This window comes from Odocoileus virginianus, chromosome 27, assembly GCF_023699985.2.
Source record: "Odocoileus virginianus isolate 20LAN1187 ecotype Illinois chromosome 27, Ovbor_1.2, whole genome shotgun sequence".
Taxonomy (NCBI): Eukaryota; Metazoa; Chordata; class Mammalia; order Artiodactyla; family Cervidae; genus Odocoileus; species Odocoileus virginianus.
In genome coordinates this window covers 41,009,253-41,153,431 of record NC_069700.1, presented here as the reverse complement: position 1 = coordinate 41,153,431, position 144,179 = coordinate 41,009,253, and positions in this window count along the sequence as shown.

The following is a 144,179-nucleotide window of genomic DNA, read 5'->3' as shown; positions in this document are numbered from 1 at the left end:
CTAACTAACCATCAGTGTCAAAAAGATTGATTTGGTGTGTTCTTTTTCAAGTTAATTCTAATGTTCTCTAAGCAGCCTTATGCCTTTTAACAGTATGATAGCTCCAAGTAAGACCCACCATAGAACCATAGATTTAAAACTGTGATGGAAGTTAGTGCCTCTTTCATTTTACAGATGACAAAACTGAGAGTCAGTAAACTTAAAGAATATGTCTCAAGTCCTACAAAGGACACATATACACCAGTGACGGGATCAGGCCCAGTCCTGGGGCTGATGCGTCAGCCCCAGTCCGGTGTGTTTTCTGCAATCTTCCGCTGGTCACCCTGCTGCAAGTCGGTGGTCTGTGGTCCTGAGTCTCCACTCTGTCTGTCACTCACTTGTACCAGAGACCCATTCCTACCTCCAGGCACTCCTTCTCCACACACATTTCACACCAGGCCTCATCTTCCCCCGATCTGCTCCTGCCTCTGAGCCTTCAGTCCCCCTCCTGATTCTGAGAGAAGTCTGCAGACACAGTGGGCTGTCCCAGTCCTTCTGAAGGGTGTTCTCCTTGCAGAGAGGGGGAGGAAACAACAGCAGACACCCAGCTACTACCGATGAAAGAAACTCAGGAAGTTCAAGAGCTATGATAACTTTTTTAGACCTTAAGCATCTCAAGAAACAGGTCCTCTCAAACAAAGAAAGGGACTTCCCTGGTGGTCCAGTGGTTAAGAATCCACCTTGCAATACAAGGGACGTGGGTTTGATCTCTGGGTGGAGAGCTAAGATGCTGCATGCCATGGGGCAGCTAAGCCCCAATGCCAACAAATAAGTAAAAACTACTGTTTAAGAAAATAAATGAATAAAAAAGAAAGAAAGAAAGAATGCTGTCTACAATGAGTTTCTCATCCAATGTTGCATCCCATCCTGGGAAAGCTGTACATGAAGAATTTCTCTTCTATTCTGCATCCCTCCCTGAGGATTCCAGTGCAGTCTTTATGCTGAATGCCAGCTGGATTCTTCTCTGTGAAATAGATTGCTATTACCCATGCCCATGCAATGTGCTTGACTAGATGCATGCCTTACTCAAATTACCTGCTCAGGATGGAGCACCTATAGTTTCCATTTCTACAGCCTTGTTAATTGAAAGTTTTGCATTTAATTTGGAAGGTGACTGTTTCATTAGGTAGCTGTTCTCAGGGAACAAGGCAAAAATATTGCTCTGCAGGTTGGGTGTCACTGAAGGAAATCAGTCCAAGTCCATCAAACTATGGCCCAGCCCCACAAACAGGGGACATGCTCACTCACAAATTTATCCTATCATGTAAAGAACAGACTTTTGGACTCTGGAAGAAAGTGAGGGTGGGATGATTTGAGAGAATAGCATTGAAATATATATATTACCATATGTGAAATAGATCACCAGTCCAGGTTTGATGCCTGAGACAGGGCACTCAGGGCTGGTGCACTGGGATGGCCCTCGGAGATGGGATGGGGAGGGAGGTGGGAGGGGGGTTCAGGATGGGGAACACGTGTACTCTCACAGCTGATTAATGTGAGTGTATGACAAAAACCACTACAATATTGTAGAGTAATTAGCCTCCAATTAAAATAAATAAATTTTAAAAATTTTAAAAAAAAAGAATCTTCAGAGTAATGGCATTCACACCGTTCAACTCCCTCAGCTATGAAGTGTAAGGTAAGGACTGCATTTCTGAGCAAGAAAGGATTGATATTTCTTGAGATGATTATGAACAGAGTAGTTAATAACTACTGATGAAGAAGAATACTGATGAAAATAACAAAGGAATATCTTTGTTAATGGAGAAAATATTTGTCTCTGTTTAAGAATGAAAAAGAGGACAAATAATGATATTAGTCATAATTCTCAAAAAAAGTGCCCATTTATTTCTATGCCTATTCCCCCTGCTGTGTATTATACATAATAAGTACATTAAGGAAATAAGAAGGAAAATAATGCATTGAAATAAGTAAGATTATGTTAATGGGGAAAAATAGTCAGCACATATTAAGATTCATTCACATGGCATTGGACAAAGGTTAATCAAAGTTTGCATCACCCTTGCTTACAGTTTATGATCTAAAGTAACAGTGCCAAAGGCATATAGTTTAAAAGGCCAGTCTGATTTATGCAAGAGAGACTTTTTTTAATAATTGTTTTGTTTATTTTACTATTGGGGAATATTTTTAAGTCACACTACACTGCTGTTGAATTCCCTCAGGGAAAGAGTGTATGAAGGAAAACAGACAGTTGAGAGTTATGTGCAGGTAAGATTGCAAAAGAGAAAAGAACAGAGTGTCAATGCATGGTGATGTGCCCTTTTTAGACTTAAGGCCTAGCAAAAAAAAAAAAGCCAGTACATTCAACTGGCAAGGGTCCTGAGTCCAGTTCAAACCTCCCTCTTTCCTGAATGTGCATCACTACCCAAGAATTGGAGCTAAATTATTTTTCTGGAGTTGAGCTGGAGGAGTTGCTTGTATATTTTTGAGATTAATCCTTTGTCTGTTGCTTCGTTTGCTATTATTTTCTCCCAATCTGAGGGCTGTCTTTTCACCTTGCTTATAGTTTCCTTTGTTGTGCAAAAGCTTTTAAGTTTCATTAGGTCCCATCTGTTTATTTTTGCTTTTATTTCTAAAATTCTGGGGTGTGGGTCATAGAGGATCCTGCTGTGATTTATGTCAGAGAGTGTTTTGCATATGTTCTCTTCTAGGAGTTTGATAGTTTCTGGTCTTACATTTAGATCTTTAATCCATTTTGAGTTTATTTTTGTGTATAGTGTTAGAAAGTGTTCTAGTTTCATTCTTTTACAGGTGGTTGACCAGTTTTCCCAGCACCACTTGTTAAAGAGGTTGTCTTTTTTCCATTGTATATTCTTGCCTCCTTTGTCGAAGACAAGGTGACCATAGGTTCGTGGGTTTATCTCTGGGCTTTCTATTCTGTTCCATTGATCTATATTTCTGTCTTTGTGCCAGTACCATACTGTCTTGATGACTGTGGCTTTGTAGTAGAGTCTGAAGTCAGGCAGATTGATTCCTAAATTAAAGTCAGTACAGTGGGGAGTCATGAAATTAAAAGACACTTACTCCTTGAAAAGAAAAGTTATGACCAACCTAGACAGCATATTAAAAAGCAGAAACATTACTTTGCCAACAAAGGTCTGTCTAGTCAAAGCTACTGTTTTTCCAGTGGTCATGTATGGATATGAGAGTTGGACCATAAAGAAAGCTGAGAACCAAAGAATTGATGCTTTGAACTATGGTGTTGGAGAAGACTCTTGAGAGTCCCTTGGACTGCAAGGAGATCCAACCAGTCCATCCTAAAGAAATTAGTCCTGAATATTCATTGGAAGGACTGATGTTGAAGCTGAAACTCCAATACTTTGGCCACCTGATGCAAAGAATTGACTCATTGGAAAAGACCTTGATGCTGGGAAAGATTGAAGGCAGGAAGAGAAGGGGACGACGGAGGATGAGGTGGTTGGATGGCATCACTGACTCAATGGACATGAGCTTGAGTAAATTTCGGGAGTTGGTGATGGACAGGGAGGCCTGGCGTGCTGCAGTCCATGGGGTCATAAAGAGTCGGACACGACTGAGCAACTGAACTGAACTGAACTGACAGTGGGGTGCCTGTGTGCCCAGAAGAGGCCTGGAAGCCCAGGCTGGTCCACAGACTCTCAGGTCAACAACTCTTTTCCAAACATGGACTCTGGGCTAGATCTGTACTCTGTAATTGAAACCAGAATCAGTCTAATTTTCTGGAGTCTGAGGATAGAGGGACTTTTACCTTACAAAAATTTCTCTATAGAGTAAGTTCTACAAACAGACCTGTTTCATCCATTTTTAGAGTTAAGCAAGAGTAAGTGATGGGGTTTCCCTAGTACTTCAAACAGTTAAGAGTCCACCTGCAATGCAGGAGACCGGGTTCAATCCCTGGATCAGGAAGGTTCACTGGAGAAGGAAATGACTACCCACTCCAGTATTCTTACCTGGACAATTCCATGGAGAGAGGAGCAAATGAACATGGAATTCTGTAGCCTAAATATAAATAAACATATAGGTCAACTGTCTATTATTGAATCAAATTTTACTAGGGGTTTGAAAATTGTGGTGAATCTCTCATTCCAGTCAATATGTTTGGGCAGAACTGAAGTGTGATGATCAGACAGCTGGGTCCTCACCTGCCAGCAGGAAGATTCATTGTGTGAAAGTTTACTTTTATATGAAAATAAATGAGAAAATGATGTAGGGAAAGCTGATCTCAAAATGTTAAATAAATGCAAGAAACTTAAAATTTAAGTGAAAGTGGGGGAAAAAAAATGGGAACTCATCCATCTCAAAGGACAGAATCAAACCAGAATAAATCACTGTCATGATTTTTCCTCCTACGTAAAAAGTAAGCGCTAAATAAAATGTTGCTTTCTTGCTGTGGTTGTTACTTGCTGCTTGCTATTGCAGACTTGCCCTTTTTTAAAAAATGTACAAGTCACCCTTCGGGATTTTTCTGTCTAAAAAATACAGACTTTCTTTATGAATTAAGTTGCAAAGTATTTGAAGTGTAAAGTATGATGATCTGATACACATATGGTTTATGAAACAATCCCCACATCTAGTAAGTTACCATATCCATTACCTCACATAGTTCTCTCTTTCTTTTTTTTGATGAAAATTTTTAAGTGTTCTAGCAAATTTCAATTAAACAATACAGTGTTATCAACTACAGTCACCATGCTTTACATTAAATCCTCAGAGCTTATTCATCTTATAAGCTGAAAATTTATATTCTTTTACAAACCTTTCTGTATTTCTCCTATACCCAGCCCCTGGAAACTACTTTTCTAACTTGTTTCTACAAGCTTGATTTTTTTCTTTTAAATGTCCACATATAAGTAGGCGTTAGTGGTAAAGAACCCATCTACCAATACAGAAAACATAAGAGACAACAGTTTGATCCGTGGGTCAGAAAGATCCCCTGGAGGAAGACATGCCAACCCACTCCAGTATTCTTGCCTGGAGAATCCCACAGACAAAGAAGCCTTGCAGGCTACAGTCTATAGGGTTGCAAAGAGTCAGACATGCCTGAAGTGAGTAAGCACGCATAAGTAATACCATGAAGCATTTGTCTTTCCCTTTCTGACTTATTTCATTTAACATAATTCCCTCAAAGTCCACCTACTTGTCACAAATGGCAAAAATTCCTCATTTCTCATGAATTAGTAATATTCCATTGTATATGTATATCACATCCATTTTTTTAATCCATCCATTAAAAGACAAGTTATCCCCACATTTAGCTATGATGAATAATACTGCAGTGACCAAGTGCAGAATTTCTCTGACATCCCGTTTCCATTTCCTTTAGACATATACCCGGAAGTAGGACTGCTGAGTCCTACTTAGTTCACCACCAAGGCTGACGCCAAGGAGCTTACCAATTAGGTTTTCTTCTGGAAATCTTATGGTTTCAAATTTATATTCAAGTCTTTAACCCATTTGGAACTGAATTTTATGTGATGCAAGATAGGGGTCCAGTTGCATTCTGTTGCATATTATTACCCAGTTTTCCTGGGAGATGAAAAGAATACACAGAAGACCTGTACAAAAAAAAAAAAGATCTTAGTGAACCAGATAACTACAATGGTGTGGTCTGTCACCCAGAGGCAGGCATTCTGGAGAGTGAAGTTAAGTGGGCCTTAGGAAACACTGCTGTCATTAAAGCTAGTGGATAGGATGACATTTCAGTAGAGCTATTCAAAATCCTGAAGGATGATGCTGTTAAAGTATTGCACTCAATATGTCAGCAAATGTGGAAGACCCAGCAGTGGTCACAGTACTGGAAAAGGTAAATCCTCATATTAATTCCCAAGAAGGATAGTACTAAAGAATGTTCAAACCACCAGACAGTTGCATTCATCTCCTTTGCTAGTAAGGTCATGCTTAAAATCTGGCGTGCTAGGCTTCAGCATTATGTGAACCAAGAACTTCCAGATTTCCAAGCTGGGTTTAGAAAGGGTAGAGGAACCAGAGATCAAATTGCCAATATCCACTGGGTCATAGAGAAAGTAAGACAATACCAGGAAAACATCTTCCTCTGTTACAGTGACTATGCTAAATCTTTTGACTGTGTGGATCATACAAACTGTGGAAAACACTCAGAGATGGGAATACCAGACCATCTTACCTGTTGCCTGAGAAAACTGTATATGGGTCAAGAAGCAACAGTTAAAACCCTGTATTGAACAACTGATTGGTTCAAGATTGAGAAAGGAGTAAAACAGGGCTATCTGCAGTCACCCTGTTTATTTAACCTATATGCTGAGTATATTATGAGAAATGCAAGGCTGGATGAGTTACAAGCTGGAATCAAGATAGGCAGGAGAAACATCAACAACTTCAGTTATGTGGATGACACCATTCTAACGGCAGAAAGTGAAGAAGAACTAAAAAGCCTCTTGATGAGGGTGAAGGAGAGTGAAAGAGAGAGCTTAAAATATTTAAAAAACCAAGATCATGGCAACCAGCCACATTCAGTTTAGTTCAGTCATTCAGTCATGTCCAACTCTTTGCAGCCCCATGGACTGCAGCACTCTAGGTGTCCCTGTCCATCACCAACTCCCAGAACTTACTCAAACTCATGTCAATCGAGACCGTGATGCCACCCAACCATCTCATCCTCTGTTGTCCCCTTTTCCTCCCGTCTTCAGTCTTTCCCAGCATCAGAGTTTTTTCCAATGAGTCAGTTCTTCGCATCAGGTGGGAAAGTATTGGAGTTTCAGCTTCAGCATCAGTCCTTCCAGTGAATATTCAGGACTGATTTCCTTTAGGATGGACTGGATGGATCTCCTTGCAGTCCAAGGAACTCTCAAGAGTCTTCTCCAACACCACAGTTCAAAAGCATCAATTCTTTGGTGCTTGGCTTTCTTTATAGTCCAACTCTCACATCCGCACATGATTACTGGAAAAAACATAGCTCTGACTAGATGGACCTTTGTTGGCAAAGTAACATCTCTGCTTTTCAGTATGCTGTCTAGGTTGGTCATAGCTTTTCTTCCAAGGAACAAGCGTCTTTTAATTTCATGGCTGCTTTCACCATCTGCAGTGATTTTGGAGCCAAAAAAATAAAGTCTCTCACTGTTTCCAATGTTTCTCCATCTATTTGCCATGAAGTGATAGGACCAGATGCCATGATCTTAAGTTTTCTGAGTGTTGAGTTTTAAGCCAGCTTTTTCATTCTCTTCTTTCATTTTCATCAGGAGGCTCTTTAGTTCTTCTTCACTTTCTGCCGTAAGTATGGTGTCATCTGCATATCTGAGGTTATTGATAATTCTCCCAGCAATCTTTATTTTAGCTTATGCTTCATCCAGCCCAGTATTTTACATGATGTACTCCGTGTATAAGTTAAATAAGCAGAGTGACAATATACAGCCTTGACATGCTCCTTTCTCTATCTGGAACCAGTCTGTTGTTCCATGTCCAGTTCTAACTGTTGCTTCTAACTATTGCTTCCAGCCCCATTTCATCACAGAAAATAGAGGAGGAAACGTGGAAGTAGTGACAGATTTCCTCTTCTTGGGCTCTAAAATCACTGCGGATGGTGACTGTAGCCATGAAATCAGAAGACAATTGCTTCTTGGCAGGAAAGCTATGACAAACCTAGACAGTGTATTGAAAAGCAGAGACATTATTCTGCCAACAAAGGTCCATATAGTCAAGGCTATGGTCTTTCTAGTGGTCACATATGGTTGTGAGAGCTGTACCTTAAAGTAGACAGAGCACCAGGGAATTGATGCCTTCAGACTGTGGTGCTGAAGAAGACTCCTGAGAGTTCCTTGGACAGCACAGAGATCAAACTAGTCAATCTTAAGGGAAGTCAACCTTGAATACTGGTTTGAAGGACTGATGCTGAAGCTGAAGCTCCAGTATTTTGATCACCTGATGTGAACAGCCAACTCACTGAAAATGTCCCTGATGCTGGGGAAGACTGAGGGCAGAAGGAGAAAAGGGTATCAAAGGATGAGATGGTTGAATGGCATCACTGATGCAATGGACATGAACTTGGGCAAACTTGGGGAGATGGTGAGGGACAGGGAGGCCTGGTGTGCTGCAGTCCATGGGGTCACAAAGAGTCAGACATGCCTGGGTGACTGAACAACAGCAACCCAGTTTTCCTAACACCCTTTATTGAAGACACTATCTTTTGCCCATTGAATATTCATGCCTAATTTGCCATGAATTAATAGACTGTGTATGCTTAGGTTTGTCTCCAGCCACTTTATTCTGTTCCCTTGATCTATGTGTCCATTTCTGTGCCAGTACCACAGTTTTTAATATTAGCACTAAAGTTTTATAGTATAATTTAAAATGAGGAAGCATAATCTTTCTAGCTTTATTGTTCTTTCTCAAGATTTATTTGTCTACTCAGGGTCTTTTTTGGTTTCATACAAATTTTAGGATTATTTGTTCTAGTTCTATGAAAAATGCTATTGGGATTTTGAAAATGATTACATTGAATCTGTAGATTGTATTGGGTAGTATGGACTTTTTAACAATATTCACTTTTCCAATACATGAGCACAAATATCCTTTCATTGATTTTTGTCTTCTCAGTTTCTTTTGTCTATATCTTATAGTTTTCAGTGTATAGATCTTTCATCTCCTTAGTTTTTTGTTCCTGGATATTCTTTCTGATGCAAATATAAGTGGGATTGGTTTCTTTACTTCTCTTTCCGATAGTCTGGTACTAGTGTATAGAAACACCACTGATTTGGGTACGTTGATTTTGTATCCTTCAGCTTTACTGAATTCATTTACTAGTCCTAAAAATTTTTGTAGAGTCTAGGGTTTTCTATAGTGCCATTTGGGAATAGACAGTTTTACTCCTTCCTTTACAATCTGGATGTCTTTTATTCATTTTTCTTTCCTAATTTCTCTGGCTAGGATTTCCAGTTACTATGATGAAAAAAAGTGGTGAGGATGGTCAACCTAACCTTATAAACCCAATCCTTCTTAAACTGAAGTTCTGTCCCACTTTATTTCACCTAATAGTCAGGCTTACTCTCTGAATAAGAAACACTCTAGAATATGAGATAAATAAGATCTGCATAATGGATACACTAAACAACAATAATAGATCCTCTGAGCAATACAGTGCCTACCAAGCCAAAACAGAAATACAACATGACTTGTAGTAAGTCCTGTGGAGTTATGTAACATTCTCTAGATAGTGTTTTTTGTGAGTCACAAGACTACAAAAATACTTTCTTGCAAATATGAACTATATAATGAATTTTTTGGTCTGGGAGTCAAAAATATTTGCTTAGGTTAAGCAAAAGTATTTTATGAGCCAAGGCTACAGTTCGCTCAAGAATTTTCAGAAGCACATTTAAATTCTCTAATGTCTCTATGGATTTTTTCCCTCCAGTGAATTAGATCTAAGTTAATGGGAACCATTAAATCCGCTTTCACCAAATCTCTTAACTGCATTTCTCCAAGTTATTTCTTTTTCAGATGCCTTTTGAGATTTCTTATTTGATTTCCATCAGAGTCTTCATCAGAGATTTCCATCAGAGTCTCTTGGAATTAAAACCTTTACTGACCTGTGAAATGCATGATAAAACAAAAACACCTAACAATATTTAGAGGCTCAGTGGATGTGATTTGTGGGATGACCATGTATGGTATTATATGAAAACATAGTTTGATGCAATGTCTAATCTGCTGTGACATTCACGTTTCAAGTGACGCTCAGGAGATGGAAGGTTGGCTGCTCATATATCCCAACCTACACTGGTCTTGTGTCTGTTAACTCGTTAATGAACCATGATTGAGTAAAGTAATGAAGAGTTTACAGAAAGCCCCAGGAAACCAATTTCCAATTTTGCAACCAGCAGGCTCTAACTTCACAGAAGCCTTAGCTAATTTTGTCTGGAAGCAGACTTGGATACTAAATGCCATCCTTGCTTTGTGATTCAGACAGACTTCTCTAATTCCTGTATACTTGCTTATTAATGGATGTTTCTTCACAAGATCCATTCTGTTTCTCTCCTTGGTTGTTATAAATAGGCTGAGTAGCTAAAAATTGTTACAATGAAACATGAAATTTTTACCACTTTGGAAATTAGAAATATTGAAAGGCATTGTTCTTATGTCTAATCTACATAAGATAAGAAACTAAATGTAAGAGAATTGTCTAAAATTGACTTATGTTAAAATTAATCAAAAAAATTTTTTAATTATGTAATGTTTATATCTAGGGTTTAAAAGAGTTTTTTAATGTCTTTCAGAGTGTATCCAATCATTCATTATATTTTTGAATATAAGAAAAGATGTAAGTCAGGCTTTATTAATAATCACCAGCCAGATGAATGAGGAAGATTTCCTTCAGATAAGACAGAAAACCTTTTAACTGGAAGGCACAATAAAGACTAAGAATACTTTCTCCTTATATTAACTCCTGCATTTAAAACTGTCTGTAAATGAACACTCATCATCAAGAGTCCCTTTTGGTTTAAAAGATCAAATAAATGGGAGTCAACTACAATCTGTATGACATTCTTAAAAGTAACCTTTATATGCTCAACAAAACTTCTGAAAACTAAGCATTAAAATGTGTATAAACCGGAGCTGCTGGCAGCAAGCCTGTGTGACTGATGGTAGTGCCTGAACATGCGGAAAGCAGAGAAGTCCCGCCATAACTCTGGATACACTGGGCTAGGCTGCTGTGTCCCTAGCTGGTGTTAATCTGTCTAAGGAACATTTGGTTCCATATAAATATTTGGTAAATGTGAGCATGTCCATCGTTAATTCCAAGGAAATTGCCCACTTTTTCCTCTGGTTATTAGAGAGGCACTAAAGTACAATTTATTTCTACATACATTACTTTGAATTGACTGTGCTCACATTTGAAGTCAAGTGGGAGAAACCCTTTTAGAGTTGGCTGTAATGACTCAAGGGAGGAAGTATTCTCAAAGATAAAGAAAAACCCGCTCCCTTTAATGTTGGTATGTAAAGATGTAAGTCAAGTTTAATTGATAATCACTGGGCCAGTGAATGATTCAGGTTTCCTTCAGTTCAGTTTAGTTCAGTTCATTTCAATCCCTCAGTCATGTGCAACTCTTTGGGACCCCATGAACCACAGCACGCCAGGCCTTCCTGTTCATCACCAACTCCTGGAGTTTACTCAAACTCATGTCCACCAAGTCACCGATGCCATCCAGCTATCTCATCCTCTGTTGTCCCCTTCTCCTCCTGCCCCCAATCCCTCCCAGCATCAGGGTCTTTTCCAATGAGTCAGTTGTTTGCATCAGATGACCAAAGTATTGGAGTTTCAGCTTCAATATCAGTCCTTCCAATGAACACCCAGGATTGATCTCCTTTAGGATGGACTGGTTGGATCTCCTTGCAGTCCAAGGGACTCTCAAGAGTCTTCTCCATCACCATAGTTCAAAAGCATCAATTCTTCAGTGCTCAGCTGAAGAACTCTCACATCCATACATGACCACTGGAAAAACCATAGCCTTTACTAGATGGACCTTTGTCAGCAAAGTAATGTCTCTGTCTATGCTATCTAGGTTGGTCATAACTTTCCTTCCAAGGAGTAAGCGTCTTTTAATTTCATGGCTGCAATCACCATCTGCAGTGATTTTGGAGCCCAGAAAAATTAAGTCAGCCACTGTTTCCACTGTTTCCCCATCTATTTGCCATGAAGTGATGGGACCAGATGCCATGATCTTAGTTTTATAAATGTTGAGCTTTAAGCCAACTTTTTCACTCTTCTCTTCACTTTCATCAAGAGGCTTTTCAGTTCCTCTTCACTTTCTGCCATAAGGGTGTGTCATCTGCATATCTGAGGTTACTGATATTTCTCCTGACAATCCTGATTCCAGCTTGTGCTTCTTCCAGACCAGCGTTTCTCATAATGTACTCTGCATATAAGTTAAATAAGCAGGGTGACAATATGCAGCCTTAATGTACTCCTTTTCCTATTTGGAACCAATCTGTTATTCCATGTCCAGTTCTAACTGTTGCTTCCTGACCTGGATATAGATTTCTCAAGACACAGGTCAGGTGGTCTGGTATTCCCATCTCTTTCAGAATTTTCCACAGTTTATTGTGATCCACACAGTCAAAGGCTTTGGCATAGTCAATAAAGCAGAAATAGATGTTTTTCTGGAACTCTCTTGCTCTTTCAATGATCCAGCAGATGTTGGCAATTTGGTCTCTGGTTCCTCTGCCTTTTCTAAAACCAGCTTGAACATCTGGAAGTTCACGGTTCACGTATTGCTGAAGCCTGTGGCTTGGAGAACTTTGAGCATTACCTTACTAGCATGTGAGATGAGTGCACTTGTGCAGTAGTTTGAGCATTCTTTAGCATTGCCTTTCTTTGGGATTGGAATGAAAACTGACCTTTTCCTCCAGACAAGGCCAAAAGTCTTCTAACAGGGAGGCACAGTACAGAGTAAGAATAATTTCTCCTTTAATTCTCACTTCCATTAACTCCCACATTTAAAAATGTCTGTAAATGACCATTCATCATTGAGAGCCCCTTCTGACTATATATATCAAAGAAATGGGAGTCAATAGCCCTTCTAGATGTGAGCTATGCTACTCAATTGTTTAAAATGCTTACTGAAACAAGGATATTTTTTTCCTTTCCACTTTAAAGATGTAGAAAGTAAAACACACCATCCAGATGAAAATAAGTCTAGACATTCAGGCTATAACATTGTTATCTCTGAGACTCTTTTTCGCTGGTTCCAGCTGAGTGCAGATTGCAGACATCTTGGAGATAAAAATCTAAACGCTCCAGTGGCACTGAAAAACCCATATGCCAGTCGGCATTAGCAAAGCTGGACATTTCTTTTGCATACTCCTCATTTGAACCCATGGACTGCAGCATGCCAGGCTTCCCTGTCCTTCAATATCTCCCAGAGTTAGATGCCTATTTTAAACTACAATGTATAAGAAGGCAACTTATGCAAACTTCAAAGCCTATGTATTTTCAGTAACCTTGCACAAATGTGAGATTCTTTTTTGCTTTCACAGTTTCATGATTGTCCCAGAGTCCAGCCTAATGAATGCTGACACTCTTGGCTCAGGTTAATTAGCAAAAAGCAAGCTGTGTGGAACAGTGGGGCACTGAAGCAGGGCCATAGAAGGTGTCAAGCATGCTCCTGCCAATCATGGATGCAAGTCCACTTTCAAAGCAGCCCTGAGTGAGACATTCTGGCAAAGTCTCTGCTGGCAGTACATTCTCTTGGAAAGTGCTTTCCATTTGTTCCTTAATAATAACTGCCTGCACATCTTATAATAATTCCAATATTTTAAATTTGGGAACCTCTCTAGAGTTTACAGATGCTTTTTGTGTATCTCATCCAACCCTAGGACAAGCATGTTTATTTTTGACACAAGAGGAAATGGAGTCTCAAGAAAAAAAAAAAATCTAATCAAAACCCTCATGCTGCCAAGAGTCAGAGCCTGGACTTGAACCCAGGTGATCCATCACTAAGCTATCTCTTTCCCCTTTGCAAGAGCTGTCTAAAAAGTCCAAATACAGGTACACACAACTGTGCCCATTATACATGCAGGTGATAGCCACAGGCTCACTGAAAGCTTAGCAGCTCTAGCCCCGCTTTATCATCTAGCACAGAAATTAAGTGCCACAAAGAAATGTTATAATAAATGTTTACTGAATGAGCAACAGGAGATGAATACAGCAAACTGTCTTGATGTTACATAATACTCTTTGTCACATCATGTATTGTGAAACTCCAAATAGAAAGCAACGAAAGCATTCCTAGATTAGTTGTTCTTTGATTTGTTCACCTATAATCATAAAAGCAGCATGTACAACTTAGTTTTTTAAGGAGAGGCAGATTGGGAGCTAAAAATTAACATCATTTATTATTAAAACATTGCTTCAGTCAAAAACAGAATGAGAGAACGAGATCTCTATGAAAAACTACACAAGCAAAACAGAAAAAGAGACTCAGATGTATAGAACAGACTTGTGGACTCTGGGAGAAGGCGAGGGTGGGATGTTTCAAGAGAACAGCATCGAAACATGTATATTATCTAGGGTGAAACAGATCACTAGCCCAGGTTGGGTACATGAGACAAGTGCTCGGGCCTGGTGCACTGGGAAGACCCAGAGGGATCGGGTGGAGAGGGAGGTGGGAGGGGGGACTGGGATGGGGAATACATGTAAATCCATGGCTAATTCATTTCAATGTATAACAAAAACTACTGTAATGATGTAAAGTAATTAGCCTCCAACTAATAAAAATAAATGAAAAAAAAATAATAAAAATAAAACTACACGTATATTTTCCCAGGACAAATAATTTGCTAAAATAAAATTTGCTAAAAACAAAAACAAAAAAAAAAAAGAAAAATTACACAAAAGAGTGCAATATACTAAACAGAAACAACGTTAATTCAACAATATTTTGTGAGGAGGACAAGTTCGATTCTCAACTGGAATACCATGATTTCTTCCAGTATTTGGCTCCATGAGACTGAATGTCCATCTCTCACTGCAGAACACATGGACAAGTAAGGAAGACATGTGGATGAAGTTCACTAACACAATGATTGAGATAGGGTAATATAATTAAATAGTTTAGAAATCCCACCAGGGGATTAAAGACAAGAGAGGGAATTTAAGGAAGTTTGGGAGACTGTGGAAAGTGAGTGCATGTGTGCATGCTAAGTCACTTCAGTCATGTCCGACTCTTTAAGCCGCTATAAACTGTGTAGCCTAACAGGCTCCTCAGTCCATGGGATTCTCCAGGCAAGAACAGTGGAGTGGATTGCCATGCCTTCCTCCAGGAGATGTTCTCAACCCAGGGATTGAACCCACATCTCTTACGTCTACTGCACTGGCAGACAGGTTTTTTACCACTAGCACCATCTGGGAAACCTGAATCCAGTGATCACTAATAAAAGAACCCAGTAACCCAGCAACAAAATACTCTGCCTTGAAAAAAGGCCAGATGCATCCAAGTACCGGGCACTCTCAAGCCACAAGACCTGAGAGTCAGAGCAGAGATGATTGACATGGGTCTGAATCTTGTTATATGAAGTCGGGGAGTTCACTGACCCTGATGAGCAGCATTTCTGCCTGTAGCCTAGACAAGAAAATAGGTAAAAAGGAAAGAAACTGGGGAAAAGATACATTATACTGAAACCTGAGATGAATTACCATATTTTAGGATATGTCACTATCCTTCTGCTAATATACATATGATTTAAATAGCACCGTGGAAGTCCCTGTTAGGCCATAGAGCACCAGAGAGGGAACTAACAATGTAAGCCTGATGTCTACCCCAGAATAAGGAAGAAGATGGTCTTCTCCTCTCTCCCCTTTTTCTTTGATTATAGAAATGCAACCCTCTTTGTTCTAAGCCTGCACTCCCTTGCCTGCCTGCTTGTACCTTTCACAAGCATCCTGTGCTAATAACTCATCATCACTTGTGGCGTTGTCTCATACTGAATCCTTTCAGTGCTGAGACAAAAGAACTTGAGTTTCATTGAGTCCTGACACGTGGGGAGCAGTTTCAGTTAAAAGACAGTTTGACTCAGGGAACTCAGATCAGGGCTTTGTGACAGCCTAGAGGGGTTGGGATGGAGTGGGAGATGGGAGAGATGTTCAAGAGGGAGGAGACACAGACCTATGACTGGTTCATGCTGCTGCATGGCAGAAACTAACACAATATGATAAAGCAAACATCCCTCAATTAAAAATAAATTTACATATATATGTTGTGGAGATGATGGAATTCCTATTCCATCACCTATTTGAAATAGCTGAGCTATTTCGTTATGCCAGGAAATTAGGAAAACTCACTGGTGGACACAGGACCAAAAAAGGTCAATTTTCATTCCAATCCCAAAGAAAGGTAATGACAATGAATGTTCAAATTACCATACAATTACACCCATTTCACATGTTAGCAAGATTATGCTTAAAATCCTTCAAACTAGGCTTCAGCAATACATGAACCAAGAACTTCCAGATATACAAGCTGAATTTAGAAAATGAAGAGGAACTAGAGATCAAATTGCCAACATACACTGGATCATAGAAAAACCAAAGGAATTAAAAAAAAAAAAACTCTGTTTCATTGACTATGCTAAAACCTTTGACTGTGTGAATCACAATAAACTGTGAAATTTTCTTAATGAGATGTGAATACCAGGCCACAAAACATGCCTCCTAAGAAACCTGTATGCAGGTCAAGAAGCCATAGAACTGCATAGAACAACAGATTGCCTCAAAATCGGGGAAGGAGTACATCAAGGCTGTATACGGTCACCCTGCTCATTTAACTTCTATGCAGAGTACATCATGTGAAATGCCAAGCTGGATGAATCACAAGCTGGAATCAAGATTGCCAGGAGAAATATCAACAACCTCAGGTATGCAGATGATACCACTTTTTTTGTAATTCTTATTTTTGTTTTTAAATTATGAAAGTATGAGAACACATTTACAGGAAACTTGGAAAATACAGAACAAAGTTACTTATAGTTCAACTATCTATTAAACTATTTTGTAAGCAGCTAAATTCAGATTTTTAGTTGGAATTTCAGTATCAAACTCTCAAAAATTATTAGAATCAATATACAGAAAAGTAGAAGGATACAGTAGACCTGAAAAGCACTATGAACCAATTCAACATAAATAAGATTTTTACAATTTTCACACAACACTATACAAATTCTATTCAAATTCCTATTCAATTCTATTCAAGTCCTCGTGATTTGGAATTCTGAGTGTGGGGCGGTGTGGCAATACAGAGAGGGAGAGAATTATATGGCAAATGAAGAAGTGAATTTCTAACCTCTTGGGGTCCATCTGCAGCATTGACCCAGCAGTTCAGTTTTGATTGAAGAATTTGCATCTTGAAATCCAACCCACTTCCACATCTTGGAATGCACAGGCTTAGGTCAAGCTATTGAAATATTTTCTCTTCCATGCCAGTCAACTAAAGTACCAAAAGTACAAGTTCTTACAAGAGGCTGCATGATGATTTAATCATCGATACAAAATAGAATCATGGTTTCTTTACTTTGAATGAAAAATTACTCCAAAATAGTAATTATGCTAATACAGGATTGCAAAAATAAGTTTAATTAATGGATACAGATATTCACACATAAAATACTTTTATCTTATAAATTAACAGTAATTATTATGAAAATGTAGCTTGTGGCAACTGAAAGTTCAAGGAGCTGAGGGGTGGAGTGCATTTCTAGATAAACACTAAATATTATAAGTGAAGAAAATTCATAAAAACAGATTGACACAACCATTTGTCCCACTGAAGCTGAAAAAAGATGCAAATATTCATGATTCTAGGTTTCTAGTTTTTCATAGCATGATCAATCTTTTCTGTAATTTTTTAAAGAGCATGTTTTGTATACAATCCTCTATTGCTAATTGAAAATGCATTTTGAGGAGAATGCATCAGTGCAACAATTTATTCATTTCCAGTAACAGATTCAATGACATTTGCAGAAATAGCTCTCCATTATCTCCATTGTATTACTTGGTAAATTTAGCAGAAAGAAGGGGATGGAAAAATATGAAAACATGAAATGTGAAAATAATGAAATTTTAATGTAGCACAAAAACTGTGACAGATGTAAAGCTACAAAGAGTCATTAAATTTTTCCCAGTCCATCTCGTTTTATCTCCCTCATCCCTTCACTATCAATTACTCCTAATGTTCCTTTTTCCCGCTGGACTCAGGGAAGCAATTTGCTTGTTATATATCTTCCTCTAAACCAATCTCCAGCACCACAAGTATGACCCACAAATCACGTGGCTTGGAATTTCTCTAAGTGAAGAAATTTGTGGTAATTCTATTAGAGATGTTTTTAGTCATTACAGTAGCTATAGTGTCTATTTTTAGATTCATCCTCAAAAGGGCTAATGCTGTACTTTGCAGGAGCCAGGTAACTGACTCATCATAAATTTGTCCATTGTTTCCCAGACTCACAATACATTGCAATAAGAACTACACTGGCCTTTTTTTAGTGCGGATCAATGCCTGTGAAAAGAGACTTAAGCTGTGATCATTTGTCATTGTCAACTATAGATAGCCACCTAAATACATTTAAAATAAAATTATACTAGAATAGTCTGATATTATCAGTTCTATTCAAAGTAATAAGAACTACTGGCTCTGTGGGGTCTAATTTTAAATTTTGGGAGCTGACAAAGGTGGTCATTCACCCGCAGGGGCATTTAAAGTCATTAGCTTGCACAATATATTAAAGGAGGAAATACCTGACAGTAGAAGCTTCTTTTTTTATGGAAGATTTTTAGCACCACTATCCTGCTTTTTGATATCTCAGATGTAACTCCTAATCCTATAGAATCACAGGAAAAATCTAGCAGGTGCAGTAAAGGTGTGTGGCTGGCAGTTACATGCTACAAAATGAAGGTAACATCTAAGTAATTTATGGTCGAGCAGGACTGGGACTAGGAAGGGGTGGAGTGGGTGGAGGATGGACATCTGAGAGGAGCACGGGACGTAGATAAGGAACATGAGAAGCTTCTTTTATTCATACCCTTCCTTTGTACACATCCCTCATTGAAAAATGTACTTCCAGGAATTAACCTGCGTGGCAATCTCCAAATCTTAAGATACCCTTTAGAGGCAGAATAGCAAAGTAGCTGAGGAGATGTGTCTTGAAATTGATCTCAATTCTGACACACAGCTACTGTGACCTTAAAAAAATGACTTAAAATTTCTTTGATATGTACCGTGCAGTCACATCTTACATGAAGAAATAAGATTATAAACTCAGAAGCAAAAATTATTCTCAGAAATACCTGTGTAGTTTTCTCTTCTGTGCTTTATAAGTTTTTTCCATAAATTTTCACAAGGAAGTTGACAAAACTTTCCTGGTCTATGAAATATCATGCTTCACTTTTTGTCAATATTCAGGAATTCCTAAAATTACACACACATTTACATTCCCACCAACAGTGTAGGAGGGTCCCTTTTTCTCCACAGCCCCTCCAGCATTTACTATTTTTAGACTTTTTGATGATGTCTATTCTGACTGATGTGAGGTAATACTTTATTGCAGTTTTGATTTGCATTTTTCTAATAATTAATGATATTGAACATCTTTTCCTGTGCCTATTGGCCATATGTATGTCTTCTTTGCAGAAATGTCTATTTGGGTCCTCTTATCTTTTGATTGGGCTATTTTCTAGTATCTTTTAAGCTGTATAAATTGTTTATATATTTTGAAAATTGACCCCTTGTTGGTGTCATCATTTGCAAATATTTTATCCTAGTCCATAAGTTACATTTTCATTTGGTTTATGGTTTCCTTGCTATGCAAAAGCTCTTAAGTTCAATTAGGTCCCATTTGTTTACTTTGCTTTTATTTCCATTATGGTAGAAGACAGACCCAAAAGAATGTTGCTGCCATTTCTTTCAGAGTGTTCTGCCTGTTTCCCTTTAGGAGTTTTATAGTGTCTGGTCTTACATTCATCAGTCTTTAATCCATTTTGAGTTTATTTTATAAATAATGTAAACTGGTACAGCCACTATGGAGAACAGTATGAAGGTTCCTTAAAAAATGTAAAACAGTTACCTCAAGATTCTGCAGTCTCACTTCTGAGCATATATTTGGACAAAACTCTAATTCAAAAAGCCATGCTCCCTTAAGTTCACAGCAGCACTACTGACAACAGCCAAGACATGGAAATAACCTAAATGCCCGTTGAGAGATGAATGGATAAAGAGGACGCTCTGTATATACATGCTGGAATATTACTCAGCCCTAAAAAGGACGAAAGAATGCCATTTGCAGCAACATGGATGGGCCTAGCGATGAGCCAAACAGAGAAAGACAAATATGCACCATCACCTATATGTAATCCTAAAGATCATGCAAATGAACTTATTTACAAAGCAGAAATAGACTCACATACATAGAAAACAAGCATGCTTACCAAAGGAGAAAGTAGAGTCAGGGGGAAGGTGGAGAAAGATAAATTAGGAGTTTGCATATACACACCAGTACATTTAAAATAGATAAATGACACAATCCTACTGTATATTGTGATAACCTGTAATGAAAAAGAAGATAGATATGTAGAAGTGAATCACTTTACTGGACACTTGAAACTAACATAACACCATAAATTAAGTATACTTCAATTTTTAAAAATGGCTTAAAATTGATCACACATGATTTTCATAGCTCTTGCCCCTGACTTTTTCAGATGCTTTTAAGGGGCGTAGGAATTCAGACTTGTACAATATCATAGGGAAAATTCTTCTCCAACAACCATAATTTTTTTTTCCTACACAGAGACTTAAATTTTCTCCTTATTAGAAGCTACTCAGTTACAAATAGCAGAAACTCACAAAAGCTACTTAAACAAAAGAAAATGTGTAATAAGAACACAGGATAGCTTATGGAATTCATAAACTGCTGGGTATCTTAAGGGTTTGGCATCAGCAACAGGAAAGTGTCAGGAGACAAAATTGCTCTGAGTTCTGGGGACATCATGGACTTGAGTTTGCCTCTTTCTGCATAATCTGTCTATTCTCTTTCTCTCCCTGAAAACTAGATTTCCCTCTGTCTGAGATGATTATGGGTCAGTATCTCCCCCACATGAGAGACTCAGTTGATGAAGACAGAGCTGACATGGGCTCAGAAACTCCTTCAACAGGAAAGAGGGTCTTGTATACTGCGGCTGAGGTTAGAGGGTGGGGGTCAGCGATGTAAAAATACATGCTGGTGTTCATACATATCCACAAAGATTTCTCAAGGAAAAGGGTTCTGGGTGACACACACGGCTCTTCCGAAATACTTGCATATGGAGGAGGGATAGATTCTTGTAACGTCTCTAGGATTCGTTAACAAAAAAGAGATAAACCAGATAACACAAGGGGAATATTGTGAGGTCCTAAGACATTAAGAGATTAAGATTCAGTTGTGTGATTCCCTTAAAATGATCACCCAAGGGCATTTAAACTCATATGTATATGTAGCATATTAGAACATCAGAGAAAAAATACATTTCAAATTACCTCAATGATTTCTTGAGACACTTCCTCTGAGGAGCTGTTTAAGTATAGCTTGATTTTGTTTATGCTTATATAGCTCACTATACTTCCTGTCTAATGACAATATTGGTTTGAAAATCCAAAACAGTCAATCAGAAATAACAACCTGTTTCTGAAACAAAACATGAATTTTAAAAAACCCCAAGCGTATAATAATAAGTTCTCTATCGTGCCTGCAGAAAAATATTGATAAATATTTTGATAGTCACAAAAATATAAGATTGCATTTTTTTGAATTTATGACAACAGTTTTTTATCCTATGAATGGGCTGGTGAATATCTAGAAATTACATTTTCATAAAAATTGCATTTATCAAAAAAAATCACATAATTTATCCCATTTAAACAAATCAAGAAAACACTACCATATTCTATTAAATGTATGCATTAGTTTTATTTCTTTTGGCCACTAACTTTTGCAGAGTTTACTTAAACACTTAATATTTGCCAATAACAAATTATATGTGAATATAAGAAAAATTCACATGATATGCCATTAACACTTCTCCTTTCATGGCTCTGAGGAAAACACAGTAAATGTTTTAATCAGTTCAATTCAGTCTCTCATTCGTGTCCAACTCTTTGCACCCCATGGACAGCGGCACACCAGGCTTCCCTGTTCATCACCAACTCCTGGAACTTACTCAGACTCATGTCCTTTGAGTCAGTGATGCCATCCAACCATCTCATCCTCTGTCATCCCCTTCTCCTCCCCCTTCAATCTTTCCCAGCATTAGGGTCTTTTCAAATGAGTCAGCTTTTTGCATCAGGTGGCCAAAGTACTGAAGGTTCAGTTTCAGCATCGGTCTTTCCAGTGAATATTCAGGACTGATTTTCTGTAGGATGGACTGGTTGGATCTCCTTGCAGACCAAGGGACATTTAGGAGTCCTTTGAACCACAGTTCAAAGCCATCAGTCCTTTGGTGCTCAGCTTTCTTTATAGTCCAACTTTCACATCCATGCAAGACTACTGGAAAAACCATGGCTTTGACTACATGTACCTTTGTTGGCAAATTAATGTCTCTACTTTGCAATATGCTGTCTAGGTTGGTCATAACTTTTTTCCAAGGAGCAAGTGTCTTTTAATTTCATGGCTGCAGTCACCATCTGCAGTGATTTTGGAACCCCCCAAAAATAGTGTCTCACTGTTTCCATTGTTTCCCCATCTATTTGCCATGAAGTGATGGGACCAGATGCCATGATCTTAGTTTCTTGAATGTTGAGTTTTAAGTCAACTTTTTCACTCTCCTCTTTCACTTTCATCAAGAGGCTCTTTAGTTCTTCTTCACTTTCTGCCATAAGGGTAGTGACCTTTGCATATCTGAGGTTATTGATATTTCTCCCAGAAATCTTGATTTCAGCTTGTGCTTCATCCAGCCTAGCATTTCTCATGATGTACTCTGCATATAAGTTAAATAAGCAGGGTGATAATGTACAGACTTGACATACTGCTTTTCCTATTTGGAACCAGTCTGTTGTTCCATGTCCAGTTCCCACTGTTCCTTCTTGACATAGACAGATTTCTCAGGAGGCAGGTAAGGTGGTCTGGACACAACTGAGCGATTAACACTTATTTACTTACTTACTTAGTAACAGTAGAAAGTAAACAGCACCATTATCCCCATTCTAGAAATGAGAAATGAGGCTTAGAGAGGTTCTGCAACATGACAAAGGTCTCAAGGCTAATGTTTGATAAAGCTAGTTCCTGACCTGCATGCAGAACTCAAAAGGCTGCATGTTGATCTGCGCCTTGCTTGGTCATTCAGTCATGTCCAACTCTTTACAACCCCATGGACTGCAGCTTGCCAGGCTCCTCTGTCCATGGGGATTATTCAGGCAAGAATACTGGAGTGAGTTGCCATACCCTCCTCCAGGGGAACTTCCCAACCGAGGGATTGAACACAGGTCTCCTGCATTGCAGGCAGATTCACCATCTGAGCCAACAGGGAAGTATTGATCTACTACAGTACAATGTTGTGACAACAGAAGGGTTTTAGTAAAATTAATAATTACCCTCTGGTTGACTGGACCCCAGAAATAATATCCTGGGTGTATAGCCAGGTTGTATCCTTTCTCAATAAGATTAGAAGAATTTGCTGTGATTACAGAATCTGCAATGAGTCTGAAGCAAAGTGGTTCTCTGAATCATGAGAATCTGTGTCGTGTGTCATCAGATTAACCCTTCCCCTAAAGATTTTCCCTTGGTTCATTTTCTTTAGAACCTAGAATTCCCTTCTCCCGGTAAATAAAATCCTCAGTCTCTGGATTTGATCTCTGAAAATGAAACCAAGGGGTGAAGACTCTAGTTCTCTATGGAGAAGCCAGTCAAGGCAGGTCCTCACAAGCATAACTGAGAACACACCACCAGGACCTTTTTCTCAGGAACCAGCCCTCACCAGCTCCACTCACAAAGCCAACTGAGCACATTTTCAAAGCTTCAGAACCTATACTTTATTTTAATTTTGAATATTTTAGGATAAACATGGGAAATTTTTCAGCAGAAATATTTAGTTCATATTTTTGTGGTTATTAATTCAATCCCTGGATGGATATCAAGCAATTGCAATTCAGAATTGTAATTCCTGGATCTCTTTTTCTAAAGCCTAACATATTTAGAATATCTTCATTTTAATAAAATACTTAAGTCTTTTTTTTTTAATACTTAAGTCTTAATGAAGCTGATAGAATGAGTTTTTCTTTAGCTGAGACAAATATTCACATCATATTGTCAACTAACTTAGTTATTATCATCTTTTTAGTCTTCAAAGACTAATTTACTGCTGATTTGGATTAAATTTCTGTTGCATAATTACCAAGAACCTAGGGATCTCTATACCCTCTGCAGTCTTAAAAAGACCTTTAATTTTGCTTAATCACTGTCTTGTCCACAGTGATCACAATATGGGATGTCTGCCCCTTATCCCTAGAGCTTCTGCAGGTTCTTCCCCTAATGCACCAGTGATTTCTTATATTTAGAACATGTTTGCTCTCTGTGTTTTCATGATGCAAAAAACCTTTGAGGTTTTCAGATGAAGCCTGGGCTTCTGTGACAAACAGTTGAGGCACTAAATGCACAGCCTGGCAAATTGGAGTTTCCTCCTTTGCCAAGCAGAACGGGACTTATTCATTCATAAATCTTTTCCTTTTCCTTAAACAAATGTATATTGATCCAAGGACAAAGCTGAAAGCCAAAAAAAATGGATAAAATCAAAGAATATGAAAAAAACAGAAGGAGCCCTTATGCATCTTTTTTAGTCTCCTGACTGGGCTCCCCACACTCATTCTTGACTTCCAACAAATTCCTCTCTACCGAGCATAGTCTCCTTAAAACAAAGCCGATCACATCAGGTTTCTGCTTAATGTAGTCAATAATTTCCCTATGGTTTTCTGGCAAGATAAAATCTTTCAGTTCAGTTCAGTCGCTCAGCCATTCTGACTCTTTGTGACCCCATGAATCGCAGCACGCCAGGCCTCCCTGTCCATCACCAATTTCCAGAGTTTACTCAAACTCATGTCCTTCAAGTCGGTGATGCCATCCAGCCATCTCATCCTCTGTCATCCCCTTCTCCTCCTGCCCCCAATCCCTCCCAGCATAAAGTCTTTAAAGGCCTGAAAACAGAAAACTTGAGCCTTGCCTACCTCACCAACATTATTGCACCAAGACAGCTTTTTGATTCAGCCTCACTGATCTGATTTCAGGCCCTTTGACATCCCTCGCTCTCTCTCACCAAGACATGTGCACACGTGCCCTCTGCCTGGAAGGTCCGCTCCTCATCCCCACCATCCCATCCTGACAATTTCCCACTCATTTCTTAAATTCCTGTAAAGATACTGCTTCTTTGGGGAAACTTTATCTGAATGTCTCCCCTCAACTAGGTTGGATAACAAATTTCATACTCTGACTTTTCCTAGAAGAGGTCTTTTATCACTTGTAATTTTAGCTTGCCATTTTTATGACTATTTGAATTAATAGATGACTTTACCTCTAGCATGTAAGCCCCAAGGGGATGCGAAGCAAGTCTGTTTTTGTTTATCATTTTGTTCCTATCACCTAGCAAAATCCTGGAAAATAGAAATATTCTTGTTGGTTAAATGAATCATTTGGTGTTTCTGGAGCAGTCTCTTCTAGCACAGAGATCTATAAAATCATCATGTTTCTTGTATTCTACATTTAGTGTACCAGTAATTAGGACCACTACAGCCTGAATAATTCATTCTCACAATTCAGTGAAGGGAAAAGAGGACTCTTCAAGCTGTTGACCATAGCATTTGGATTTCTTCATACTATTACTTTTTACTCTGCCATAATTGTGGTTCAAGTCAAGAGGAAGTATAATCGTATCTCAAGACCCCTTTGTGTGGACAGGGTGGTTAGAGGGTGGGAGGCAGTCACCAGCCAGGAACATCTACAGACAGACAGGAAGAAGTCAGCCACTAGGCAGTGCTCAGTGTTGAAGCAACAGTGAGACTAAGTCAGGACTATAAGAATGCTAAGCCTCAGAACTGGGGAATCTGCAATGGAGAAGAAATGCAATCAAGAGCAACTGGGGCTGGGAGGAGTTTTGATTTTACATGAAGATGCAGCAATTAACACTGTGTATCAGATCCTGGGTAAGGCCACCTGAAAAGGGGGGCTGGGGCTCGATATAAGAGCTAAGGGGTCAGTTCCGTGTTATCTAAGATGATGAAAAGTAAACCCTCTGACATGCAGGGATAAAAATGGTGCGCCACATCTTTCATGGCTTCCAGAAGATGCAAATATGTATCAATTCTGTGAGTTGATAAGAAAGTCCATTTTAAGTTTTTCATGTCTATATCTGTAGGCCAGAAAATGCTGATGTTGCAGACAATCTCTAGATTTTGACAAGCATCCAAAGGTATGGACAAGCATTGGTAACAGATGTTCAATGTAAAACATACACAAATTCTAATGAAAAATTCCATGCAACTCTGGATCTACACAAAGTCTACAAGCTTCATCTTTGTGTTTTGTAACATTCTGGTTCATAAGCCAAAATGCCCCACATTTGCTAATTAAGATGCTCTATATTCTTAGTGGAGGATGTTTCAGATTCCTGAGAGAATTGTTGTTAGCAATTTAGGTCATGCTATTTATGAAGCTGCTGGTAACATGTGTGTGGAAGACTAAAGAGCGGGTTGCTGGAAGAACCTGCAAATGTTATGCAATAAGAAAAGGGATTTCAGATGTAAGCAAATTAAAGATCCTGAGATGGGGAAATTGTCCTGAACTATCAGGGTGGGTCATAAATGCAGTCACATGTATCCTTGTATGAGGGAGGCAGAGGGAGACTTTACCACAGACAGGAGAGAAGGCAGGGTAACCATAGAGACAGAGATAGGGAATGATGCAGCCTCAAACTCTGGAATACCAGTGGCCACCAGGGCAGAAAATAGTGAGACAGACCCTCCTCAGAACCCCATGAGGTGGAGCACCCTTGATTTGACTCCTGAAATTGATTTCCAACTTCTGGCCTCCAGAATTATTAGGGATACATTTTCATTATTTTGAGCCACAAGTGACTGGTGATTTGTTACAGCAGCTACAAGAAGCTGATACAACTTGTAAAAGCTGTGTTTGAATTTCCTGTAAGGGAATAAGCCAGTTGCATTGAGGATCCCATGCTGTCAATGGGAAAGAAGAATGTCCACCCTTCCAGCCAGTGAGCCAGCTTCCTCACAAATCTGTGTCAGGACACCCAAGATATCTTTGTACATTTGTTCATACTTTTGTGCTGTGTTTTATTAGATAAAAGTCACACTATTTGAGAGCTCAATCTGTAGGAGTATCACTTCAGGGAAGTATTTGTACACTATAATTTAAAGCAAAAAATCTCTATTAGGCAAAATGTCTAATAGTTCACTATAGCACACTCATCAGAACTCCTGAGAAACACCATGGCAGACACCATAAAATGATTATAAGTCTGTACACAAGCATTTCAGGAAGAAACATTATGAGAAATAAGCCATTAGAGACAAGTCCCCATGCTCAGTTTAGTGTAAAGGCGCTGAGGGCCATGGGCTTGTGAGATACTCACCCCACTGCGGGGACGCCAGGGACACATTGGTGCTGCACTGTCCGCGCCTCGTGCTGATGACAATTACGGTCAGCCCCATCCTTGTCCTCAGGATGCAAGAGACGACAGAGAGGTATTGACCAGCACTGGAAGCCAGATCCATCAGGGGAAATCAAACTATGGTGAAGGCACCTCCCTTCAACCTGGAGTTGGAGGAACGGGGACCAGCAAGTGGGCATCACTTCCTTTACTGATTTTTACAAGACAAATAGGATTAATCCTCTTGGAAGTGCCTGAGACAAAACCTTCTCAATTGTGTGAAAACAAATGGTGTGATGAAAGAGCCTGTGCTGAGTGCACAGAAAGCTCACTCTGCAGGCATCTAGGTTGTCTCCAGGACTGGCTCCACCATCACCCGATGTTGTTTAAAGTGATGCTTTCCATGAAGTGCTTTCTCTAAATTCACAGCACAACTGGAAAACTCCTCCACTCAGAGGAGGCAATGACTGCAAGGATGATTCACTCACATGGTACCTGCTCCTCCCCATTGGGGACAGGTTGAAATAAACACTTGGAAAGGCAAGGGTTGTGAATCTGGAAGAGCAGAGACTCTTAACACCTAATACAATTCTCCCTCAGACTGATCACTTCAGATAAAACAGCACAGTTAAAAGTAAAACCACTGCTTCTTTGTCTCTTTGCTTTCCCTTGGACAATTAGATCTAGGTATTCTGATATTGATAAGATATTGATAAGATGACCTTATATTAATTAGATGACTTATCAATACTTACTTGTTTTCTCCTTCGTGCAGAAGTGATAGCTTGGCTGTAGCCCTGGTGGAAATGAAAGTGAAAGTCACTCACTCATGCCTGACTCTGTAACCCCATGACTCTAGCTTGCCAGGCTCCTTTGTCCATGGAATTCTCCAGGCAAGAATATTGGAGTGGGTAGCTATTCCCCTCTCCAGGGGATCTTCCTGACCCAGGGATCAAACCCAGGTCTTCTGCATTGCAGGCAGGTTCTTTACTATCTGAGCCACCAGGGAATCTCCTGATATGAGTTATATACACACTATTTACAGGAAAAAATATTCTCCAAAGCCACCGAAAACCCTTCTTCAAGGTTTATTAGCTGTAGTGGGATATGAAGACAGCTTTGGTGTCTATTAATGTAGAAATCTCAGAACATCATTTATGCTCTTTACTTTTTGAAAATGTTGATAATTGCTACACTGGCTGTTCAGTCTTGTTATGAAATATATTTAAAAGGAAAAAATAGTATATTACCACTAGAGCAAGGGCATTGTACCTATTGCCTGCTCATCAAATAGTTCATCAAATGAACTATTTAGTTCATTTGTTTCCAGAGACAATAATATCCTTGAACATGATAACTGTTTCCTAGCAGAAACATCACAACTCACTATTCACCATTCTTATCAAGAACATAAAGCACATGAGAATTTATGATGGGCTTATTGCTAGCATCTATGTACTATAGGATATATTTCATTTAGCAGCCTAAAAAGGAAACTGTTCTAAGTTTAATTATTATAGATTTAACAGCTGTGGAAGTACAAGGCCCTATTTGTATGTTTCAGAAGAAGGAAGCCTTCAGTCAGGTGCGTTAACTCAAAGAAGATCCTCTTCTATGAAGAAAAGTAATCTTTCTTAGTTGAGTGAACAGTTTCAAATAAGACACACAGCCTAGGGAGAGGGAGGAAAAACACCCACCCAATATTCAGGTTAGAAGAAAGAAAGAAAACTCATACCCAACAAGGTGACAGATGTCAGCTCACCCAGTATCTTAGCATGTGGCAAACATCACAGTGGTGGTGGTGGTCACTATGGTTACCACTCATCCAGCATATAAAATGGTCCAGGCCTAGTAAACCTAAAGCATCAAAGAGAGGCTTGCCCTTGATGATCACCTGCTAGCAGAGGAAGCTGGGATGGATGGTGTCCAGAGAACAGGGCAGGTGGATCTTCCTGTGGCTGGGGAGCTGTAGTGGGGAAGAGGCAAGGGAAATGGATAGTCCTTGATGAGAGCTGATGTGAGAGACAAATAAGAAAAGACAACAAAGAAATGAGCTATAGTAACTGCTAGGAATTAAACTTCCCAACAGGAGGTTCAGCCAAGGGAAAATCTATCCTCAGCTGTTCTGACTCAGTGTCTGAGAGGAGTCACCTTGTGCTGCTGGGAGCAGGGCTGGAAACAGACGAGAACAGAGCAGTCAGGGTGTTTTCTGGCTCAGATAACAGTGATGAGATTCCCATAAACTAAAAGGCCAGGGGTACAAATGGCCTTCTGGTCCACCAACAAGACCAGTTTTATCCCAACCTAGGCCCTCAGAGAACAAAATCCCTATAAACAGAGGTTCAAATGCCAACAAAAGTGAGGAAAGATATAAGATATGTTTGTACCGAAAACAGAATATATGCTTACACGTGTCAAGGAGAAAAAGACCTGTTAAGCTTTGCTTTATTCTTAATCTTGTACTTCTCATTGACCACATTATGGGATCATCACCATCCTCATTATATGAAGGAAGATTGTAAATGATGGGCTCAGGATTGCTCAGATGTGAATCTAATGCAGGACTTGAACATGGTCTGAGCTACTGTATCTCAGCCAGGACATGCATGCATTTCAGCTGCACATCTTGAGGTTACACTGCACATTTAGTCTACAGCTCATGGTAAAAGCATTTCACAAAATGCGTACATTCTCTCTGTTCTAGACTAGTTGATCTGGCATTGGACTGCTCAGTCTTAAATTGCTAAAAGAATTTATATTTAAAATCAAGACCCTTTTGTCAACTTTGAGATGAAAGGTTAAAGGCATTGAATTAGTGAGAATTTTTTTTTGCTTTCAAGTGAAAAACATCTCAATCAAGTTTAAGCCTAAACAAAACATCTGTTGAGTGAGAAGACCAGTAGAGCTGGTTGCACATAATGGATCCAAGGACCCCACCAGTCCAATGCCCTCTCCTTCTCCATGGATTTCATCTCTCCCCTTCCCAGTCCAGGGGGCTGAGATTATGACTGGCTGCACTCCAGGCAAACAGCTTACTGCCAGTGACAAGAGAGTTTAAATATAGAAATGAGTTCCTTTTCATGGTTGCACAATTATGAGATCAGACCTGATTACCACCTTCTGGATAGTCTTTTATCACTTGAGGACCTGGAGATGCCCTGGAGCAGAAAGCCAGGAGTGGAGTTGATCATACTTACCTAGTTAAGTAGTCTGACTCACTGCACTTAGTATGGGCATCTCTAGATCAGCATCCCCGCTACCACCTGGGGAGCTACCACAAGCAAGGCAACCACAAGTTGGGTCTACAAGTAATAACAGCTTTACTTGGAAAGGAAAATACGTGCCAGACTTGTTAATCAGAGTTTAGAGGCCAGGGCAAGGTCAATAAATTTGGATGTTTGGGGAGGAAAAGCAAGTGTCGATTGACACTAACAAAAGTGGAAACTCAAAGTAGTCCAAGAAAGAGTAATTTGGAAGATGGCTTTTGTAAAGCTAATTTTGTGAAAATAAAAGCTGATGAGGGCCTTTGTAAAAGTATTTAGGACACTTTTGTATGTGAAAATGGAAAGAAAAAATTTGCTGGACAATTATAAACTTAGTCTATGCTTTTGTCACCTTCTTCATCCCTTTCAAAGTAAACAGCAGAGCATTAACAGCTGATCAAACAAAATAGGTGAAACACAAAATATTAAGTCTGTACAATGTGGTCAAATTAACATGCCACTGGTAGTACATACTTTGAAAGGGCAAGTAATTCACCGAAACCAATAAATTCAGGCAACAGCTATCATACATTGAAAGGATAAAGAAATTACTGTAGTAAACAGCCACTGAAAATGTTTGGAATAATACCTAAGGGGATATTGAAAAACTGTATTTTGAAGTTAGGTGAAATCATAAAGGAGTTGGTTAAGTTAAACTTGAGTATAATTCATAATTATCACTATTCTAAGACTATTCTAATGTCCACGTATTTTCTTTTTTTATTGAAGTATAGTTGATTTACAATGTTGTGTTAATATCTGCTGTACACCAAAATGATTCAGTTATACATGTGTGTGTGTGTGTGTGTGTATGTGTATGTATGTGTATATATATATATATATATATATCTTTTTCATGTTCTTTTACATTACAGTTTATTGTAGGATATTGAATACAGTTCTCTATGCTATACAATAGGACCTGGTGTTTATCCATCCTATATGTAATAGTTTGCATTGGCTAACCCCAGCCTTCCAGTCCAACTCTCCCCAACCCCCACCCCCTTAGCAACCACAAGTCTATTCTCTATGTCCTTGAGTCTATTTCTGATTTGTAGATGAGTTCATTTATGTCGTATTTTAGACTCTGCATACAAACAATGTCATATGATATTTGCCTGACTTACTGCACTTAGTATGATCACCTCTAGGTCAAGCATGTTCCTGAGCATCCATTATTTCATTCTTTCTAATGGCTGAGTAGTATTCTATTTTGTATATATATCATATCTTCACTCATCTATCATTAATGTCCATGTACTTTCTGATTTAATTCTCCTAATCCCTGTTGAGATCCATCCTGTTGTTAGTGCCCATCTTAAAGGAAACTTAAGTACTGTGTGCACCTCTCACCCTGGATTGTGAAGAGAATAAAACCTTGCTGAGTCTGGTATGCTAGGGGGGTTCCTGCACCCCATACGAGCACACACTGAGAGCATGAGCAGACAACCCAATAGGAAGTCAGACTACATACTTCCCTCCCCACTTTGCTAACTCCCAACACAAGGTGAGAACCAAGTCTGGCACCAGCTCTCCAGACTGATGGCTAGCAAGGCTGAGACCACATGACCTGCTCCATGGGCTCGGGGAACCCCCAAAGCAGTGCTGCCTTCTCCACCCAAGAGGTCTTCTTCTTGGTCTATTCTTGGTCCCTCGTATTCCAAGGGACCAGATTCTTCAGGCTTCCTTCACTTTCTCATCATTAAAATTGCTCTCCTAAAAGCATACATCAATTCATACTAACATACAGTCAGATAATAGGCTTAAATTTTGATTAAAAAATACATAATGCCAAAGTAGCAGAATAATTTCAGTCATGAACTGGTGGCAAAAGTGTGTGGAGGGTGATAAGGAAGAGAGAGAGGAGGGTGGGGAAAGAAGGGAGTCAGACATCTCACGATGCTCCAACCCATCGTTACACTGCAGTGAGCTGTGTGTGGTTTGCTCCAGTGGTGCCAGCTACATAAAAAGACTCAGACAAAGTGTTAGGACTGAAGTGACACTTGCACAGACTTCCAAAAAGCATATAAACTGCCATGGACTGAAATACTCAAATGCAAACCTAAATGTCATATGTTTTCCAATAGAAAAGTCTTGCACTTAGACAAGCATTCAAGCATATTTGTTGAGCAGAGGGATGAGAACAAATTAGATCCTAGAGAGATAATCCTGCTGAGGGCACTGCTCACCGGCAGGGACTCAGGAGTAGTCACGGGTGTTCCCAGTTCCCAAACCTTGCTGGCATACCTGAAGTTGCAGCAAGTAAAATTTAGAAAGATGGTAACGATAACCCTATATGCAAAACAAAAAAAGAGAGTCAGACGTATAGAACAGACTTGTGGACTCTGGGAGAAGGCGAGGGTGGGATGTTTCAAGAGAACAGCATCGAAACATGTATATTATCTAGGGTGAAACAGATCACTAGCCCAGGTTGGGTGCATGAGACAAGTGCTCGGGCCTGGTGCACTGGGAAGACCCAGAGGGATCGGGTGGAGAGGGAGGTGGGAGGGGGGACCGGGATGGGGAACACATGTAAATCCATGGCTGATTCATGTCAATGTATGACAAAAACCAGTGCAATGATGTAAAGTAATTAGCCTCCAACTAATAAAAATAAATGGAAAAAATAAAAAAATTAAAATTAAAAATAAAAAAAAAAAAAAAACTGACCGCTGGCAAGAGCTCACTGAGGCTCTGATAAAAGTAGAACTGTCCGGATTTGTATGCATTTATCAGCAGAATTTCTGCTCTGTAATTGCTTTCTGAGGTACAAGTGCTCATTACTGGGCTTTGGTTCTAGTGAGATAGATGCACTCGTGTATATCCATCTATCTCACTAGTAGATACCAGGACTCTGCTGAGCCAGGGAAAAAAGCATAGGAAATAGAACGGAGCTTGCGCGTGCACACACACACACAGAGAACACTAAATAACAATGCACTAGTTTTGAGAATGACCAACAAGGGGCCATTAAAACTCAACAGCTGCACCACTGTGTTTTGAGAGGTGTGATAAAAATGCAAGTCTGAAACTGCCTATAAGATAGACATGGAGAAAAATCAAAAATTTTTAGAAGAGCTCTGTTATCCACATATGAGAGACAAGAGGGCAGGTAGACAGGGAGCAGAGAGCAGGACCATGGAAGCTGGCGGGGGCTAGGATCTCAGGCAGGGCCAAGGAGCTGTGGAGTTGTAAGAGAATTCATAAAAATGCTAATACAACTGAATTTAGAATCCTATGTGCATTTCAGAGGAAAAATATATTTGGATACTAACTTTCCACACAAATCCCTCATGATTCACCTATGATTGCTTTGAACTCTTCTACAAGGAGGGCTTTCTGATGTTTTTCAAACTTGAGATCTTTGAAAGATGCTTTGATTCTCCTAAGCTGAAGCAGGGTGTGGTATTTTGAGACCTTTAAACTCTCAGCAAAACATCCGAACCCACTTCAAAATTTTGGAGAATAAGTACTATAATAAAGGGAGTTTTAAAAACAGCTAATGTTTTCATGGTTTTAGGTATCCTGTATCATTCGTCTGGGTATATACATATATTTTAGAAAGTCTCAAATTGCTGATTGACTGAGGAATCCAAGCCAGTTCTCCCAAAAGCTTAAAGTGTAATCCAGGATTTGAGGAAGAGCATCGTATTAGAAGTTAGGAGGTCATGGTGCAAGCCTCACTAAGTGACCAGCTGGATGATCTGTACAAATCTGTGCCACTATCACAGTTGTCAAGGATGCACCCTCCCCATGGAAAGGCGAGCAGAAGAGCCAGTTTTCTGCAGGATCAATTCCTTCCCCAAAGGGTATCTGGGAAAATTGGGGGTGGTTCAGTTGACATGATAATTGTAAGATGCTGTTGAAATGCTAGAGGCTTGCAATTTTCAGGATAGTTCTACACCGGGAACATCCTGAAAGATTTTCAAACGCCCCACCAGACATTCTCATAGGTGTAAACCTCTTTGTTTGTGTTTGTCTGATCCTAGAACCTAGTTCTGTTTTGTATGATATTAATAATACATATGTTGGGTCATTTTCAGAGACATGATTGGACCTAGAGAGTGTTCATAAGTAAGTAAGCAAGAGAAAAACAAATATCATATATTGATGCATAAGTGTGGAATCTAGAAATATGGTATAGATGGTCTTGTTTGCAAAGCAAAAATAATGACAATATGTAGTGGACAAGTATATGGATGCCAAGGGGGGAATGGGGTGGGGGTGTGAGGAATTGGGGGACTTGGGTTGGCACATATACATTATTGACACCATGTATGAAATAGGTGGTTAATAAGAACATAATGCATAGCACAGGGGGACTCCACTTGCACTGTGGAGACCAGAATGGGGATGAGGTTCAAAAGGAAAGGGATATATGTATACTTATGAAGTTCCCAGGTGACGCTAGCGGTAAAGACCACCTGTCAATGCAGGAGACCTAAGAGACTCAGGATCAATCCCTGGGTCAGGAAGATCCCCTGGAGGAAGGCATGGCAACTCACTCCAGTGTTCTTGCCTTGAGAATCCTTCGACAGAGGAATCTGGAGGGCTAGAGTCCATAGGGTCACAACTGAAGTGGTTTAGCACATACATATATCTACACCTGTTTCACTTTGCTTTACAGCAGAAACTAACACAACACTGTAAAGAAACTATAATCCAATAAAAATTAATTTTAAACACCCTTATAAGCATTAATGATTCTCAGGTTAACAAGGAAATCAAAAGAAGAACTCTAAGCTGTGTATGCCTAAATGACAAATTAAATATACAGACCTGAAAATTATATCCAAATTTATAGCATAGTTGTTAAGAAAATAGTAAGAATAAAAATAAATCTGAATGTAAAAAAATAAAAACAATACATGTATGTGTGTCTGTGTGTGTTGAGCATAGTTCTCTGAAAAACTTCTTAATCACATTTTTTGTTTTAAATTATTTTAATTGTAGGATAAGTACTTTACAATATTGTGATGGTTTTCACCATGCATTGACATGAATCAGCCACAGGTGCACATATGTCCCCCATCCTGAAACCCTCCCACCCCTCTCCCCTCCCCAGCCCTCTGGGTTGTTCCAGAGCAGCGGCTTTGAGTGCCCTGCTTCATGCATCGAACTTGCACTGGTCATCTGTTTTACATATGGTAATATACATGTTTCAAGGCTATTTTCTCAAATCATCCCACCCTCACCTTCTGTGTCTAAAACTGTATTATGAGTTTGCTTTCATTGTCTATTTTCTCTTTTGATCCCATTAGTCAATATGCCTGACTAATGGGATAAGTATACTTTTTTCTTGAATGTTGTGCATTAGGTTGAAAGTTTGTAGAGATGCTTATGATTGTTATTTTTCTCCAGAGAGGATTTATTTTAGCATTTGACCATGTGTCCAAGGATAGGGTACAGGAGGAAAGCAGCTGTTTCCTCTGAGGCTGGCAGGTGGTTGGGGGGGAGGCATTAGGACAGCATTCAGTTTAGGAAGAGTACCTACCAAGGCAACAATGTATGGAGCATGTTCAGAGGAGCCAGAACCAAGGGGATGGATGCTCACACAGGCCCCCAGAAAGCATGTGGTCCATGTCAGAGAGATATATGAGGCTGGAGGTCCCCGGGTGGGTGGGAGACTTCTGTTACACCTGCTAAGGCAGCCTGGGAAAGAACAACACATGAACAGTGATGATATTATATTCTGACAAACAACTAGGTTAAGACCCGACCTGACCTTCTAGTGTCTCCATCCTGATGATTTAAGGAGCCAGAAGCAACAGCTAACATATCTGTGGCACAGAGACACAGAATCTGTGATGCAAAAGGTGGTGTCTCCCCCAGCACCCAGGCTGCAGTTTGTGGAACCTGGTCACCCCTGTGCTGGAGTTGGGGGGGTATGAGGTATAATCAGGGAAAAGCTCCAGGTGGGGCCAGGGGTAAAGAACCTGCCTGCCAATGCAGGAGACATGGGAGACTCGGGTTCAATCCATGGGTTGGGAAGACCTCTGGAGAAGGACACGCCAACCCACTCCAGTATTCTTGCCTGGAAAATCCCATGGACAGAGGATCCTGGCAAGCTACAGTCCATAGGGTCACACAGTCAGACATGACTGACTTGACTTAGCATGCATGTGGGATGAAAGTTTTTATTTGGATTAGACAGGACTACTTAATACCTGTAAAATAGACCATCCCATATTCCAAACTAGGTAAAAAGCAGAGATATTTGCCAGGGGTCTCATTTAGAGACTTTAACTGAGCACAAGCTATGTGGATCTGAAGACAAAAATGGGGAAGGTAAAGGTGTTTCCCCACCAGCTAGAACATCAGTATTTTGAAATGATAGCCAAGTCAAAGTTGCCTGTGTTGCTCAATATATGAGATGACTCAGTAAGCTTGGGAGTTGAAATGATATTGACTACATAAATAAGTTTTAAAAATAATTGATAAAGGATAAAAAACCATCTCATAGCTAAAGGTTAAGTAGTTGATTAAATATTTATTATCTCTCCTATATATTAAAAAATACACAACACTTTTCAGTTCAGTTCAGTTCTGTCACACAGACATGTCCAGCTGTTTGTGACCCCATGTACTACAGCACACCAGACCTCCCTGTCCATCACCACCTCCCGGAGTTTACCCAAACTCATGGTCATTTAGTCGGTGATGCCATCTAACCATCTCATCCTCTGTTCTCCCCTTCTCCTCCTTCCTTCAATCTTTCCCAGCATCAGGGTCTTTTAAAATGAGTCAGCTCTTCACATCAGTTGGCCAAAGGATTGGAGTTTCAGCTTCAACATCAGTCCTTCCAATGAACATTCAGAACTGATTTCCTTTAGTATGGACTGGTTGGATCTCCTTGCAGTCCAAGAGACTCTCAAGAGTCTTCTCCAACATCACAGTTCAAAAGCATCAATACTTCAGTGCTCAACTTTCTTTATAGTTCAACTCTCACATCCATACTTGACTACTGGAAAAACCATAGCCTTAACTAGATGTACCTTTGTTGACAAAGTAATGTCTCCATTTTTTACTATGCTGTCTAGGTTGGTCATAACTTTTCTTCCAAGGAGTAAGTGTCTTTTAATTTCATGGCTGCAATCACCATCTGCAGTGATTTTGGAGCCCCCCAAAATAAAGTCTGACACTGTTTCCACTGTTTCTCCATCTATTTGCCAAGAAAAAATGGGACAGGATGCCATGATCTTAGTTTTCTGAATGCTGAGCTTTAAGCCAACTTTTTCACTCTCCTCTTTCACTTTCATCAAGAGGCTCTTCAGTTCCTCCTTGCTTTCTGCCATAAGGGTGGTGTCATGTGTATATCTGAGGTTATTGATATTTCTCCTGGAAATCTTGATTCCAGCTTGTGTTTCATCCAGCCCTGTGTTTCTCATGATGTACTCTATATATAAGTTAAATAAGTAGGGTGACAATATACAGCCTTAATGTACTCCTTTTCCTATTTGGAACCAGTCTGTTGTTCCATGTCCAGTTCTAACTGTTGCTTCCTGACCTGCATACAGGTTTCTCAAGAAGCAGGTCAGGTGGTCAGGTATTATCATCTCTTTCAGAAGATTTTACAGTTTGTTGTGATCCACACAGTTGAAGGCTTTGGCATAGTCAGTAAAGCAGAAATAGATGTTTTTCTGGAACTCTTTTGCTTTTTCAGTGATCCAGCAGATGTTAGCAATTTGGTCTCTGGTTCCTCTGCCTTTTCCAAAACCAGCTTGAACATCTGGAAGTTCACAGTTCACATATTGCTGAAGCCTGGCTTGGAGAATTTTGAGCATTACTTTACTAGCATGTGAGATGAGTGCAATTGTGCAGTAGTTTGAGCATTCTTTGGCATTGCCTTTGTTTGGGATTCTAATGAAAACTGACCTTTTCTGATCCTGTGGCCACTGCTGAGTTTTCCAAATTTGCTGGCATATTGAGTGCAACACTTTCACAGCATCATCTTTCAGGATTTGTAATAGCTCAATTGGAATTCCATCACTTCCACTAGCTTTGTTTTTATTTTTTTTTACAATGAAAATTGTATGTCTTTATTATATAATCAGTTTTTATAAATCAAATAGGCAAACAATTATCAAATAAAAAAACAGAAAATTCAAAAACTAGAAGTACAGGTGTCTAATAAACAGTTTTTAATAGTCAATCTCAGAAATCCAGAAAAGTTAGTTTAATTATATAGTAGACATGTCCAACAATAAAGGAATTTCCATGTAATAGGCAGCTATCAATCATTTAAAATAGCAGTTTAAATAATATTTTGATATAAAACCATAGTCACGACATAGTGAGTGAACAATATAAATAATATAAAGCTATTTGAATATTGGGAGGTAAAGCCCTTTCTATATTAAATGAAAAGTCCATGTTATAAAACTGAATATAAGTCATGATCCATTTTATTTATTTGTTTATTTTTTCCATTTATTTTTATTTGTTGGAGGCTAATTACTTTACAACATTGCAGTGGTTTTTGTCATACATTGAAATGAATCAGCCATGGATTTACATGTATTCCCCATCCCAGTCCCCCCTCCCACCTCCCTCTCCACCCGATCCCTCTGGGTCTTCCCAGTGCACCAGGCCCGAGCACTTGTCTCATGTACCCAACCTGAGCTGGTTATCCGTTTCACCCTAGATAATATACATGTTTCAATGCTGTTCTCCTGAAACATCCCACCCTCGTCTTCTCCCAGAGTCCACAAGTCTGTTCCATACATCTGAGTCTCTTTTTCTGTTTTGCATATAGGGTTATCGTTACCATCTTTCTAAAGTCCATATATATGTGTTAGTATACTGTAATGGTCTTTATCTTTCTGGCTTACTTCGCTCTGTATAATGGGCTCCAGTTTCATCCATCTCATTAGAACTGATTCAAATGAATTCTTTTTAATGGCTGAGTAATATTCCATGGTGTATATGTACCACAGCTTCCTCATCCATTCATCTGCTGATGGGCATCTGGGTTGCTTCCATGTCCTGGCTATTATAAACAGTGCTGCGATGAACATTGGGGTGCACATGTCTCTTTCAGATCTGTTTCCTTGGTGTATATGCCCAGAAGTGGTATTGCTGGTTCATATGGCAGTTCTATTTCCAGCTTTTTAAGGAATCTCCACACTGTTTTCCATAGTGGCTGTACTAATTTGCATTCCCATCAACAGTGTAAGAGGGTTCCCTTTTCTCCACACCCTCTCCAGCATTTATTGCTTGTAGACGTTTGAATAGCAGCCATCCTGACTGGCGTATAATGGTACATCATTCTGGTTTTGATTTGCATTTCTCTGATAATGAGTGATGTTGAGCATCTTTTCATGTGTTTTTTTGCCATCTGTATGTCTTCCTTGGAGAACTGAACCTACACTGACCGCAACAACTCCAGAGAAATTCCTAGATATATATGTTTTTTTTTTTAATTAAAAAAAAATTTTTTTTCTTTCCTTTTTTTTTATTTTTTATTTTTTCTCTTTTATTTTCTTTTAAAATTCCCTATTACTCCCCCATTACTCCTCAACATTCATTTTCATATATTTTTACGATTTTTTTAATTAGGGGGAAAAAATTTTTTTTCTTTTTTTTTCTTTTTCTTGTTTTTCTCTTCTATTTCCTTTTAAAGTCCTCTAATACTCCTCTATTATTCCTTAATTTTCATTTTCATTTCACTATAACCTTGCCAAAAAAAAAGAGAGAGAGAGAGAGAAACCCTATTTTTAAACCAAACTTCATATACATTTCTAAATGTTTTGTGTGTTTTTGTTTTTGTTTTTAAATATTGTATTTCAAAGAATCTAACCTCTACACTAGATTTTTAATCTTAGTTTTTCAGTATATGATATAGATTTTGGACATTTAAGAATCCAATATTCAGTTCCCATTTCTATTCAGGAGTGTGGTGATTACTCTCCCACTTTTGACTCTCTGTTTTCTACCTCAGAACACCTCTATTTCCTCCTTTCCCCTTCTCTTCCCAATCCAACTCTGTGAATCTTTGTGGGTGTCTGGGCTACAGAGAACACTTTGGGAACAGATAAGTGCGTAGATCTGTCTCTCTCCTCTTGAGTCCCCCTTTTTCTCCTCCTGCTCACCTCTATCTCCTTCCTCCCTCTCCTATTCTTCATGTAACTCTGTGAACCTCTCTGGTTGTCTCTCACAGTGGAGAATCTTTTCACCATTAACCTAGAAGTTTTATTATCAGTGCTGTATAGTTGGAGAAGTCTTGAGACTATTGGAAGAATAAAACTGAAATCCAGAGGCAGGAGACTTAAGCCCAAATCCTGAGAAAACCAGAAAACTCCTGACTACATGGAACATTAAGGAATAAGAGACCATCCAAAAGCCTCCATACCTACACTAAAACCAACCACCGCCCAAGAGCCAATAAGCTCTAGTACAAGACATACCACACAAATTCTTTAGCAACACAGGAACATAGACCTGACTGTCAACATACAGGCTGTCCAAAGTCACACCTAACACAAAGACCCATCGCAAAACTCATTATTGGACACTCCATTACACTCCAGAGAGAAGAAATCCAATTCCACACACCAGAACGCTGACACAAGCTTCCCTAACCAGGAAACCTTGACAAACCAATCGTCCAACCCCACCCACTGGGTGAAACCTCCACAATAAAAAGGAACCACAGACCACAAGAATACAGAAAGCCCACTCCAGACACAGCAATCTAAACAAGATGAAAAGGCAGAGAAATACCCAACAGGTAAAGGAACATGAAAAAAGCGCACCAAGTCAAACAAAAGAGGAGGAAATAGGGAATCTACCTGAAAAAGAATTTAGAATAATGATAATAAAAATGGTCCACTAGCTTTGTTTATAGTGATGCTTCCTAAGGCCCACTTGGCATCACATTCCAGGATGTCTGGCTCTAGGTGAGTGATCACACCATGTTGGTTGTCTGGGTCATGAAGATCGTTTTTGTACAGTTCTTCTCTATATTCTTGCTACCTCTTGTTAATATCTTCTGCTGCTGTTAGCTCCATAGCATCTCTGTCCTTTATTGAGCCCATCTTTGCATGTTCCCTTGGTATCTCAAATTTTCTTGAAGAGATCTCTAGTCTTTCCCATCCTATTGTTTCCTCTATTTCTTTGCCCTGATCACTGAGGAAGGCTTTCTTATCTCTCCTGGCTGTTCTTTGGAACTCTGCATTCAAATGGGTATATCTTTCCTTTTCTCCTTTGCTTTTGTCTTCTCTTCTTTTCACAGCTATTTGAAAGGCCTCCTCAGACAAACATTTTGCTTTTTTGCATTTCTTTTTCGGGGGATTGTCTTGATCCCTGTCTCCTGTACAACATCATGAACCTCCATCCATAGTTCATCAGGCACTCTGTCTATCAGATCTAGTCCCTTAAATCTATTTCTGATTTCCACTGTATAATCAGTAGGGATTTGATTTAGGTCATACCTGAATGGCCTGGTGGTTTTCCCTACTTTCTTCAATTTAAGTCTGAATTTGACAATGAGGAGTTCATGATCTGAGCCATAGACACCTCCTAGTCTTGTTTTTGCTGACTGTATAGAGCTTCTCCATCTTTGGCTGCAAAGAATATAATCAATCTCATGTCTGTATTGACCATCTGGTGATGTCCATGTATAGAGTCTTCTCTTGTGTTGTTGGAAGAGGGTGTTTGCTATGACCAGTGCGTTCTCTTGGCAAAAGTCTGTTAGCCTTTGCCCTGCTTCATTCTGTACTCCAAGGCCAAATTTGCCTGTTACTCTAAGGTGTTTCTTGACTTCCTACTTTTGCGTCCCAGTCCCCTATAATGAAAAGGACATCTTTTTGGAGTGTTAATTCTAGAAGGTCTTGTAGGTCTTCGTAGATCTGTTCAACTTCAGCTTCTTCAGCATTACCGGTCAGGGCATAGACCTGGATTACCCAATTCTTTCAACATTGCTCAAAAATTATAAGAATAGCAAAATAGCATTAAAATTATAATTACAATTAAAATTATAATTCCAAGAGAATCATTCTTGTAATGCAAGGCAAAGCAAGGAAGCAATTATACATTGAATGCTGAATTCTTCCAACCTTCAGAGGAATTGGAACTGTCAATGGCAACACTTTTGTAATAAAGTCATAAATATCTCCTTTACATGGAGGGTCACAGAGTCAGAAACAACAAATCATGTGATAATATGACCCTAAAACACCAGTCTTGCTGCACATACAAGGCAGAAATTCTTATTGTCTCTGTCAAATAGGAAGCACTGGAATTATTTTGCTTCTATATTAGGTAATAAAACTTTTAAAGTTCAAATATTCAGTGAAACACCAAGTGATATAGAACTTTCATATTAAGTCAAGAATTCTAAATCATGCATCCATCTGTTTAACTGAATAATGATTCAAAGTGCCATCACTGTCATAACATTTTTTAATTTAATTTTTACATTTTGTATTGTGGTATAGAGTTGGGAGGGCTTCCCCAGTGGCTCAGTGGTAAAGAATCCACCTACAATGCAGGAATCACAGATACCAGTTTGATCCCTGGGTCAGGAAGATCCTCTGGAGGAGGGCACAACAACCCACTCCAGTATTCTAGCCTGGAGAATCCCATGGACAGAAGAGCCTGGCAGGCTATATAGTCCATAAGGTTACAAAGAGTTGGACACAACTGAAGCAACTTAGCACAGCACTGGCATAGAGATAGAAATAGCAGACCACTTTACCTGTCTCCAGAGAAACCTGTATGCAGCTTAAGAAGCAACACTTAAAATGAGACATGGAGCAAAAGATTGGTTCAAAATCGGGAAAGGAGTACATCAAAGCTATATATTGTCACCCTTCTTATTTAACTTATATGCATAGTACATCATGCAAAATGCCAGGCTGGATGAAGCACAAGCTGGAATCAAGATTGCTGGGAAAAATATCAATAACCTCAGATATGCAGATGAAACCACCCTTTGGCAGAAAGAGAAGAGGAACTAAAGAGTCTCTTGATGAAGGTAAAAGAGGAAAGTGAAAAAGCTGGGTTAAAACTCACAACATTTAAAAAACTAAGATCATGGCACCCAGTCCTATCACTTCATGGCAAATAAATGGGCAAACAACGGAAACAGGGACAGATTTTACTTTCTTGGGCTCCAAAATCACTGGAGATGGTGACTGCAACCATGAAATTAAAGGATGTCTACTCCTTGGAAGAAAAGTTATGACAAACCTAGACAGCATATTAAAAAGTGAAGACATCACTTTGCTGAAAAATGTCTGTCTAGTCAAAGCTATGAAACCTATGGTTTTTCTAGTAGTATGTATGGATATGAGAGTTGGTCCATAAAGAAGACTAAACGATGAAGAATTGATGCTTGATGCCTTCAAACTGCGGTGATGGAGAAGACTCTTGAGAGTCCATTGGACAGCAAGGAGATCAAACCAACCAATTCTAAAAGAAACCAACCCTCAATATTCACTGGAAAGACTGATGCTGAAGCTGAAGCTCCAATATTTTGGCCACCTAATGTGAAGAGCCAACTTATTGGAAAATACTCTGATGCTGGGAAAGATGGAGAGAGGAGGAGAAAGAGGTGACAGAGGATGAGATGGTTGGATGGCATCGTTGACTCAATGGACATGAATTTGATCCAACTCAGGGAGATAGCAAAGGACAGGGAAGCCTGGCATGCTGCAGCTCATGGCTTCACAAAGAGTCAGACATGACTGACAGTCTGAACAACAACAACAAATAGTTGATCACAATGTTGTATTAATTTCAGACATGCAGCAAAGTGATTCAATTATACATATACATATATCTATTCTTTTTCAGATTCTTTTCCCATATAGGTTTTTACATAATATTGATGAGTTCCCTGTGCTATACAGTAGATCCTTGCAGCACTATTGAGAACAGCTAAGACATGGAAACAGCCTAAATGTCCATTGACTGATGAATAGATAAAGGAGATGTGGTGTATATATACATTCTCACACATATATACATATACCACACACACATGTTGTATATATATACACACATACTCACACATATATACATATACACATACACATAGTGTGTGTGTGTATATATATATATATATATATATATATATATATATACATACTCACACATATATACACACACGGTATATATATTTATATATATACATACTCACACATATATACATATACACACACAGTATATATATATACATATACATATATATACACACACACACATACTCACAGATTTATACATACACACACACATTATATATATACATATATATACATACTCACACATATATACACACACAAATGTTTTATATATATATACACATACTCACACATATATACATATACACACACAAATGTTTTATATATATATATATATATACACATACTCACACATATATACATATACACACACAAATGTTTTTTATATATATATATATATACATACTCACACATATATACATATACACACACAAATGTTTTATATATATATGTATATATATATACACATACTCACACATATATACATATACACACATGCTATATATATACATACTCACACATATATACATATACACACATGTTATATATACATACTAACACATATACATACACACATGTTATATATATAAATATACATATATACATATACACACACAAATGTTATACACACATACACACTCACACATGCACACACACACACTTATGGGGCTTCCCTCATAGCATAGTTGGTAAAGAAACTATCTGCAATGCAGGAGAACCCAGTTCGAATTCTGGGTCGGAAAGATCCCCTGGAGAAGGGATAAGCTACCCACTCCAGTATGCTTGGGCTCCCCTTGTGGCTCAGCTGGTGACGAATCCACCTGCAATTACCTGGGTTCGATCACTGGGTTGGGAAGATCCCCTGGAGAAGGGAAGGGCCTGCGCGTAGTTTCACTTTCTCAGCTCTTGCCCACCAGTCCTCCGCGATCACGGTCAGGTTACTGCCTGAGATGCGTTTTGAATGTGCAGTCTAAGGATGGCAGTGAACATTGAGAAGCTGGAAAAGTACCACCGAGACACTGGAAACCAATGAGATGGCTGCCAGCACCTTAAGAATGAAAAACTCAGGCTCCATCCCCATCAAGTAGTTGACTAAGAGGTCCAAGGCCATGGTTCAGAGTGAAGCTCTCAAGATGGGGGAGTAGAAGGATGCAGTGTGCTCATCTTCTCCTGTGAGAACTCCAAAATTAAAACCCATTGCTGAACAAGCATCAACAGAAGAATGTTGGATCCCACCAAAATAAGATACCCCACATCAAAGGGCAAAGGGAAGCCCCAGCAAGATGGTAGGAGGGGCAGAAAATAGCATTTAGAATCAAACCCCATACCCGCCAGAGATGCTCAGAAGGCTCAAATAAAACCTTTTGTGCCTCAGGACACAGAGATCCTACAGAGACTGAGCCAGACCTGTGTTTGAGTCTCCTGCAGAGGCATGTGGGGAAGGAAATGGCAACCCACTCCAGTATTCTTGCCTGGAGAATCCCAGGGACAGAGGGCCCTGGTAGGCTGCCGTCTATGGGGTCACACATAGTTGCACACAACTGAAGTGACTTAGCAGCAGCAGCAGCAGAGGCATGGGTCGGCAGTGGCTTGCTGCAGGGACAAGGGCTCTGGGTGCAGCAGACTTGGGTCACACGCATAAGCCCTCTTGGAGGAGGTCACCATTAACCCCACCATAGAGCTGCCAAACAGACAACCCACAAACTGAACAACTATACCAAAGAAATTATCACACTGTTAAGAGAGTTCTAGGACCCACAACAGATTTCCCAACCTGGAGATCTGCCAAAAGGACTGAGAATCCCCAGAGAATCTTATTTTGGAGGCCATTGGGATTTGATTACAGAACTTCCACAGAGCTGGGGAAACAGACTTCTTGAGGCCACAAATAAAAGCTTGTGTGCACAAGAAGCTAGGAGAAAGGAGCTGTGACCCCACAAGAGACTGACCCAGACTTGCTGTGAATGTCCAGGAGTCTCCAGTGGAGACTGGAGTCAGCGGTGGCCTGCTGCAGGGTCTGGGGCACTGAGTGTGGAAGTGCATGAATGGGACCATTTGAAGGAGGTCACCATCATCTTCATTACCTCCACCATAGTTTGGTCTCAGGTCAAACAACAGGGAGGGAACATAGCCCCATCCATCAACAGAAAATTTGATTAAAGATTTACTGATCATGGCCCAGTCCATCAGAACAAGACCCAGGTTCCCCAGTCAGTCTCTCCCATCAAGAAGCTTCCATAAGCCTCTTATCCTTCTCCATTAGAGGGCAGGGAGAATGAAAACCACAGTCACATAAAAATAATCAAACTGATCACAAAGGCCACAGCCTTGTCTAACTCAATGAAACTATGAGCCATGCCATGTAGGGCCACTCAAGATGATCGGCTCACAGTGGAGAGTTCTAACAAAATGTGGTCCACTGGAGACAGGAATGGCAAACCACTTCAGTCTTCTTGCCTTGAGAACCCCATGAATATCCCCCCCAAAAAAGAGGCTCAACAAGAACCCCATGAATAGTATGAAAAGGTAAAAAGTTATGACACTGAAAGATAAGCTCCCCAGGTTGATAGGTGCCCATTTGCTACTGGAGATCAGTGGAGAAATAACACCAGAAAGAATGAAGAGATGGAACCAAAGCAAAAACAGTGCGTAATTGTGGATGTGACTGGTGAACTGATGATAGAAGTAAAGTCTGATGGTGTAAAGCACAATATTGCATAGGAACTGGAATGTTAGGCCCATGAATTAGAAGTGTTCAAACAGGAGATGAGAAGAGTGAACGTTAATATTTTTGCAACCAGTGAATGAAAATGGACTGCTATGGGAGAATTTAATTCAGATGACCATTAAATCTATTAGTGTGGGCAAGAATCCGTTAGAGGAAATGGAGTTTCCCTCATAGTGAACAAAAGAGTCTGAAATGCAGTACTTGGGTGCGACCTCAAAAATGACAGGATGGTCTCTGTTTTCAACACAAAGCATCAATATCACATTAATCCAAGTCTACACCGCAACCAGTAATGCTGAAGAAGCTGAAGTTAACTGGTTCTATGAAGACCTACAAGACCTTCTAGAACTAACACCCCAAAAAGATGTCCTTTTCATCATATGGGACTGAATGAAAAAGTAGGAAGTCAAGAGATACCTGGAGTAACAAGCAAATTTGGCCCTGGAGTATAGAATGAAGCAGGGCAAAGGCTAACAGACTTTTGCCAAGAAAACAAACTGGTCATAGCAAACACCCTCTTCCAACAACACAAGAGAAGACTCTACACATGGACATCACCAGATGGTCAATACGGACATGAGATTGATTATATTCTTTGCAGCCAAAGATGGAGAAGCTCTATACAGTCAGCAAAAACAAGACCAGGAGCTGACTGTGGCTCAGATCATGAACTCCTTATTGCCAAATTCAGACTTAAATCGAAGAAAGTAGGGAAAACCACTAGGCCATTCAGGTATGATGTAAATCAAATCCCTACTGATTATTCAGTGGAAGTGACAAATAGATTATGGGGATTATATCTGATAGACAGAGTACCTGAAGAACTATGGATGGAGGTTTGTGACACTGTTCAGGAGGCAGTGATCAAGACCATCTCCAAGAAAAAGAAATGAAAAAAGGCAAAATGGTTGTCTGAGGAGGCCTTACAAATAGCTGAGGAAAGAAAAGAAGCCAAAGGCAAAGGAGAAAAGGAAAGATATACCCATTTCAATGCAGAGTTCCAAAGAATAGCAAGGAGAGATAAGAAAGCTTTCCTCAGTGATCAGGGCAAAGAAATAGAGGAAAACAACAGAATGAGAAAGACTAGAGATCTCTTCAAGAAAATTAGAGATACCAAGGGAACATTTCATGCAAAGATGGGCTCACTAAAGGACAGAAATGTTGTGGACCTAACAGAAGCAGAAGATGTTAAGAAGAGGTGGCAAGAATACACAGAAAAAGTATACAAAAAAGATCTTCATGAACCAGATAACCAACATGGTGTGATCACTCACCTAGAGCCAGACATCCTGGAATGTGAAGTTAAGTGATGTTCGGGAAGCATCACTACAAACAAAGCTAGTGGAGGTGATGGAATTCCAGTTGAGCTATTTCAAATCCCATGAGATGATACTTAAAGTGCTGCACTCAATATGCCAGCAAATTTGGAAAATTCAGCAGTGGCCACAGTACTACAAAGGTCAGTTTTCATTCCAGTCCCAAAGAAGGGCAATGCCAAAGACTGTTCAAACTACCACACAATTGCACTCATCTCACACGCTAGCAAAGTAATGATCAAAATTCTCCAAGCCAGGCTTCAACAGTACATGAACCATGAACTTCCAGATGTTCAAGTTGGATTTAGGAAAGGCAGAGGAGCAGAGATCAAACTGTCAACATCCACTGAATGTTGAAAAACCAAGAGAATTCCAGAATAACATTTACTTCTGCTTTGTTGATTATGCCAAAGACTTTGATTGTGTAAATCACAACAAACTGTTCAAAATGCTTAAAGAGATGGGAGTACCAGACCACCTTACCTGCCCCCTGAGAAATCTGTATGCCGGTCAAGAAATCTGTATTCAAGTCCAGTTAGAACTGGACATAGAACAATAGATTGGTTCCCAATTGGGAAATGAGTACATCAAGGCTGTATATTGTCATCCTGCTTATTTAACTTCTATGGAAAGTATATCTTGGGAAATGCTAGGCTGGATGAAGCAAAAGCTGGAATCAAAGTTGCTGGGAGAAATGTCAATAACCTCGAATATACAAATGACACCACCCTTATGGCAGAAAGTGAAGAGGAACAAAAGAGCTTCTTGATGAACGTGAAAGAGGGGAGTGAAAAAGTTGGCTTAAAACTCAACATTCAAACAACTAAGATCATGGCATCCAGTCCCATTACTTTATGGCAAATAGAGGGGGAAAGTATGGAAACAGGGGCAGACTTTATTTTCTTGGGCTCCAAAATCACTGCAGATGGTGACTGCAGCCATGAAATTAAAAGACACTTGCTCCTCGGAAGAAAAGCTATGACCAACCTAGACAGCATACTAAAAAGCAGAGACATTACTTTGCCTACAAAGGTCTGTCTAGTCAAAACTATGGTTTTTCTAGTAGTCACATATATATGTGAGAGTTGTACTATAAAGAAAGCTGAGCAATGAAGAACTGATGCTTTTGAGCTGTGGTGTTGGAAAAGACTCTTGAAAGTCCCTTGAACTGCAACAGGATCAAACCAGTCCATTCCTAAGGGAAATCAGTCCTGAATATCATTGGAAGAACTGATGCTGAAGCTGAAGCTATAATGCTTTGGCCACCTAATGCAAAGTACTGACTCATTGGAAAATACCCTGATGCTTGGAAAGATTGAAGGGAGTGGGAGAAGCGGATGACAGAGGAAGAGATGGTTGGATGGCATCACCGACCCAATGGACATGAGTTTGAGCAAGCTATGGGAGCTGGTGATGGACAGGGAGGCTGTGGAGTTGTGAAGTGTCAGATATGACTGAGACTGAACTGATCCTCTATATTACATATATATATACCTATATATATACATTTATACACACATATATATATACATATATACGTATGTGTGCCTGAGTGCTAAGTTGCTTCAGTAGCGTCCCACTCTGAAACCACATGGACTGTAGCCCATGAGGCTCCTGTACAGAAGAAATTAACACAATATTGGAAATTATATGCGCCAGTAAAAATTTATTTTAAAATTCCATATTTTCCTTGTTTTATTATTGACTCCATCTAGCTCTTACAAACACATACTAGTTCACCATAGGTGCTGTAGTCCAGGACTAATGACCATAAAGTCAGAGATTTCCAGTGTCTGATGAGGTCAATGCACTCTGTACCCTTGAGTACACAGGGGTGTGATGAAACATGGAGAAGGAGTCTGTGGAAAAGCAAGACACTTCCTAATGGCATTTTATTGTATTTTAAAAGAATATAACTTAGTATATGATCATCTCTAAGTCCATCCATGTTGCTGCAAAAGGCATTACTTCATTCTTTTTTATGAAGTAGTATTCCACTTAACATAATGAACATAAGTTCATTTTCTACATCTGTAACTCTACCTCAAAAGTCAAGATATTAAAAAGGAGGGAAATGACTAACAATAATCAACATACCTAAAATTAAAATAAAAACAAATATATAAGTTCCTTGCTTCTACACCTGCAACTCTGTTTTAAAAGTCAAGATATTTAAAAGGAGGGAAATTACTAACAATAAGCAATGTACCTAAAATTAAAATAAAAACAAATATATAAGTTCCTTGCTTCTTAACCACAGTACAAAACTTTGGAAAAATCTACTAGAACATGAAAACCTTGATATAAACAGATTCTCTGAGCAACTTAAAACCCCGTGATTCATTCCCCTATTTGAAAAAAATGTTTTTTATTATTAATTACTTTTTAAACAATAATGGGATTTGTGTTTAATATGCTAACATTAGCAGGAAATTACAAATAATTAAAGCTGAGGAAACCAAAAGGGTGATTGTATTCAAAGAGGTTTTGTATTCATTGCAAATACACTGCATGTTCTTTTTAAATGATGACATGGAATGTTTAGAATCATCAACTTTATAAGCTGGAAGGAAACGTGAAAATAAGCTGGAGAGTCTCCTTCAATCTTATTATTTGATAAATAGTAAAATTCAAGCCAAAGTTAAGATTTACTGGATCACACAGTTAACGGCACTTATTCATTCATTTAATTGACTTATTCATCATATATTTGAGTGCCTACTCAAGAAGATCAAGGAGCAGCCAAGCCTTATGGGACACAGGTACCTGGAGCCCAAATAACCATAATAACAACTGCTATAATATAAGGTCAACTAGGATGTATACAACATTTTGAGTAGATCATAAAGCAAAGATGGGGCAAAAATTTCAGGAAAGACATTTGTAATGAATGGTGCAGGTTGAGAAGACTGGGAGGGAAGAGAGAAGCCTGAGCAGCGGGTGGAGCAGGAGATTAATTTGGCTCAGTTGGGTTGCATCACAAAGCTCCAACATGAAGCCAGTGAGCTAACTCTCCCTTCATGTTGGAGCTTTTTGATGTCTAGAGCACTGGACAATAAAACATTGACTTGACTTTGTTAAAAAAAAAAAAAAAAGAAAGAAAGGAAACCAGTGGAAGTTTGCAAAGCAGGAGAGAAACAGAAACACAAGGAATGATGCTTTACAAAAATTGGTCCAGCAGCAGAATAAGGGATAGTTTGGAGAGTCAAGTGGAATAATAGTGCAAGATAGGGTCCTTGGTTGTCACCCTAGCACCCCTGGCAAGTATTGTTCTCAGTGGCAAAGGGGAAGCCAGGGTTGATGCTCTAACTGAAGGAGAGTCAGAGGAGAAAGAGGGTCTGTGGGAGCAGAGGACTCTGGCCCTGAAGGCACAGATGGCTGAGCCCCTACATGAGCTCAGGTGTTCAGTCTCCAAAGCCCAGTTCCCTTTCCCCTAAATGACACTGCCTTTTCTGAGGTTAATTAAGAAATAATTGTCTAATAGTAATCACAATTAATTTGTTCTTAGCTACACATTAGAAACTAGATCTTATATATATTTAAAAGGTATTTAATACTGTTGTATTTTTTCTTGCATTTTTATTTAACAGTGATTTCATTTTATTAACAATAGTAATTTTAATATCATTTTCTATAAGAACAAACATTTATATAGTGCTGGTAATGTCCTGGGAACTTTAATTATTCTAGGTACTTTAATGTTCATAGCAATCTAATATTATCCCCATTTTACAGACTAATAAACTGAGGCCCAGGGAGATTAAGCAACCTTCCTAATGACACACAGCCCATACCTGGGAGAGTTGGGCTCACGGATTGAAGAGGTCTGGATTTAGACTCTGTGCTGCCAACATTGTAAACACAGCTTCCCAACTCCAATCCCGCCCTTCCACTGGCTTTAAGGCCTCAAGAAGTTGTAACGTTGCTCCCTTTTCTCTAGCTAAGATGCAGAAAGTTCACTGGGCTTTATTCCCTGTTCTCTTTCTCTACAGGAAGCCTCCAGAGAGGCCCTCTCTTCAGATGCTGCACACAGAACCAGGGGTCTCCTCAGACTTGGGCCAGCACAGACGGACCAAGTCATTTCCCACTGGCTGACCCATCACTGGTTTATCCATCTGTTTTTTTTTCTCCCTTCCGAGTCAGACATGGCAAAGTAGTAGAGCAGTGATGGGCTAAGGGATTACAAGTGATAGTTGTTTCCAGAAATCCTCTTCCCGTCATGTGATTAGTTATGCACCTTAAACAAATATTTTGAAATACTTCATTCTCCTTTATCTCAACACAGTTGACTTCTAACGATTCACTCTGTTCCACTCTCGTACGTGCTCTACATCACAGTCGTTTTTAATTTTATTCTCCTCTCTCCTACCAACATTCAAAGATCTTACTTAAAAGCAATAGTGTCAAATGCATTAATTTCCTACCAATTTTGGAGTGAGTGCTACATGATTAAAGTTTATTATATCCCCTTGTGGTTTGCATAGGAGAGGTGGGGTTACCAAGCTTAGAAAGCTCATTAACAAAGATGTATTATCTAAAATCTACTGAAAACCACACTGACATGATTGACTATGGGTTATTCAATTTTACATATGGTATTTGTCAGGCAGCTTCTTAAATCATCTTGAGAGCTGGCCATAATTCCTTAACGGGGAAACACCTGGCCTTCCAGGGATAGGAGTAATTGCTTCTCTATCTTTCAAACCTCTGCACTACAACAGATTAAATTGAACTTTCAGAACAAGTTGCTCACAAGAGACTTATCCATAGTTGAGCCCTATTTCTATTTTTTTCCTACAGTGCACAAGCTCAGAGTACTCACATTGGTGTGGTGATCCATGATTAATAGTGTGAGCAGTTTGCTAATCTCCTGTCCTTAATCTTCCTTTTCTTCAGAAAAGGTTTCCTTTTAGCTATCTCACCCTGTTATCCTATATACCAAAGTTTGAGGAGTCATGATGGTAGATTACATTTGTAAATGCTGTAAATACCAAAATCCATCCACGATACAACTGTCAGCACTCATGGGGAGTGGAGATAAGTGACTAAAGCACCATCCCAGGTTCCATGCCTCCTGATAAATCCCCTGACTGCTGGTCAGCTGCAAAATAGACCCACAAAGCATAATGATGAGCAGTTTACAGAACTTTACCATCAACAATTATTTAATCCAGTCACCTCCCTATGGAGAATATTTAATCACACTTGCTAACCTCCACATAAGAAGGCTGTCCTGCAGCCCTGCCCACCTCTCCCAATGCAGATGCTTGCCACCTTGTTTAGCTGGCAGCAGCAGGGAAGCTGGTTCTCTGTTTCTCACTCCAGTCCCCTGAGACCAGCAGTAGCATCAGTGTTGGCTGGTGAGAAGAAGGACCGCGGATGCAGGCCTGGCTCTGGATAAGGCCATGGGAGTGGGCAGTTTGGGAAGAGATGCAATGCTGTCAGCTTTGCTCCTTGGACTAATCAGCTTGGCTCTCATCTCAGGAGACAATTGTAGATGTGTAAAATTAGCATCATGCATTTTAAATTCTGGTTAAGCATCTTGTGCCTGTTAATGTTACCTCCTCAAAGTTTTCTAGCATTGACTGAGTATGGAAAATTGTAAATGTCATTAACAGACATGGGGAGAACTAATCTTTTGGCAGATGTTGTTTCATGACATCAGGAGTTTTCAGACTGACATTAGAAACTAATCCCTGTATGCAGAGGGCCAAGTACCTACACTAGACTGGTAGGTAACAAGCTTAATAAGCAGGTAACACACATACCAGGCTTGTCTTGGGTGGTGGCAAGGTGAGGTCTCAGCACACACCCTCCAGAATCATAAGAGTGTATACAGAGGCTTTGACTGCGTTCAGTCGCATACACGGCCCAGATGCTGTCAGCAACACAGAGCTCTCAAAGGTTGCGTTACTGGGCATCTTCTTGTGTGAGGACAGTGAACAGAGCCTACGTTGTAAGGACAGGGGTGGGGTCATGACTCAATTGCCTGGGTTCAGCCCAAGGGTCCACCTGCAGGCATATGCTCTCAATGATAAATGTCAGTTAAACAGATACCTGCAGAATGAGAAAAGAAAAGGAAAGAAAGTCCATGATCACAGAGACTGGGGCAATAAACTTGAAGAGCAGGGAAGAGAAAACTGGAAGTGTGACAAGAGCTGTATTGTAGATTCACTGAGAGAAGAAAGTGAAAAAACTATTTTAAGCTGTGTATCTGTAAAACGTTTAAACCTGGGAAACTCCTGTATAGGTAGGTATCATTGGCTTTGAAAGAAAAAGGAGACACTATTAATAATTAGAAAACAAGCATTACTGGGTCTATGACCCTGGACCACTAAGATGAGTGCTTATCTGACATGTAGCCACAGGGAATAGCTGAGCACAGAAGTGAAGAAATATCACTCATACTTAGAAACACAACTTGTGTTGGGGTTGATTTGATCATTATACCCACACACACACATATATAGGCTTTCAGGTGGCAAGGACATGACAACCACTCCAGTATTCTTACCTAGAGAAGCCCTTGAACAGAAGAGTCAGGCAGGCTACAGTCCATGGGGTTGCAAAGAACTGGACATGACATCCTATTGCTTCTGTTTCTCTGGAGAACCTGACTGACACATGACTTGGTTGTTGTTCAGTCGCTAAGCTGCGTCTGACTCTTTGCGACCCCACAGACTCCAGCATCCCCGGCTCCTCTGCCCGTCTCGTGTCTCACAGTTTGCTCAAATTCACGTCCACTGAGAAGGGAATGGCTACCCACCCCAGTATTCTCACCTGGAGAATTCCGTGGACAAGAGGAGCCCGGTGGGCTGCAGTCCACAAGGCTGCAAAGGACTAGATATGCTTGAGCAGCTAAGCACATACACACCCACTCACTGTCTTTAAGCCAGCGGTGCTATCCAACCTCGTCGCCCTCTGGGGCCATCTTCTCCTTTTGCCTTCACTCTTTCCCAATGAGTCAGCTCTTATAACTACTCCTAAAGGAATAAACATAAGCGAAGCAAATAATATCTTGTCATTTCTGTAGTCTGTTCCTTTTCTAAAGGACTTCCTCTTTCCTTCTGAAGTGGAAGAAACCTTCACTAAAGGTTAGCGTGACTTATCCAGATAACTAAAGCCTTGGACTTAGTGGAACATGGAAATGAGAAAAACAGATCAAGACAAATTCCCAAGTAATTAAGTTCTTATGTACCATACTTTCTAGACATTGGAGCATATGATTTCATACTTTCATAGACATTGGAGCGTATGATTTCATACTTTCATAGACATTGGAGCATATGATTTCATACTTTCTAGACATTGGAGCATATGATTTCATACTTTCATAGACATTGGAGCATATGATTTGATCACTAAGTATGAGCCACTTCAAAGCACCTCCCAGGCCCTTGGTTTCTGCCCCTGCTGCCCTGTCAGAACCTACACATCTCATGAGGCCAGGAGCAAGACCTGAACCACTGGGGCACGTTGGAGGCCTGGTCACCTCAGGAGAGTGGAAACCTGAAGAAATGAGAAGAAATGCAGGATGTACAGACATCAAAATCATAGCAGCCAAATCTTGCTGTGAATTAAAGGAAGGCCCAGGTGGCTCAGAGGGTAAAACATCTGCCTGCATTGCAGGAGACCCGGGTTCGATCCCTGGGTTGGGAAGATCCCCTGGAGAAGGAAATGGCAACCCACTCCAGTACTCTTGCCTGGAAAATCCCATGGATGGAGGAACCTGGTAGGCTACAGTCCATGGGGTCGCAAAGAGTTGGAGACGTCACTTTCACTTTTAGGCTGAGGTAAAAACAGCATAAATAGCCTGAGTCAGCACCAAGGGCAGCTTCTTCAGGAGGCCTGGCCAAATGAATAGAGGAGTGCAGAGCATGGCCTTGTGGGACACTGGGAGCCCCACCTCTTCTTCACACACAAGGGAATCCTTGCAATCGTCTGGCAGGGATGAGGAAGCTGAGGAGCACAAGGGCCTGGAATCAGCCTCAATTCCTTAAAATAGAAAGTGTGTGTGAGACTATAGTTATTTGTTTGCTCTTTTATCAAAGGCCATGGGTGAGCAGACATGGATGCTACTGAATCCCTAACTCGTTAGCTTTGCTTTGGTCTCTACCTGCCCCATTACAGGAGAGAATGAGAGAACGAGGGACATGAGAGCACTGTGGTGTGGGTAAGTGGGGAGAAGGTGCATTAAAGGGAAAGACGTGCAGAAAGCTAGCAAGAGAGGAAGATTAATTTCATCTATTAAGAGCTGAAGCTATTTTCCTTGAGTCCAGTCCTATTTGCCAGAACACCCCATGGGCAACAAACTTGACTGACTGACCTGGGTACAAACTTTTCATGAACAAGGAGCTCTTGATGGGGTTGAGTTAAGGCAGTGTTTCTGGTTTAGGAACAAATACAGCTGATGGTGAACTGCTGACCCTTGACCTTCATGCCTGGGTCTCTCTCATAAAGTCCTAAAATAGAGATTTGTGTATCAGGCCATCCTCATGAGAGGCTGGATCCTGCTTCTTTCCCTGCAGGATAAATACTCTGTCTGGCTTCAGGACATCCTCCTTCCCAGGGTTCATTTTAACATTGATTATCATTATTGTATTTTATCATGTGCCAGCAAGGATGACAACTTTTAAAATTAATTTTTCCTCTTTAACTCAATAAAGATTTTTATTTACAGTAATACCTTCTGATTTTGGGCACACTCACTACTTTAAATTGAAAGGTCAATCTGAATCCATCACTTTATGACCATAAGTGGTTTAATTTCCCTGAAGTGGAACACCACTTGCCTTAAATGTAGGGTTGAACATGCAAAGAGCTTAGAAAATTTAATTTAAAAGCCTTAGGTAACTGGTCTCTTCAATGAGCTATTTGTATCCTGAACTGTCACTAAAGACAATCTGTCATAAATTCACCCAGTGTTTCATTTTATATCATGTTACATCAAATTTTCTTATGAAACTGATAAGCACTGCTAATGTCACTTCCCTTTCAAAAGTGTACCTAAGCCAAAAGCAAAGTTTTCTTCTTGAGAAGTCCTACTCAAAAGTAGACTTCCTGTCAATATGCCTTGTGGAAGCCAGGCCTGTTGATGAACCTAAGTGCACATCTATCAGAATTATTCTGTCAGGTAAAGACCTCGGTCCACCTTATTTAATATTTAGTCACTGATAATGGCGCCACATGGTGTGTTATTCAGGAAGTCATGGACTAGCTGCCCTAAAAATGCTCACCAGAGGAATAAGGTTAATAAATTACTCACTGGGTTAACTTTTTCCTTTTATTGGTCCCATACTCTCCTTACCAGAGTTTCAAAAATTGCCTGTAGCACTAACAAGTAATTTGATAAGTGAGTCTACATTCACCCATCCAATTCTTTAATCATACCCTTTCTTTCATGATTACATTTAAAAGTGAAATTATTAAAAATAAACTATGAATTAAAATCAACTATTGCTTCCACAGACTTCCCCAGTGGCTCAGTGGTAGAGAATCAGACTGCAATGCAGGAACCACAGGATATGTGGGTTTAATCCCTTGATGGGGAAGATCCCCTGGAGGAGGGCATGGCAACCCATTCCAGTATTCTTGTTTGGAGAAATCCATGAACAGAAGATCTTGGCAGGTTGCAGTTCATGGGGTCGCAAAGAGTCAGACATGACTGAAGTGACTTAGCACACACATTGCTTCTATAATAAGCCACGATGCCAATTATTTTTTCCAAGATGTAAGAGAAATAATCCAAAAAATGTGTAGGCTCTGTCCTCATATAACTGCTACACAAACTTCCTCTAAAATTTAAGAAAAATATATAGTATGTTTATTATATCTATGAGTGATCTAGATGTTAGAGCATATCAAATCTGCTCACTCAAGTGGTTTCAAAGAAAGTGAGAGTGATGTGGGTTCAACAGAGCAGGAAGATATTGGCCATGGTTGGGTGTGGGGAGCTCAAAGGGGCTCAAGGTTTGTCATAGGCAAAGCAGATGGGCTTTGTGAGGACCATGGCTCCATGGAAAATCCATGTCCATGAGAAGCTCATCTCTCTGGGAGCTGGGGTGTGAAGTCCACATGCTGCGTAAACTTTTTAATAAGATCTGCACTCATGTGCACTCAGGCAGGAAAGCATTGCATGGCCCAGGATTACACTTAATCTGAGCTCCTCATAGGTGCTACATATTTAAGTGAATACAGCAAAATTTAAAGTATCTTTTTGCTCAAAATATAAATGGGATGGGAATTATTTCATTTTATTTGACCAGTTTTGGTTTATAATTTAAAAATTTCTGACCTGAAAGTGATGAGAATAAGGCAGAGTGGAAATTTGAAAATGAAAAAAAAAAAAAAAGAAGGAATGACTTAAATGGGAAGATATGAAAAGCAGAGATAAGATCAAATAAGGAAAATTGGTGTGTAGGAACACCTATCTCAGGAGATTTGGTTCTGCTCCTAACTTGGGAATAATGGTTAAAAGACATAAGAGTTGAATAATTGTCAGTCACTAACATGGGGCTTGAATGAAATCAGCTTCCAAAAATCTTCCAATTCTAATAATCATATGACTCTAAAGGTGAAAAATATATCTATGAGTGTGTGTGTACATGTAATATAATGCACATTATATATATTATGTGAAATATCTTAAAATATTATTATGGTTATCTTTCTCTTTAGAAGCCTCAGAAAATTTAATAGAAAATCATAAAGGAAGGAAACATCAAGGACATATTATAAAGCTTCCCATTCGAAAGAACTGTTATGACTTCAATAACCACCAAATTTTCCAACATGAACACCCACTGAACACAAGAGTCACCTTTAAAATCACCTGTATATGACATATTACTCAATATTTCAGAGTTCTATTTATAGTAATGCCACAAGTTGAATTTATAGTGTGACTTTTCAAAGTACTTTCATTTATTTTCTCATTTTCTTTCCCATGATAATTTGAGCTGGGAGTTGACTCATGGCTTCCATGATAATTCCTATGATAATTTCAGAGGATAAGATTAATTATTGTTCTTATTTTATAAATGGGAAGATAATACAGAATTTTAAGTGGTTTATCCATTCTAACCTTTACGGCAGAAAGCAAAGAGGAACTAAAGAACCTATTGATAAAGGTGAAAGAGGAGAGTGAAAAAGCTTCTTTAAAATTAAACATTCAAAAAACAAAGATCATGTTATTCTGTCCCATCACTTCATAGCAAATAGATGGTAGGCAATGGAAACAGTGACAGAACTTATTTTCTTGGGCTCCAAAATCACTGCAGATGGTGACTGCAGTCATGAAATTAAACGACACTTGCTCCTTGGAAGTGAAGCTATGACAAACCTAGACAGCATATTAAAAAGCAGAGACATCATTTTGCTGACAAAGGTCTATATAGTCAAATCTATGGTTTTTCCAGTAGTCACATACAGATGTGAGAGCTGGACCATAAAGAAGGTTGAGCACTGAAGAAATGATGCTTTTGAAAGGTGTGGTGTTGGAGAAGACTTTTGAGAGTCACTTGGACTACAAGGAGCTCAAATCTGTCAATGCTACAGGAAATCAACCCTGAACTTTCATTGGAAAGGCTAAAGCTGAAGCTGAAACTCCAATATTTTGGCCATCTGATATTGAGAGGGTAACAGGCAGGAAGGCCAGGGGTCTCCAAACAGAGGAAATAGGCTGCAAGTGTCAGACATTTTTTCTCTCTCTTAAGCGACAGGAGGAAACAAACTGGTGATAGTTATTTTCTTCTCTATACAAATTTAAAAGGAGATTTCTCTTAAAACGCTGTGTTGCCATGACACCTGATTTCACCTGAAGCTAACTCTTCTCAAACCTTGAGTTAACCAATACATTTTTCTTATGGAAATGTTTGTCTTAAAGCTATGTTAATGTGCTATGCATTTACCCCAGGCTCTAAGTTCCGCCAAATGGCTCAAACTACTTGACAAACAAGTATGTTATACTCAGGTATTGTTCCCCTAATCTATGTAAATGAAACTATTTGTGTGGTAATCTGCCCTTCTACAAGATTCAAGTCAATCATTTTATGAATTATAAATTTTATAATTATAAATTATGAATTATAAATTTTATAGATTATCTGGTGCCATTCTGAATTTTAAGACATTCCTTTCTTTTCATTAACAGACTGCGAGTGACTATATAACATACAGCGGAAGACTAGCAGGGGGACACTCTTTCTGCCCCCTTCTGATGCCTATGTCAGAATCTTTCTCTATCTCCTTTATACTTTAATAAAACTTTTTTACACAAAAGCTCTGAGCGATCCAGCCTCGTCTCTGGCCCCGGATTGAATCCGTCTCCTCCGGAGGCCAAGAATCCCAGCGTCTTATTGTTCAGCAACAACCTTTCAATATAAAGAGCCAACTCATTAGAAAAGACTCTGATGCTGGGAAAGTTTGAAAGTGGAGGAGAAAGAGATGACAGAGGACAAGATGGATGGATGGCATCACTGATTCAATGGGCATGAGTTTGAGCAATCACGGGGAGACTGTGAAGGACAGGGAACCCTGTGTGCTGCAGTCTATGAGGTTGCAGAGTTGGACACAACTGAGAGACTGAAGAACAACAACCAACTAGTGCAAGATAAGAGTTAAACTTGGCTTCCAATTTATGGTGCGGTGCTCTGTTTTACGAATGGTAGTAGTCTTAATATTTCTCTGTGGATTGTCGCGCAATTAACTATATACGATTCTCACAGCATTAGTTGAAATGTTTATTTGATGTGTCTTAAGTTCACACAACAATTAGGCATGAGATAAGATCTAAGCTTAATTATCTTATCATTTTAAAAATAATGTTCAATTATTCCAGGAAGTATTTTATTTCCATGGTTGAATTAGGTTCAATCTATTAATGTTTCTGTTTTGTGTTTACTAAAACTTTCTCTCCCAAATGAGCCAAACTGCTTTGCATGTAGATATGGAATATGCTATAGTAATGAAGATGTGAACTCTGGAATCAGATGGCATCATTTGCTAGTCAAGCGTCCCTGATTTATGATTGAAGTTTTCTCATTTATTTGTGGGGATGATTTTAGTACCTACCTCATAATGTTGCTCATACAAATAAATTGCTTAGAACAGTGTGTGGTTAATATCAAGTTCTTGGTGAATTAGTCACGTCATGCTGGTTATCTACAGATGAACACTAGAAGGTAATATTTATGCATGTCATAAGGAACCATAGTTGTTACCTGCCCAGGACCAGTCCTGTGATAAATGGGATGTAGCTATGGATTGCCCTCAAGAAGTAGCTCATATCTTCTTGCTATTTAATGAAATCATGAACAGCTCAGCTTTGACAAAATAGTCTCAAACTCTCTGAAGATAAATTGAATCCATGGTAACTAGCAGGGTGCAGACAATTTTGAAGCATTCCACACCCACATTTCTCCTGAGTCAGGAGTATGAACAGCTCACTGTAGAGATGTTGGTGAACCACTATTAAGGGGAAATAACCTGTATTCTGTGAGGTGTTATAGATAAGCAAGATTCAGAACCGGCATCAAACATTTAAAGCCTAAACCTTCTGTTTGTGTGGTTTGGTGTTTTGTTTCTCTTAAACATAGGGGATAAGGAGATAAGAACAATTCTGTTGTTGTTCAGTCGCTAAGTCATGTCCAGTTCTTTGCAACCCCAGAGACTGTGGCACACCATGCTTCCCTGTCCTTCACCAGCTCCTGGAGTATTCTCAAACTCTTACCCCTTGAGTCGGTGATACCATCCAACCAGCTCATCCTCTGTCACCCTCTTCTCCTGCCTTCAATCTTTCCCAGCATCAGGGTCTTTTCCAATGAGTCAGCTCTTTGCACCAGGTGGCCGAAGTGTTGGAGCTTTAGCTTCAGCATTAGTCCTTCCAATGAATATTCAGTGTTCATTTTCTTTAGGATTGACTGGTTTGATTGAACTACTTTCTGTCCAAAGCATTCTAAAGAGTCTTCTACAGCGCCATGATTCAAACGCATCAGTTCTTTGGTGCTCAGCCTTCTTTTTGGTCCAACACTCACATCCATTCATGACTATTGAAAAAAACCACAGCTTTGACTATATGGAACTTTGTTGGTAAAGTAACATCTCTGCTTTTTAATACACTATCTAGGTTTGTCAGCTTTTCTTCCAAGAAGCAAATCTTTTAATTTCATGCCTGCAGTCACCATTCACAGTGATTCTGAAGCCCAAGAAAATAAAGTCTTTCACTATTTTCATTTTCCCCCATTTATTTACCAAGAATGATTAACAAGTGCTCTATTTATGATAACAAGAAGTGGATGGAATGAAATACTGGTTTGATCTAGAGTTGTTTAGGTTGTATATGGGCACAGTTTTAGACATACCTTTGTTGTTAGACTAGATTGCTGGAAATCTGAAACTATAGTCCATAACTTTCCTAAACATGCAATTATCATGTTGTAACGAACAGGTTATACAGGATTAAACTGCAAAAGAGGAGATAAATACTTAGAAGGCATTAAAAAAAGATGGGCAAATAGTAAAATGACCAGAGTATCCCTATTGGGACTGAATTTGTTGTTGTAGAAGAAAGAGAGAGAGAGAGAGAGAGGACAGAAAGATGGAAGCAGCCAGCAAAGGAGGGAGGGAGGAAGAAAAAAATATCAGATCCCCCAATTTATTGTCTAATACTGATATATTTAATATCTAGCTATTGTTTATATATCCATTTGAAATATAGACAATAGAACAGTGATTTAAATAAATTATAGTAAATCCATGGGAAGGAATATTAGACACAATTAATATAATTAATGTATTAATTAATTATAATAAATATAATGGTTTTGGAATTGGAGTATACTTAGTGTATATCTAAAATACATCTCATGTTATAGAAAACTGCTTATGATGACTAAGTTCAAAAGCAGAATATATAAATCTATTTATATGGAGAGTATGCTGTATATAGTATACAATTAATTATATTTAAATATCATACACACACATAGGAAAGGTAAGAAGGATATATGTCAAAAAATGCACTGTATTTCCTTGGCAATGATGATATCATGTTTATTTGCTACTTCTGATTTTCCATATTAATCTGTCTTACTTTGATTATCAGAAAGCTTTAAATTGTTAATGTTTTTAATGCATGGAAGAGAAACAACATAAATGGCAAAAACATTTTCTTGCATAGATAAAATAAAAAATTGCTTTTAAATTCTACTTTTCTCAGAAAGGGATGAGGTTCTTGAATAACTAGTAACTAACCTTTCACATAATTTGTTCTTATTAACTATTGATTACTCATACAATAAGCTCTGTTGCCTTCAATCATCCATAAACTTATCTTGTTTGCTTGTTAAGTGAGCAAAACCTAAGCAAATATGACATTTAAACTGTTGCCATACCATTTGTGACAGTTTCCAAAGTTCCCTAAGACTTGATCAAATAGCTTTTCTTTTATTTCTCTGAGTTCACAATTGTCAGCCCTTAATAGCACTTACAAGTCTGTTCTGAATGTTTGTGTGTATTGGGGGCTTCAGTGGTAAAGACTTTGCGTGCAGTGCTGGAGAGGCAAGTTTGATCTCTGCATCGAGAAGATGCCCTGGATAAAGCCTGGCAGCCCACCCCAGTATTCTTTCCTGGAGAATCCCATGGACAGAGGAGCATGATGAGCTGTAGTCCACAGGGTCATAGAGTCAGACATGACTCAAGTGACTTAGCACACATGTGCTTGAATTATGTATACTAATGATATCTTTTAAAATTTATTATTTTTAATTGAAGGATATTTGGTTCGTAGTATTGCATTGGTTTCTATAAAACATCAACATAAATCAGCCGTAGGTTTACCCAAGTCCCCTCTCACTTGAACATCCCTCCAAATCCCACCGATCTAGGTTGTTATCAAGCCGCAGTTTGAGTTCCCTGAGTCATTCAGAAAATTCCCTTTGACTGTCTCTTTTACATATGGTAATGTAAGTTTCCACGTTACTCTCTCCATACCTCCCACCCTCTCCATCTTGCCTCATACCCAGCTATGACCATAAGTCTGTTCTCAATGTCTGTGTCTCCATTAGTGTTAGTGTTAGTCACTCAGTCATGTCTGACTCTGCGACCCCATGGACTGTAGCCCACCAGGCTCCTCTGTCCATGGAATTCTCCAGGCAAGAATACTGGGGTGGGTTACCATTTCCTTCTCCAGTGGATCTTCCCAAACCAGAGATCAAACATGGTTCTCCCGCAATACAGGCAGACTTTACCCACTGAGCCACCAGGGAACTGCTCTACAAATAGGTTCATCAGTACCATCTTTCTAGATTTCATATATATGCATTAATATACAACAACTGTTTTCTTTTTGGCTTACTTCACTCTGTATAATAGGCTCTAGGTTCATCTATCTCATTAGGACTGACTTAAACACGTTCTTTTTTATGGCTGAGTAATATTCCATTGTTTATATGTACCACAGCTTCTTTATCCATTCATCTGTTGATGGACATCTAGGTTGCTTTCTTGTCCAAGCAGTTGTAAATAGAGCTGCCAGTGAACGTTGGGTTCCATGTGTCTTTTTCAGTTTTGGTTTCCTCTGGTTATATGCCTAGTAGTGGGATTGCTGGGTCATATGGTGGTTTTATTCCTAGTTTTTTTATTCCATACTGCTCTCCATAGTGGCTGTATCAATTTGCACTCTCACCAACAGTGCAAGAGGGTTCCCTCTTCTCCACAGCCTCTCTAGCATTTATTGTTTGTAGATTTTTTTATAATGTCTATTCTTACTGGAAATCCTAAAGGATATCAGTCCTGAATATTCATTGAAAGGACTGATGCCAAAGCTGAAGCTCCAATACTTTGGCCACCTGATGCAAAGAGATTAATCACTGGAAAAAAACCATGATGCCAGGAAAGATTGAAGGCAGGAGGAGAGGGGGATGACAGAGGATGAGATAGTTGGATGGTATCACTGACTCAATGGACAAGGGTTTGAGCAGGCTCTGGGAGTTGGTGATGGACAGCATTCTGGAGTGCTGCAGTCCATGGGGTCGCAAAGAGTCAGACATGATTGAGTGACTGAACTGATTCTTACTGATGTGAAGTGATGTCTCATTGTAGTTTTGATTTGCATTTCTCTAATAATAAGTGATGTTGAGCATCTTTGCATGTGTTTATTAGCCATATGTATGTCTTCTTTGGAGAAATCTCTGTTTAGGTCTCCTGCCCACTTTTTGATTGGGTTGTTTGTTTTTCTGGTATTGATTTGTAAAAGCTGCTTGTATATTTTTGAAATCAATCTTTTGTCAGTTTCACTTCCTATTATTTTTTCCCATTCTTAGAGTTTCCTATTAATCCTGTTTATAGTTTCCTTTGCTGTGCAAAAGCTTTTACGTTTAATCAGGTCCCATAGGTTTACTTTAGTTTCTATTTCCATTACTCTAGGAGGTGGGTCATACAGGAGCTTGCTCTGGTTTACGTCAAAGAGTGTTCTGCTTATGTTTTCCTCTACAAGTTTTATAGTTTCTGGTCTTAAATTTAGGTCTTTAATTCATTTTGAGTTTATCTTTGTGTACGGTGTTAGGAAGTGTTCTAATTTCATTCTTTTACATGCAGCTGTCCAGTTTTCCCAGCAGCACTTATTGAAGAGACTATCTTTGCCCCATTGTATATTCTTGCCTCCATTGTCAAAAATAGGGTATCCATAGGTGCGTGGGTTTTTTCTCTGGGCTTTCTGTTTTGTTCCTTTGGTCTAGATTTCAATTTTTGTGCCAATACCATACTTTCTTGATGACTAGAGCTTTGTAGTATAGTCTCAAGTCAGGAAGATTCCTCTGACTCCATTCTTTCTCAAGATTGCTTTGACTATTTGGGGTCTTTTGTGTTTCTATATGAATTGTGAGATTTTTTTCCTAGTTCTATGAAAAATGCCATTGGTGATTTGATAGGGATTGCATTGAATCTGTAGACTACATTTGGTTGTATAGGCCATTTTCACAGTATTGATTATTCCAAGCCAGAAACATGGAATATCTCTCAATCTCTTTATGTTGTATTTGATTTCTTTTATCATTGTCTTATAGTTTTTGTATACAGCTCTTGTCTCCTTAGGTAGGTTTATTTCTAGATATTTTATTCTTTTTGTTACAATGGTAAGTATGATTTTATTCCTTAATTTCTATTTTTCATATTTCATTGTTAGTATATAAGAATGCAAGTGATTTCTGTGTATTGATTTTGTATCCTGTGACTTTGCTAAATTCACTGATGAGCTCTAGTAATTTTCTGATGGTATCTATAGGGTTTTATACAAACAGTGAGAGTTTTGCTTCTTATTTTCCAATCTGGATTCCTTTTATTTCTTTTTCTTCTGAATGCAATAGCTAACACTTCCAAAACTATGCTGAATAATAGAGGTGAGTGTGGGCACACTTGTCACCTTGTTCCTATCTTAGAGGGAATGCTTTCAGTTTTTGACCGTTGAAATAATGTTTGCTGTGGGTTTATCATATATGACCTTTATTATGTGGGGGTATTTTCTTTCTATGCCCATTTTTTGAATAGTTTTTATCATAAATGTGTGCTGAGTTTTGTTGAAGGATTTTTCTGCACCTATTGAGATTATCATATGGTTTTATATTTATTTGTTAATATGGTGTATCACATTGACTGATTTGCATATACTGAAGAATCCTTGCATCCCTGGATTAAAACTGACTTGATAATGGTGTATGATCTTTTTAATGTGTTGTTGAATCCTGTTTGCTAGAATTTTGATGAGGACTTTTGAATCTATGTTCATCAGTGGAAATGGCCTGCAATTTTCTTTTTTGTGTTGTCTTTGTCTGGTTTTGGTAGCAGGGTGATGGCAGCCTCATAGAATGAGTTTGGAAGTGTTCTTTCCTGTGCAATTTTTTGGAAGAGTTTTAGAAGGATAGGGATTAGCTTTAAATGTTTCATGGAATTCACCTGTGAAGATCTGGCCCTGGGCTTTTGTTTTTGGTAGTTTTTTAATCACAGTTTCAATTTCAGTGCTTCTAATTGGCTTATTCATAATTTCTATTTCTTCCTGGTTCAGTCTTGGAAAATTGAACTTTCTAAGAATCTGTCCTGGAGAAGGAAATGGCAGCCCACTCCAGTGTTCTTGCCTGGAGAATCCCAGGGATGGCGGAGACTGGTGGGCTGCCGTCTATGGGGTCGCAGAGAGTCGAACATGACTGAAGCGACCTAGCAGCAACAGCAGCACCAAGAATCTGTCTATTTATTTCAGGTTGTCCATTATATTGGCATATAGTTGCTTGTAATAGTCTACTGTGATCCTATGTATTTCTCTGTTCTCTGTTGTAACCTCTCCCTTTTTATTTTTAATTTTGTTGATTTCATTCTTCTCCTTTTGTTTCTTAATGAGTCGGGCTAATGGTTCGTCAATTTTCCTTAACTTCTGAGTGAACCAAATTTAGTTTTATTGATCTTTACTACTGTTTCCCTTATTTCCTTTTCAATTATTTCTCTTCTGATCTTTGATTCCTTTTCTCCTACTAACTTTGGGGATAATTTTGCTCCTTTCCCAGTTGTTTTTGGTGTAAAGTTAGGTTATCCCTTTAATGTTTATCCTGCTTCTTGAGGTAGAATTGTACTGCTAATAACTTCATTCTTCAAACTGCTTTTTCTGCATCCCATAGGCTTTGAGTTGTCATGTTTTCATTGTCATATCTTTCTAGGAATGTTTTGATTGCCCTTTTTATTTCTTTAGTAACCTGTTCATTATATAGAAGCATACTGTTTAATCTCCATGTGTTTGTGTTTTTTACAGTTGTTGTTTGTTGTTGTTGTTTTTTTTTTTTCCTGTAATTGATATCTAGTCTCACAGCATTGTGGTCAGAAAAGATGCCTGATACAATTTCAATTTTTTTAATTTACTGAAATTTGACTTGTGATCCTAGATGTGGGCTCTTCTGGAGAATGTTCCACGTGCACTTGAAAAGAAAGTGTATTCTTTTGCATTTGGGTGGAAAGTTCTGAAGATATCAATTAAGACCATTTAGTCTAATGTTTCATTTAAGGCTTGTGTTTCCTTATTAATTTTCTGTTTTGATATCTGTCCATTGGTATAAGTGGGGTGTTAAAGTCCCTTACTATTTTTGTGTTATTTTCAATTTCCCCTCTTATGTCTGTTAGCTTTTGCCTTTTGCATAAATATTTACAATTGTTAAGTCTTCCTCTTGGATTGATCCCTTGATCATTATGTAGTGTCCTTCTTTTTCTCTTGTAATATTCATTTTAAAGTCTATTTTGTCTGAAATAAGAATTGCCACTCCAGCTTCTTTTGATTTCCAATTAAATGACATATCTTTTTCCATCCTTTTACTTTCAGTCTGTGTGTGTCTCTAGGTCTGAAGTGGGTCTCTTGTAGACAGCATATGTATTGATCTTGTTTTTAAATGCATGCAGCCAGTCTGTGTCTTTTGGCTGAAGAATTTAATCCTTCTACATTTAAAGTAATTATTTATATATATATTCCTATTGGTATTTTCTTAATTGTTTTGGGTTTGTTTTTGTAGCTCTTTCCTTGCTCTGTGCTTATTGACATATAAGTTTCTTTAGTATTTGTTGTAAAGTTTGTCTGGCAGTGCTAAATTCTCTTAATTTTGCTTGTCTATAAAACTTTTGATTTCTTCAATTTTGAATGAGATCCTAGCCAGGTAGAGTAATCTTGATTGTAATTTTTTTTTTCTTTCAGTACTTTGAATATATCCTGCCATTCCCTTCTGGCCTGCAGAGTTTCTGCTGAAAGATCAGCTATTAACTATACGGGTTTTCCCTTGTATGTTATTTCTTGCTTTTCCCTTGCTACTTTTTATATTCTTTCTTTGTGTTTAACCTCTGTTAGCTTGATTAGTATGTGTTTTGACAGGTTTTTGCTTGGGTTTATCCTGGATAGGACTCACTGTACTCCTTGGAGTTGATTATTTCCTTTCCCACCTGGGGTAGTTTTCAACTATAATCTCCTCAACAACTTTCTCAGTGCCTTTCTTTTTCTCTTCTTCCTCTAGGAGGCCTATAACACAAAATGTTGGTGTGTTTAATATTGTCCCAGGAGTCTCTGAGGCTATCCTCAATTCTTTTCATTCTTTTCCCTTTATTCTGTCCTACAGTCATTATTTCCACCATTCTATCTTCCAGCTCACTTATCCATTCTTCTGATTTTTTTTAAGCTACTATTGGTTTCCTCTAGAGTATTTTTAATTTCAGTAATTGTGTTATTCATCTGTTTGTTCATTCTTTATTTCTTCTATATCCTTGGTAATTGTGTTGAGTTGGTTACTTCTTGCATTTTCTCCATTTTGAGGATTTGGAACATCTTTACTAACATTCTGAATTCTTTTTCGGATAGTTTGCCTCTTTCCTCTTTGTTTAGTTGGTCTTATGTGTTTCTAGGTTTTTCATTCATTTGCACGATACTTCTCTGCCTTTTCATTTCTTTTATTTATTGTGTTTGAGATCTCCTTTTCTCAGGCTTTGAGGTCGAATTTCTTCTTCCTTTTGGTTTTGGCCTTTGTTGAGTAGGGTTTTTTCAGTGGTTTGTGCAGGCTTCTGTTGGGTGTGACTTGGGTGGTAGGAGGTAAGTTTTCTTCACACCCTCTGATGGGAAGGGCTGTGTGAGATGGTAATCCCTTTTGCTGATGACTAGATTTACGTTTTTGTTTTGCCTGTTGTTTGGGTGTCCTGCTGGTAGCTGGGTGATGCTGGGTCTTGTATACAGGTGGAGACCTTTGTGGGAGGTCTCACTAGTTAAAACTCCCTGGGGTTAGGATTTTTCTGACAGTGTAGAGACTTGTGTCAGTGCGCTCACTCTAAAGGCTCAGGGCCCAATCTCTGGCCAGGGAGCTGAGATCCCACTGAGGTTCTGGGTGGTTTGTTACAGCTCTAAAGGAAATAAAAACTAAAACAAGAAACATAATGCAAATCCTAGACAAATGCAAATACAAAATCAGGCAAATACTTTTAAAAATGGAATATATATGTGTGTGTATATAAACACAAAACCAAAACAGTCCAAAAAAAAAAAGCATGGAGATTGACCTGGTGAGCAAAAAGGAAACAAAATGATATCCACCAGGTAAAAACAAAACTAATTAAAGCATAAGCTGGAAAACAAAGCCAAAGCAATATGCCAACTGGGGAATAAAGCAATGAAAGCAAAACAGACTGATAAACATGGTGAGAAAAGACAGAAAATGAAGAAAATAAAGAAAGAATAGAAAAGTAAAGTAAAATAGAGGTAGATAAAGGAGATTTATATATGTTAAAGAATAACTTCAACAGGAAAAGTATAAGAGAAGCAAACAAAAGAATACATGTAGAAAATAATAATAATTTTTTTAATTAAGAAAGAACAAAAAGGAAAAGAAAACAAAACTACAAAAGACCAATGTAGAGGCAGATGTATTTAAAGGAAATAAAAAGTGTGATAAAAGAAATTTCAAAAGTGTAAATAGATGTAATAGTATTAATGAAATCAACAACTACAGCAACAGAGCAAAAAAAAGGAAAAAAGAAAAAATCCAGAAGCAAGTACAGAGCAAGTAAAAATATAAGAATAATAAATGTTTTTCTTTGATCTCAGTTGTCAATGTCTTTTCCCTCGCTGTGAGTCACAGTCCACCTCGCCTCCCTAGGATGCCCTCCAATACCGAGCTGGTCTCTGGACCTGTTGTGGGGGCAGATAGACTGTAATCTGGTCCTACTTCTGTGTGTTCTTGCTTCTAATGTCCACATCTGCCAGTGTGAGTGCATTTTCTTTTTCAGGATCTCTCATTGTCCTTTTATGCATTCCATAGACACAAAGTCTGCCTAGTTGGTCTTGTAGATTTAAGAAGCAGCTTGTACTACTGGTGGGAAAATTTTGTGTTCTCTTCCTTTGTCACACTGACCTTGGGTTTCAACTGTGGTTTTATCTCCACCTTTGTGTGTGAGTCATCCACAGGGGTTTGCTCCTGAGGTTGCCCTGAAGGACTTGTGTCTGCCCCCAGGGAGGACCAGATGTGGAGGTGGTGCAAGGGATCACAGGGGCCCTGGCAGTACCAGGTACTCGGGGGAGCCAGAGGCTTGGACAGTAGGGAATACAGTTCTCTTAGGGTTTTTTCTAGCCTCTGTCTGTTCCGTCCCAGTGGGGATCATGTGGGTGGTGGGGGCTGTGGGCACAGGAAGAAACTTGGATCATGGAGTTCCTGGCAATGCCAGATATGGTACCGGCAGCAATTGTCACAGGACGTTTGGCACTATTAGAGTTTTTTCTAGCTTCCGGCAGCTCTGCCCCAGTGAGAATTGAGCATGGAGGTGGCACAGTTGCTTGGATTGTGGAAACCCCGGCAGCACAAGTGCAGGTACACCAGCTGTCTCAGCCTCAAGAGCTATGGTCTTATGAGAGCCTTTTTCTAGCCTCTGGCAGCTGGCAATCAGAGGGCCTCTTTGGCTGATCCTTCTCTGTTGCTTGGCCCATCAGGCACTACACTTTCCCCAGGTTGGGCTCCTCTGTTTCTCCACATGTCGGGCACTTACAAGACCCTGGTTGGCGTCCTTTTCTGTTTTTCAGTACATCAGGCACTTAAAGGGCCATCCTGATGGAAGTCCTTCTCTGGTGCTTAAAGGGCCACCCTCTCTGAGGTCTTTCAGCTGTCCAGTGCTGACGTGTGGGGGGAGAGAGAGGCTACAGGGATGGCTCCATCCCTATGTGTGACTCAGAAGTGTCGCCCTGTCTCCATGCTTGCCTGCTTTCCTACACAAGCATTTCCCACTGCAATCTCCTCCCCAGGTCCCCCCAGGCCACCTCCCCACAGTCAATAGCAGACCTTGGCCTGGGACTGCTCTCCAATCTCTTTGCTCCAGCGCCTTGCCCTATGCTTTCTAGGGGACTTGCATCCCTGTCCAGGGTACATACAGCTGCAGCGAGGATTGGCTGTGTGATTCTCATTCCATTCAGACTGTCACAGACCATCTGCTTCACTCAGATGGTATTCTGCAGGATCTTCTGTGTCTGGAGGTATATTCCTGATGTATCCATGGACAGAGATACACACCACACCCACACAGCCCTCTGTCATCTTGTATCTCCTAATGACATCTTTTTTAAAGATTAAAATTAATTTCAAAATAGTGCATGTCTATGTACATTCTTAATAAAATTACTTTTAATTTTAAAATAATATTTTAATTTTAAATAATTAAATTTAAATTAAAATAATTAAATTTAAAATAATATTTTAATTTTAAAATGTCATTTATTATCCATTAAATATTATCATTAATTCAACTTAATTATTAAATATTATTGATTTCATTAGTTAATTTAATTAATTTATATTAATTTTAAAATTTAATTAATTAATATTGTTTATTAAAATTAATGTAATTTTTATTAATTATTAATTAAAATTAAAATAATTTTAATAATTGACATTAAATTAAAATACTTAAATTTAAAATAACATTTTAATTTTAAAATAATATTTCCAAAATGTATGTGTGTGTATAAAATATATGTTTTCATCATAGAGTTAAAATATTTAATTAGAATTTGCTGTAACAGTGTATCATACAGCAGGTGTTACGACAAACTCTAATTCAATATTTTAACTCTATGATTAAAATTTTTTTATTTGACATCTTAGGGAACTGAAGAATTAATAACTGTACAACAGACATCAGCAGTGTTATCATCCTAAAAATTAAAAGTAAAATCTATCTTTAATAGGCTTAATTTAAGGCATTCTGTAAGTATTCTTACATAAATGAACAGCATTTGTTAGCCACAAAGCAGGATTAAGACAGATTTCACTGGACTTGTAAGTCTAAAATATAATCTTTACTTTTTGGAGTTGAAAATGTTATCTACTGATCTTGTTACATTTTACAAATACATTCTTTAATATGAAGCATTCATCTAAATAACTGTATATTCCTTGTATACAGATGGGTAATAATACTTGTGAAGAGTAGATAGATACAGAGTGACAGTGTTAGTCACTCAGTCATGTCCAGCTTTTTGCAACCCCATGGTATGTCCATGGGATTCTCCAGGCAAGAATACTTGTGTGGGTGGCCATTCCCTTCTCCAGGGGATCATTTTGACTTGCAAAATCAAACTCAGATCTCTTGCATTACAAGCAGATTCTTTATCATCTAAACTAACAGTGAAGCCATATATATGTACATATATATATATACACACACACACATATAGATACATACGCATCAGTTCAGTTCAGTCACTCAGTCGTGTCCAACTCTTTGCGACCCCTTGAATCACAGCACGCCAGACCTCCCTGTCCATCATCAACTCCTGGAATTTACTCAAAACCATGTCCATCGAGTCGATGATGCCATCCAACCATCTCATCCTCTGTCATCCCCTTCTCCTGCCCCCAATCCCTCCCAGCATCAGGGTCTTTTCCAATGAGTCAACTCTTTGCATGAATGAGGTGGCCAAAGTACTGGCATTTCACCTTCAGCATCAGTCCTTCCAATGAACACCCAGGACTGATCTCCTTTAGGATGGACTGGTTGGATCTCCTTGAAGTCCAAGGGACTCTCAAGAGTCTTTTCCAACACCACAGTTCAAAAGCATCAATTTTTCAGCACTCAGCTTTCCTCAGAGTCCAACTCTCACATCCATACATGACCACTGGAAAAACCATAGCCTTGACCAGATGGACCTTTGTTGGCAAAATAATGTCTCTGCTTTTTAATATGCTATCTAGGTTAGTCATAACTTTCCCTCCAAGGAGTAAGCATGTTTTAATTTCATGGCTGTATCATCATCTGCAGTGATTTTGGAGCCCAAAAAAATAAAGTCTGTCAGTGTTTCCACTGTCTACCCATCTATATTCCATGAAGTGATGGGACCAGATTCTATGATCTTAGTTTTCTGAATGTTAAGCTTTAAGCCAACTTTTTCACTCTCCTATTTCACTTTCATCAAGAGGCTTTTTAGTTCCTCTTCACTTTCTGCCATAAGGGTGGTGTCATCTGCATATCTGAGGTTATTGATATTTCTCCCAGAAATCTTGATTCCAGCTTGTGTTTCTTCCAGCCCAGAGTTTCTCATGATGTACTCTACATAGAAGTTAAATAAGCAGGGTGACAATATACAGACTTGACATACTCCTTTTCCTATTTGGAACCAGTCTGTTTTTCCATGTCCAGTTCTAACTGTGGCTTCCTGAACTGCATACAGATTTCCCAGGAGGCAGGTCAGGTGGTCTGTTATTCCCATCTCTTTCAGAATTTTCCACAGTTTATTGTGATCCACACAATCAAAGGCTTTGGCGTAGTTGATAAAGCAGAAATGGATGTTTTTCTGGAACCCTCTTGCTTTTTTGATGATCCAGTGGATGTTGGCAATTTGATCCCTGATCCCTCTGCCTTTTCTAAATCCAGCTTGAAATCCAGTTCACGGTTCACATACTGCTGAAACCTGGCTTGGAGAATTTTGAGCATTATTTTACTAGCGTATGAGATGAGTGCAGTTGTGTGGTAGTTTGAGCATTCTTTGGGATTGCCTTTTTTAGGGATTGGAATGAAAACAGACATTTTCTGGTCCTGTGGCCACTGCTGAATTTTCCAAATTTGCTGGCATATTGAGTGCAGCACTTCCACAGCATCATCTTTCAGGATTTGAAATAGCTCAACTGGAATTCCATTCCCTTCACTAGCTTTGTTCATAGTGATGCTTTCCAAGGCCCACTTGACTTCACATTCCAGGATGTCTGGCTCTAAGTGAGTGATCACACCATTGTGATTATCTGGATCATGAAGATCCTTTTTTGTACAGTTCTTCTGTGTATTCTTGCCACCTCTTCTAAATATCTTCTGCTTATGTTAGGTCCATACAAATTCTGTCCTTTATCGAACCCATCTTTGCGTGAAATGTTCCCTTGGTATCTCTAATTTTCTTGAAGAGATCTCTAGTCTTTCCCATTCTGTTGTTTTCCTCTGTTTCTTTGCAGTGACCTCTGAGGAAGGCTTTCTTATCTCTCCTGGCTATTCTTCGGAACTCTGCATTCAAATGGGAACAGCTTTCCTTTTCTTCTTTGCTTTTCATATTTTTGCTTCTCTTCTTTTCACAGCTATTTGTAAGGCCTCCTCAGACAACCATTTTGCCTTTTTGCATTTCTTTTCCATGGGAATGGTCTTGATCCCTGTCTCCTGTACAATGTCACAAACCTCCATCCATAATTCATCAGGCTCTCTATCAGATCTAGTCCCTTAAATCTATTTCTCACTTCCACTGTATAGTCATAAGGGATTTGATTTAGGTCATACCTTAATGGTCTAGTGGTTTTCCCTACTTTCTTCAGTTTAAGTCTGAATTTGGCAATAAGGAGTTCAGAGCCACAGTCATCTCCTGGTCTTGTTTTTGCTGACTGTATAGAGTTTCTCCATCTTTGGCTGCAAAGAATATAATCAATCTGATTTCGGTGTTGACCATCTGGTGATGTCCATGTATAGAGTCTTCTCTTGTGTTGTTGGAAGAGGGTGTTTGCTATGACCAATGCGTCCTCTTGGCAAAACTCTATTAGCCTTTGCCCTGCTTCATTCCATACTCCAAGGCCAAATTTGCCCCTCATCCAAGGTAAGGAGCAGTGGCTGCACTTTGCTGGAGCAGTCGTGAAGAGCCCCACATCATAGGTAAGAGAAACCCAAGTGGGACGGTAGGTGTTGCAAGAGGGCAGACACACTAAAACCATAATCACAGAAAACTAACCAATCTGATCACATGGACCACAGTCTTGTCTAACTCAATGAAAGTAAGCCATGCTGTGTGGGGCCACCCAAGATTGACCCATCATGGTGGAGAGGTCTGACAGAATGTGGTCCACTGGAGAAAGGAATGGCAAGCCACTTTAGTATTCTTGCCTTGAGAACCCCATGAACAGTATGAAAAGGCAAAATGATCGGATACTGAAAGAGGAAATACCAGGTCAGTAGGTACCCAATATGCTACTGGAGATCAGTGGGGAAATAACTCCAGAAAGAATGAAGGGATGGAGCAAAAGCAAAAACAATACCCAGTTGTGGATGTGACTGGTGATAGAAGCAAGGCCCAATGCTGTAAAAAGCAATCTTGCATAGGAACCTGGAATGTTAGGTCCATGAATCAAGGCAAATTGGAAGCGGTCAAACAAGAGATGGCAAGAGTGAATGTGGACATTCTAGGAATCAGCGAACTAAAATGGACTGGAATGGGTGAATTTAACTCAGATGACCATTATATCTACTACTGTGGGCAGGAATCCCTTAGAAGAAATGGAGTAGCCATCGTGGTCAACGAAAGAGTCCGAAATGCAGTACTTGGATGCAATCTCAAAAATGACAGAATGATCTCTGTTCATTTCCAAGGCAAACCATTCAATATCATGGTAATCCAAGCCTATGCCCCAACCAGTAATGCTGAAGAAGCTGAAGCTGAATGGTTCTATGAAGACATACAAGACCTTTTAGAACTAATGCCAAAAAAGATATCCTTTTCATTATAGGGGGCTGGAATATATATACATACACACACACACACACACACACACACACACACACACACACAGACATATACACACACATATATATACATAGTAATACTGTTGTATATACATTCAAATATATGTGGGTTTAATGAAGGAAAGATGCATAAAAAGAATCCAGTTAAAAATCAACTACACTTAAGTGGTGATGCCAAGAAGCAACAAAAGAAAGGCACTATACCACACTGCATTTAAATGCCAACACCTGAGAAATGTAAATACATTTGAACATGAACATGTTTACCCTGTATTGACTCTGTGGGGCTAAAGCTAACTATCATGTCTATGAATTCTTTGGTGGGCAGGGGGGATTAAAAAAAAAAAAAGAGGAGGGAATTTCAGGGACTCTAGTATCATAGGAAAGTAAGTAAAGGCTAGTAATTCCAGAGAATGCCTTTGGGAACTCCTTTGGCCTTGCATGTTATTCTTAATGTGAGCAGCTCCATTTTTCTCCCCATGAGAGTTTAATTTTTCAGTTTGTGGTTTGGTATAAAACATGCCTCATTAGCTTATGGGAGGTAGCTAGTCTTCATTAATTCAGTTCTCACATCATTTGCTTTTCACACACTCATAATTAGCTTCCAAATAACTTAGGTAACTTCAGTAGATTTATGACTACAATTTTATTCTATGTTTGCTTTTTTTAACTCATTTTTGTCCTTTTTTGCTCTTTGATAGAAGTTAAAATTTAAAAGAATACAGCTACTTTGGTGAGTGACTTGATGTTAAAATTTTTGGCATCCAGTTGTCTTATAAGATTAATGCACAGTGATTTTTTTGGTGTTTTAGTGATTTTCTTACATTGGAAACTGATTTTAAAAAGCAAACAATTGATTTCTTAAAAACACCTGTTGAAAAACAATTTAAATTATAAATTCAAACCAAGAAATATCCAAGCCTCACACCATTTCAGAATCCTATATTTATTACCTCAATCTATATAGGATAGGTTAATGATATACTCTAGAAATACTGTTTTCTTACAGCACTTACACTACATTCAAAAAATCAAGTGCATAAATTGATACTAATGCTGTGGCAGATTTAAAACAAACAAAAAATAATCACAGTGATTTGAAACTTCTTCCATATAGAGACAGAATCTATTTCTCTTGCTTCTGAATCTGGGTTTAGTCTTGTGCCTTCTTTGGCCAAAAATCTTTAGTGAACATTGGACAAGCAAAACCATGAAGAAAACCTGCATATAGGAGGAGTGTGCCCTTTCGTGCTGCTTTTAGAACTCTGTGAAGAGTCTAGGCTGGCCAACAAGAGCATAAAAGTCTGTGACTCAGTCACTTTGGCCACCCAGCCAACTGCCACCTTTGTGAGGAACACCATCTGGAACCAACCAGACCCCAGCTGACCTTCCAGTTGACCAGAGCCATAGGAGTAAACTCAGACCAGACCATCCAAAGAACTACGCAGTTAACCTACAGAATTATGAACGGTTGAGCTAGTGATTTTTTTAAATCAACTTTTGGAATTTTTTGTAACACAGCAAAACCTATTAATATAGTTGAATTTTTTTAAGCATCAAAATAAATTTGTCTCACCTTGTTAATGACTATAATTTGAGAATGAGTTAATCCATGAAAAAATTGATTAAAATAACCATGAAAACTGTCCTATGATACAACTTGAATGAACCCACCACAAAACAACTAAAATATATTCATTAGACAGCTCAAGTAAGTACATAAGTATACTAATAAGTAGAGGGTCAGTAAACAATCAGATATGGCTGCTACACTTGAGCTGTTTATGCTGTAAAACCTTGCTTCTACAGAAAAAGACCACCAAGAAATCTTACTGAGTTACATCAGTAAGCAAGAACAGGGAGCAATACATTTGCCACTAGAAACTCCATTCAGTGAAGTTTCTTCTCTTCACCCACAGGTGAGTTTCTCAGGTCTTCACCAGAGCTTATGCACTACACTAAATACTGGATTTTCTGGTTTCCCTATAAAGATCTGATTAAGACACCACGTTGGAAAGAAAAATTCTTGTAGACAAACATGCTAACACCAAAAGGAAACACTGGTATACACAATCAGACTGAAGCAAAAATGTATAAATAACATAACCAATAATCAAACCGTATGAGGCCACCAGAAAGCCCCATGCTCCTCAGCAGTTCCCAGTGCACTCACACTGTGTATTGGGTCATGCTTCCTTTGATGACTTCAGTCTTCAAAATCTTTTTTGAGTATCTGCTGTTTAAAAGATCCACCCCAACAGCAATTACAAAATCCAATTCAAAAACATGCAATAGACTTGAATAGACATTTCTCCAAAAATGATATAAAAATGCTCAATAAGCATTATAAAAGATACTCACTGTCATGATCATTAGAGAAACGCAAATCAAAACCATAATGTGGTACCACTTCATACCCATCAAGAGGGCTATTTCCCCAAAATCAGAGAACAAGTGTTTGCAAGGACATGAAGAGTCTGGAACTCATGTGTATTGCTGGTGGGGATATAAAGCAGGGTAGCCACAGTGAAAGATAGAATGACAAGCCCTCAACAGATTAGTCATAGAATGATCCACAATTCCACTTCTGGGGAGACACACAAAAGAACTGAAAGCAGAGACTTGAAAAATTACTTGAAGACAAATGTTTATAGCTGTAATGTTCACAATAACCAAAATGTATAAACAAACCAAAAGTCCTTCAACAGATGAATGGATAAATGAGTTGTGGTCTATGCCAAAATGGAATATTATGCAGCCTTAAAAAGAAATTAAATTCTGATACATTCTGCAACATGGATGAGCCTCCAGGACATGATGCTAAAAGAAAGAAAACCAGTCACAAAAGTATAATTATTGCATGATTCCACTTATATGAGTTATCTAACATAGCCAAATTCACAGAGATAGAAAGTAGAATGGTCACCAGGGGCTGAAGGAAGAAAGAATAGGGTACAGAGTTTCAGCTGGGGATGATGAAAATTTTCTGGAGATGAATGGTGTTGATAGTTTCCTAACAATATGAATGTGCTTAAGGTCACAGAATTGTACACTCAAAATGGTAAATGGTAAATTTTTTATGTATGTTTTACCATAATATAAAAAGTCGACATCAATTAGTTTGTTGTATGTTTAAAAATAATAGATAAAGGAGTACTAGAGACATAATATTGTGGCATTTTCATATAACTTGGATTGGAAGTTCCAAAGGCAAAGAAATTCTTGACAGGTCCCTGAAGTCTAGGTCGAGAAGAAGCATCCCTGATAAGGGAAACAGTGAATCCAAAGGCAGAGATGCCAGAGCAAGAACAGCAACAGAAATCCTCCTTCCTGGAATGACAAGAGTATACACAGGAGGGCCATGAGGATGGGAAAACTGCTCTTATTATAAAAGACATAAAAGGTTGGAAGGAAATTAGGACATGATATAATTTAAATGGGCTTCTCTGGTGGTTCAGTGGTAAAGCATCCACCTGCCAATGCAGGAGACGCAGGTTTGATTCCTGGGTTGGGAAGATCCTCTGGAGAAGTAATGGCAACCTACTCCAGTAGTCTCGCCTGGGAAGTCCCACGGACAGAGCAGCCTGGTGGCTTCAGTCCATGGGATCACAAAAGAGTAACACAGCTTAGAGACTAAAGAGCAACATAATTTATGTTGTTGAAATCTTCTTTTGTTGATAAGGGTAATGATGTAATTTTTAAGAAAATAATCCTAAATGAAAAGACAGCACACAGATTAGGAGGAAATATTTGCAAATTATGTGACCAACAAGGGATTAATCTTCAAAATATTCAAACAATTCATGCAGCTCAATAACAACAACAAATAACCCAATCAAAAACTGAGCCGAAGACCTGAATAAACATTTCTCCAAAGAAGACATACAGATGACCAAAAAGTGTATAAAAAGATGCTCAACATCGCTATTAGAGAAATGCAAATTAAAACTCCAATGAGCTTCACCTCACACCATTTAGAATGGCCACCATTAAAAGTCCATAAATAATAAATGCTGGAGAGGAGAGAAGGGAAACCACCTACACTGTTAGTGGGAATGTAAATTGGTGAAGCCATTATTCAAAACAGTATGGAGGTTCCTCAAAAAATGAAAAATAAAATTACCCAACGATGCAGAAATCCAGCATATACAGACAAAACTCTAATTCAAAAAGATGCATGCATTCTTATATTCATAACAGCACTATTTACAGCAGCCAAACCATGGAAACTATCCAAATGTCCATCACCTGATGAATGAATAAGGAAGATGTGGTACATATATACAAGGGAATATTCTTGTTTTTGTTCAGTCTGACTCTTTGTAACCCCACGGACTGCAGCACACCAGGCTTTCCTGTCTTTCACTCTCTCCTCAGAGTTACTATTCAGCCATAAAAACGAAACAACGAAATTTGCAGCAACATGGATGAATCTAAAGATTATCATACTAAGTGAAGTATGTCATAAAATGAACAATATATGATATCATTAATATGTGGACTCTAAAATGTGACACCAATGAATGTATCTATGAAATAGAAACAGATCCACAGAGAACAGACTTGTGGTTGCCGCAGAGGAGGTGGTGGAGGAGGGGTGGACTGGGAGTTTGGGATTAGCAGATGCAAACCATTATACACAGGAAGGATAAACAAGCTTCTACTGTATAGCACGGGGAACCATATTCAGTATCTTTTGATAAGCCATAATGGAAGAGAACATAAAAAAGAAGTATATACATATGTGTGTGTGTGTGTGTAGCTGAATCAGTTTTCTGCATAGCAGAAATGAACACAACATTGTAAATCACCTATATATCAATAAAATAATTTTTTTTAAAGAATTAAGATATGAAGACAATGTAATTATAAGCCTGAACACTGGGTAGAAAAGAGACTGTAGGTCAGAATTTGAAGCCAAGACTTTGCTGTTCATAAGAATTGTGTCACAAGAAGGAAGGAAAATGCCCAGGAGCAGAGGCTGGGGGCCACCACCTGGGTCTTAATAACCAACCTGAGGGCTTTCATCTAGACTTTACAGACGACAAGCCTGAGGCTAAAGAAAATAAATGGCTTGTTCGTTAGCTTTCAGTCACTAAGTGGAAAATATGCTGCTGCTTTAGTAATGAAAAGATGCAAATGAAATCAATAGCTCTTCAAAATACATTTTTGAACAAGAATGAAAATTCTTCACAGCTATAAAACCTCAAGTTACTACAAAATAGGACAAAAGAATGACCTCTAGTTTAAGTATATTAGCATTGAATCATGACGCATCATAGACCATTCATAGTGTTTCCCAGTCTGAGATTTTTTGAAATTCTAAAGTAAAATAATATAGCACAGGACATGCTGAAACCCAGCCATCATTCAGCTAACCCATCTCCAACCCTCAGCATCATGCACCAAAGTAAAACATGCTTCAGTTCAACACTGAGTAAATAAAAATGGAATGGTAATCCTAATTTTATTATTAAAATAAGTTATCTGATAATTTGATATGTGATCTTAAATTCTGAATCTGAAAATGCAATCTTTCTCAATAAATATAGAAACAAAGACAAAATTTCAATTTCTCTCAATAAATGTAAAAACAGATTGTGTTTTAATCATGTTGACTAATTGCTTCCAAACTGCACATTCTCCCTCATTCCTCATCTAATTATGAAACTCATTAATATGAACAAAGACAATTCAGAAGTTTTATAATGAACCCAGACTGCACAAACAAAATTGTGTTTGTGGATTTCAGTTGGGTATTTTTTTAAATGTGTTTGTTTATAGCTAGATATGCCTTTCTTTTAAAGAAGGTAATTATGGTGATTTTGAAACCCCATGGATAAAGATGATGTGGATGACCCCAGATCTCACCAGCCTGTGAAGAAAGAAATTGCATGAGCAGTAGACATGGGAAACTTACTAGGTCACTGTCTATACTGGCTCATGGAGAAAGGATCCCAGTCTCCAGGAGGGTCCCCTGATCTTCTGGGAACCCCTGAAAAGAAAAGCTTAACTCTGCTGTGTTGTCTGCTCTGGACCATTCTTTCTAGGGCTTTCCTTTCTTCATGGAAACCTCCAGTCTTTGTTTCATGTGCCCTGGGAAATGACTGTGCTCAGGTCAAAGTGCCAACTCCCTGTGTCCCCAAAGTAGCCAGTCTCCCAGGAGGCAGAGCCACACTGATGGCTGCCTGAGGCTGAAAGAAGCCCTGGCTGACCCTCAGAGTATCCTAGCTCCCTTTATACTTCTCCAGAAAGCAGCTCCATCAGCTCTATTAGGTTCAGAAGTCCAAAAACACTATATCCCTCCTGTTCCCAGTGTTGGTCCTATTTCCCCACCCATCCCCAGGTGCTCCTGCAGTTTTAAATGTTCTTTCTGTTTTAGCATAAAACAAAATCTCTTAAGCATATTAATGCATGCTAATACATGTTCTTATGGGTCACAGCACACACGCTCAGCAAACAATAATATGCTTATGTCCAACTGGAGCTCAACTATATCCACTTTAAATAGTCATGGACTGAAATTATGTTCATAATTCAAATGTAACAAAACAAATACTCAAACCATAAGCAGAAGAGCAGAAGCATAGTTATATAATATGCTGGTGCATGCCAGCATCAAGGGTTTAAATGTTAACCCAAAATACCTCTGTCTGTATGTATCCAATCCTATTAGCTTAAAGAAAATGAACCACTATCTGAAGTAGCTGCAGGAGGACCACTGGCTATTTCAAAAGCGTGGTCTGCAAATGATGAACTGACATATTTTAATAACCATTTTTTATAATTCCCTGAATTTGGAACTCACCCTCTGCTTGCTTAGTTGGTCTCATATAAATCCTCTTTTCTTTGGATCTGCTTTCTGAGTAAATGCTTGCTCCTTTGTGTGTGAATCCTAAAGCTTTTAGATGTGATTTCAAACAGTCATTATTTCCCTTGCATGCTTTTTTAAAAGACCAAGATAATTTATTTAAAATAAAAAGAGGTATTTTACTATGAGACACATTACAAAATTACTGAAGTGAGTTGCTATGTAAGTATACATATATGCATGTATAGAAATAACAAAATAAAAGCCTAAAATATAAACTCAAAAAATTTGGACATATACACATGTGCATATGTATTTATATTAGCACAAGTTCATGTACCTGAGGCACAGTGAGTCCAAACTCAAATGAGTTTGGAGGAAAGAAAGATTTATTGTAAGGTCCTGCAAGGAGATGGGTGGCTCATGTCCTAAAAAACTGAACTCCTTGAAGAGTTATGGCAAAGCACGTTTAAAAGTCAGGTTCTGCAGAGGGTGGTTTGCAGGTCAGCTTGTACAGAATTCTCTGATTGGCTGATGATGAGGGAACAGAGTGTTGTCACAGGGGTTAACTTTATCAGTCCTTAGGCTCCAGGAGGCTTGGGGTTATATGCTCAAAATCATCAAGTAGTTAACATCTTCCATGTGGTGGGGGTTTTCACATCTGCAAAACAACTCAGGAAATGTGCATCAAATACTATTATCTGGGTACTTCAGAGAGGAGCTAAAGCAGATGATATGGGGGAAGACTTGAACCCAGGAAGGCTCCATGAAGTCCTGCTTGGTTACATTTATATATTCAAATTTACCAGGGGTAAGGGAAGTTTTTCTTGACTGTGTGTTCTTCAACAGTAGAATTTACATGCAATTCTAAAATTAGTCATTTTTTTCTCATTTGGATTAAAGGACTCAACTTCAATAAATTCAAATATGCAGCAGCATTATTCACTAATTGGGTTCATTCAAGTATCTATGTGTGTGTGTGTATATATATATATATATATTTGCTACAAAAATTTAATAATTATCCTCCAAATGTAAACTGTTCATAAAGAAAGCATTTATAATGAAATAGTCTTCTAGGGAAAAAAAAAATGTTATTTTTAAAGAAATATTAATGACTACTAATGATAATAAGATAAATATTATCATTTAATAAAAGCAGACTCTGTGCCCATTTCATTTGAGATGAGTTTCAAGGAACCAGAAAAAAAAAATTATAGGACTTCTCAAGTGCAGACTTCTAGAATCAAATGGAAATGGAGCTTATAGTCATGCTCTCTTCAGAACTGACTAAAGTGCTGATTCTAAAAGAAAAAAAGAACTTAAAGGACAGTTTATTAGGGAGTTTTTATCAGAGGTAGAGGTCGATACACTGCCTAAGGCACTGGACTAGACATCAGATAAGACAATGAAGTTTGTGGTTAAGAAAAAAATTAAAAATTAAAGAAATTTTAAACATGCTTTAAAAAATGTCCAGATCCTCCTGGTAATCCTGAGCCAAGAGAAAATATTTGAGGGAAATGACAGAAATGGCCCTCATGTACCATCCCAGGAAAGAGAGAGGACACTTTCTGGGGTTGCCCTGGGGCACAGTGGTAAGTAGACAAAACCTCTTTAATTGTTGCCTTGAGTTAAGAAAAAGTGTTTCTTTTTCTTCTTGCCTTCTCTACTTTAACCATTCCTGATCTGCAGTCTGCATTGATAACTTTCTTCTTTTCAGAAGACTAACCTGTTTTGTAAATGACGTCCTGCACCTATTGCCCTCTAACTCTGCAGGTCACACTCTGCATCTATTATTTTTTAATTTTATGCTAGTCACATCCTGATGCTTAACTTTATGGTGTTTTCTATGCAAACCACCCCTTACAGTTTGTCTTCCCTCTTTTTGTATTACAGAAAGAAAGTCACAGTGCAATCCACAAAAGACAATGGACTCAACTACCAGGCCAGACCCAAATTAACAGGCTACCTGACATCAGCCAATTGACTGTTTCTGAACAATGCAAGAAGAATACGGGATCCCTACACCTTTGTTCTTTATCTCCAAGTCCTGACTGCAAGCCCCAACTATATGAGCCCCTTGATTCCCTTTGGAAGGGAGACATGGTTCTTGAGGCACGGGCTTACTGTCCTCTCTTCTCTGCCAACTTGAGGACTAAAGCTATATTTCTATTTCCTCCAAACTGTCTCTGTATTTGCTTATTCAGCTCTGGATGGGCAGAGAAAGACAAGATTTTGGTGGCAACACTATCACCAACAACGTCTACAACAGGACACAAATATTTATTCTCATTTCACAAGCAAAAGTCAGTTAAGGTATTGTAACTGGGAAGAATTAATTTTGAGTTTGTACTGGATCTGTTTCTGTGACTTTCTTATTTTGCCACTTTTGTTATTATAGGCATACATAATGGCCTGCCTCAGGGAGCCTTGACCAGCCACCTCTGTCTGACCCTTGGGCTAGGCTACCTTTGTTTGGCTCAGAGAGAGAATAGTCTGACCCTGCTCACCTGTGAAAGTCTATAAGGAAGTTAAACTAACACATCCCACTGCCTGATGCGTGCCAGTCTCAGAAACATTTGCAAGAATTAAATGGTCTCTTTGTTTCCTCACCTCCCTCCATCTCTGATCCATAAAAGAACCTAGCATCCATGCCCCAGGAAGATGGTTATTTTGAGGCACTAGCCTGCCATCTTCTCAGTCAGCGTGCATTCCAAATAAAGTCATCTTCCTTGCCTCAGCATTTTGTCTCAGATTTATTATGTGGCAAGCAGGCCGAGCTTGGACTCGGTAATAGGATGAGTGACAAACAGAAGTTAATTCAAAGTGTAGCAGTGTCGTGTCAGTCTCCTGAAAAGAAGGCCAGAGGCTGACTTACTTTCCTAATGGACATCCAGTCATCTTCAAAACTCACCCCATCACTGGCCCCATCCCTGCTCTTCCAGTGGACAGCACTTGTTTCCTAAAGTCATCTTGTTCCTTCTCTGAGCTTCTGATACTGAGCAGGATCCTGTGGGGCTCCTGGGAACAGAAGCCTTTCTGTGTCCACCATTTCCTTATGACAGGAAGTAGGCTTCATTTATCCTCCATGAGCATCCCTGAGTTCCAAGGAGCAGGTCCAAGCAGTTACTAATTAGGGAAGGTATGAAATGCAAGACAAGGTAGCAGCAGTCAAGAGAAACAATAGATCAGCCTTGGGGCAGGGTCCGGGTTCTCCCTCAAAGGATATACACAACAGTATCTTTGAACTCTTTTGCAGATGCTGAAACCCCCACCAGGGGCAGGGATGCTGCCCACAAGCATGTAGACCCCAAACTGATCAGAACCAATCTGGGGTGGCCATCAGCCTGCAGCGGCTTGGAGCAGACCTTGGGTTCCCAGCCAGATATTGGGCTGGGTCACTGCAGTGAAAGCACTAGATTCTAGCCACTAGACTAGTGGTCAGTGACAAGGGCCCTGGCCCTTCATCTTTGCAGAAAAGAGTTTCCACAAAGACTGAAGGTAGTGCAGCAAGTGAGTGTTGTAAATAAGTGTTTATTAACAGGAAAAGAGTATGTATGGATAGACACATGGGCAGGCTCAGAGAGATAGTCCCTGAGTTGTGCTCTCATAGCAGTTTGAAGCACTTTTATGGGGTATTTTGTTGGGGCCTGGGTGAGGAAAGCAGGAGAGACTCCATCTTGAAGCCTGTCATTCGTCTTAAAGACAAGGGTGTAAACTGGGCCTGAACCCTGCTCAAGAGTGAGGAAACCGTTGCTAATGAAAACCTGGTTTCCTGGAGACTTCCCTCCCTACAGATGGCAAATGGAGAGTGTAGTTGAGGTCAGGCTGCCCCTGTTAAATTAACCATGGAGACATCCCCCCTTGATGTATAATCATTGTCCTCCCCCCCGCCTTTAACTTTAATTGTTTGTTCTCCTAGCACCTCCTTGCAGTAAAACAGTCATATACAACAAAGAGGTTGCTAACATGTAACCAGTCATGCAGTGGAGGATGTAATACTGGGCCTCTCAGAAACATCAGGGTCCTTGCTGGGAACTGACTCCCCTCTGGCCCCCTGGCGTAATCAACTGCTTGCCACTGTCTCGAGTGTCCTCCAAACTGTGTTTTGTGACTCCAGATTCCACAACGATTTCTTCTGGTTTTCCTTTGGCCAATCATCTTGATTTGCCTGGTTCAGAGTTCCTATTTGATATATCTCAGGATCCTCCCATGTGCCGACCCACATCCCTTAGCCAATATGGATTTTACTGTGTAGAGCATCCCTTGACATTGCTTCCCTTTGGCCTCCAAGAAGTCTATCTACACATGTGTGGTCAGGGGAGTCTCTTGACTTTGAGAATAAGAAATACGTGGTCTGGGCAGGGCCCAGCCTCCTCGCTTTAATGTCCTGCTGTTCTTGTCTTGGAGTTTCAGTCCACAGCAATGAATCTCCAATGCTTTTTCCTGGGGGTACCACCCTGCCTCAGAACCAGATTAATGATGCTGATTCCCACTTACCTCACCACCAACTAATCAGAAGAATATCCAGAAGCTGATCACGCCCTCTTTGAACAATTACTATAAAACTCTTCCAGGTTGGGACACACAGTTTTGAGGCTATTAGACTGCTGTGCCCACATTTACCTGACAAAGCAATAAAGCTATTCTTTCATACTTCATCCAAAACTCTGTCTCTGAGATTTAATTCAATATCAGGATACAGAGGCCAGATTCAGCTTCATGTCTGAACCTCCACATCCCTAAAGCTTTCCAAAAGGTTCTCTCACCACCTCAACTCCCTCTACTGAATGCCCTCCATCCTTACATCCTGCCAGCCCATCTCATTCCCGGACCCAACCCCAGGGAATTCCCTTGGAACCCACTGGCCCAAAACCACCAGAAAAAGCTGGACATCTTCCCCCCTTGATGCCCTCAAAAAGAAGCGCAGAGAAGCCAGGAGATAGACTTGCCCTCTTCGAGTGACTGGCTACCTTGTGAGAAGGCATCATGAAAAATTTGTGCAGATCGAATTTTTCATCTCAGAATCAGACTTCTGTACTGAATTGTAAAAGAAGAAACCATCAACATTTGGTTGCAGGGAACCCTTCTCTCTTTCATCTCCAGATATGCTTGATGACGTCTGAAATCAGGGTGTGGTGAGGTCTTTGTTTCTTTCTTCGTTGGCTGTGCTGGGTCTTCACTGCTGCCTGCAGGCTTTCTCCAGCTGCGGCGAGTGGGGGCTTCTCTCTACTTGTGGTGTGCAGGCTTCTCATTGTGTTGACTTCTCTTGTTGTAGACCTTGGGCTCCAGATGTGTAGGCTTCAGTAGTTGGGGCACAGGGGCTTAGTTGCCCTGTGGCATGTGAAATCTTCCCAGCCCAAGGATTGAACCCATGTCCCCTGCATTGGCAGGCAAACTCCCAACCACTAGAGGAAGAGGGAAGTCTAAGGTCTTTCTTTTGATAATCAAATGAATATACATGTGCTTGGTTTACTGAAATTGACTCAAAGTCTGGCAGAAAACTATTAGCATCTAAGACAGGTATGATCATCTTTCCTACTGTATAGAATGGGATATAGGAGAAAGTATGCCACAAGAAAGCCTAATGTGTCACACACTTAAAATGAAGAAAAATCTCTATTAAAGTAGAAAGGAATTAAGAAAATGGGTTATTGGAATGTAGGAAATAGTCTCCACAGGATTCATAACCCTGACTAAAAAAAATTGTGTTACCTGTAATCTCTCTAGAGAAAAAGAGGCTCTGTCAAAATGCCTGTTATATTCACCTGAAGATGTATGTTTGTTGTTCACTCACTCCATCATGTGCGACTCTTTGCAACCCCATGGACTGCAGCATGCCAGCTTCCCTGTCCTTCATCATCTCCCGGAGCCTGCTCAAACTCATGTCCATTGATTCAGTGATGCCATCCACAATCTCATCCTCTGTCGTCCCCTTCTCCTCCTGCCTTCAGGCTTTCCCAGCATCAGCGTCTTTTCCGGTGAGTCAGCACTTCGCATCAGGTGGCCAGATTATTGAAGCTTCAGCCTCATTACCAGTCCCTCCAAAGAATATTCAGAATTGATTTCCTTTAGGATTGACTGGTTTGATCTCTTTGCATTCCAAAGGACTCCCAAGAGTCTTTTCCAACACCACAGTTTAAAAATGTCAAATCTTTGGCGCTCAGCCTTCTTTACGGTCCAACACTCACATCCATACATGACTACTGAAAAAACCATAGCATTGACTATATGGATCTTTGTCTGTAAAGTAATGTCTCTGCTTTTTTAATATGCTGTCTATGTTACTTTTCTTCTAAGGAGCAAGTGTCTTTTCATTCCATTGCTGCAGTTACCATCTGCAGTGATTTATATGTCTATTTAAATGATTTATGAAGATCTGCTGTTGCTATTTTTAAAAATAAACTTTGCTATAAAAAAACTTTGCTTTTAAAAGAATTTGTTAATACAAATATTTAAACACACACACACACACACACACACACACATACACACACACTTACACATTGCTTTTAATCAAGTATGGGTTTCCCCGGTGGCTCAGACATTAAAGAATCTGCCTGCAATGTAAGAGACAGGTTTAATCCCTGGGTCAGGAAGATCCCCTGGAAAATGGAATGGCTACTCACTCCAGTATTCTTGCCTGGAGAATTCCATGGATAGAAGAGCTTAGAGGGCTACAGTCCGTGGGGTTACAAAGAGTTGGATATGACTGAGCAACTAACAGTTTCATGCTTTTTAAAAATTAATTAATTTATATTAATTGGAGTCTGATTGCTTTACAATATTGCAGTGGGTTTTGCCATACATCGACATTAATCAGGCATGGGTGCACATGTGTCCCCCCATCCTGAACTGCCTTCCCCACTCCCTCCCCGCCCCATCTCTCTAAGTTGTTCCAGAGCACCAGCTTTGAGTGCCTTGCTTCATGCATCAAACTTGTACTGGTCCTTTATTTTACATATGGTAATAAACATGTCTCAATGCTATTCACTCAAATCATCCCACCCTTGCTTTCTCAGAGTCCAGAAGTCTGTTCTTTACATCTGTGTCTCCTTCGCTGCCTTGGATATAGGATTGTTGTTATTGTCTTCCTAAATTCCATATATGCATGTTCATATATGGTATTTGTGTTTCTCTTTCTGACTTACTTCATACTGTATAATAGGCTCCAGTTTCATCCACCTCATTAGAACTGACTCAAACGCATTCCTTTTAATAGCTGATTAATATCCCTTTGTGTATACATACCACAGCTTCCTTATCCATTCATCTGCCAATGGACAACCAGGTTGCTTCCGTGTACCTTGGTTTCCTTGGTGTGTATGCCCAACAGTAGGATTGCTGGCTCATATCGAAGTTTGGTCTGATCAGTTTTTAATAGTTGCTCGTAGTAGTCTCTTGGATCTTTTGTATTTCTGTGGTGTTTGTTGTGATTTTTCCAATTTCATTTCTAAGTTTATTGATTTGATTCTTCTCCCTCTTTTCTTGATGAGTCTGGCTAGAAGTTTGTCTATTTTGTTTATCTTTGCTGTAGACTCCTTTGTTTCTTCTTCATTTATTTCTTCTCTGATTTTTGTAATTTCTTTTCTTCTACTAACTTTGGTGCTTTTTGTTCTTTTTCTAGTTGCTTTAGGTGTAAAGTTAGGTTGTTTATTTGACATTTTTATTGTTTTTTGAGGTATACTTATATTGCTATTAACCTTCCTCTTATCACTGCTTTTATTGAATCCCATAGATTTTGGGTTGTTGTGTTTTCATTGTTTTTTTCTATGCATATTTTGATATCATTTTTTATTTCTCTGTTGGTTATTCAGAAACATGTTGTTTAGCCCCCATATGTTTGTGTTTTTTTATAGTTTTTTTTTCTGTAGTTGATATGTAATATTATAGCATTGTTATCAGAAAAGATGCTTGAAATGATTTCAATTTTTAAAAAATGTATCAAGGTTAGATTTGTGGTCCAGGATGTGGTCTATCCTGGAGAATGTTCTGTGTGCACTTGAGAAAAAAGTGAACCCCATTGTTTTGGGGTGAAATGCCCTGTAGATATCAATTAGGTCTAACTGGTCCATTGCATCATTTAAAGCTTGTGTTTCCCTGTTCATTTTCTGTTTGGTTGATCTATCCATAGGTGTAAGTGGGCTATTAAAGTCCCCCACAATTATTGTGTTACTGTTAATTTCCCCTTTCATACTTGTTAGCATTTGCATTATATATTGAGGTGCTCCTATGTTGGGTGCATATATATTTATAACTGTTGTATCTTCTTCTTGGATTGATCCCTTGATCATTGTGTAGTGTCCTTCTTTGTCTCTTATCATGGTCTTTATTTCAAAGTCTATTCTATCTGATATAAGTATTGCTACTCATGCTTTCTTTTGGTCTCTATTTGCATGAAATATCTTTTCACAGCTCCTCACTTTCAGTCTGTGTGTGTCTCTATGTTTGAGGTTCATCTCATGTAGACAGTCTATACAGGGGTTTTTTTCTTGTAACCATTCAGATAGTCTTCATCCTTTGGTTGGAACATTTAGCCCATTTATGCTTAAGGTAATTATTGTTAAGTATTATCCTATTATTATTTACTTTGTTGTTTTGGATTCATTTTTATAAACCTTTTCTGTTTCCTGTCTAGAGAAGATCCTTTAGCATTTGTTGAAGAACTGATTTGGTGATGCTGAATTCTCTCAGCTTTTGCTTGTCTGTGAAAATTTTGATTTCTCCTTTATATCTCAATGAGATCTTTGCTGGATAGAGTAATTGTGGTTGTAGGTTTTTCTATTTCTTCACTTTAAATATGTCCTGCCATTCTCTTCTGGCCTGAAGGGTTTCTATTGAAAGATCAACTGTCATCCTATGGGCCTCCCCTTGTGTGTTATTTGTTGCTTTTAATATTTTCTCTTTGTGTTTAATTTTTGTAAGTTTGATTAATATGTGTTTCACCTTGGGTTTATCCTGTTTGGGACTCCCTGGGTTTCATGGATGTGCATGGCTATTTCCTTCCCCATTATAGGGAAGTTTTTTACTATTATCTCCTCAAATATTTTCTCATGCCCTTTCTTTTGTCTTCTTCTTCTGGGACACTTATGATTTGAATGTTGGGACATTTAACATTGTCCCAAGTTCTCTGAGGTTGTCATTTTTTATTTTTTCCTCTTTTTCTCTGCTCTGCTTCATTTATTTCCACCATTCTACCTTCCACCTCGCTTATCCTTTCTTCTGCCTCAGTTATCCTACTGTTGGTTCTCTCCAGAGTGTTTTTAACCTCATTTATTGCATTGTTCATTATTGATTGACTCTCCTTTCCTTGTTAAACATTTCTTGCATCTTCTCAGTCTGTGTCTATTTATCTGTAACTCCATTCTGTTTTCAAGATTTTGGATCATCTGCTAAAGAGTCTGCCTGCAGTGTGGGAGACCAGGGTTTGATCCCTGTGTTGGGAAGATCCCCTGGAGAAGGAAATGGCAAACCACTCCAGTAGTCTTGCCTGGAGAATCCCATGGACTGAGGAGCCTAGCAGGCCACAGTCCATGGGGTCGCAAAGAGTCAGAAACAACTGAGAAACTTCACTTCACTTACTATCATTATTCTGAATTATTTTTCAAGTAGACTCCCTGTCTCCTCTTCTTTTGTTTGGTTTGGTGGGTTTTCATCATGTTCATTCACCTGCTGGATATTTCACTGCCTTTTCACTTTGTTTAGATTGCTGTGTTTGGGGTGCCCTTTCTGCAGGCTGGGAGGCCATGGTTCCCCTTAATTGTAGAGTCTGCTCCTTGTGGGTGGGGTTGGACCAGTGGCTTGTCAGGGTTTCCTGATTGGGGGAACTTGTGCCGGTGTTCTGCTGGGTGAGCTGGAGCTCTTCTCTCTGGAGTGCAATGAAATGTCCAGTAGTGAGTTTGGGGGTGTCTATGGGTTTGGTATGGGTTTGGGCAGACTGTCTTAATGTTCAGGGTTGCATTCCTGTTTTGCTGAAGAATTAGTGTAGTGTGTCTTGCACTAGAAACTGCTGGCTCTTGCATGGAGTTTGGTTTCAGTGTAGGCATGGAGACTTTGGGGTGAGCTCTTGTCTTTTAATGTTCCCTGGGGTCAGGAGCTCTCTGACGTTCTAAAGTTCTGGAGATGAGTCTCCTGCCCTGGGTTTTGGTCGTCCTCTTATAGTAGCCTCAATACTTCTCTATCTACACAGCACAGAAGATAAAACACCCAGGTTCGTGGTGAAATGACTCTCCACAGCCAGGAACAGCCAGAGAGACAGAGTTATACAGAGACAAGAAGAGGGAGAAGAGGGGTAGAGGTGACTAGGGAGAGTCAAAAGGGAGAGCACTCACACCAGTAATCAAATCCCTAGGTGAAAATGGATACTGACTGGATTCTTAAAGGCACAAAACTGATCTTAAAAATATCAAAAATCAAAGGTGAAAAACCTAGAATAGAGGTTAGACTCTCAAAATTACAATATAAAAAATACAAAACAAAATCACAAAAATTAAAAATACATATATATGGAATTTGTTTTTTAAAAAATAGGATTTTCTTAAGAAAGGTAATAGTAGGCTATAAAAATGAAAAGTTAAAGGAGCAATAAAGAACTAAAGAAAAGTAAAAAGTGATAATAGTAAAAATATATCTAGGAATTTCTCTGGATCTGTTTTGAGCAGTGTGGGGTCAGTTCAGTGTCAGATAGTCCCTTTTTCTGGCTTGTAGTTATTCTCAAAATCTATAGTTCCCCCTCAAATGCACAGTCTCAGCATTAACTGCAGGATCTTAATCTATTGCACTTGTCACTTCTGGGGCAGTTCCCCTTCTTTGTTTATTTGGCTTCCTCTTTTTGCAAGTCTCTTCAGTGTCTAATTTCCACCCTGAGACGGGGAGGCAAAGGTGGCCACGTAATCAGGCTCACTTTTTCAGTTGTGCTGTGGAGGAGGAGGGACGCTGCAGACAAAGGCCACTGGCACGGGTGGGCAGTGCTCACACTGAGCGGGACACGCTGGGCGTGCCACAGCCCGAGCTGGTGTGTGCTTCCCAGGTCCACACTGCTCAGCCTCCAGGGTTCTCTTGAGCACACCGTCCCAAGTGGGGCCTGCGTCTTGTCCTTTCCGAGATCCAAGCCACTCGGGTGACTGGGTGCTTGGTGAGTGCACTGTGCGTCTTATGCACCTCTCCAGTCCTGGCCACTCAGTTTCCCAGGGGTGCCATATGTCTCCGCTGGGGAGCTGATTTCAGGCTGTTACAGACCTGGCTGATGTGAACCAACAGGATCCCAGGAAGACACGGTTAGCAACTGGCAGCCTGCTCACAGTCTGGCTGAAGCTGTGGTCTCTGGGGCCAAAACTGCATCAGCCCCTTGCCTTCTGCCTATGGCTGTCTCACACCTGTCTTTCTGCTTCCTGGGAGAGAGAGCCCTAAATGACAGCCAGCTTGCTCTCCTTTGGTATTTGCTAGGGCTCAATCCTTTGTTCTGTGAGTGCTCCAGAGGTCACCATGCGTCATTAGAGCCTTCTTGTGGGAAACGTCCTTTTTCCTTTGGTCTCTCTGGCCACCCCATGGTTTGGGTTGTTATGTCACATTAGTCCCCTACAACTGCCCTCAGGGCATCCAAGCCCAGTCCTTACCCGAAGGACCAGCGATGCAGCCCGCATCTCCCTGCCCAGCCCCCACTCGCTACTGGCAGACAGGAGCCTCTGAGCCATTTCCCCACTGGTAACCGCAGTTAGGCGTGTTCTGTCTGGGGTTTGTTTGTTTGTTCCAGTTATGTTTCTTGGAAACAGGGTGGAAGGTGATATATGAACTGAGATAAAGGTAAAATGATAAATTTGGGTTGAGAGACAAATTATTGTTGCATAATCTGTTTATAAATTTCCTGGTGACTAGGTAAACACATATGTACCCTTTTGAATTGTTTATGAGCAAAGGGTACTCTTTAAAATTATCAATACACTTTCTTTTTTTTTTCTTGTGTGAAAAGCTCAACTATTTGCTACTCATGCAAAAAGTATAGCCCTGAACATATAGAATATTCTTAATAAGACCTAAGACTTCCCTGGCAGCTCAGTAGTAAAGAATCTCCCTGCCAAAGCAGCAGATGTGGGTTTGATCCCCCGGTCAGAATGACCCCTTGGAGAAGGAAATGACAACCCACTCCAGTATTCTTGCCTGGGAAATCCCATGGACAAAGGAGCCTGGTGGGCTATAGTCCATGGGGGTTGCAGAGTTGGACACAACTTAGCAACTGAACGATAACAATAAGAACTAGGATTTCAGCTCTGTGAGGCTCATCAAAATATTTCGTCTAGCACAATGGTTGTCCATATGGGGTGATTCTGCCTCAGCAGGGGGCATTTTTTTCCTCAAATCTGAAGAATCCTCATGTGATTGGGTAAATGCTAGGAATGCTGTGCATTCACATGACAGCTCTCACAAGAATTATCCACCCAAAATGTCAGTATGGATTTTGAGAAATCCTCCTCTAGCACAATGAGGGTCGAATAACTTGTGAATCTTCTTTCCCTTTTCTCTCCCCATGTTCCCATCTTACTCCAAATCTACCCAATAGTCTTCATTTAGAATGTTATAGTACAGAATCTAACACAGTTGCTTTGTACTAACTCAGTTAACCCGATCACTGTTAGGGGCCCCACACTACCATACCAAGGGACAGTGCTGGTTTGCAAACTTCAAGCCACCTGCAGCAGACCAGGTGGATCTGTGCAAGGAACATCAGCAGAAAGCAGAGCTGCCAAGAGGCCAGACATAACTTGCCAAAAGCTCATACTCTAGAACAATGAAGCTCTTTGAAAATAAAGTTAAACAAAAGTAAAAGTCTTGATTAAGATTTGTTCTTTTTAATAGACTGATTTTTATAGCAAATTTAAGTTCACAACAAAGTTGAGAGGAAGGTACAGAAATTTCCCATATACTCCTGTCCCCACAAGTGAATACTACCTCCCTTTGCAGCATCACCCAAAGATGGTACATTTGTTACAACTGATGAACCTACATTGATGCTTCATCATCACCCAGAACCCATAGTTTATGCTAGGGTTCACTGTTGGTATTGTACATTCTATGGGTTTAAACAAAATTTAATGACATTTCTACACCATTATAGTATCATACAGAATATTTTCACTGGCCTAAAAATCTTCAGAGCTCCACAAGTTTCATCCCTTGCCATCCAATTCCTAGAAACCATGAATCTTTTTACTGTCTCCATAGTTCTGCTTTTTCCACAATGTCATAGAGTCATAATTCTATAATGTGTAGTCTTTCCAGATTGGCTTCTTCTACTCGGTAATATACACTTGAGTTTCCTCCTTGTCTTCCCATGACTTGGTAATTTATTTCTTTTAATCACTGAATACCATTCCATTTTGGGAATATACCACATTTTATATACCCATTCACATGCTGAAGGACATCACAACTAGATTGCTTCCAATTTGACAATTATGAATATTAATATTTGTGTTTTAAAAGCAAAATATTAATATGAAATCTCTGAAAAATAAGTCATTGTAAGTGGCATAGAAAGATATATTGGCTCTTATCTTATCAAAGTATTTATCAAATACAATTGCATTTACTTGTTTTCTTATGTCTCCCCGTTCAAACGACTAAGCATAGGGACCTCATATTGTTTGCTTTTGTATCCCAGTACCTAGCATGATACATGGCACACAGCAGGCTCTAAATAGCAGTTTGATGAGCCTCTAAGTTAGGACTGAAGGACCAGGAGGCAGGCTATGTTTCCTAACCTTAGCACCACTTGGCTAAATGACCTGGGGCAGTTGAAGTATTCTGAGTTTGTTTCATTGACTGGAAATAATTAAACTTGATGAATGCTATTTTTAGATGCACTAAGTCATTTCAAATTGTCAATTCTTTCACTAGAAAAAAAAAAGACAAAGTCACTAACCCTTTCCCATTTTAATTTGGAATTCTCTCTTTTCCCCATCAGTAAATCAAATCTGCATAAAAATTTAACATGTGAAATTAAATTAATTTTATATCTTGCCAGGCATAAAAGAAGAATTGGTTAGGGAGTACACTGAGAAGGTGGGAAAAACCCTGTAAAAGGCTAGAAAAATAAAAGAATATTGTATTTATTTCCAGGCTGAGGAAAAAAGAAAAATGAGCAGGATGTTATCTCCTTGCTGAGCCATCCACACAGGCAAACCATGAGACCACCCAAGAATGAAAAGAGCAGGTCTGGCTCTGTGAAGGAGAGGACTGGAGGAAGCAGGACCACTGCCCGGCTTTAACACTCTCCACACTCTCCTCTCGCCCACCGCAATTCTGCCTCACTAGAGTGATTGCCACACTCGGCCACTCCCTGAGGGACACAGGCCACAATCCTGAGGAACCAGGTCAGGCAGCTCAAAGGCTGAGAATTGTTACTAGATCGAGCTGGAGTAAAGAACAAAGTCAGCAATGACCAATGTGGGTTTGTTTTGTTTTGTTGGGTTTTTTGTTTGTTTGTTTTCATTTAAAAAGATCTTCCCTGGTGATCCAGTAGTTAAGAATCCATGCTTCTACTACAGGGTCACGGGTTCAATCCCTGGTCAAGGAACTAAGATGGTTCCCCATGCCTCAGAGCATGGCCAAAAAACCAAATGAATAAAAATAAACTGAAAAATAAGTAAATAACATGATGTCATTAGAGGAAGGGAATGATATTTCTCAGAACACTACATATTGTACTTTAAATAGATTTCAAGATTTATGGCTGTGGTGGGAGGATTTTAAAACACTAAGATGAGCTGGTGGAAAAGCTTTGCAGGATGTGAAGGAGGCAATTGATCAGTGAGGCTGGAGCACCTGTGTGTGTGAATTGCCTGCTACTGAAGGTGGATGCCCTCCCCTCACAGAGACGGGCAGGGAGGGGCACAAGCTCCTTCAGCTGAGAAGACTTGATGGTTATGACACTGGCAAGAGGATGAGAGAAGTCTTACATCTCAAAGGAGTAGAGAAAAAAATTACAACTACAAGTTTTCAAACATAAATTCTCTAAGAAGAGGAGGATCTGAGACTTATAGACACAACGAAGCCTGTCTGAAGTGTAGTTAGGCTGAAGGGAAATGTAAAGGTTATCTTGATCACACCTCAGTGAGTTTTATTAGTTGTCCAGATAAGAATCGAATAGATACTCAGGTTAGGTTTGAAATACTTAGAAAAACTCTCAAAACTTCCCCAAATTAAATTCAATGGAAAGGTTACAAAACTGGATGTCTGGACCTATGCTGGGTTCCTAGCCCAGGCTGAGACCCTTTGTCTCAGCCAAGGAAACTTTTCTGCTCATGTTCATGCAGCCAGTAAGGAAACCCATGCTGAGACCGAAACAGCTCAAGCTTCATTCAGTGGCCAAAGAATGGGGAAGTGGGAACCTAGTTCACAAATCAACTAGATTCAGGTAAGACACCCCACATGTAGGAGAGTCAGAGTAAAAGGGAGGGGTTTAGAAAGGTTGGGAGGGATTTTCATGACTTATGCAAGAACAGGGTTGTGGTTTGGACCCAGACCTGATGCAGCTCTCCTTTTCAGTCCTTGTCTGGTTTTTTCCAGTCAATTTTATGGCAACTGTCAAATGTCTGGTTCTAGTAGGTATGTCATCTAACTATCACATTACAATGAGCATGTAATGAGGCCCAAGGCCTATTGGAAGATAACTCTTCTACCTTCTTGGGCCTCTTTGATTCTAACTACTTCTTGCTTTGCTCTTTGCAGCTTCCTCTTGAAATGTAGATAAGAGTTAAAGATTTTCATTTGAGGGAGGGGCAGGGGTGTGATTCTGGGGTGGGAACAGCCTGGGTAACAGAAAGTTTGCAAAATAACATAATGATATCAGTTTGACTTTCATTTGTGCAATGTTCATGAATTTTCTCCTTATTATGATAGGAGATAAATGTAACTTTTATGTGAGATTTTGAAAAAAAGAGAATCTAAATGTAGGATTTCCAGATAAAATACAAAGCACACAGCACATACTTGGGTTCTGAAATTCACATTTAACTGAACATCATGTATTTCTAGCCACTCATCCTGGCCACCATGTTATGGAGATGGTAGAGTACTCCCCAACAGCCCACAGAAAGCTCCTAATTAAATATCTTAAAGATATTGCCTCAGTAATCTCATGGAGGAGGATTTTTAAATGAGTCAGGCACAGAGGAGTCCTTAGTCTGTAAGCATAGCAACCTACCCAAATATCATTCATCATCATTCAACCACCATAACAATGAAGCCAGTGCTGCACCTGTGGCCCAGGTCTTTCAGCCACTGTTTGCCAGGTACCCTCTGCTGCCCAGGTGCCCTGATTTGTGGAAGTCACTTATTCTCTTTTAAATGTGAGGAGTTCAGCAAGTCATAATATAAACATTTCTTTTCAACCAGGTTCAAAGAACACAAGCAATCTACAAAGGACAGAATCAAATGCTGCCAAATTGCAAAGCCCTAGATTCCAGACCTCACCAGATTTCAGTTTTGTGGATATTTAATCAATCATCTGAACAATAGGGACCAGCTGACCTGCTTGGCTTAGTTATCAAAGGGATCCGTTGTTATTCTGTAATGACAGTAGTGGGTCTGCATGACAATTTAACTGCAAAAGCTATTGCTTTCAATTTTACCCTTCAAAAAACTGCCAGGTAATTAACTTCACAGCAGTTTGTGGGCAAAGTAATACTACAGATAAATAAAACATTTGTTAATAATTGACTGTGAAAGCTGGTTAAATACTGTTGAGCTGATATAACCACTAACAGAAGAAGATAGAGCTGAATGACTGGAGACTCTGGGAAGTAGAAGTAATTACAGGAGTGTTCGATCTGAAGGGCTAAAATAGAAAAGCAAGTAGGAGATCAAAAAAAATAAAAGGAAAAGGTATTATTACAATACCTGTATTTTCATTAATTATGAGTTAAACAATTGTTTATGATGTTCAAGTTCCAACACAAATTCTCCTTTATAAGACACTTATTCATTTACTCAGAAGTCTTTTGTTTCTGTGAAGACTCAAATAAGAGAACACACAGATGTGATAACAAACCAAAGGCTCATCACCACACATACTGAAATACCCAAGTATGCCAGTGATAGCTGTTCATTGAAAGCAAGCACATTGTTTTTACTTTAAAGTTTATGTCTTCTCCCTCTTACTGTCCTCTAAGTGCTAACGGGCAGTGATACTTTCCATTTACAGTGCGACTATCTCCTTTCCCTCATACACAACACTCTAAACAACTCTGGCCAAAAAACAGTATGAGCTCAGAGGAATCTTGGATGACAAAAACCTTTCATTAACAAAGTATCTGCAGTTTCTTTTATGCAGAACACAAAACAAAAGGCAGAATTAAGTTCCCCTTCCTTCCATGGATGCATCTCTGCATCACATTACCCATGAATCCTGAGCAAAGTCAGAAAAGATTTCAAAGACTCACCTCACACTAAAGGTAATTTCTTAACATTGACACTCACATGTTAAAACAATGGATGTTCACATTGCTTTGATCTGAAGATCGCTAGGTACATCAGATCTTCCCTACTGATAATTAAGTACCTCTGAGAATAAATAGTGATTAAATGTCTATTTTTTTCTAATATGGAGACCCAGATACAGAAATTGCTACTAAATTGCTATGGGTAAAACTCAGATAGAAAATAAAATTTTTCCTATCTGTCAACCTATTCTAAGTAGCAGATCATATTATATCCTTGGGAATTATTTTTAATAAGTTCTTAAAAAGGAAAAGGTAATGATATTGCAGGAGGGGAGGTTGGGGAAGGATATAGTCAGAAACAAAAATTTCCTTTACAAAGGACTTCTGCTGCATCTACAGTGACATTAGAACATCAACAATCTGTTTTAAACTGGTCCATAATTTCTGGTGCATTTCTGAAATAATGGCTAATGTGCTTTTTAACTTGCAATTTTCAGAGCCATAAATCTTAAAATTTACTCCAAAAATATTGGAACTCTGTATTATAAAACTTGAGAAAAGAAAGGCCTTTTCTTTTCTTTTCTACATGTTCTTGTTCAAAGACAAGCATTTCTATGGGTCTAAGAGGAAGGCATGATTTGGTCCATTAACAAAGAACCAAGGAAGGAGGAAAAAAAGAAGAAAGAAAAAAAAAAAAGGCAAAGAGATGAGTACTTGGCTTCCATTCACCAAATTAACAGGTAAAACACTATGGTTTTCTGATTCAAATATTTTAACCACTCTGGATTCCTAAGTAATAAGAACAACATATAGTTGGTTTAAGTCAAATATAACCTAGTTATTTGGCATGCCCTGGTTGCTCAGATGGTAAAAAATCTGCCTGCAATGCAGGAGACTGGCATTCAATCCCTGGATCAGGAAGATCCCTTAGAGGAGGAAATGGCAACCCACTCCAGTATTCTTGCCTGGAGAATCACCTGGACAGAGGCACTTGGCAGGCTATGGTCCATAGAGTCGCAAAGAGTCAGACACGACTGAAGCAACTTAGCACAGTGCACAAGGTGAGATAAATCATCTCATTCTTTAAGCCAAAACACAATTCAGGAAGGAAGATTTCAGATGAACAGCTTAAGGCCCAAATTCTAGAAAATATTTTATTATGGATAGTTTCAGAGGTTTCTCTTAAAGAACTCTAACAATATATTAATATATTATCACATATTCTTTAACTATTTAACTAGATTGAAATTCTTTTCACAAATCTGAAGCAATTTCCTGTGATTATGCCATTATATATACAAGCTTGGAAAAATCATACTGATTAAATTTCAGATAAATTTCTAAGATAAATGCTAAAAGTAAAATGTTTTGCAAATGACCAACTCTCCATTTCCAGTCCAATCATTTGTCTTTAATTCAAATGGACTGATCTAAGCAGGCTGTGATGTTTTGGGCCCTGACCACAAGCAGCCTCTGGGCTGACCGCTGCCTGAGAGCCCTGGGCATGACCTGCCACCTCTGACCCATGAGCCACAGTCACACCCCAGACACGCCACGACGGGGGCCTCATGTTGATGCGGTCACCACTCTCAACCTGAGACAGCCTCCTACACACACTGACACACACATACACACACACACACACACAGACACACACAGAGGTTCATGCAGTTCTATCCCTATAAAAGGCTCAAGTACATTTCCTGCCTATCCAGCAGTGAGCTTTTCTCTCAAAATGGAGAAATCAGGTTTTATGATTGGATATGGTAGTTAGATATAAGCCCCCACGAGGCCAGGGTCTCCCCAGGGTCCCAACTCTGCTGCGTGTCAGCACAGAAGTCCTCAGAATCAGCCTGACACATGTGTCTCTAACCAAATGCTCACACATAGTCAGGCCCTGGGACATGCCATTCTCTTGCGTAAGGGCTTCAGCTCTTGTTGTCACTTTGCCAATATAAAAATCTTCGAAAATATTTGTTGTTGTTGCTGTTTAGTTGCGGAGTGATATCTGACTCTTTTGCAACCCCATGGACTGTATAGCTTCTCTGTCCATTGGATTTTCCATGCAGCAATAACTGGAGGGAGTTGCCTTTCCCTTCAGGGGTCTTCCTGACCCAAGGATCAAGCCCATGTCTCCTGCATTGGCAGGCAAATTCTTTACCACTGAGCCACCAGGGAAGCTGTTCAAAAATATTTGCCTTCACTTATAAATGATTTCCCTGAAAAATATTTTACCTCCAAATATGGTTATACTTTGAACCAAGGTTGAATAATGTCACTTTCAACAAAAATTACTCAAATTATTGTTTCTAAAATTGCTTAATAAACTCCTTCAGTTACAAGTTATTTCAGATTACAGGTGAACCCTTCAAATCAGTTTATATCTCGAAAAATCTATCATACATGTTAGTGATTCCAAAGCTTAGCTTTTCCTACAAACATACGAACATATATGCTAAACTCAAATACCATCCCTTTGCATTTTTTTAGATACAATTGGATTACAGTTTATGCACTGATTTCTACAAAACATGTTACATTTCTAGAAAGTTTTCATGTGATTAAAATAATTCATAAAAAGATTTTCCATTCCATTGCATTGTTTTGAGATATATTTCATGCCAAATAATTGAAATAAATTTTGAGCTCTTACTGGGTTCAATAGACCAAGATCTTAATTATATTTCTTTCTCACCATAATATGCCTTCCATTAGACTACAATTTTTATAAGTCACATATAATTTTATGTAACAAAGCTGATGACTATTTTTATGGCTTAGAATAGTTTTTAACTTGCCCAGGAAATAAACAGCTGATTTTTGTGTCTCAGTTCAGTCGCTCAGTAGTGTCCAACTCTTTGCAACCCCATGGGCTGCAGCATGCCAGGCTTCCCTGTCCATCACCAACTCCTGAAGCTTACTCAAATTCATGTCCATTGAGTCAGTGATGCCATCCAACTACCTCATCCTCTGTTGTCCCCTTCTCCTCCTGCCTTCCATCTTTCCCAGCACCAGGGTCTTTTCCAATGAGTCAGTTCTTTGCATCAGATGGCCAAAGTATTGGAGCTTCAGCTTCAGCATCAGTCCTTCCAATGAATATTCAGGACTGATTTCCTTTAGGATGGACTGGTTGGATCTCCTTGCAGTCCAAAGGACTCGGAAGAGTCTGGAAGTTCAAAACCATCAATTCTTCAGCACTCAGCTTTCTTTATGGTCCAACTCTCACATCCATACATGATTACTGGAAAAACCATAGCTTTGACTAGATGTACCTTTGTTGGCAAAGTAATGTCTCTGCTTTTTAATATGCTGTCTAGGTTGGTCATAACTTTTCTTCTAAGGATCAAGAGTCTTTTAATTTCATGGCTGCAATCACCATCTGCAGTGATTTTGGAGCCCCCAAAAATAAAGTCTGACACTGTTTACCCATCTATTTGCCATGAAGTGATCGGACCAGATGCCGTGGTCTTAGTTTTCTGAATGTTGAGCTTTAAGCCAACCTTTTCACTCTCCTCTTTCACTTTCATCATGAGGCTCTTTTGTTCTTCATTTTCTATGATAAGGGTGGTGTCTTCTGCATATCTGAGGTTACTGATATTTCTCCCAGCAATCTTGATTCCAGCTTGTGCTTCATCCATCCCAGCATTTCTCATGATGTACTCTGCATACAAGTTAAATTAGCAGGGTGACAATATACAGCCTTGACGTACTCCTTTCCCTATTTGGAACCTGTTGTTCCATGTCCAGTTCTAACTGTTGCTTCCTGACCTGCATACAGATTTCTCAAGAGGCAGGTCAGGTAGTCTAGTATTCCCATCTCTTTAAGAATTTTCCAAATTTTTTTGTGGCTGGGTTGGGATTAAAGGATTAAAAATAAAAGAAATAATTCTCATTTCCTCACTTGTCCAGAGTTCTCTATAATATACCTATAGGATGGCCCAATTGTCAAACCATGCTACCTCTCTGAAAAATTAATTAAAGTTAGAGTTTTATTTAGCTTTTAAAAAAATACTGTGGTATGAGGAACATACTAAATATTTTAATATTACAGGAATTGCATGTTGTACATTTACAAATTATATGTGTACCCAGGGACCATGCTATATTTATTTCTGTACCCTAACACCTACACTGTTAATTTGCTCTGTATCAGGGTGCACAGTGAATACACACTGAATCGACATCAAACACATATCAGGAAGCAGCAGGAAAGGAAGGAGGAGAAGAGAAAAAGGACCTGTATTGCAAGATTATCTGTAATTGTGCACCAAGTAGTCAAAATGCTCACATAGACATATACTTTTATGTACAAGAAGTGAAACATGGTCCTAAAGTTTCTGAAATGGTTCCAAAATATACTTTATCAAACATTCCCATGAAAGGCCTGTTTTGAGGAAAAAATACAGCTTCCTCACACCCAGGAAGAAAGATGTGATAAGAAGTGGACAGAGCCCAAGGTGCTGAGTTACTGCTTTCTCAGGAGTCTTTCCCAGCTGATTTATGGAGATACTATAGAAATGCCTGTGGAAGCATTTTTTTCAGAGAATAGTTACTGCTCTGACACTCACCCATGGGACAGAGAGAACAAAATAAAATGTAAAACAGTGAAAAGTAATTTTTAAGTAAAGTAAGGAATTTTATTCATGCCCTATTAGTTTTTTATAAATTATTAATATTTTAACAACAGCCAGTTATTTGGAATTACACTATAAACCTTCATAGCAAACCTGTCAGAGTTTATAATGTTATTAGATTCAAACATTACTCCAAATAAATTTTGGGTGACAAAACCCTGCAAAATAGCTCTAGTGAAGAGAAAAAAAATGTCAAGGGGTTAAACTGACCTACTTTGTGGTTGTTGTTTTGAAAATAATATAGACTTTTCTGATTAAGAAGTTGTCCATGATTCCTAGCATAAAATCTAACACTTATGTTACCAGTTATGGAAGAGATGCCCAGTGCTAGGCCTATGTGAAATTCTCAGAAGGTGGGAGTCCCTGCATCCCTCCCCTCTGAGGCCAATGCTGGTTGCACCCCCAGTAAACCAGCTCCGCCTTCTTCTCCCCATCCCACCCACTACCAGCAGCCAGAGAGACCAAACAGAACCTTGTCAAACAGAACCCCAAAGGAAGAGACACTATCAAACCAGAAACAATAAGCAGATCTAGAAGATTAAAATTCAATGTGACAACAATAAACAACATGATTTTCAAACTAAAACTCAGGAAATGATCTTAAGAAAAGGTTTATTTTAATCTCTTAGGCCCCTAATTCAGGTCCCAAAGGGATAAATGTCTAAATATCTTCAGGGAAAAGATAAGGGACTTCAGGTGCAGATCCTAAAAAATAAGTGGTTCAGAGGGGGAACATGAAATATGATAATGACACAGATAATAGGCAAAACTTCTATGAGCTGAAGACAAACTTGAATCCCCTAATTTAAAAGGCTCCAGATATATGCTTAAGAACATCCTGATAAAATTACTGATTTTCAAGAATAAAGGAAAAAAATCTTACAATCTCCTAGGTAAAGAGTACATGATACCTTATAATACAAAGTAAACTAAACACAAATCAGAACAGTTCTTCAAGACAGAAAGAAGAGGAGCAGCAGAAACAATAGAAAGGAGGAAATATGAAAATATGTAGTATACTATAACAATAAGATATTATATAATGATTTATTATATAGCAATATAATACAACAATAATATAACAAAAATACAGTTTACATAAAATATTATATGTTATACAATACCAATATATAACAACATAAAAAGTACATTGAAAGACAACAGTAAGTCACTGAAAGTGTTAAGTAATCTTGTTAAAACTTAGCAGTTAGGTCTCAGATCTACAAATACAGTTGACCTTTGAACAATATGGGCATTAAGGCCACTAATCCCCTGCCACACACACACACACACACAGCCTCCAAAATCCAAGTATGACTTTACAATTGGCCCACTATAACCATAAGTGTGCATCCTAGATCTGTAGTATCATGGTATGTATCTATTGAAAACATCCACATATGAGTGAACCCACCCAGTTCAAATTCATGTTGTTCACAGGTGAATTGTATATCCCTTTCTAAAACATGTGGCATGATGGTGTTGCATTTATACCAGATTCATGTATTTATGACAATACAGATATAATCTAATCAATCCATCATGCAGCCTTGGGGTTGTACACTCTGAACCATTGGCCTCTGAAGACCCTGAGGGTATTGATTTCATTCCAGAATATGTGAAGATGAATGGTCAATGAAAGAGACATGCCTCAGCTTCTCCGTGATCTCTGAGACATATATCAATCTGATGCTATCTTCCATGGCTTGAACTTGGAGCTCTCTCTGGTATACACGCTGGATTATTACTGACCATTTGGAGTATATGTTGACCCTAGATATATTGCTCCTTCTTAAAGGCAAGGAAAAAGTAGGGGCAAATAAAAATATTTGGGAACAAAATAAAAAGGTAATCTTGTCACCAGAAACAGAGGTGTATGTAGTCTTTATGTCCTCATTTTTTTTAAATGTAAATGACTGCAAAAAGAGAGGAGACCAAAGCTAAACTGGTAAGAAAATAGTCTAAACTGTTATCTTATTGAAAGATAAAGGAGCTGGATGAGATAAAGATTTTAAAGACAAAACCATAGTCATTGAATTTAAATTGAAGGTCTTAGAAGTACTGAAGATCAGAATCAACAGAGCAGAAAATCTAATTGGAAAAAAGCTTTAGAATTTTACCTACAATGCAGAAAGAATAATTAAGAGATAAAATCATAAGAGAAGATATTAGATATGTAGGAAATTGATTTGCCATTACATATGATTGGAGCTACTAAAAAGGGGAGAAGAACAAACAGAGCCAAAATAGTACAGAAAGTTATGATACAAGAAAACTTCCCTGAACCTGGAAAATATATATGAACCTATACATTAAAAAAGAACTTATCATAACTAAAGCAAAAATAATGAAAACAGGCTACCATCTGGACATATCTTGGTAAAACTTTCAATTTAAAAGATAAATAATGATTCATAGATACTCAATGAGGAGAAAGAATAAATCTGTTGTAAAAAAAAGGGGGGGGAATAAAGATATCTTCATTAAAGAGTAAGATATAATGGAGCAATATATACAAAATGATGAATTTTTGTGAGTGAAAAAAATTGATCCCAGGCAGTCTGTACTTAGTCCTGCTGACATTCACATATGAAATAACAGAAATGTATCTTTTGGTCATACTGTGAACTCAGAAAATATTCTACTATGCATTAAATATGAAAAAATAATCAACTCTGCTTTTAAGTAAAAAATGTAAATTAAGACTAATGAAAATGTTTTTTATTGACAATATTTACTAAAATACTGGAAAATAGATACTTTCATAGATTATTTCATGCAATTTAACTTGCAACAACTTTCCTGTAAAGCTTTTTGACAACACATACTATTACTTTTAAAATATGTATACACTTTAAAGTAGTGATTCCAATTTCAGAAAATCACCCAGCATTGTTCATGGTGACCCAAAGTTTGATCACTGTAGAAAACCAACAGCACCTGACGGTTAGAACAAATCATCATGCCTCTGAAAAGTGGTGTACCATGCTGCTGCTAAAAATGTAGCAGAATATTTAAACCCATGAATATTTTCAATAAATATTTAGTAAATTAATGAAAAAATGATAAGTTGATTCAATGAAAAAAAAATACATCATGTTACTAATTTCATTTAAATTACCAATGTATGTGGAGAATAGACATGAAAAAATTACTTGAAAGATATATGCCAAAACTTTTATCTTGACTCTCTTTGAGTGATGGAGTTATTGATTTTGTGCTCTTCATTATACTTTCATTAAGTATCCAGAATTATCATCAAAAATAATCATTAACTGATGTAGTAGTAAAAATAAGAGCAAAGATGTTATGTAAAGTACTGGGCACATAATAACAAATCAATATTTCTTTGCTATTTTAAACAATAATGTAATATTAAAATGGGATAATCATTTCTCTCTTTAATGAAAACCAGCTTATCTTATCAAAAGACAAAGATAGCTAATGTTACAATTAATATTTATAGAAGACTTCTTTTTTGTAGTAGACCTTACATTATTTGAGCATCATTTCCCCTTGTAAATTATTACATTATATATGAAAAATATTGGTATGCAATATTTGAAACCACCAGATTCTCTCAAGTGCTTAGATATCAGTGTATTTACTAGAATACCTCCAAGGGCATAGATATTACCTGGGCTCATAAGACATAGGGGTGATCAATACATGTTATTTTAACAGAACTGATCTGTTGAACTAAATTATCCCAGTCATATGATGGCATAGGAATTGATTTTTGTATAAATTATCATCATAAAACAAAGAGATGAAGTTTTAAAACTTTCTTGAAGCAATCAACCAAAGATTAAAGCGAACAGAGTGAGGAGGTCTTCCTTGCTTTCCGTGAACACTCAACACCCTTAAGACACGTTTTCTATGCACTGTGAACATTTCTTCCCTATATTGAAACTATTTACTAAGGGTAATCCTGCAGTTCTATTATTATTGTGTGTTCTGTGGGCTGTAATTCAACTTCCTAGACAGAACTGGTATGAAGATAATTAGTTTTACAGAGCAAGGAAGATCTAGTATTAAAATAATATGATGGCAATAATAGTAATCAGAGTGATCACAAGAGCAAACATATATCAGACACAGTGTACAACATAAAATCAGCCTGTATCTTGACAGATTTATCTAAACTTCTCAGACAAGACTAATGAAAAGGAAGAGTCAGAATAAATTATTAAGGGAAACAGAATATCCATCAAGGAAGATTATCTGGAAATAGGTACATGTGGTTAAAATAAGTAGATAATCATCTTTCAGTACCACAAAAAGATCCCTTATCTTCCTTATATGGGAGCTCATACCATTACATCAAAACTGATAGTTACATCTATCACATTCTGTAACTGATAGTTACATTCTGCCACATTTTTATATGGGAGCTCATAACATTACATCAAAACAAAAGTGAAGATTTGTTCAGCCATCCAAGGTTGAATTCTGTGCATCCTGCACTGTTGGCCTGGAGATGCTGCAGGAACCGGGAATTGCCAGATAGGATAAATGTATCTGTCAAGGAAGAAAGGAAAAAAATCCCAGTCTCTCCACATTTCTTGAACTTTAAAGTGAGTGGATTTCTTCATTCATATGTTCTTGAAACATCATTATTGTATGTATGGCATTATCCTATAACATGTATGTTTATAGATAAAAGAAAGAAGTATGACAGGGCTGTCTGCTGTCACTCTGTTTGTTTAACCTATACGCTGGGAGAGAAATGCTGGGCTGAATGAGTTACAAGATGGAATCAAGATAGGAGGGAGAAACATCTACAGCCTCAGATATGTGGATGATACCACTCTAATGGCAGAAAGTGAAGAGGAACTAAAGAGTCTCTTGATGAGAATGAAAGAAGATAGTAAAAGAGTCAGCTTAAAACTAAATATTAAAAAAAAAAAACCAAGATCATGGCATCTGACCCCATTACTTCATGGCAAATAGAAGGGGAAAATGTGGGGGTAGGGACAGATTTCCTCCTCTTGGGCTCTAAAATCACTGCGGATGGTGACTGAAGCTATGAAATCAGAAAATATTTGCTTCTTGATAGGAAAGATATGACAAACCTATAGCATGTGTTGAAAAGCAGAGACATCACACTGCCAACAAAAGTCCACATAGTCAAGGCTATGGTTTTCCCAGTGGTCATGTACAGTTGTGAGACCTGTACTGTAAAGAAGGCAGAATGCCAAAGAACTGATGCCTTCAAACTGTGGTGCTAGAGAAGACTCTTGAAAGTCTCTTGGACAGCAAGGTGATCAAACCAGTCAATCTTAAGGGAAAACAACCCTGAACACTGGTTGAAAAGACTGTTGCTGAAGCTGAAGCTCCAGTATTTTGGTCATCTGATGAGAATAGCTGACTCACTGGAAAAGCCCCTGATGCTGGAAAAGATTCAGGGCAGAAGGAGGAGAAGGTGTCAGAGGATGAAATGGCTGGATGCCATCACCAATGCAATGGACATGAACCTTGGGCAAACTTGGGGAGATGGTGAGGGACAGGGAGCCCTGGCATGCTGCAGTCCATGGGGTCACAAAGAGTCAAACTGGGCAACTGAACAACAGTAGATAAAAACTTAGACCAGCATTCAACCTCTAACCTGAACCATTGACATACAAACACAAAATTTCTAAAGTAACAATCAAAATGTCAGTCTGTCTGGGCATATATAAAAATCAAGAACACTCACGTTCAGTTCTCTACTGTAATTTGTGAATTGTGATTCTCTCTTAGAAGTATAATCTTTAGTAACAGCATATTTTAAAATAAACCAAGATACTTTAAAGTATTTTTATTTACCCTAAGAAATGTGATTTTATTAAGTACAACATAGGTGTTACTATCATAATTACATATCACTTAATTTTAGAGAAAAATTTAATATCACTGTAATAAATTATCCCTTTTTTGTGTGTACCTTAAATAATGCTTCCCAGGGGGCATAGTGGTAAAGAATCCGCCTGCCAAACCAGGAGATGCAAGAGTTGTACTTTCAATTCCAGGGTCAGGAAGATCCTCCAGAGTAGAAAATGGCAACCAACTCCAGTATTCTTGCATGGAAAATCCCATGGACAGAGGAGCCTGGCAGGCTATAGTCCTTGGGATTGCAAAGAGTCAGACAAGACTAAGCATGCACGCACAAATGAAGAAAGTTTTCCCAGTTAGACACCCTTGTTAAACACAAGAAGTTTGGTATTTGTAAGACATTTTTTTGTTATTATAAAAATTAAGTAAATAACCAATGTTAAGAAAATTTGAATTTCAACAGTGATATAGATAAAAATAAGTATGCCAATTCAACCCCTGGGTAGGGAAGGTCCCCTAGAGGAGAGAATGGAAACCCACTCCAGTATTCTTCCCTGGAGAATTCCATGGACAGAGGAGGCTGGCAGGCTACAGTCCATGAGAGTCAGTCATGACTAAGGGACTAACACTTTCACTTTTCAATTAAAAATAGAAAAAGTATCCCTCCAATTCTAATTGTTAATAATAAGAGTAATGGAATTATAGTTCTCTTTTTGCAAATATAGCTTGCTGGCATCTTGCTGTTTTGTGAGTAATAATATCAATGGTAGTAAGAAAGATTTGAGTGATTTTGAACAAACTAAAAGGATATAAACAGATAGAGACCCCACTAGCACGGGAGAAAACTGTCCCCAAATACATCTACTTCAGAAAAAGAAAGATAAATGTTGATTCAGTGCAGTCTGAGATTATTTTCACCAGTACACAATGTAGGAAATAGAAATGAGTGGTATAATTATTGGAAACATTTTTTTTAATTTCAGAAATTCCAGTCAATGCAATATAGCAGGAAATTCTTTACTTTTAAAAAAGACTAGATCATCATTATTTTTAACATTTTTAACAGAAAAAATAAATGTGAAGAGGTGTACTACATGTAAAAGATCTAACATACATGTAGTTAGATTCTGAGAAATAAAGATAAGAACACCAAGACAAAAGCATATTTGCAAATTTAATAAAATGAGGAGTATTTTTTTAATATTTTGGTGTCCTACCTAGAAAATTCATATGAATTAACTGGCAGATTAACTCATAAAGTAAATTATTTTATACAAATACACAAAATTCAATAGCATTCACATATTCTTGCCATAACTAATTAGAAAAGAAGACAGAAATACTTTCTACTCACAGGATGAAATACAAAACCAACAGGAAATCTCTAGGACCTATATAAAGAAATTATAAAACTTTGTTGGACTTGGACAAATAGACACATATAATCAGGTTTTTAATGAAAAAGTGAACATTACAAAGATTTTGAATCTCTCTAAATTAACATATTAACCGAAAACTTAACAAAATGATTTTAAAGCTTAGCTGAAAGACTAAAAGAAGCAGAGAAAACAGTGATCACTCCAGTTACTGTGTGGAAGATGGATGGAGGTCCTCAAGGCAGGAAATGAGACGAATGTTCCAAGCAAGAGATGTTGGCATTTTTATAAGCTTTAGGAGGGTGGAGGGCTTCCCTGGTTGCTCAGATGATAAAGAATCTGCCTGCAATGCAGGAGACACAAAAGACTCGGGTTTGATCCCTGAGTGGGGAAGATTCCATCCAGGAAGAAGAGAATGGCTGCCCACTCCAGTTTTCTTAGGTGGGATTATCAATACAATGGACATGAATTTGAGCAAACTATGGGAGATAGTGAAGGACAGGGAAGCCTGGCATGCTGCAGTCCATGGGGTCACAAGGAATTGGCACAACTAAGCGACTGAACAACATCAGAAACAGCAACAACCAGTATTCTTGCCTGGAGAATTCCCTGGACAGAGGAGCGTGGTGGACTACAGTCCAGGGGGTTACAAATAGTCAGACATGACTGAAAGACTGACACTTTCACTTTCAGGAGGGTATAACTGTGGATAGGAATTTGAGTTGTCTTCCTAACAGTGATCCTGAATGGGAATGCTTGAGAGGATTACAAAGGAGAGGATTACCAAGAAAACAAGAAGGCTGAGATGGAGAACCTGTGACCTCAACACTAAAAGTATGTGGACAAACAACCAGCTATACCTAACTAGTCCCAAAGAACTTCCAACTGGGGTATCCAACTCCAAATCTTCAGCTTACAAAAGACTGACTCCCCCATCTCCTACCCTGAGCCAAGCAGATTCCAGAGTTTTTGGCAGTTCTATGGTGGGGAAACCTCAAGTAGAAGATGCTAGGTTTTAGTTAACCAAAGAAAATGGTATCCAAATGAGATATTATCATAAAGGTACCCAGAGCTGATACAGGGAGTCATGTGGGTTCAGTTCAGTTCAGTTCAATCGCTCAGTCATGCGCAACTCTTTGCAACCCCATGAACAGCAGCACACCAGGCCTCCCTGTCCATCACCAACTCCCAGAGTCCACCCAAACCCATGTCCATCAAGTTGATGATGCCATCCAAACACCTCATCCTCCGTCATCCCCTTCTCCTCCTGCCCCCGATCCCTCCCAGCATCAGGGTCTTTTCCAATGACTCAGCTCTTTGTATCAGGTGGCCAAAATATTGGAGTTTCAGCTTCAACATCAGTCCTTCCAATGAACACCCAGGACTGATCTCCTTTAGGATGGACTGGTTGGATCTCCTTGCAGTCCAAGGGACTCTCAAGAGTCTTTTCCAACACCACAGTTCAAAAGCATCAATTCTTCAGTGCTCAGCTTTCTTTATAGTCCAACTCTCACATCCATACATGACCACTGGAAAAATCATAGCCTTGACTACAGACCTTTGTTGGCAAAGTAATATCTCTGCTTTTTAATATGCTATCTAGGTTGGTCATAACTTTCCTTCCAAGGAGTAAGCGTCTTTTAATTTCATGGCTGCAATCACCATCTGCAGTGATTTTGGAGCCCAAAAAATAAAGTCAGCCACTGTTTTCACTGTTTCCCCATCTATCTGCCATGGAGTGATGGGACCAGATGCCATGATCTTAGTTTTCTGAATGTTGAGCTTTAAGCCAACTTTTTCACTCTCCTCTTTCAATTTCATCAAAAGACTCTTTAGTTATTCTTCTCTTTTGGCCATAAGGGTGGTGTCATCTGCATATCTGAGGTTATTGATATTTCTTCCAGCAGTCTTGATTCCAGCTTGTGCTTCATCCAGCCCAGCGTTTCTCATGATGTACTCTGCATATAAGTTAAAAAAGCAGGGTGACAATATACAGCCTTGACATACTCCTTTTCCTATTTGAAACCAGTCTGTTGTTCCATGTCCAGTTCTAACTGTTGCTTCCTGACCTGCATACAGATTTCTCAAGAGACAGGTCCGGTGGTCTGGTATTCCCATCTCTTTCAGAATTTTCCACAGTTTATTGTGAACCACACAGTCAAAGGCTTTGGCATAGTCAATAAAGCATAAATGGATGTTTTTCTGGAACTCTCTTGCACTTTAGATGATCCATCAGATATTGAAAATTTGATCTCTGGTTCCTCTGCCTTTTTTAAAACCAGCTTGAACATCTGGAAGTTCACAGTTCATGTATTGCTGAGGCCTGGCTTGGAGAATTTTAAGCATTACTTTACTAACGTGTGCTGCTGCTACTGCTAAGTCGCTTCAGTCATGTCCAGATCTGTGTGACCCCATAGACAGCAGCCCACCAGTCTTCCCCGTCCCTGGGATTCTCCAAGCAAGAACACTGGAGTGGGTTTCCATTGCCTTCTCCATACTAGCGTATGCGATAAGTGCAATTATGCAGTAGATTGAGCATTCTTTGGCATTGCCTTTCCTTGGGATTGGAATGAAAAGTGACCTTTTCCAGTCCTGTGGCCATGCTGTTTTCCAAATTTGCTGGCATACTGAGTGCAGCACTTTCACAGCATCATCTATCAGACACTCAGCTGGAATTCCATCACCTCCACTAGCTTCGTTCGTAGTGATGCTTTCTAAGGCCCCCTTGATTTCACATTCCAGGATGTCTGGCTCTAGGTGGGTGAGCACACCATTGTGATTATCTGGGTCATGAAGATCATTTTTGTACAGTTCTTCTGTGTATTTTTGCTACCTCTTCTAAATATCTTCTGCTTTTGTTAGGTCCCTACCATTTCTTTCCATTATTGAGCCCATCTTTGAATGAAATATTCCCTTGGTGTCTCTAATTTTCTTGAAGAGATCTCTAGTCTTTCCCATTCAATTGTTTTCCTCTATTTCTTTGCATTGATCACTGAGGAAGGCTTTCTTATCTCTCCTGGCTATTCTTTGGAACCCTGCATTCAAATGGGAATATCTTTCCTTTTCTCCTTTGCTTTTCACTTCCCGTCTTTTCACAGCTATTTGTAAGGCCTCCTCAGACATTTGGGTTAAATATATGAAAATTATGAAGCTTGTGAAATAAAGCATAATATTTTCTTTGTACCACTGGCTCTCAATTTGTTCCACTGTGCCCCTCATCCCTGTTGGTGAGTCATGGTGGAGGCAAGCTCCTACTTCACAAGGGTGGGGCTAGGGCCACCGTGCAGGACTACAGACAGAGTCATCTTAATAGGAACCTGTCCTTGGAGAATATCTGCAGGTTGAGGCCACAGCAACAGGGAGAAGCTGTATGGGGGTCTGGGTTATGCCTTCCAGGCTAATAAATTATTCAAACAAATCCCCTTTCTGATCAGTCTACCCTGCATCTCTTCTCTTATATGTGGCCTTTCTGTCTCAAGACGACTTTGGTCACTTTTCAGCAAATCATTCCATTTAGAATGTTCAGAATCTTGTCACCTACTATTTTCAGCTTTGGGTTTCCACCCAGACATCTGGAAAACAAGATCCTACCCATTAAATGAATCCTTTGTTATTTTAATAGATGATATTATCCCCATTTTTGAAATAGGAAAACAGGTTCAAAGACAGTGACTTGCCAAGGCACAGAGTAACAGGATGAGACCTGCTCACAAGAGGCAGGGTGGGATTTCATCCAAGTCCAGTTGAACCACCAAGCTTTTACAATTGCACTACAGTGATTCATGCTTAAGAAATGAAGCCTATATATAGAAAACTATAAAACACTGATGAAACATTGATGAAGGAAATCAAAGAGGACACAAATAGATGGAGAAATATACCACGTTCATGGATTGGAAGACTCAATATTGTGAAAATGGCTATACTACCCAAAGCAATCTATAGATTCAATGCAACCCCTATCAAGCTACCAACGGTATTCTTCACAGAACTAGAACAAATAATTTCACAATTTGTATGGAAATACAAAAAACCTCGAATAGCCAAAGCAATCTTGAGAAAGAAGAATGGAACTGGAGGAATCAACCTGCCTGACTTCAGACTATACTACAAAGCCACAGTCATCAAGACAATATGGTACTGGCACAAAGACAGAATTATAGATCAATGGAACAAAATAGAAAGCCCAGAGATAAATCCACGAACCTATGGACACCTTATCTTCGACAAATGAGGCAAGGATATACAATGGAAAAAAGACAACCTCTTTAACAAGTGGTGCTGGAAAGACTGGTCAACCACTTGTAAAAGAATGAAACTAGAACACCTTCTAATACCATACACAAAAATAAACTCAAAATGGATTAAAGATCTAAATGTAAGACCAGAAACTATAAAACTCCTAGAGGAGAACATAGGCAAAACACTCTCCAACATAAATCACAGCAGGATCCTCTATGACCCACCTCCCATAATATTGGAAATAAAAGCAAAAATAAACAAATGGGACCTAATTAAACTTAAAAGCTTTTGCACAACAAAGGAAACTATAAGCAAAGTGAAAAGACAGCCCTCAGATTGGGAGAAAATAATAACAAATGAAGAAACAAAGCATTAATCTCAAAAATATACAAGCAACTCGTCCAGCTCAATTCCAGAAAAATAAAATGACCCAATCAAAAAGTGGGCCAAAGAACTAAACAGACATTTCTCCAGAGAAGACATACAGATAGCTAACAAACACATGAAAAGATGCTCAACATCACTCATTATCAGAGAAATGCAAATCAAAGCACAATGAGGTACCATTACACGCCAGTCAGAATGGCTGCTATCCAAAAGTCTACAAGCAATAAATGCTGGAGAGGGTGTGGAGAAAAGGGAACCCTCTTACACTGTTGGTGGGAATGCAAACTAGTATAGCCACTATGGAGAACAGTGTGGAGATTTCTTTAAAAAGCTGGAAATAGAACTGCCATATGACCCAGCAATCCCACTCCTGGGCATACACACCGAGGAAACGAGATCTGAAAGAAACACGTGCACCCCAATGTTCATCGCAGCACTGTTTATAATAGCCAGGACATGGAAGCAACCTAGATGCCCATCAGCAAATGAATGGATAAGGAAGCTATGGTACACATACACTATGGAATATTACTCAGCCATTAAAAAGGATTCATTTCAATCAGTTCTAATGAGATGGATGAAACTGGAGCCCATTATACAGAGTGAAGTAAGCCAGAAAGATAAAGACCAATACAGTATACTAACGCATATATATAGAGTTTAGAAAGATGGTAATGCTAACCCTGTATGCAAAACAGAAAAAGAGACACAGATGTACAGAACAGACTTTGGGACTCTGTGGGAGAAGGCAAGGGTGGGATGTTCTGAGAGAACAGCATTGAAACAAGTATACTATCAAGGGTGTAACAGATCACCAGCCCAGGCTGGATACATGAGACAAGTGCTCGGGCCTGGTGCACTGGGAAGACCCAGAGGGATAGGATGGGGAGGGAGGCAGGATGGGGGATGGGGATGGGGGACACATGTAAATCCATGGCTGATTCATGTCAATGTATGGCAAAAAGCACTACAATATTATAAAGTAATTAGCCTCCAACTAATAAAAATAAATGAAAAAAAAAGATCATACATTATGAAACTCCTAGAGGAAAAGAAATGAAGCCAGATGGAATATAATTTAGAACGTACCCACCATATTAATTAATTAATTATTCATTTGCATACAACAGATTAAAGTAGTGGGAGGTTTTGTTTTTTGTTTGTTTGTTCATTCATTTGATTGCTTTGCCACCAGGGGCATGAGTTAAAACCACTTTTTAAAACTCTAATTGCAAAATCTCAATCCTGATTTTGTAATCCCAACCCAAATTCTGATTCAAAAGCCTGAGATAGAATTTGTACATCTGTATCTATTTTCATTCTGGGCTAAATTTCAGCTTTTATTTAGTGTGTTATTTGCAACTGCCTGAGAGTCTACTGGGGCTTTTAGTGAATAAAACTATTAAGAAATCTGCAAACCTCAGAATGAAAGCAGACAAGGGGTATTTGTTTAAGGCAAAATGGAGAAGGAAATTATATCATTGGTGTGTGTGTCACTCAGGCAGACAAAGAATAAGGAGGTTTCTTCTGTAAGCAAATCACATGATCAGCCCAGAGGCAATGATCATAGACTTGAACTAAACTGACTCTGCCTGAATTTGATCAAAGTATGGCCTAGGTGAACTCTTAATTTTACTTGCTCATAACTTCATCGCTTCAGAAGCAAAAGAATACATATCACACTTTTTTTTAATGGCATTTGTTAACACCCTTTGATAGTTCCTTTCCTCCCTTTTCACCAAAGTACTTATCATGGTATATGAAAAGATGAAAACACATCACCACTCAAGATTAAGATGGACAACAACTTAAAGCAAGCATCTAGATATGATCTCCACAAAGCATAGGAGAGATTAATTCAGTTTGCCCTGAAAAAGAAGGCTGAGTATATGTTTTCTCAAACTGTCCTCCAAGTAAATATGAGAAGTGAATTCAGTCTAGACTCGATGAACAAAGAGACAGAAAAAGACCATCTAACACCTTGCTTATTGAAAAATAGGGCCTGGATACATAGAGTATCTTTCCAAACACGAGTCAGTAGAAAACAAAAAACCTACAAAATGTTATTTCTTACTAAACTTATTTAAGATCATAAATGTGGTATTTTTCAAAACACCTTTTTATCTGCATTCCAGAGGTTTTGATATGTACTTTACTACTGTTCCATTCTAAAAGGTTTGCAACCTTGGAGTTTGGAAATTTGCTTTTTGGTTTTCAAACACATCTTTCATTGTTAATTTCTAATCAGATTGTTCTAAGATAAGGAAAAGTGCTCCACATGATGTCTATTTTGTGATATTTGCTGACACCACTTGTGAATCAATATGTGCTCAATGTGCTTTTTAAAGGAGTATGTTTTACTTGTGTGTGTGATTTTTGTGATCCATCTTAGATCAACATTATTGACCTACATACAGTCAAGAGATATATAAAGCAGAAAAACTGCAAAATCCCACATCAGTAATAATAAACAGGGAAGTTAGACCATAGTCCAGACAAACTTGGTTTCCAGACACAGAATGAGTCTATTCTGGTGATTTTAGGCTGCATACAAGGACCAATGCTTATGATATTCTAAGTCTGATAGATGTCCCCAATAACTAAAATCTTCTCCTGCATTACAGTTAGACTGAATTCTAAAAATAAAAATGCTGTGTTATATATTCTGATAGATGTTAATACTTTGTATCTGAGAAAAGCAGATGTTTTTAAATAATTTCAAGTTACATATAGTGAGAAGCAAATGTCCTGTCAGTCAATCCAGCCCTTCATAGATGGACAATTAAATGATAACTGTCCACATATACAATAACAGTATTAGGTAATAGATGAGGTCTGCTTCCTATCGGTCAAGTTCTGATACATTTGCAGTGACTGCTATCTCTCCCAAAGAAGCAGGATCTCTGCACTGATTATTGCAGCTGACAGCACCATCTTGCACTAGAAAAGTTCATTTGGAAATGTGACTGAACCAAACTTGTGCCCACTCACCAGCACACAGTGAAGTCAGTCTACTGACACCAGGTTGCAGCAAAGAAAGACAAGAAGAACAGAAAGCAAGAACTTGCAGCTTGTGCTCCAAAGACCCAAACTCGCGGACGGCCTTCAGGGAAGGGGTTTTAAAGGCAGTGCAAGGGAGGGGCTGCAGGGTACAGGATCAGGTCATGCCTGATTCTTGGATTGGTTGGCATCAAGGTGAAGTTTAAAGCATCCTCAATCTTCTGGTTTCAACCAGGCTAGGGTTTCTGTTCTTTTGGTTAGAAGTTTTCATTTGGTGGGGATCTGCTTCCTATAAAAACAACTTAGGAATGGGTGTCAGGACTTTATATCTTTCAGGGAGCAAGGAGTTCAGCGATTCTGCCTTGTGATGGAGTTACAGTCTATAGTCTAAATTGTTACCAGTTCCCCAGCCCAACAGCTATTGTTTCTACATCGTCACATTTCCCAAAAGTCAATTCTTGAGTCAACCTTTTACTTCAAAAGACAAGGGCACAGGGACTTGTACACAGTTGCATAACTAAGGCATTCAGGTTTTTATCTGAGTGGGAGATTGTTATGAGTCAAATTGTGTCCCCTCAAAATTCATATGCTGAAATACTACTATCCCTCAGTACCTCAGAATGTGACCTTATTTCCTTTCTGTATCTCTGTCTCTTCACATAGGCTCCTTTTTAAGGGTCCCAGTCATGTTGGATTAAGGGCCCACCCTATTCCAGTATGACCTCATCGTAACAGAGACACAGGAAGAATGCTATGTGAATAGGAAAATTTGGTATGATGTGTCCACAACACAAAGAATTCCAAAGATGGCCAGCAAACCACCAGAAGCCAGGAAGAGGAAAGGAAAGACTTCCCTGCAGATTTCAAAGGCTGACCTTGCCAGCACCTTGATTTAGGTCTTCCAGCCTCCAGAACTAAGTCAATAAAATGTCTGTTGTTCTAAGTTACCCAGTTTGTGGTATTTTGTTACATCAGCCCTAGAGAATGAAGACGTTTGCAGCTATGTCTTAGCAAACCAAAGAGGCGTGCCTAACAGTGTCACAATATAGGAAAATTGAAAACAATATCTTAAAAATTAAAGCAGAGTAAAAGTCTAGCTGGAAACACTGGATATCTGAATAAGACAATCTATTTGAATCCATTTCTAATGTTCAGTCCTGAAAAGTTAAAATTTAAAACACTATTTTGAAATATTTAAATTCCTAAATTAAGTGTAATAGAATAAAAATTCAGCTATTAGTCTTTATGTAATTTATGCCTGTCCTATATATATATATATATCCTGTATATATATATATGTTATTATAAATTTCTAATAATGCATTAAGCATGTGTTATACCCTTATTAAATCTTGAATTCCCTAGTGAGAAAATATATATGTATATCTAACCACATAACCTTCCTTTAAGAAGGTTAGTCAAATTTTCCTTTGGACATCAAGTCTATAACTTATTTTATTCCACCCCATAATGAGATGGATCAAGGGATAATTACCTGTGTGGAAGATTTCAGAAATCATTTTTTCAAAAAAATAAAGTTTGGGAACAGGAAATGGCTATTACAACAAACTGAGCCATATAATTTCTTTTTCGTAGTGTATAAAACATGAGCATCATTAACCCTTGTTATAACATTTCAGTAAATGGAGTTCATTTCTTTGTATTACTTGGACTGAACTTTCAAGATTTTGGACTGTCTATTATAAGCTCAATGGCTTTTTAAAATGTATAATTACATATGCTCATAATATGTACAAGTACAGAGTTCAAATATTATCTATCAGTTCAGCTTCAGGTTTGTTCTCTTACCTATTGAATGGTGGGGGAAAAAAACTTTAATATCTTCAAATAAAATTTTTTAAATGGCACATTTCATTTTTACAGTAAATTAATTCGTAAAAGTTAAAACTCATTACAATACTAAAATAAAGACAAATGGGATATAGCACATTAATACTTAGTGAAGTCAGTTGCATTTCTTGATTTCTCACTCCATAGGCATTCTGCTATGAAACACACACTTGGTCCTGTGTTTTCTACAAGAAAATGATCAATATGTTTAAGAAAAATCAAATTAATTTTTCCCCAGAAATGTGCATCTGTATAAATTGTTTTTAAAAGAGTTTAATTTTCACTTTAAATGGTAATATATGAAACAACATATAAATATTGTCATATTCTAAGATTTAAGATACTTAAACATAGTGATAGAGTCATTTCCTAGGCAGGTTGATAGGAAGTCTAGGGTCCCCAAGGAGAGGGATCTGGAATTCTCAAAGAGGAGAAAAGGACAAATTTTTTTTCTTCTTCTTCATTTCTTAGTCTTAGTAAATTACACAACTCAGTTTAAACTCTGTACTAGGGATCCTAAAGGAGGTCAGTCGTGGGTGTTCATTGGAAGAACTGAGGTTGAAGCTGAAACTCCAATCCTTTGGCCACCTGACACAAAACATTACTTCATTGGAAAAGACCCTGATGCTGGGAAAGATTGAGGGCAGGAGGAGAAGGGGCCGACAGAGGGTGAGATGGTTGGATGGCATCGTCAACTTGATGGACATGGGTTTGGGTGGACTCCAGGAGTTGGTGATCAACAGGGAGGCTTAGTGTGCTGCGATTCATGGGGTCGCAAAGAGTCGGACACAGCTGAGCAACTGAACTGAACTGAACTGAACTGACGGATTATACAACAGCAATGTATCCAGCTAGAGGACAGTTTTTCCTTCCTGAAAACCTTCGGACAAATCCTGATATCTTAGAATGGGAGTGGATCTGGAGGATCTTTCTATTGTCAAATGCTAATCCAGTTATCTTAAAATCTAAATTATGGGAGTAGGTCTGATGAAGTCTTTACAAGGATTATATAACAGCAATATATCCTGCCTGAGGACAGTCTCTGGATTAAACCTTCTGGCTAATCCTGTTGTTTTAAAGTGTAAATTATGGGAGTAGGTCTGCTGAGGTCTTTACAACCTCCAGACATTCTTTTGATTCATTGGAAAGTATATAACTACACTGCTAACACTAGCAAGGGGGTACTCTTTCTACCCCCTTCAGATGCCTATGTCAGAAGCTTTCTCTATGTCCTTTATACTTTAATAAAACTTTATTACACAAAAGCTCTGAGTGATCAAGCCTCATCTCTGGCCCTGGATTGAATTCTTCTCCTCCGGAGTCCAAGAATCCTGGTGTCTTTTTAAGGTTCAGCAACAACTTTTCAATAGTAAGTTTAATGTTTCTGTATACCAACAAGTGGAGAAGGACATGGCAACCCACTCCAGCACTCTTTCCTGGAAAATTCCACAGAGAGAGGAGCCTGGTAGGCTACAGTCCATGGGATCGTGCAGAGTCAGACATGACTTAACGACTTCACTTTCACTTTTCACTTTCATGCATCGGAGAAGGAAATGGCAACCCACTCCAGTATTCTTGCCTGGAGAATCCCAGGGACAGAGGAGCCTTTGGGGCTGCTGTCTATGGGGTCGCACAGAGTTGGACACAACTGAAGTGACTTAACAGTAGCATACCAACAAGTCATGAATTAGATTGAAAATGCCAAATCCTAAACGGTTTAGTTTTTCAGAATATATTAATTAAAATTTTGCTACAACTATGATAAATTCAAATCTACCTCTGTTACATATGTATATAATAAAAAAATCAATCAAAATCTATACATAATTGACAAATAATAAAACTGACCACTAGTTTAGGAATCCAGATCAAGATGGCAGAGTAGAAAGATCTTAAGCTAGTATCTTTTCATGGACACATCAAAACCACAATTGCATAGAGAACGTGACTCTGAGAACAACCTGAAGACTAGCAGGGCAGACTTTCTACAACGAAGGACAAAAAGAAAAGACCACACATCATGTTGGTAGGAGGGGCAGAGACCTGATTTAGTCAGAACCCACAGTAGGAGGGGTATTACTAATGTGGAGGCCTCTCATGAGGAGGAGAGGAGCGTGAGACCTATGTCAGAATCCCCACCTTGGGGAATGCACCAGGCAAATAAGCCCCATAAACTCTGGTTTTGACAACCAGGAAAGCTGGGGGGGGGGGGGGCGGTTGGCGCTGTGGGAAACCAAGACCCCACTTTTAAAAGTGCTTATACATAGATTTCCTCACTTCAAGTCCCACACAGAGGTAGCAGCTTGAAAAGCACCTGAGTCATATAAAAAGGAGATTCTTTGTTCAATTTAGGGCTGTGCTGGAGTGGCAGAGATCTGGTGGAACTTACTCCAGGGAAGGAAAAAATCAGCACCATCTTTTTAACTCTCCTTCCACCTAGCTGGTGGGTGCATTTATGGCACTTTCTATCAACATAGCTGTCACTATGAGCCCCTGTCATTTCCCTGAGGACCAGCCCAGTCAATATGCTTTCCTTCCAAATTTAGCTTCTTCCCCATCTCATCAGCCCCGCTAAATTTGGTTTCTGCCCATCTCACAATGGCTGGCCCCCATCAGCACAACTCCAATGTGGGTCCCATCCTGGAATGTCCCAACGAGCCGCACACACCAGGTGCCCACAGCTATTACAGCTCAACCACAAAGAGGGCACACACAGCCCATACCGAGGATGCCCCAGGAGCACCTGGCTCTGTGACCAGAGGGGACTGCACCCTTAGGCCCCATAGGATGCCTTTGACATAGGCCACTCTTTCAAAACCAGGACATGTAGATTATATATCTAACACATTAAGAACAAACACAGAGAAAAGCAAAATGAAGGTACATATTAATACTTTCCAAATGAAAGAACAAGACAAAAATCTCAGAAAAAAAAACTAAACAAAATTAAGTAGTTTACCACATAAAAGTCTTAAAATATAGCCACACAAATGCTCACCAAAATCAGGAAAGATAGATAAACTCCATGCGAAGTCTCTGAGTTTCTGTCTCTTCAACAAAGAGATAGAATATATATATTTTATATATATATATATATATATATAAGAACTCACTAAAACTAAAGAATACAATAATTAAAATAAAAAATACACTAGAGGAAATCAATATCAGGTTACAAAATACAGAGAAATGGAGCAATGATAAGGAAAACAGAACAACAATCAAAATATCAAAAGAAAAAAAATTTTTAAATAAGGATAGTTTAAGGAACTCTGGAACAACATTATTTCTACTGTAGGGGTCCCAGAAGGAGAAGAGAGAGAGAAAAAGGGACAGAGAACATATTGAAGATGTAATAGCTGAAACTTCCCTAATCTGGAAAAGGAAACAGATATACACATTCAGGAAACACAAAGTCTCAAACAAGATGAACCCAAAAAGGTCCAAATACAAGATATTATACTTAAAATGGTTTTAAAAAAATAGAGAGAACACTGAAGGAGCAAGAGAAAAGCAACTAGTTATGTATCAGGGGACACCTGGAGTCTCAGTTGACTTTTCAGCAGAGACTGTGAACCAGAAGCAAGGGGCACAGTTTATTCAAAGTGATAAAAGGAAAAAAACCTACAACCAAAGATACTCTACCCAGCAAGGATATTATTCAGAACTGCAGGAAAGATAAAGAATTTAACAGACAAGCAAATGCTGAAAGAATGCATCACCACTAAGCCAGTCTGACAAGAAATGTTCAAAGAATATCTCTAAGCAGAAAAGGCCACAACTAGATATAAGAAAATTATGAAAGGAAAAATGTCCCTAGGAAAGGCAAACATATAGCAAAGGTAATGGATTAACCACTTACATAGTGAGTAGGAAGGTTAAAGGCAATAAGGAACACAGAACATTAAAATATGCAAAATGTAAGTCTGAAACATGTGGAAATCAATAAAAATATATGGTTTTAAAATGTTTCAGCTTGAAAGATTATATATACATATAACAACCATAAACCAAAAACTTTCACTAGTTACCAAAAAAGAGAGAAAGAAATCCAAATATGGTAGTGAAGTTAGGTATCAAATCATCAGGAAAGAGAGTAAGGGAAGAAGAAAACAACATTATAACCAAAAATCAATTAAAAAAATAGTAATAAGTACATATCTATCAATAATTGCTTTGAATGTAAATGGATTAATGCTCCAATCAAAAGCACAAGTTAGTTGAATAGATTAAAAAAACAAGACCATATGTCCATATGTTTGCTGACTATAATAGGCACTTCAGATCTAGAGACACATGCAGACTGAAAGTGAGGGGATGGAAAAAGATATTCCATGATAATAGAGGTAAAGAAAGCATGTGTAACAATACTTATACCAGACAAAACAGACTTTAAAATAAAGACTGGAAGAAGAGACCAAGAAAAATATTATATAATGATAAAGGGGGAAAATCAGCTAGAAAATATAATACTTGTAAATACCTATACACTCAACATGGGAGCACTTAATACATAATGTAAACATTAACAGATAGAAAGGGAGATGCAGACACTAATAAAATAATAGTTGGGGACAAGTTCTACTCCTCACTTACATGAATGAACAGATCATTCAGACAGAAAATCAGTAATGAAATTTTGGCTTTAAATGACACATTGGGTTAAATATATAAATGCAGATTGTTCCATTCCCAAACAGCAGCATGCAGTATTCTCCAGGATAGATCATCCAGTAGACCATAAAACAAGCCTCAATAAATTTAAGAAAATTGAAACTGTATCAAACAAATTTCTGACCACAATGGTATGAAACTAGATATCGTTTATAAGAATAAAACTGGTAAAAATACAAGAACATGGAGACTAAAAAACATACCACTACCAATGAGTCAACAAAGAAATCAAAGAAAAAAATTAAAAAGTACCTTGAGACAAATGAAAATGTAAACACAATGTTCCAAAATCTATAGGATGCAGCAAAGTCACTTCTAAAAGGAAAGCTTAACATAGGCCTATCTCAGAAATAAGAAAAATCTTAAATAAAAACCCTATGCTTACTCTTAAAGGGACTAGGAATAAAAATAACCAAAGCCCAAATTTAGTAGAAAGAAAGGAATAATAAATATCAGAGCAGAAATAAATAAAATAGAGACTAAAAATACAATAGAAAAGATCAATGAATCTCAGAGCTTGGTCTTCAAAAAGATTTGCAAAATTGATGAACTTTATAGCCATACACATCCATAAAAAGACAGAGGACCAATAAATAAGTTCTGAAATAGAAGAGAAGTTATAACTGATACCACAGAAATACAAAATATCAAGAGAGCTAACAATGAACAATTATATGTCAATAAAATAAGCAACCAAAAAAATGGATAATTCTTAGAAATGTTCAATCTCCCAAGACTGGATCAGGAAGAAATAAAAGATATGAACAGACCGATCATTAATCATGAAGTTGAATCAGTAACCAAAAAACTTTGGTTAACAAAAGTCCATGACCAGATAGCTTCACAGGTGAATTCTACAAAACACTGAAGAAGAGTGAATACCTATTCTTTTCAAAGTACTTCAAAAAATTTGTAAAGAGAGAGGAACACTTCAAAACTCATTCTGCAAGGTCACCATAACCTGATACCAAAAGCAAAGACACTGCATAAAAAAAATTATATATGCAAAACAGAAAAAGATACACAGATGTACAGAACAGACTTTTGGACTCTGTGGGAGAAGGCGAGGGTGGGATGTCCTGAGAGAATAGCATTGAAACAAGTATACTATCAAGGGTGAAACAGATCACCAGCCCAGGCTGGATGCATGAGGCAAGTGCTCAGGGCTGGTGCACTGGGAAGACCCAGAGGAATGGGATGGGGAGGGAAGCGGGAGGGGGGATCGGGATGGGGAACACATGTAAATCCATGGCTGATTCATGTCAATGTATGACAAAAACCACTACAATATTGTAATTAGCCTTCAACTAATAAAAATAAATGGAAAAAAAATAAAATAAAATATATCCCAATTTAAAAAATAAAGAAAAAGAAAATTATAAGCCAATATTCCTGATGAACATAAATGCAAAAATTCTCAGAAAAAAATAGTAGTAGACTGAATTCAATAAGGCATTGAAAGGATTATACAACATGAAAGTGAAATTTATTCCAGGGATGAAAAGATGGTTCAATATCTGCAACGAGTCAATTGATTTTACATACCACATTAATAAAACTAAGGGTAAAAATTATGTGATCATCTCAATAGATGCAGAAGCATTAGACACAACATCATACATTCATGATAAAATCTCTAAGGAATCTGGGTACATTCATTTATTATAAAGGAATAAAGGCCATAATGTTCATGTGGTTCTCAACACAAGAATGCTGAAGTGGTTTGCCATTCCCTCATCCAGTGGACCACATTTTGTCAGAACTCTCCACCACGACCCATCCATCTTGGGTGGCCCAGCATGGCTTGACTTATAGTTTCACTGAGTAGGACAAGGCTGTGATCCATGTGATCAGATTGTTTAGATTGCTGTGATTATGGTTTTCATCCCGTCTGCCCTCTGATGGATGAGGATAAAAGGTTTGTGGAAGCTTCCTAATGGAAGGGACTGGTAGTGGGGAAAACTGGGTCTTGCTCTGGTGGGCAAGGCCATGCTCAGTAAATCTTTAATCCAGTTTTCTGCTGATTGATGAGGCTATGTTTCTGCCCTGCAGTTTGGCCTGAGGCAAAGCTATGGTAGGGGTAATGGTGACCTTCTCCAAAAGGACTTATGCCAGCATGATGTGACTCCCAGGACTGGTGTTGTCAGAGTCCCTGACTCCACTGGCAGGCCATCGACCCATGCCTCCACTGGAGACTCCCAAACAGTCACAGGCAAGTCCAGCTCAGTCTCTTGTGGGCTCACTGCTTCTTTCTCCTGCATCCAGGTGTGCACAAGGTTTTGTTTGTGCCCTCCAAGCATCTCTGGTGGGTATGAGTTTTAATTTTAAATACTGCCCCCCCCTACTGTATTGTTGTGGCTTCTCCTTTGCCCTTAGAAATGGATATCTTTTTTGGTTGGATCCAACATTTTCCAGTCAATGGTTGCTCAGCAGCTTGCAATTTTGGTGTTCATGCAGGAGAAGATGAGCTCACATCCTTCTACTTCACCATCACCAGAGAATGAGGTGACCAATATGCTACTAGAGAAGAACAGAGAATACCTCCAGAAGGAATGAAAAAGCTGAGCCAAAGCAGAAACAATAGCCAGTTTTGGATATGTCTGGTGGTAAAAGTAAAGTCTGATGCTATAAAGAACAATTTTGCATAGGAAACTAGAATGTTAAGTCCATGAATCAAGCTAAATTGGAAATGGTCAAAAAGAAGATTTTAAGATGAACATCAACAATTTAGGAATCAGTAAACTAAAATGGATGGGAATGGGCAAATTTAATTTAGATGACCATTACACCCACTACTGTGGCCTAGAATCCTTAGAAGAAATGGAGTAGCCCTCATAGTTAACAAAAGAGTCTGAAATGCAATACTTGGATACCATCTCAAAAACAACAGAATGATCTCTGTTCCTTTCCAAGGCAAACCATTAAATATCATAATAATCCAAGACTATGCCCCAACCACTAATGCTGAAGAAGCTGAAGTTGAATGGTTCTATGATGACCTACAAGACCTTCTAGAACTAACACCAAAAAAAAATATGTCCTTTTCATCACAGCGGATTGGAATGCAAAAGGAGGAAGTCAAGAGATACCTGGAATAACAGGCAAGTTTGGCCTTGGAGTACAGAATGAAGCAGGGCAGAGGCTAACAGAGTTTTGCCAGAAAATGCACTGGTCATAGCAAATACCATTTTCCAACAATACAAGAGAAAACTCTACACATGGACAGCACCAGATGGTCAATAATGAAATCAGATTGATTACATTCTTTGCTTTCAAAGATAGAAAAGTTCTATACAGTCAGAAAAAACAAAACTGGGAGCTGTTGTGGCTCAGACATTGAATTTCTCATTGCAAAATTCAGACTTAAGTTGAAGAAAATAAAGAAAACAACTAGGCCATTTAGGTATGACCTACATGAATCCCTTACGATTATACAGTGGAAGTTTCAAATAGATTCAAGGGATTAAATCTGATACACAGAGTGCCTGAAGGACTATGGATAGAGGTTCATAACATTGTACAGGAGGTAGTGATCAAGACCATCTCCAAGAAAAGGAAATGCAAAAAGGAAAAATGGTTGTCTGAGGAGGCTTTACAAATAGCTGAGTAAAGAAGAGAAGTGCAAAGCAAAGGAAAAAAATGAAAGACATACCCATCTGAATGCAAAGTTTCAAGAACAGCAAGGAGAGATAAGAAATTTTCCTAAGTGAATAATAAAAGCAGAGGAAGACAATAGAATGGGAAAGACTTTAAGAAAATTAGAGATACCAAGGGAACATTTCATGCAAAGATGAGCACAATGAAGGACAGAAATGGTATGGACCTAACAGAAGCTGAAGATATTAAGTAGAGGTGGCAAGAATACACAAAAGAACTATACAAAATGGTCTTAATGACACAGATAACCATGATGGTGTGATCACTCACCTAGAGCCAGACATCTCGGACTGTGAATGAAAGCCTTCCTCAGTGATCAGTGCGAAGAAATAGAGGAAACAATAGAATGGGAAAGACTGGAGATCTCTTCAAGAAAATCGGAGCTACCAAGGCAATATTTCATGCAAAAATGGGCTCAATAAAGGACAGAAATGGTATGGACCTAACAGAAGCAGAAGATATTAAGAAGAGGTAGCAAGAATACACAGAAGAACTATACAAAAAATATCCTCATGACCCAGACAATCATGATGGTGTGATCACTCACCTGGAGCCAGACATCCTGGAATGTGAAGTCAAGTGGGCCTTAGGAAACATCACTAGGAACAAAGGTAGTGGAGGTGATGGAATTCCAGCTGAGCTATTTCAAACCCTAAAAGATGATGCTGTGAAAATGCTGCAGTCAATATGCCAACAAATTTGGAAAATTCAGTAGTGGCCACAAGATTGTAAAATGTCAGTTTTCATTCCAATCCCAAGGAAGAGCAATAACAAAGAATGTGCAAACCACCACACAATTGCACTCATTTCACATGATAGCAAGGTAGTGCTCAAAATCCTTCAAGCTAAGCTTCAACAGTATGTGAACCGAGAACTTCCAGATGTACAAACTGGATTTAGAAAAGGCAGGGGAAACAGAGATCAAATTTCCAACATCTGTTGGATCATAGAGAAAGCAAGGGAGTGCCCCCCCCAAAAAAACAAAAACTATTTCTGCTTCATTGACTATGCCAAATCCTTTGGTTGTGTGAATCACAACAAACTGTGAAAATTTTTTAAAGTGGTAGGAATACCAGACCATGTTATCTGCCTCCTGAGAAACCTGTATTCAGGTCAAGAAGCAACAGTTAGAACCAAACAGGAACACCAGACTCATGCAAAATTGGGAAAGGTGTACATCAAGACTCTATGTTTCATCCTGCTAATTTAACTTCCATGTAGAGTACATCATGCAAAATGTCAGGTTGGATGAATGTCAAGCTGAAATCAAGATTGCAGGGAGAAATATTAATAACTTCAGATATGCAGATAACACCTTCATACTGGCAGAAAGTGAAGAGGAACTTGATGAAGGTGAAAGACGAGAATGGGAAAAACCTGGCTTAAAACTCAACATTCAAGAAAGTAAGATCATGGCATCCAGTCCCATCACTTCATGGCAAATAGATGAGGAAACGATGGAAACAGTGACAGACTTTATTTTCTTGGGCTCCAAAATCCCTGCAGATGTTGACTGTAGCCATGAAATTAAAGATGTTTGCTCTTTGGAAGAAGAGTTATGACAAACCTAGAGAATGTATTAAAAAGCAGAGACATTACTTTGCTACAAAGTTCTATATTGCCAAAGCTATGGTTTTTACAGTATGGATGTGAGAATTGGACCATAAAGAAGGCTGGTTGCTGGAGAATTGATGCTTTTGAAATGTGGTGTTGGAGAAAACTTCCAAAAGTCCATTAGACTGCAAGGATATTGAAACAGTCAATCCTAAAAGAAAGCAACTCTGCATATTCATTGGAAGGACTGATGCTGTATCTGAAGTTCCGATACTTTGCTCACCTGATGTGAAGGGCCAATTCATCGGAAAGACCCTGATGCTGGGAAAGATTGAAGGTGGGAGGAGAAGGGGACAACCAAGGACAAAATGGTTGGATGGCATCTCTGACTCAATGGACATGACTTTGAGTAATCTCCAGGAGATGGTGAAGAACAGGAAAGCCTGGCATGCCACAGTACATGAGATCACAAAGAGTTGGACAAGAATTGACAAGTTCACACCTAATATCATATTCAATGATAAAAAGCTGAAAACTTTCCTCTAAGATCAGGTAGAATGTAAGAATACCCACTATCACCACTTTTATTCAACATAGTACTGGAAGTCCTAACCTCAGCAATCAGACAAGAAGATAAGATAAGACAAGATAAGAGTGATCTGAATTAGAGATATAATACAATATATTGAAAACACTAAAGAGGCCACTATTAGAATACTTAATTTAGCAAACTTGTAGAATACATGATCAATGTATGGCAATATGCAAATTGTTGCAAATCTTTATCAAAAAGAGAAAATAAGGGGCAGAGCCAAGATGACAGCAAGGGAAGACACAGAGTCTGTGTCTCCCTGTGCCTGTGATACTCACCAGGCCCTGGTGAGGGATCTGGGGCATACCTGCCGACTGAAGGAGCCCTGGTGGTGACCAGCATGGCCGGGGGAGTGGAGGAGGGGGGGAGGGGGGAGGGGGAGGGGACCTAGGTGGGAGAGGAGAAAAGGCCAGGCCAGTAGGGGAGGCTCCTTCAGGGTTGATGGGTGGGGAACCACGTGGTGTTCCCTCTCACACTCTCCGCCAAGGAGTCCCTGAGGCTGCTCTCTGAGCACTCCACCTTCTGGGACCACCGCCACAGTTTGGGACACCCCTCAGCATTTTGGGCCCCCTCGGTCCTTGGGGGCCTCTCTTTTGGGGCCTACCCCACTGGAGTGGGGCCTATGAACGTGAGACATAGAGGGAGGAGAATAAGATGGACAACTGGAGGAGGCTCCTGTGGGTTAGGGTCCCGTCTAGCCTCCAGGGGACCTTTCCAGGGCCCCCTCCTCCCTCCAGGCCACCCTCTACTATCTAGTGGCCCCATCCTCTGGGGCCTCCTCATCCCTCTGCAGACTCCCATCCATCCTCTGGACCAGGTCTTCTGCCCACCAAGGCCCTTCTCTGCCCTGCAGTGCCTTCTTCACCCCCTCCCCACTCCAGAACACCCCTCTGGAGCTTGCTTCCAGGGACCCTCTTCCCTCCAGGCTGAGTCCTCTGTCTTTTGGTGACCCCACTTCCAACCTCTGGGATCCCGTCTGCTCTCCAGTTCCCTCCTCCTTCTGGGGCTCCCTCCATCCTCAAGGGCCCCTTCTTCCTTTCGAGCCTTCCTTGGCCTTTTAAACTGAGCCCTCTGCCCTCCACAGACCCACCTCAACCCTCCAGGGCCCTTTGGTTTTCCAAGTTTCCCTCTGAGAGCACCCTCTGCCCATGTAGTTCCTGTGGGTTCAGGAGGGACGGGAGACAGAGTGGGCAGGCCAGGGAGGGTCCATCTGGGTGTGGAGGGGTGGGAAACTTACCTAGCATTTCCCGCACCCACTCAGCCTCGGGGAGCCTTCTGGGGACCTAGGCCTGATCCTCTGCACGGGGAAGCCAGAGATCCCCTTAGCTGAGTGGAGCCCAGAAAGCCACCCACCCCCACCCAGGGCCTTTCTTGGAAGTGTGGGTCCTGATCATGATCCCCCCTTGACTAAATCTCACTTGCCTGTAAACACCACTAACACCCAAGTCCTTCCCCATCTAAGCCCCACATCTCACAGCCAAGGTTTTTTTCTTGTTTTCGTTGTTGTTTTTGATTTTTATCTTTTACTTGTGCCATGTTGCTTTCTTACTATTTGCCAGTGGAGTTCCATTTTACCTTCCAGTAGTTGTTTCATACATAGTCTTACCTTTTTTTTTTTATTATTTCTGTTAGTTTTTTAAACTTGCTTTATTTTTTACTCTTTGATATTTTTTTTTTAACTTCTCTCTCTTTTCTCTTGGGGTCTGGTTTTACCCTTCAGGGGATATCTCAAATATACTCTTATTTTTTCTAATATATTTGTTATTTTCCTAAAGTTATTGCATCTTTATTTTTTTGCTATTGTTGTGCTTGTTTTTCTTTCTTTATTTTTTTCCACAGCCCACAGCTTGCGGGATCCTGGATCATGGGCCAGAGATCAGTCCTGAGTCGTTGTGGTGGGACCACTGGGCCTGGATTACTGGAGTAACAGAAAATATCAGGCCCTGTGCCTGCAGGTTAAGTCACTTCAGTTGTGTCTGGCTCTTTGTGACCATATGGACTGTAGTCCTCTGGGGTCCTCTGTCCCAGGAATTATCTAGGCAAGAATACTAGAGTGGGTTGCCATGCCTGCCTCCAGGGGGTCTTCACAACCCAGGGGTTGAACGCACATGTGTTATGGCTCCTGCATTGGCAGGCAGGTTTCTTTACTGCTAGAGCCACTTGAGAAGCCCATATCAGGCCCCAGGGCATCCTAATTGGAGTGAGTGATCCCAGAGGTTCACATTTCAACACCAAGACCCAGAGCTACCCAGCTCGCAAATTCCATTGCTGGAAAACTTCAGGCCACACAACTAGTAAGACAGGAACACAGTTCCAACCATCAGAAAAAAATAAAAAAGAAACAACAACAAGATATATTACAGAAGACAAGCAAGGTTAAAAGTTACAAGATCAAGCAAATGAAGAAGAAACAGGCAAACTATCTGAAAACAAATTTAGAGTAATGATAGTAAAGAAGTATCAAAATATCAAAGACAGAATGGAGAAAATGCAAAAAATATTTAACACATTTAACAAAGACCTAATAAAAATAAAGGATGAACAAAAACTGATGGACAACATAATTACTGAAATTAAAATACTCTAGAAGGAATCAATGGTAGAATAACTGAAGCAGAAGAACAAATAAGTGAGCTGAAAGATAGAATGATAGAAGTAACTGCCAAGGAGGAAAATAAAGGAAAAAAAAAGAAAAGAATTGAGGACGTTCTCAGAGACCTCTGGTACAATGTTAAACACAACATTTGAATTATAGGGGTACCAGAAAAAGAAAGGGTGTGAGAAAATATTTGAGGAGATTATATTAGTAGTCAAAAACTTCCCTAACATGGGACAGAAAATATCCACCAAAATCCAGGAAGTCCAGAGAGTCTCATACTTGATAAACTGAAAGAGAAATAAGCCAAGACACATATTCATAAAACTAACAAAAATCAAACACAAAGAAAAAAATATTAAAAGCAGCAAGGGAAAAGTAAAAAAAAAAAATAACATACAAAGGAATCCCATAGGGCTAACAGCTGGTTCTTCAGTAGAATCTCTGCAGGCCAGAAATGAGTAGAAGAATATATTTAAAGTGAAGAGAAAGGAAAACTTACAACTAACATTATTACTCTACCCAGCAAGGATCTCATTCAGATTTGGCAGTGAAATAAAAAGCTTTATAGAAGAACAATATCTAAGAGAATTCAGCACCACCAAACCAGCCTTACAACAAACGCTAAAGGAACTTCTCTAGACAGGAACCACAAGAGAAAAAAAAAACACAAAAACAAACCCAAAACAATTAAGAAAATGGCACTAGGAACATGAATATTGAGAACTATCTTAAATGTAAATGGATTCAATTACCCAACTGTAAAACACAGATTGGGTGAATGGACAGAAATAAGAACTATGCATATGCTACCTACAAGAGACCCACTTCAAACCTAAGGACACATGTGGATGCAAAGTCAAGGGATGAAAAAAGATATTCCATGCAAATAGGAATAAAAAGAAAGTGGGAGTAACACTCATATCAGACTAAATAGACTTTAAAATAAAAACAATAACAGGAGATAAGGAAGGACACTACATAATGATCAAAAGATCAATCCAAGAAGATATAACAATTATAAACATATATGCACCCAACATAGGGGCACCTCTATTACATAAGGTAAATGCTAACAACCATAAAAGGGGAAACCAACAGTAATGCATTAATAGTAAGGGACTTTAACACCCAACATACGTCAAGGCCAGATCACCCATACAGAAAATTAATGAGGAAACACAAGCCTTAAGTCACACATTAGACCAGATAAACCTAATTGATATTTTCAGGACATTCCATCCCCAAACAGCAGAATACACTTCTTTTTCAAGTGTAAACTTGAACATTCTCCAGGAGAGATCACATCTTGGGTCATAAATCAAGCCTTGATAAATTTAAGAAAACTGAAATCACATTAAGCATCTTTTCTGACCACAACACTATCAATTTCAAGGAAAAAAATATGTAAAAAACACAAACACATTGAGGCTAAACAACAAACTCCAAAATAACCAAAAGTCACTGAAGAAAGTTACAACATGATGAGTGACTATACGGCAATAAAACAAACAGCCTGGAAGAAGTGGACAAGTTCTTATAAAAGTACAATCTTCCAAAACTGAACCAGGAAGAAATAGAAAATATAACCCTTCCTATCACAAGCACTGAAATCATAACTGTGATCAAAAACCCTCCAACAAATAAAAGCCCAGGGCCAGATGGCCTCATAAGAGAATTCTATCAAACATTTACAGAAGAATTAACACCTATCCTTAAACTCTTCCAAAATATTGCAGAGGGAGGAACCCCCAAACTCATCCTAAGAGGCCACCATCACCCTGCTACCAAAACCAGACAACAATGCCACACACTCAAAAGGAAAATTATAAGCCAATATTACTAAGGTACATAGATGCAAAAATCCTCCACAAAATTCTAGGAAACAGAGTCCAACAACACATTAAAATATCACACACCATGATCAAGAGGGATGCAAGTATTCTTCAATATACACAAATCAAACAGTGTGATACATCATATAAACAAATTGAAAGATAAAAAATATATGATAATATCAATCGATGCAGAAAAAGATTTGACAATATTGAATACCCATTTATGATTTAAAAAAAAAAAAAACCTCTCCAGATAATGGGTTAGAAGGGATCTCCCGCATTGTGGGCAGCTTCTTTACTATCTGAGCCACTAAGGAATCCCAGAGGGGTCTACTGTAACATAGTAAAAGCCAAATATGAAAAATCCACAGCAAGCATTATTCTCAATCATGGAAAACTGAAAGCATTTCCTTTAAGATGAGTAAGAAGAGAAGGGCGCCCATTCTTGCCACTATTATTCAATATAGTTTCAGAAGTCCTAACCACTGCAATCAGAAAAGAAAAATAAATAAAAGGAATACAGATTGGAAAAGAAGTAAAAGTCACTGTTTGAAGATGACATGAAACTATACATACAAAACTCTAAAGATGCCACCAGAAAATCACTAGACTTAATCAATGAATTTAGTAAAGCTGCAGAATACAAAATTAATACTCAGAAATACCTTTAATTCCTATGTACCAACAATATAGTATAAAAAAGAGAAATTAAGGAATCAATCCCATTCACCACTGCAGCAAAAAGAATAAAATACCTAGGAATAAACCTACCTAAGGAGAAAAAGACCTGTCTACAGAGAACTATAAAACTCTGATATAGGAAGTTAAAGCTGATATAAACAGATAGAGAGATATATCATGTTCTTAGATTGGAAGACTCAATACTGTGAAAATGACTATAATGCCCAAAGCCATCTACAGTTTCAATACAATCCCTATCAAATTACCAATGTCATTTTTCACAGAACTAGAATAAAAATTTCACAATTGGTATGGAAGCAGAAAAAAAAAACCCAAATAGCAAAAGCTATCTTTAGAAAGAAAAATGAAGCTGGAAGAATCAACCTTCCTGATTCAGACTATACTACAAAGCTACAGCCAACAAGACAGCATGGTACTGGCACAAAAACAGAAATATAAAAGAGTGAAACAAGATAGAAAGTCCAAAAATAAATCCACGCACCCATGGGCAACTTATCTTTTAAAAAGGAGATAAGAATATATAATGGAGAAAAGACATACTCTTCAGTAGTGCTGGGAAAACCGGGCAGCTAAATATAAAACAATGAAATTAGAACACTTCTTAACACCATACATAAAAATAAATTCAAAATGGATTAAAGACATAAATGTAAGACCAAAAGCTACAAAACTATTAGAAGAAAACATAGGCAGAACACTCTTTGACAGAAATCACAGCAAGATTCTCTTTGACCTCATTACCTCCTAGAGTAATGAAAATAAAAACAAAAATAAGTAAGTGAGACCTAAATAAACATAAAATCTTTTGCACAGCAAAGGACACTATAAACAAGCTGAAAAGACAACCCTCAGGATGGAGAAAATAATTGCAAATGAAACAACTGAAAAGAATTAATCTCAAAAATACACAAACACCCCAATACCAGAAAAACAGACAACCCAATCAAAAATTTGGCAGAATACCTAAGCAGACATTTCTCTGAAGAACACATACAGATGCCAACAAACACATGAAAAAATTCTCAATGTCACTCATTATTAGAGAATCACAAATGAAAACAATGAAGTGTCAGTCCACACTGGTCAGAATTGTTATCATCAAAAAAATCTACAAACAATAAATGCCAGATGGGGGGTGGAGAAAAGGGAAGCTTTTAGCACTGTTGGTGGGAATGCAAATTGATACAGCCACTATGGAGAACAGTATTGAGATTCCTTAAAAAGCTAGGAATAAACTTATCATATGACCCAGCAACCCCACTACTTGGCATATATCCTGATAAAACAATTATTGAAAAAGATACATGCACCCTAATGTTCATTGCAGGATTATTTACAATAACTAGGACATTGAAGCAACCTAGATGTCCATCAACAGATGAATGGCTTATGAAGCTATGGTATCTCTCTATATATATATAGAGAGAGTGTGTGTGTGTGTGTCAAATAGAGTGAAGAAAATCAGGAAGAGAAAAGTAAATATCATAAATTAATGCATATATATAGAATCTAGAAAAGTGGTACTGGTGAACCTATTTGCAGAGCAGGAATAGAAATTCATGGAGAACAGACTTTGGATACACCAGAGGAAGGTGTTCAGTTCAGTTCAGTCACTCAGTCATGTCCGACTCTTTGTGACCTCATCAACTGCCATGTGCCAGGCCTTCTTGTCCATCACCAACTCCTGGGGCTTCCTCAAACTCATGTCCACAGAGAGTCAACTATCTCATCCCCTGTCGTCCCCTTCTCCTCCTGCCTGCCTTCAACCCAGGTTCAGGGTCTTTTCTAAGGAGTCAATTCTTCGCAACAAGTGGCCAAAGTTTTGGTGTTTCAGCTTCAGCATCAGTCCTTCCAATGAATATTCAGGACTGATTTCCTTTAGAATTGACTGATTTGGTCTCCTTGAAGTTCAAAGGAAGGAGAGAGTGGGATTAATTGAAACAGCAGCATTGAAACATACACCATACTGTATGTAAAATAAATAGTTAACGGGAAGTTGCCGTATAACACCGAGAGCTCAAGATGGTATTCTGTGGCAACCTAGAGGGGTGAGAGGGAGTGGGAGGTGGGGGGCTGTTCAGGTGAGAGGGGCCATGTGTATACTTTGGCTGATTCATGTTGTCTATGGCAGAAGACAACAGAATACTGTAAAGCAATTATCCTCTGATTAAAAACTAATTTTACAAAAAGAGATAAATTAAGAAACACGCCCATTTACAATTGCAACAAAAAAGAGTAAAATACCTAGGAATAATTTAAGGAAGTGAGACACCTGTACTCTGAAAACTGTAAGACACTGATGAAAAGAACTGAAGAAGAAAGAAGTGGAAAGCCATACACTGTTCATGGATTGCAAGAACTAATATTTTTTATAGGGATGGCATTCGATCTTTAGATTTCAGGGCAATCCTTATCAAAATACCAGTGGCTTTTTCACGGAACTGCAACTCTAAACTTTGTGTGGAACCAAACAGGATTTAATAAAATTATTACCTCCAAGTAAGCTTCCATGTCTATTTCTGAACCTAGGAGGCCCCCATCAGAGAATGAACAAAATACATTGCAAATTATTCAAGAGAATGGAATATCACACAGCCATTCAAACAAATAATCAGCACTCTACATACCACAAAAAATTTCAAAAACCAATTCTAAGAGTAAAGGAAACAAATTTATGTCTATGCATCTTAAATACTCAAAACTGTCTATTTCATTCTGGTTTACTTACTTTCTACATAGAGTAGAAAATACGCATGTGAATAAAACACATGAACTTCAAAAGTATGGTGACCCCCAAGGAGGGAAATAGGAACAGGATGAAGAAGGATGAAGCTTAAGCTATGGTTGCAAATTTTTTATTAATGATGAAGAGAGAGTGAGAAGAAGGGAAAGGGGGAAATGATAGGGTAAATAAGGACAAATTATTAATAAATGCTTACTTTCAGTGGCATACATTGATTTTCTCAACTGTATATTATGATTTAAATATTCTTCCTAAAGTTTTCATTTTAATTTAAGGTACAATATAATTTCAATCTCTCTGCCAAATTTTAAGAGAAAAAATATTTACTGGCTAAATGTATTCATATATAGTAGTAATATTTAATCATTTGCTCTAATATTACCCAATATTTACTGACAATGGTATCATAAAAATTATCAGAACTAGCATAGTATTTATTTCTTATGTGCTTGGTTTTCATGGAAATGTCTGTGGTAAGATCTGAGTGGTTTGCGTTGTTTTTGTTCAGTCATTCAGTGTATTTCACTCTTTGTGAAGCCATGGACTGCAGCATGCCAGTCTTCCCTGTTCTTCACCATCTCCTGGAATTTGATCAGACTCATGTCATTTGAGTCAGTGATGCCATCTAACCATCTCATTCACTGTCATCCCCTATTCTTCCTGACTTAGATCTTTCCCAGCATCAGTGTCTTTGCCAGTGAGTCAGCTCTTCACATCAGGTGGGCAAAGTATTGGAGGTTCAGCTACAGAATCAGTCCTTCCAAAGAATATTCAGGATTAATTTCCTTGAGGATTGACTGGTTTGATCTCTTTGCTGTCAAAGGAACTCTCAAGAGTCTCCTCCAACACCATGGTTCAAAAGCTTCAATTCTTCAGTGCTCAGCCTTTTTTATTGTCCAGCACACACATCTGTACATGACTACTGGAAAAACTATATCTTTGACTAGACAGACTTTTGTAGGCAAAGTAATGTGTCTGCTTTTTAATATGTTGTCTAGGTTTTTTCATATCTTTTCTTCCAAGGAGCAAGTTTCTCTTAATTTCATGGCTGCAGTCACCATCTGTGGTGATTTCAAAGCCCAAGAAAATAAATTCTGCCACTGTTTCCATTGTTTCCCCAGCTATTTGCCATGAGGTGATGAAACCAGATGCCATGATCATTTTTGAGTGTTGAACTTTAAGCCAGGTTTTTCACTTTCCTCTTTCACATGTATCAAGACACTATTTAGTTCCTCTTCACTTTCTGCCATAGGGGTGGTGTCATCTGCATATCTGAGGTTATTGATATTTCTTCTTGCAATCATGATTCCTGCTTGTGATTATTGCAGCCCAGCAGTTTGTATGATGTACTCTACATATATAAGTTAAATAATCAGGGTGACAATATACAGCCTTGACATATTTCTTTCCCAATTTTGAACCAGTCCAAATTGTCCCATGTCCAGTTCTAACTGTTGTTTCTTGACCTGTATACAGGCTTCACAGGAGGCAGGTAAGCTGGTCTGATATTCCCATCTCTGTAAGAATTTTTCACAGTTTGTTGTGATCCACACAGTCAAAGGCTTTAGTGTAGTAAATGAAGCAGAATTAGGTGTTTTTCTGGAGCTCTCTTTCCTTATCTATGATCCAGTGGATGTTCGCAATTTGGTCTCTGGCTCCTCTGCCTTTCTAAATCCAGCTTCAACTTCTGGAAGTTCCCAGTTCACATACTGTTGAAGACTAACTTTAGAGGATTTTCAGCATTACTTTGCTAGCATGTGAGATGAGTGCAGTTGTGGGGTAGTCTGAACACTCTTTGGCATTGACCTTCTTTGTGACTGGAATGAAAACTGATATTTTCTAGTCCTGTGGCCACTGCTGAGCTTTTCAAATTTGCTGGCATGTTGAGCGCAGCACTTTAACAGCATTGTCTTTTAGGATTTGAAATAACTCAGCTGGAATTCCATAACCTCCACAAGCTTTATTCATAGTGATACTTCCAAAGGCCCAATGACTTCACACTCCAGGATATCAGGCTCTAGGTGATTGATCACACTATTGTGGTTATCTAGGTCATTAAGATCTTTTTTATATAGTTCTTTGAGTATTCTTGCCACCTCTTCTTTTTTTTTTCATTTATTTTTATTAGTTGGAGGCTAATTACTTTACAATGTTGTAGAATTTGTAGAATTTTGTCATACATTGACATGAATCAGCCATGGATTTACAGTGTGTTCCCCATCCCGATCTCCCCTCCCACCTCCTTCCCCATCCCATCCCTCTGGGTCTTCCCAGTGCACCAGCCCTGAGCACTTGTCTCATGCATCCAGCCTGGGCTGGTGATCTGTTTCACACTTGATAATATACCTGTTTCAATGCTATTCTCTCAGGTCATCCCACTCTCGCCTTCTCCCACAGAGTTCAAAAGTCTGATCTATATATCTGTGTCTCTTTTGCTCTCCTGCATATATGCAGGATGATATATGGTATGCAGGATGATTATCGTTACCATCTTTCTAAATTCCATATATATGCATTAGTATACTGTATTGGTCTTTATCTTTCTGGCTTACTTCACTCTGTTTAATGGGCTCCAGTTTCATCCATCTCATTAGAACTGATTCAAATGTATTCTTTTTAGTGGCTGAGTAATATTCCATGGTGTATATGTACCATAGCTTTCTTATCCATTCGTCTGCTGATGGGCATCTAGGTTGCTTCCATGTCCTGGCTATTATAAACAGTGCTGCGATGAACATTGGGATGCACGTGTCTCTTTCAGATCTGGTTTCCTCGGTGTGTATGCCCAGGAGTGGGATTGCTGGGTCATATGGCAGTTCTATTTCCAGTTTTTTAAGGAATCTCCACACTGTTCTCCATAGTGGCTGTACTAGTTTGCATTCCCACCAACAGTGTAAGAGGGTTCCCTTTTCTCCACACCCTCTCCAGCATTTATTGCTTGTAGACTTTTTGGATAGCAGCCATCCTGACTGGCGTGTAATGGTACCTCATTGCAGTTTTGATTTGCATTTCTCTGATAATGAATGATGTTGAGCATCTTTTCATGTGTTTGTTAGCCATTGGTATGATCTGTATGTCTTCTTTGGAGAAATGTCTGTTGAGTTCTTTGGCCCATTTTTTGATTGGGTCATTTTAGTTTTCTGGAATTGAGCTGCAGGAGTTGCTTGTATATTTTTGAGATTAATCCTTTGTCTGTTTCTTCATTTGCTATTATTTTCTCCCATT